We start from the raw sequence: 131,815 nt of genomic DNA, 5'->3' as shown, positions 1-131,815 counted from the left end.
CATGACTTAAATATCAGCAGAAGAACACCATAACAGTGGGAAGATCAGCATCACCCTCATTTCCAAAGCATAACAGCCCTCTCTCTGATCCAGCAATTGACCTCTAAACCTCAGTTGGTGCCCCGAATAGAATGCTAGGTTCCCCTAAGAGAAGAACCAGCAATCCCATCCAGAAGCTCTACAGTTTGCAATGCCCTAGAGGGGGAGGGGCCCTAAGGGGTTGGTTTCCCAAAGGAGAAGCCCTTAATCCTCAAGTCACCAAAGCTATTTCACCAAAGTAGACCTCTTCTGGTGGCCACCAGGGAGGGCACTACAATGGAGAATATGCAAGGAGAATAGGCAAGGAGACCGCACACCTAGAGCGCCAAGCAAGCACTGGGTTGATGTGACAACCCTGACAGGGAATGTGCAGTCTGTAGTGTGCACTCACTCTCGTAGAAGGCACAGCTCTTACCAGCTGCAATAACAGCGTTTTATCACTCTGAAAACGCACGTCACCAGCTGTAAGAACAGCCTTTTTGCACTTACTGAAGGCGCACATACACAAACAAGAGGACTTGATCACCGCCATAGTGCCATCACACAAACACCAATGAAGAGAAAGCTTCTTCCTTGAAGAAATGGCTGCCACCACTGCAAACCTCACAGCTAATGGAAACACCTGATGTTATCCAGAGCTCAAAAAGATACAGTTTGTCAAAATGATACAACTGTAGCACCAACTGGGGTGCTCTTGCTTTCATTTGAGAATACCTAGAAAACTTAAGTGACAGCAGTGAATGATCTTCTTAGAGTTCCATGACAAAACTTTGTATAAAGCCCATATTCAGACTTTGCTTGGGTTGAATGTATTTAATTTCTTGTGTGTGTGTTCAGGACGTTGCAGTGATGGAAACAGTTACAATTTAAGTGTTTAGGCTATTAAGGAAATGCAATTTTGCCAAAGAAGAACTTTTATATTAAATAAATGTTCATTTAAAAGCAGCGACTTCTGGTTAAGAGGATTAATGGAATAGACGTGTTTGTTTCTCACTCCATTTTCTAGTCCAATCTAACATTTTAAGCCCATGTAATCATTTACTTTTTTTTTTTTAGGTTCAAACAACAGTCTATCATGCATGCTATAATTCTGTCTAAACATGACGTCTAAATCGGCTAAGCAGAGCAAAAAAGATATGAAAACAGACTCTGCAGATGACGCTGCTAGCAAGCTTAACATGGCGGCGATGGCCAAGCTCCTAGAGCAACATCAACAGACCCTATCAGCCGAATTTAAAACAGCCATCTCAACACTCAAGGAGAAGATTGACAGCATTCAGACCAGGTTGTCAGATCACACACATAAAACTGCTTTGCTCGAATTGAGTGCCAATGATTTAGATGAGTGGGTACGAGTGTTGGAAGCGACCTGCACCACACTGGCTGAGAACAGCGCGAAGCTACAAGACAAAGTTTTGGACCTGGAATCATGCAGTTGCCGTAACAATATTCGGATTGTTGGCTTACCAGAAAGGCCACGTCCTTCAGTTTTCTTCGTGCAAGTTCTCGTAGACATTTTGAGAGAGGACATCTTTCCCTCTCTGCCGGAGATAGACCGGGCACACAGAGCTCTCATTAGTAAACCAGCAACTGGGAAGAAACGGAGGCCAGTTATCATCTGCTACCATCAAAAAGATATGATCATCCGTGAAGCTTGAGCCAAAAGAGGCAAACTTGTTTACCAAGGCAGCCCAGTCGCCATCTACGAGGATTACGTGCCTGAAGTGGCTACTTAATGCGTTAAATACCAGTCCGTGATGGCAGAACTATACAACCTTTGATTCAATCGAATTTTGTTTTCCCCTGCACGGCTCTCCATCTGGACCAAAGACAGAGGCAAGAAGATGTTCTCTTCGGTGACAGAGGCTGAGGACTTTGCTGCATCTGCCCGCTCATCGGAACATGTGACATAACTCTGTTAAGTCACTCTCTGCTAACTCCAATAGTCAATCTGCCAGGGGCATTTTGTATTGATGGTGGTGAAATTGATACCAGTCGCAGGAACTGTCGCAATTGTTTTGTATTCTCTTCTCTCTCTCTCTCTCTGTGTGTGGATTGCATGCTGGGAGCGGAAGTGTGGTGTAGGGTGTGAGAGCGGCATGCTTGAATTGGATTTCAAGGCTATTTTTCTTTTTGTTTTAATTTTCTATTTATGTTTTTTGGGGGTTTAATCATCATGTTTTGGTTTATTTATTTACTTTAAGAAAAAACACCAGAGTGATTCATTCTGTGGTAAGGGGAAGCCATGGCGTGTCTCTCAGGTGAGGGAATGCCAGGGTTCTCTATTAAGAATGGATGCAAAGTGTTTTCAGATCAAGCGTTTACAGTTGAAGATGTGCTTCTAGAAATGGGTGATATTGTTGGGCACAAAAATATAGCATCGGCCTCTAGAATGAATAAGGCATACCCTGTTGCAAGTAATGCCTTTGCGTGCACCTGCTACTAAGGTCACCATTTCAAACGCGCCTCCATTCATTTCTAATGAGAAAATTATAAAGGAATTAAGAAGCTTTGGAAACTTTGCTGGATCCATTAAAATTGTTCCACTTGGGTGTAAAAATGCAGTTTTAATACATGTGCTGTATTTTCGAAGACAAGTGTTCATGTTTTTAAATGCGCAATCTCAGTCTTTGGATATCTCGTTTCGCATTCAACATGGTGACAGTTCCTATATGATTTTTGCAACGACAGATAGTTTGTGTTGTTTTGAATACGATGATCCTGGACATGTCCGCATAAGAAACGATCAGAAAATGAAAAGAACAATGGGAATAATGATGAGCAAATTGATCAAAGAAAAAAAAACGGCCCATTGCTGTAAAGGAGGTAGTGACACCAGAAAAAAACAAAAAAAAAAACAAACGGGATTAGCGAGAAGGATTTGGAGGCTTCAGTTTCGGCAGGTGAACCCAGCGTTATTTCTCGGAATGGTTCTCCAGCTGAGCAGAGTGCTACTGATCCAAGTTCAAAGTCAGAGGTGAGTGAGTTTATTTCACCTATGCGAGCTGGTGATAATGTTGTAGGCCCGAATGTCTTCAAGGAGGACGTTGCTGTTAAGGATAATCAATGTGCTTATGGTGATGAGGTTCTGAGTGTTTGTGGGTTACAGTTTAATGCACTTGTGGAGAATGAAAATAGTGATGAAGAACTGATGGAGGATTGTGATAATTGTTCGGAGGTTTCGGAGATTGATTGCAGTCAGTCTTTGGATGACGTGTATTCTGTCGATGAATTAAACGAGTTTCTGGATTTAACCAAAGGGAAAAAGGTGGATGTTGTAAAATATTTCCCTGATGTTAATAAGTTTATTAAATCAGTGGTGAAAGCTCAGAAGACGGTTGGCTATGATGTTATTTCAAAACAAAAAAGATTTCGGCTGAAAAAGTTTCTTGCTACTGTACTTATTTTATTTTATTTATTTATTTCACACACTTCATCATTTTAAAGACAAAATTAACAATAATTAAGAAAAGTTAATGTGTGTAAAAAGGGGAAACCCCAAAGAAGCTATTGAAAGCTTTTAAAAGGGGGCCCAATACCCAATCACACCATAAAACATACAACATACAAGAACAAAAAGCTCAATCCATTAAACACAAATACATATAAATACATCAAGACAAGACTACAGCAAACAGACGATCCCAGCACAAATATAACACTTTCAAAATTATCAAGAAGTATATGTTAAAAGCAGTTTTTCCTTCAGATTTTTCTTGAAAACGGAGACAGAATGCAACAATTTAAGGTTGTCCTCAAGCCCGTTCCAAATCTGTGGACCTCTACAGACTACACTCAGGCTCGTACATTTCAATCGTCTTATTTTACCAGTAATTAAAAGTGTATGCTGGGGTCGGTTCACACAACCTGTAATTTAACTTATGAACAACCTGGAATATCATACAGGCATTATGAAAAGTATTATATTCGGTTAGTCTTAATAGACCAAGGCGATGAAACAATGGACGCGAAGGGGTATTTGGCTCAGACCACGTTAATACCCATATAATTTTTTTCTGTAAAGACTGTATTTTTTTCAGGTAGCTAGTAAATGTGTTACACCATATGACATTACAATAATTTATATGAGACTCAAACAAGGTTTTATATAAGATGACAAGTGCTGACTGTGGGAGAAAATTTCTTATTTTGAAAAATAATATATTTATTATTATTTATATATTATCAAACGTATTTTGATAATTTTTTTATTAACTGCTCAATATGACATTTAAATTGTAGACATTCATCAATAAAGATTCCAAGAAATTTAGTGGTGTTTACTCTTTCAATAATTTGTTCATTAATTTTAAGACAGAAATGCTTATTTGCCAATTGATTTTGTTTGGAATGAAATACGATGTAGTTTGTCTTGTTTATATTAAGAGATAATTTACTGCACCGAAACCAGATAGCAATCTTAGATCTTATTTTAAATTGTACGTAAAGCTCAAAAACATAACGTGAAATTGTCAAAAGGAAAAAAAATAAAGCACATGGGTATGGGATCTATCTTTATTTTTGTTTTGCTTTTCTGGCATGTTTTGCTTTTCTTTTCACTCTATCCTGTAATGCAGATTCTTAGATTAGGATCTTTAAATGTGAATGGTATGAGAGATGGGGGGAAAAGAGCTTTACTTAATGAATTTCTTGGGCTTAAAGAAGCTGAAGTTATATTTTTACAAGAAACTCACAGTGATATAAAAAATGAATCTGAGTTAAACCTGTGGTGGAGAGGAAAAATTTGCTTTATCCATGGCACAAATGTCAGGTGAAGTGTATTTTATTTCCAGCTCACCTTGATGTTAATATTTTATCAGAAATGGAAATAGAGAAAGGACGTGTTATCATGGTGAACGCTATGATTAAAAAGCAGTTATTTGTTTTTATAAATATTTATGCTCCAAACAAAGGGTCAGATAGAATCATAATATTTAGAAAATTAGGAGATTTTTTTTAAAAGTTATACTTTGGATGGTGTATTAATCATTGGAGGGGATTGGAATTGTACTTTTAATTTCATTTTAGATAGGAATAATGAAGAACCACATTCTGTATCAGCTTCTTTCTTAACTCCCTGAGGTCCGAAAACGCGCCGGCACGTTTTGCAGGATTTTTTTCACATTGCAGCAAAACAAACTTAAAATACTCTGTCATTTCTTGTCATAGAGACATAAGTAATATATCAATTGAAATTACGGAATGTCTTCTTTTATTTGTGTACACTCAGAGTAAAAACACAATGTTGTGCTTTTTGTAAAAGAAAGAAAACTAACATGGTGCGTGATCTCTCCTCTCCCTCTGAATGAAGTCCAATCTGATAGTTCTCAGAAAATGAACTGTAACTTATGAATACTAATGACAAAAAAATTACACTTATGTCTAAAGAAACGTTGAAATGTCAGGTTTTAAATCATGCAAGTCAAATCGAAAACAAACATTCTGTGTTTATGTAATCTGTATGAAAAGAGAGCCATGTCAGAAGTCCGAGATTCAGCTCATTACCCTCTAATGTGGCCACGCCCACGGAGCCAGCGCTATTCAGACGCAAATTCAGAGGCAATACTTGTATGCATTGTCTCAATTGTGTATTTATTGTCTTGAAAAGTGTTTATTTGGATGTTAAAGCCATGGTTAGCGATCTCTAGAAGACATGCCGTTAGTTCCTAGTTCCTTTTCTTCTTTATATGAATGTGTGGCCTAAAGGTGTACAGAGCGCCCTCAGGCTGCAAGTATGAATTGAAAACACAGTATCCAGCACTCATAGTGATAACAATAAATATCACTTCTCAGTATAGAAAATTGACATAAATATATAAGAATCCATCAATATTTCTCCAAATGTGCATGCTTTTAAGCTAAAAGCCTATATGAAATGCCATAGAGGTAACATAACTGTTCAGACACTTTGCATCACAGAAATACATTATATTTTAAAGAATATAATAGAATACCATTATTTTAAATTGTAATAATATTTCACAGTATTGCTGTTTATGATGAGCTGAGACATTATTACAGAGGGTTTTTTTCACAGCCTACCTGACTGAAAGGCCTCATTAATATGCAAGTCATTTCAGGTCATTATTATGTGATTCTTTTGTCTTCTCAGGTGTAAATGGCCCATTATTCACGATGATTCACGCCTCCACGCATACTGTGTTTCTTGACAAAAAGTGTCTTACAAAAACTAAATCAATATATTGTTTTATATGAAGGAGTAGGCAGCATAATTTTTACATAATTCTGAAGCAAAAACTCTAGTCTACAACCTCCAATACCCAGAAGTCTTGTGAACACAGATTTAATATACTTTTTTTGGCCTTATTTCAGTGACTTTTTTTGTTTGTTTTTTTCAATAACCACGCATAAACATTATACCTTCAAAAATACAAACATGTACATACATGTTCCTCACATATTATTGTAGGGCAATTCCACGCAAAGGTCATCTTTACTATGAAAAAAAAAAGTTTTAACCAAAAGAACAAAACCCTTTTTAAATTGTCCATTTAGGTCTGTAATATACTGTATTAATGTGCTCTAACAGAAATTTTAAGAAAATTGCCTTGTTTATCCACAATATATGTGGTAAGTAACAATGCTTAAATTAAATTTTCAACCAACCATATTTCATGCTTTCAAAAAAGGGATCAAAGACCCCATTTTTTAAACTTTAATTTTAGCAGTAAGCATTGTGTAGAAAGATGGATACATGCCTGAGAAATAAATACACTCATTTAGTCATAACAGCACTGCCTGATGAATTTATAAGGGCTAGAATAAAGAGGTCAGGACGCTTCAGTGCTCTGTCACGTCCGTAACGTTTTAATGATTAAGTTTATGTCATATAACAATTATAAATGCAAATAACTTGAAACTTTATATGCAAAGCTAAATTATGTTTATGCTTATTAGGATCAACAATTCATTTCACTACGTTGCTGTGAACAACCATAATAAGCGTTACGGACGTGACCGTTACGGACGCTTCATATTAAATCCTATGAGTTTGCTTCTTTATATTGCTATCATCTGTTTCAGGCTTACCATATCAGAACATACCCAATAATCGCAATACTCTTTGTGCTTTGTTAGTTTTAATATGAAAAAGGTTTAACTTTCAAATTCAGTCGATTTTATTATTTTTTTTTTTCAAAAATTAAACAATAGATGTCGCTCTTTAATAGCCTACGGCGTGTGACAGATTAGCTTCTGCAGCGCCTGTAAGCGGCGGATCAGGCGCACATGAATCGATCTTCTCTTCCTCTTGCCAGAGAACGAAATATGAACATCAAAAGGTAGGCCTATATGATACAGTACAACTTATAGAAGAGCATTGTGTCTCATAGGACACTTCCCTCGGGAATTGGGATGTCGCGTTACCTGTTGGTTAAAAATGAATAGCCTAGCCTATAATGATCACAATCCGCGCGATCAAACAAAATGAAAATAATACGATTGCAATAATTTTGACTTGAAATAAAGTTTGATCATTTTGACTCAAGACTCCGCTTTAAACTCTGAAAACTAGACGAAAAAAACCGTGTGGTCATTCATACACAAAACATAAAACTGACATGATTGCGATTGGCAATAGTGTCAATCGGTTCACCTGACTGTGGGGAAAACATGCGATTTTAAACTGCTTTATGATAAACATTAATATTTGTCAATGTATTTTAGCATGCAGTTCTGTAAGAAGGAAAATCATGGTCTCTAAATTGATTCTTGAACAACGCACATGCTTGTCAACATGAGAAATAGGTCTAATCTATAACCTTTTGCACTACAGAGTATAACGTTACATTTGTATAAAGTTTAGTAAAAAGTTGATCAATTGTGGAGTCTTACCATACTGGTATCCCAGATTTCAATATTTGGTGGTGTACATGCTTGCTTGAGGTCTCTGTGAAAGTTTTAAAGCAGTTTTAAACCAGTCTTCTGTGCCGCTTTCAGACCGGTCACATCCGTAACGGAAAACTGTCACATCCGTAACGTTGTTTTTTCCTCATTAATGCGAACACGAAAAATGAAATAAAATTATTATTTTATGCTCTGTGGAGAGCCAACCCTTCTTTATTCGGTGGGCAGTATTACTTTTGGTTTGCGCAATGTAATTCACAGAATTCTTAAAAAATATGTTGTCACCCAAAACTTAGTGACTTTTTTTGTCACGTCCGTAACGCTGTATATTTCCCTCATCTAAAAAATAAAACAGTTGAGTAGACTGACATTTTTCTAATGTCTGGACTCCTTTAGTAAGGGATTATGAATATATAAATAGACGGTTCAATATGTTGCTATTAAATGCATTCTTTGAGCATTTATATTTCAAGTTTTGACTCCAAATGTCACGTCCATAACGCTGGAATTGCCCTGTAGCCTAGTTTGTGCTGAATACAGTGTAATGACACTTTTGTCATTTATATGTTTTTAAACAACTGAAAAAAGCACAAATGTCAGGGCATGTCAAAACTTCTCCAAGCCCCAAATCAGCCTCAGACTCCAGAGGGTTAAAAAGCATTACAATTCAGAATGATCTGGTAGATCTATGGAGAGATAGGAATAAAGAGATTAAACAATATACATGGACAAAAGTTTCACAAGGAATGATAAGTGTAGCAAGACTTGACAGGTTTTATGTCAAAGGTACTGAAAATAATAGAATGGGGTGTAATATTTTTCCATGTTGTTTATCAGATCACAATTTTATTACAGTAAATATTGTTTTGAAATGTAATATTGCATTGCTGAAAGAAAAAGATTTTTATGAGAAATTTGAATCGTTTTGGAATGAATGGGGTTCTAAGAAAAATTAATTTGATAATTTGATACAGTGGTGGGAAATAGGAAAGACACAAATACAAATTTTTTGTCAGCAGTATACATGTTTTGCAACAAGAAAAATTAAACAAAAAATTTCTGAAATAGAACAAGAGATTTTACACATTACATCTGGTATGGTTCAGAATTCTAATTCATCTTCAGCTGGCATTTTATGTAAAAAGAAGCAAGATCTAGAATATTTGTTGCAAGTGTGGGCTAAAGGTGCCCTGATAAGATCTCGTTTTATGTCTGTACATGAGATGGATGCTCCCACTGCTTTTTTTTTTTTTTTTAATTTAGAAAAAGTGTCAAAACAACAAAATGAAATGTATTGTTTGACAACACCTGATGGACAAAATACTTCTGATGTAAGATAAATGAGAAAGATTGCAGTGGACTTTTATTCAGACTTGTATAGAAAATAAGAAACTGATACTGAATGTGCTTCACAGCTGTTGTAACAGCTGCCTACTCTTACTAAAACACAGAGTAAGAATTTGGACAGTTCTTTTTCATTTGAGGAGTTAACTGATGCTGTTAAACAGATGAAACCAGGTAGAGCACCTGGAATTGATGGTCTATCAGTGGACTTTAATAAAGCTGTGTGGAAATACAGTGGAAAAGACTTTTATGAGGTGGTCCAAGAGTGTTTTAAAGAAAAACGTCTTCCCACAAGTTGCCAAAGGGCAGTATTAATGCTATTACCAAAAAAGGGTGACTTGAGTGTTCTTAAAAACTGGAAGCCTGTGTCAATTTTAACAACTTATTATAAATTAATAGCTAAAGTTTTGGCAAATAAGCTGAAAACTGTACTGGGAGTTTTAATACACCATGACCAATCCTACTGCATTCCAGAAAGAACATTATTTGATAACATTTTTATGTTTAGAGACATTGTGGATTACTCTAAACTACATGTGAATTTTGGCTTTCTGTTCCTGGATCAAGAAAAAGCATTTGATAGAGTTGACCATGGTTTTCTGTTTGAAATGAGTGCTTTTGGGTTTGGAGATGTTGTTATTTCTTGGATCAAACTTTTATACATGAATGCCTCTTGTATTCTAAAAATAGGTGGTGGGTTAAGCAAACCAATAAGACTACTTAAAGGTATACGACAAGGATGCCCAGGATGCCCACTGTCTGGTCAGTTATATGCTTTAGCAGTGGAGCCACTCATGTGTTTATTAAGAAAAGATCTGTCTGGTATAAAGGTTGTTGGTAATTGTAATGTGTTTAAGTTAACAGCATATGCAGATGATATTACTGTAATTGTGAAAGATCAAAGAGATATTGATATTGTTAATTACAGTATTTCTTCATATGAGAGAGCATCATCTGCAAAACTGAACTAGAGTAAAACGGAAGCATTTTGGTGCAATGATAAAAGAAAAATGCCTTTAACTGTTATACCTGGAAATGTAAAGTGGGAAAAAGACAGTTTTAAGTTTTTAGGCAATTTTTTAGGTTCAGAAGTGTATCAAATGAAAAACTGGGACAGTGTTAAAGATAAAATTTGCAATAGATTATCAAAAAGGAACTGGATTTTACCTCAACTATCTTATAAAGGAAGAGTGCTGGTTATAAATAATCTTGCCGCTTCTATCCTATGTCATAAATTAATTGTGTTGAACCCACCAGATGATTTTATTAGGGAAATTGAAAAAAAATTTTGTTAATTTTTTTTTGGGATGGACAACATTGGCTAAGAGTGTCAGTATTGTATCTGCAGTTAAGTGAAGGAGGCCAAGGCCTTTTGGACATTAAGTCCAAAGTAGCTGCTTTTAGACTGCAGACTGCACAAAGACTCCTGTATCATCAGTCTCAGAACTGGACAAAAATAGCTTGAGCTTTATTGAATAAAGTGGGGCAGATGAACTTGGATAGACACCTTTTTTTGATTAATTTGAGGGAAGTGGATTTTAATGGACTCTATTCTTTTTATGCATCAGTATTAAATGCATGGCAAATATTTATTGTTAAACGAGAAGTCTGAGATAACTCATGAGTGGGTTCTTAAAGAACCTTTACTTTTTAATCCTCTTCTATCTAGTGTGATTTTAAAATCTAGAGGTGTCTGCACAAGCATGGTGAGAGCAGGAGTATGTAAAATCTGTCATCTTAGGTCAATGGACCGATGGATTTCTGCAGAAAATCTGGCCATGAAGATTGGTATCCATTCTGTTCGGACTGTTGAAAAATTATTATCTGAGATTCAGTAGTCTTTTCCTGCAATACCATTGCAAACAGAGATAGTTAAGAATGTATTACCCAGCATCAGTGTGGATGTAAATGTAGGAGATTGGCAGGAGGTTGATGGAAGATTACTTTAGTTTAGAACACCTGAACTTGGTCTCTTTGACACTATATCTAAGAAGTCACTTTATCTGGTTTGTGACAAATATCTAAATTTAAGAGCATTGAAAGACCTTCCAGAGACCAAATGGACTAATATTGTTGAATCAGGTGCCTCTCCAAAAGGAGAAATATTGTAAATAAAACATTTGGAGAAATATTGATGGATTCTTATATGTTTATGTCAATTTTCTATACTGAGGAGTAATATTTATTATTCAATATTCATTGTCATCATTATGAGCGTTGGATACTGTGTTTTCAATTCATACTTGCAGCCAGAGGGCACTCTGTACACCTTTAGACCACAAATTCATATAAAGAAGAACAGGAACCAGGAACTAACGGCATGTCTTCTAGAGATCGCTAACCATGGCTTTAACATCCAGATAAACACTTTGCAAGACAATAAATACATGATTGAGACGATGCATAGAAGTATTGCCTCAGTATTTGCCTCTGAATAGCGCTGGCTCCGTGGGCGTGGCCGCATTAGCAGGTAATGAGCTGAATCTCGGACTTCTGACATGGCTCTCTTTTCATACAGATTACATAAACACAGAATGTTTGTTTTCGATTTGACTTACACGATTTAAAACCTGACATTGCAACGTTTCTTTAGACATAAGTGTATTTTTTTTTGTCATTAGTATTCATAAGTAACAGTTCATTTTCTGAGAACTATCAGATTGGACTTCGTTCAGAGGGAGAGGAGAGATCACGCATCCTGTTTGTTTTCTTTCTTTTACAAAAAGCACAACATTGTGTTTCTACTCTGAGTGTACACAAATAAAAGAAGACCTTCTATAGTTTCAATTGATATATTACTTATGTCTCTATGACAAGAAATGACGGAGTATTTTAAGTCTGTTTTGCTGCAATGTGAAAAAAATCCTGCAAAACGTGCCGGCGCGTTACCTGACTCCAGAGAGTTAAAAGATAAATTACTGACATTTACAATGCACATTATCCTTTATTATTAATAGTATGCGGTCTGATTTTTCCTGTTGCGTCTGTCGTTGCTATGCAACCATGCAGTTTTACAGGGGGTATGGCTTATCTAAATGAGATGTAAATGAGCCCTATTGTCATTCCCAACAGGTGAGAACGTCTCGGTTACTTAGGTAACCCTCGTTCCCTGAAGGAGGGAACGGAGACGTACGTCGGACAGACCGACGAATAGGAATCTCGCTAGAGAGGCCAATCTACTTCGAGTGTAACTAAACGAGCCAATGCACATTGGCATGCAATCATATGCATCAGCTGCTCGCCTCGCAGCGCGGGTATATAATGAGCAGCAGGTGCGTTGCATCTTCAGGTTTTCGCTGAGGAGCCGAACCCAGCAGGCGGCAGCATCAGCAGGACAACGCCTGTGGCGACGGGACGTACGTCTCTGTTCCCTCCTTCAGGGAACGAGGGTTACCTAAGTAACCGAGACGTTCCCATTCAGTCGGTCACGTTCGACGTACGTCGGACAGACCGACGAATAGGAATCCCTACCAAAGCGCCACAGGGGCTGCCCTCTTCCAGCGCTCTGTCGTGAGCCACCTGAACCCCCTTGCCTAAGGACGGTGGGACCAGGCTCACGCAGAGAGGGTCGATCACTGTTGTTCCCAAAACCCACTCAGTGCGACAATTGGATAACGCTGGGAAAGCGTAGCCTTACATGCGATAAGGAACGCTGCGGAAGCCATATCCTTCCCCGAAGGAGTTATATGGATAAGTACATATGGACTAACCTTGTAGGTTGTACAACATATGGAAGAACTGGGGTGACTCCACTCGGTGAGAGATGGGTTCTCCCAGAGGGAAAGACACGGGCTTCGTTTAGGAGCAGCCGTGGAAAAAGCCATATGGGATCCCCGTAGGGTCACACATATGGAACCCAGCCTAAATCCGGTTCTCAAGGATACAACGGAGTATAGGCCTGGCGCCAGACGCTCCGCCACGTCGGCTGCCGAAGGGTAACCGGAGGACTCAACAGGGTCTGCCCGTAGGGACTCTCTGGAGAATAGAATGCGCATGTAGCGCAGCAAGCCGACACTAAGCCGGGGCCTCTCCGTGCCTCTGACCTGAGGCGAGAACACGGGAGGAGACCGGCTCGACACGAAGGCTATAGTATCTAGCGAACGTGTTAGGTGTCGCCCAGCCCGCAGCTCTACAAATGTCTGTTAGCGAGGCGCCACGAGCCAGCGCCCAGGAGGATGCCACACCTCTTGTGGAGTGGGCATGCAACCTGAGCGGGCAGGGCACGCCCTGAGCTTGGTAAGCCAGGGCGATGGCATCCACTATCCAGTGGGCCATCCTCTGCTTGGAGACAGCCTTTCCCTTCTGCTGGCCTCCGTAACAGACGAAGAGCTGGTCTGAGGTCCTGAAGCTTCGAGTTCTGTCTATGTACAGTCGCAAGGCGCGAACTGGACAGAGCAAAGCCAGGGCTGGGTCTGCCTCCTCCGAGGGCAGCGCTTGCAGGCTCACCACCTGATCCCTGAAGGGAGTGGTAGGAACCTTGGGCACATAGCCAGGCCGGGGTCTCAGTACCACGTGGCTGTCACCCGGCCCGAACTCTAGGCACGATTCGTCGACCGAAAATGACTGCAGGTCCCCTACCCTCTTGATGGAGGCCAATGCCACCAGCAGCAAAGTTTTCATAGAGAGAATCTTTAAGTCTGCTGACAGCAAAGGCTCAAAGGGAGCAATCTGGAGTGCTCTGAGCACCAGAGTAAGGTCCCAAGAGGGTATGGAGGGGGGACGAGGAGGATTTAACCGTCTCGCCCCCTAAGGAACCTGACGACCAGGTCGTGCTGACCAACAGATTTGCCATCTATGTGGTCGTGGTAAGCGGAGATAGCAGCAGAATGGACTTTGAGGGTGGAGGGGGACAGCCTACGCTCCAACCCTTGCTGCAAGAAGGAAAGCACGACACCGATCGAGCATCTTCGGGGGTCTTCTCGGCGAGAAGAGCACCACTCGACGAACAGGTTCCACTTCGAGGCGTAAGCACGTCTCGTAGACAGTGCACGTGCCGAAGTGATGGTGTTAAGTACCTCGGGGGGTAAGTCACCTAGAACCTCCGCGTCCCGTCCAGGGACCAGACATGGAGTTTCCAGAGGTCTGGACGCGGGTGCCAAAGAGTGCCCCGTCTCTGAGAGAGGAGGTCCTTCCTCAGAGGGAAGGGCCAGGGAGGGGCTGTCGCGAGGAGTGAGAGTTCTGGGAACCAGGTCCGGTTGGGCCAGTAAGGCGCAACTAACAAGACCTGCTCCTCGTCCTCCCTGACTTTGCACAGGGTCTGTGCAAGTAGGCTCACTGGGGGAAACGCATATTTGCGCAGGCCCCGGGGCCAGCTGTGAGCCAGTGCGTCTGTCCCGAGTGTTCCCTCGGTCAGAGAGTAAAACAACTGGCAGTGGGAGGTTTCTGGTGAGGCAAACAGGTCTACCTCAGCCTCTCCGAACTCTCGCCACTCTCCGGGCAGCGCAGCTCGTGATAGCTCGTCGGCCACACGGTTGAGCACACCGGGGACATGAATGGCGCGAAGCGACCTCAGATGCTTCCGACTCCACAGGAGGAGATGGCGGGCGAGTTGCGACATGCGACGGGAGCGTAGACCACCTTGGCGGTTGATGTACGCAACGGTCGCAGTGTTGTCCGTACGGACCAGTACATGCTTGTCGCGAAGCAGGCCTTTGAGGCGGCTCAGCGCAAGGCGTACTGCCAGCAACTCGAGGCAATTGATGTGCCAATGCAGATGGGGTCCCGTCCAAACCCCTGAGACTGCATGCCCGTTGTACGTGGCACCCCAGCCGGTGGCAGAAGCATCTGTGAAAACCACAGCATGCCGGGACACCTGTTCTAGGGGCACTCCTGCCCGGAGAAACAAAGGGTCCGACCACGGACTGAAGGTTCGGCGGCACTCCTGAGTGATTGGCACCCGGAACGTGCCGCGTTGCCACGCCCATCTCGGGACTCGGCCGTGAAGCCAGTGCTGAAGCGGTCTCATATGAAGCAGCCCGAGCGGTGTTACAGCCGCTGCAGCCGCCATATGCCCCAGGAGCCTCTGAAAAAACTTCAGTGGGACCGCTGTCCTGCCATTGAACGTATTCAGGCAGTTCAACACCGACCGAGCACGTTCCTCTGTGAGGCGTGCTACCCGTTCGACCGAATCCAACTCCATACCGAGAAAAGAGATCCTCTGCACTGGGGCGAGTTTGCTCTTCTCCCAGTTGACCTGAAGCCCCAACTGGCTGAGGTGCCTGAGCACTAAGTCCCTGTGTTCGCACAACTGATCCCGAGACTGTGCTAGAATGAGCCAGTCGTCCAGGTAGTTGAAAATGCGAACACCCTGTTCTCTCATGGGAACAAGGGCTCCCTCCACGACTTTCGTGAAGACGCGGGGAGACAGGGCCAGCCCGAAGGGTAAGACTCTGTACTGATATGCTCGACCTTCGAACGCGAATCTCAGGAATGGCCTGTGTCGCGGAAGAATTGAAACATGAAAGTACGCGTCCTTCAGGTCGATCGCTGCAAACCAATCTCGGGGACGGATGCACTCGAAAATGCGTTTCTGCGTAAGCATTTTGAACGGTAGCTTGTGAAGGCTCCGATTCAAAACTCGCAGGTCCAAGATCGGTCGTAACCCGCCGCTTTTCTTGGGTACAATGAAGTAGGGGCTGTAGAACCCTGACCTCAAATCGGCTGGAGGGACCGGCTCTATCGCGTCCTTCGCCAGTAGGACTGCAATCTCCGCACGCAGAACAGGGGCATCGACATCTTTCACTGAAGTGAAGAGGACGCCCCTGAACTTGGGGGGACGCCGGGCGAACTGAATCGCATAGCCGAGCCTGATGGTCCGGAGGAGCCAGCGAGACGGACTGGGGAGCGCTAGCCAGGCTCCCAGAGAACGCACCAGCGGCACCAAGGGGACCACCGGCGTACCCGCCGCGGGGCAGCGAGGTGGAACGCAGGGACGCGGCCCGGGAGGCTCTCTGTGTGAGGCGGCCCGAAGCGGGGTCACAGTGTGCTGTGCAACACTTACCTGCCTCCACGGGTGGACAGAGGGAGCAGTCGAGGATTTGCTTACCTGCTGCTCGCTGCTGTCCGCTGGCGACAGAAGAGGTGGATGAGAGTGGTGAGGTTCTAGCCCTCCCACTGCTCTCCGAGCCCTCTTCGGACCCGGAGATAAAGGAAACTGCTCTTTTCTTGAAAATGTGGGTACCGCTGGCCGTTGAGCCAGCGGCGGAACAAAAGGAAACAACAAAAGATTCTCCACCCGGCCCTCCTCCGGGGGAAGGAGTGGTGCATTCACCACCTCCTGAAGAGCAGTCCCCTCCATCTCCGGGTCGCCCGTCCTAGGGCCGCTTGGACTTGGCCTTGCCACCCTTCTTCTTGGGGGGTGGCTGGACGGGCTGGGCGCCCCGCCCGCGACCGGCTCCACGGCGCCGCTTGGATGGAGGCTGCTGCTGCTGGGGCGCGGGAGCGGGGGCGGCTGCAGGGGGGCGCCCTCGGCGACGGGTAGTCTGAGGTGCCGCCGGCGGTGGAGGTGCAGCAGCTGACCGCCTCGGCAGGATGTGACTGATGGCCTCAGACTGCCTTTGTACAGCCGAGAACTGTTGGGAAAAGTTCTCAACCGCGTCGCCGAAAAGGCCGGTCTGGGACACGGGGGAATTAAGAAACCTGACCTTGTCGGTATCCCTCATGTCCGCAAGACACAGCCAGAGATGGCGTTCCTGGACCACCATAGTGGACATCGCACGACCCACTGACCGCGCCGTAACCTTCGTCGCTCGAAGCGCGAGGTCCGTCGCGGCACGAAGTTCCTGGAGAACTTGTGGATCATGACCACCCTCGTGCAGGTCCCTCAGTGCCTTGGCCTGATGGACCTGCAACAACGCCATAGCGTGTAAGGCAGAGGCAGCTTCCCCACAGGCCTGATAAGCCTTGCCGGTAAGATCCGACGAGTACTTACAGGCCCGGGAAGGGAGAGACGGCTCCCCCCGCCAGGTGGAGTTAGGGCACAGTTGCATAGCAACGGCCCGTTCCACAGGGGGTATGCGCGTGTAACCCTTCGCTGCCCCGCCATCAAGGGTGGTGAGGGAGGAGGACCCACCGACACGGTTTCGGGCAGTAAAAGGTGCCGTCCACGTGCCCGTGAGCTCTTCATGCACCTCCGGGAAGAAGGGCACTGGGGTGGGGGGCTGAGAACCAGCCCTGGCCACCCCGAGATACCAGTCATCCAACCTCGAGGGTTCGGGACACGGTGGAGGATTCCACACGAGCCCGACCCTGTTGGCGGCCCGGGAAAGCATAGCCATCATTTCCGGGTCCGTGTCGGGCACAGTTGTCACCCCCGAAGGAGGCAACTGCGCCGACTCATCCTCCCCAGAAGTATCAGGCTCACCCTCCGATGCAGCGATCGACATCCGGTCGCCTGGGGGAGCTCCGAAGGAAACGGATGGTACACACCTCTGGGGTGGTCCACCACGTTCCGAGGGCAGCTCTACTGGCTGCGGAGCGCACGAGGGGGGAGGGTTCCTAGGGGGTTGGTTCCCCGAAGGAAGCGCGCTCACCGTTATCCTCAAGTCACCAGCCCCGCCGCTCGCAGCAACCCTCTGAGGAGGATTGGAGCGAGGCGTCGGGACCGGGACTCCACCCCTTTGCAGAAAGTGGAGTCTCGACCGCAACTCCGCGATGGTCATCTTCCCACAATGGGTACATGACTCATCCACAAACGCTGCCTCAGCGTGCCTTAAGCCCAAGCACGCGATACAGCGCTGGTGACCATCCCGAGACGCCAGGTAACGACCGCATCCAGAAACACACAAGTAGAACGACATCTTTAAAAAGACGCGAACTACTCGTGTTAGCTCTTTCAAGGACTGACTCTTTTAGGTGCTGAAGCACGCAGGGGAATAGCCGCTGCAGCACAGACAGGGAATGTGCAGCCTGTCGTGTGCACTCTCCTTGAAGGCGCTCCTCTTACCAGCTGTAACAACAGCTTTTTAGCGCTCTAGGCGCACCGTTTCACCAGCCGTGAGAACGGCCTTCACGCTGATTACAGCTTTGCTCAATCAAATTAAAGGCAAAAACAAAAACAAAAGGAGAATCGGCCCCGCTGCTGCGCTGTCCGCCTGCACCTCGCAACAAAGAGACGTCTTGAAGAGAGACTCGTTCACCACACTCGCTTTCAGTAGCTGTCTTCATAGAAGGTTTGGCTCCGAAGCGAAAAGCTGAAGATGCAACGCACCTGCTGCTCATTATATACCCGCGCTGCGAGGCGAGCAGCTGATGCATATGATTGCATGCCAATGTGCATTGGCTCGTTTAGTTACACTCGAAGTAGATTGGCCTCTCTAGCGAGATTCCTATTCGTCGGTCTGTCCGACGTACGTCGAACGTGACCGACTGAATGGGAACAGGTGAGAACTGCACAAGTTTTAGAGGCGTTTTCTCTCTTTAGAGCTTTTTTGAGTGCCTACCTTCAAATGGCCACAACTTCTCCAAATATTATCAGATTTCCATGTGTTAAACATCGTTGGAAAGCTTGGAGACTACACTTTCAGAATCTGTGAATATCTCAAAATGCCCCAGAACCGACTTGTGTCCCTACTTTCCGGGATTGGTCACATATAACTGGGACAATAATGAGTTTTTTGTTAAGTGTTTTTCAGGTTTACCAAAAGTAAATGGACATCATATAATTATTAGAGGGGGCTTTAACTTGGTTCAAGATGTATCTCTAGACAGTCTTCTAACCAGTCTTCTCCAACCAAATCAGCCAACGTGGTGCCTCTCAACTGGGACTCTCTGATCCTTGGAGATTTAAAAATCCTCAGAGCAAGGCCTTTTCATTCTTTTCTCATGTTCATCATACATTCTCTAGAATTGATTTATTTTTGTAAGATAATAAATTGTTACATTGTATTACCTTATGCACTTATCACGCACTAGTGGTCTCTGATCATGCCCTAGTATCTATTGACATAACGTTGCCTCCTAACAGACCGTCCTCCTACTTTATCTGAGACTTCTATTTCTTTGCTTCTTAAAATATCTTACCTCCTGTGGTAGTTATAGACCAATATCACTTTTGAACATAGATTTTAAAATTCTGGCTAAAGTTTTATGTTTCCGACTTGAACATGTATTACCACCTTTAATTTCTCATAACCAGACAGGCTTCACCCCCGGAAGACACTCATTTTTTTTTAACACAAGAAGGCTTCTCAAAATTCTGTTTTCCTGCCCATCTGACTCAACTGAAATTATTGTGTCTCTAGATGTGGAGAAGGCCTTCGATAGGGTGGGTTATTTGTTTTTTACTTTGATAAAGTTTGGGTTCGACTGTAATTTTATTGCCTGAATTCAACTTCTGTACTTCTTCCCTATGGCATCTGTACATACTAATGGTGTACAATCTCCCCTTTTCTCTCTCCAGTGTGGGACATGACAGGGATGTCCCCTGTCTCCCTTAATTTTTAATCTAGCCATAGAACCTTTAGCTATCTGGCTCCGTAGCCATGATGGATTCAAATTTCCCATCATGGTCTAATTCACAAGCTCTCACTCTATGCTGATGACCTGTTGTTATTTGTCTCAAACCCTGCTGCCTCTCTGCCCCCAGTTCTGGATATCCTAGACAAATTTGGACAACTATCTGGGCAACATTATAAATTTATCTGTCAACTCTGAAGCTAAGAAACTTCCATGATCACTTTTACCCTTCAAGATGGCTTCTGATGGTTTTAGATATCTGGGGGTCTTTTTCAAGTTAATTTAATAATTTATTTGCAAAAATATTTTAAATGCTTGTGGACAAATCCAAACTGGATATAGGTAGGTGGGCCTCTCTCCCTTTATCCCTCACATTAACCTGGTCAAAATGGTTATTCTACCTAAATTTCTATATTACTTTCAACACATACCTATTTGCATTACTAAATTTTTCTTTACTGGCTTCGACAGACTTTTGCGTTCATTTCTATGGGGGAATAAACCTGCTTGCCTCAAGAAATCAATTCTACAGCTTCCTCAAGCTAAGGGAGGCTTTGCACTCCCAAACCTTCAGCAGTATTACTGGGCTTGTAACATCAATAAACTTCTCTTTTGGAACAAGGATGCCTACTCTGACAGTTGTCCTCCTTGGGTGCATACAGAAACTTCATCAGTGAAAAGCACTCTCTATTCTGTTGTTCTCAACTGCCCTTAGCTGTAAACAGAGTCTCAGATAACCCAACAGTCACAAGTTCCCTTAAAATTTGGGTCTAATTTAGGAAACATTATGGTTTAAATAGAGGCTCTACCCAAATGCCCATCCTAAACAATTACTTTTTTCCCTCATCTAGTTAGGATCCGGCATTTCGCCTTTGGTCATCTAGCAGCCTTCTCAAGATTAGTGACCTCTATGACGATAGAGTATTTGTCTCTTTTTCTTTCTTATCTCAAAAGTATAACCTTTTGAGATAAGAATGACGCTTTATACAGAAGCAGTTCCCTCAATTTTCTAATCATCCCCCTGAAACACAAATTGATCACTTTCTCGCTTTAAAGGAACACTTTTTTTCAAAATGGGCTCATTTTCCAACTCCCCTAGAATTAAACAGTTGAGTTTTACCTTTTCGAATCCATTCAGCCGATCTCCAGGTCTGGCGGTACCACTTTTAGCATAGCTTAGCATACTTCATTGAATCTCATTAGACCGTTAGCATCTCACTCAAAAATGACCAAAGAGTTTCAATATTTTTCCTATTTAATACTTGACTCCTCTGTAGTTACATTGTGTACTAAGGCCGACGGAAAATGAAAAGTTTCTATGAGAGATTTTCTAGGCTGATATGTCTAGGAACTATACTCTCATTCCGGTGTAATAATCAAGGAACTTTGCTGCCTTACCATGGGTGCAGCAGGTGCAATGATATTACGCAGTGTATGTGACCTGCTTGCACAGGGAGCATGCCTTGCAACCATGGAGATATTTGTGAGAGGTACTGCATAATATCATTGCGCCTGCTGCACCCATGGTACGGCAGCAAAGTTCTGTGATTATCACACTGGAATGAGAGTATAGTTCCTAGCCATATCGGCCTAGAAAATCACAACTTTTCATTTTCCATCTGTCTTAGTACAACGATGTAACTACAGAAGAGTCAAGATTTAAATAGGAAAAATATTGAAACTCTTTGGTCATTTTTGAGGGAGATGCTAATGGTCTAATCAGATTCACTGAACTATGCTAAGCTATGTTAAAAGTGGTATCGCCAGACCCGGAGATCAGCTGAATGGATTTGAAAATGGTTAAAATCAACTGTTTAACCCTAGGGAAGCGTAAAAATTGAGTGTATTTTCAAAAAAAAGTGGAGTGTTCCTTTAAATGCCAGCCACAGGCATTTAATCTCAGTCAATTATAATTTAATAAATTCTATTAGTTCGGACCCTAATCCCACTCTTAACACTCTGAGGTCTGACGGTATCGCCGGCGATACCACCGTGGTTTTTTTCTTATCAGTGTGAAAGAGACTCAAAATACTCCGTCAATGTTGCACATACAATTGAGAGTTATACACCATTTTAATCTGTGGAATATCTTCTTTTATTTGTGTACACTCAGAGTAACAACAAAATGTTGTACTTTTTGTAAAATAAAGAAAACTAACATGATGCGTGATTTCTCCTCTCCCTCTGAACGAAGTCCAATCTGATAGTTCTCAGAAAATGAACTGTAACTTAGTGAATACTAATCACAGAAAAATTACACATGTCTAAAAAAACGTTAAGATGTCAGGTTTTAAATCATGTAAGTCAAATCGAAAACAAACATTCTGTGTTTATTTAATCTGTATGAAAAGAGAGCCATGTCAGAAGACTGTGATTCAGCTCATTATCCGCTAATGCGGCCACGCCCACGGAGCCAGCGCTATTCAGACACAAATTCAGAGGCAATACATGCATTCATCATCTCAATCGTGTATTTATTGTCTTGAAAAGTGTTTATCTGGATGTAAAAGTCATGGTTAGTGAGCTCTAGAAGACATGCAGTTAGTTCCTGTCTTCTTTTCTTCTATAGATTAAGTTTAGATGAGTTTTTGTTTCTTTAGCGCCCTCCGGCTGCAGTATGAATTGGAAACTCCATTCATGGAATAGCCTCTTCTTCTTTTAGATTAATTTGTGGACTAAAAATGCACAGAGAGCGCCCTCTGACTTCAAGGATGAATTGAAAACACCAGCGCTCATAGTAATGACAATGAATATTAAATATATATATATCTCCTCTGTATAGAAAATTGACATAAACATATGAGAATCCAATATTTCTCCAAATGTGCATGCTTTTAAACTAAAAGCCTATATTCAGACTCTTTGCATCACAGAAATACATTATATTTTAAAGTATAATATAAAACCATTACTTTATATTGTAATAATATTTTTCTGTATGTTTAATATATCATGATGAGCTTGAGACATCACAGAAGGTTTTTTTCACAGCCTACCTGACTGAAATGCCTCATTAATATGCAAGTCATTTCAGCTCATTACTATCCAATTCTTTTGTCTTCTCAGGTGAGAATGGCCCATTTTCAGTGGTGATTCACGCCTCCTCGCATACTGTGTTTCTTGGCAAAAAGTGTCTTACAAAAACTAAATCAATATATTGTTTTATATGAAGGAGTAGGCAGCATAATTTTTACATAATTTTGAAGCAAAAACTCTAGTCTACAACCTCCAATACCCTAAAGTATTGTAAACACAGATTTACTATACTTTTTTTGGCCTTATTTCAGTGACTTAAGTTTTTTGTTTTTTCAATAACCACGCATAAATGTTATTCCTTCAAAAACACAAACATGTACATACATGTTCCTCACATATTATTGTAGCCTAGTTTGTGCTGAATACAGTGTAATGACACTTTTTCCATTAATATGTTTATGAACAACTGAAAAAAGCACAAATGTCAGGGCATGTCAAAACTTATCCAAGCCCCAAATCAGCCTCAGACTCCAGAGGGTTAAAGATACCTGGGAGCAAGACCTCTGCATTACTATTACAGAGGATCTGTAATAGAGGATGGCATAACATCTTGAACCAGGTACACTCCTCTTCTTTATGTGCCAAGCATGGCTTAATACAATGTAAATACTATTCAGAGCTCACTGGACAAATGCCAAATGTCATCTTCCCAGACAAGAGTGCTGCCTGCAATCATTGCAAGCAGTCACCTGCGAACCATCTGCATATGTTTTGGACATGTCCACAACTGGTAACCTTTTGGACCAATGTATTTGAGACACTTAAAAAAGCTCTCAACACTAATATTGACCCTGACCCATTCATAGCCCTTTTTGGGGTCTCCCCTAGGCCTGATTTGGTGGCCTGAGATCGTAAAGTTATTGCTTTTACTACAATCTTGGCCAGACGGGCTATCCTTTCTTAAGTGGAAGCATGTTTCCCCTCCAACATATGACTGGTGGATACAGGACATTTTCTACTGCATTGGGCTTGAAAAGTTAATATGCTCAGTCTCTGGTTCACTTAAAACTTTTCACAAGACCGGGATCCCTTCTTAAATTACATTAAGGGTTTACCTTGCACACCTGTAACTTGCAGTGATACATAATTTTCATTCATCAGAAGGATCTTTTTAGGACTTCCGGTTTGGCGATGTAAGAGAGAGCAGCAGCGATGAGGTCCTCCCAACCACACTCCATTTAAACATACTTGAGTGTCTTCTTTTGCCATCTGATTGCTTTACAACGTGAAATATAAGAACTACACTTAGTTCAGAAACTAACTTTAACTCTAAGGCAAGGGGCACTGCCATATTGATACACAAAAGTATCCAATTTACTGCCTCTGCTTCTATTGCAGACCCTCAGGGAAGATATGTTGTAGTCTCTGGGATGTTATATCATGTCCCTGTTTTATTAGTTAATGTATATGCTCCTAACTGGAATGATGTGAATTTTATTAATAAGTTGATTTCTTTATTGCCAGACCTAAATTCCCATCTTATGATTTTTGGTGGTGATATAAATTGTGTTATGGATGTTAAGAAGTATTCAACCAATCAGAGCGCAGTTTACTGAATGACGTCAGTCAGTGCCTCGCAGACAGTAAGAGATGAGCTGTGAATGCTCTGCTGCATCCTTTCCTTGAGCAGTTAACTTACACTGTAAAACTTTTCGCTGTAAATTTACAGTAAAATACTGGCAGCTGGGTTGCCAGCCACTTACTGTATTTTTACAGTACTACTTCTGTAAACAACATTTACAGTATATTACTGTAATTACCAAATACAGTATCCTGCTGTAATATTATGTACTTTTACAGTATTATACTGTTTATCTACAGCTATTAACTGCATGTATACAGCTTTTCATACTGTACTTATATATGTCATTAAATCATTAAAAATATACTTTTGTTATGTTATGGCAAAGGAAATGGAAAGCAACATACTCTGAGTTTTAAAACGTTTATTTTTAAAAAGAAGAAAATTGCAACGTTGAAAGGTCAACATTTTAAATGCAATCAACAGTTATCAATGAACAATACAGCAATATTATTTACTTTTAACATTTTTCCAAATGTGGAGTAAAAACAAATAGTAGGCCTACAAGTTTTTCAGTACTGCTCCTTTTTTGCACAGTGTTGCCAGTTTTGGAAGTCACTTTCTCTTTTTCTTGGGCCGTGTTCATGGTTGATGTCAAAGTACCTATAAAAGAAGAAAAAGAGAAGAAAAAAAAGGAGAGAGAGAAAACAGTAATGAATATTGTGAATATATGCACCATAGCATTTCAAATGCCTAAGCATTTGATTGCAGTAAGTTTAAATATCCAATTAGCACTTCAGAAAAGTTGCCAAAAAAAAAATGCTAATAATTGTATTCAATTAAATCGTTCATTCATTGAATGGACTATATGCACAACAGCTTCCGCATTGTATGTCGTACTACATCTCGGGAGTTTCTGGTAAAAGCATTCAGTTCACCAATTTACACCACTAACCTGCTGCAGTCCAGTGCTCATCTTCTCATTAACTGTTTTTCTCTTACTGTTTTTCTTATATTTTATACCTGTTGAATTTACATTTTAATTAATTTAATAAAGTAACGATAAGTACAAGCTTGTGTGTGTTGGTGCTCTTATCCCAGTCTTTTAAAATAGTTAAATAAATGGTACCTGCCTCAAGACATTTAGCAATGTTAAATATTTAATCTTTAAGGGTTAGTTTACCCAAAAATTTAATTTCGGTTTGTTGTTAATTACTTGCCCTTGTGTCGTTCCACACCCGTAAGACCTTTGTTCATCTTTGGAACACACATGGAGATATTTTTTTATGAAATCTGAGAGCTTTCTGTTCCTTCATAGGCAGCAGCACAACTTAGGTCAAGAATGGTAGTAAACCCAATTGTTAAAGTAATCCATATGTCTCTGTGATATGTGACAGAAAGCTCTCGCATCACAAATATCTTGTGTTCTGAAGATGAGCAAAGGTCTTATGGGTGTGGAACGACATGAGGGTGAGTAAATGACAGAAATGTTATTTTTGGGTGAACTAACCCTTTAAATAGTAACGCAATGGCAGCAGACTGACAAATATACTTTAAATATTAAGAATTTGAATACGAAGAATTGAGTGAATTACATACAGTGAAATGATTGTCAATGAAAAATAGGGATTAACATATTTAATAAAAATAAATGAAGGTTTGTTATGATTTTATTCATCAGGTCTCACACACACTGCAGCATCGATCACTAAGCAGAAATAGGCAAGTTGTATTATTTCAAAATGTAAGTGTGTTACAAGCCTCAGTGCAAGTAGTCCATTCTTTGCCATAAACCTGATTACATCACATGTGAAATTAGGTGCAATACTTACATTAACAAAACCATATTTCACAGAAGGCAATTTTCCCCCCTTTCTGGTTCTTGAGCCATGTTTAGGGTGTATGTCAAAGCCTAAAAGCAGAAAAGCAAAGAGAGCGAGAAGTGAATATTGTGCATTCATTCACCATAGCATTCTTGTGAACACAAGGACTCACAGCTAAGCATATGATCTCAGTAATGTGTCCTGTTACACTTCAGAAAAGAAGCATCTTAAAATAATGCTTAAAATAATTGACAAAATAAAATTGTTTATTCACTGAATTCTTTATCATAAACCTGATATACATGAAAATAAGCACAACACTTATGTAAATAATGGAGCTGCATCAGATGATTCAGACTGAAACGAGAGAAAAATAAATCAGGTTGTAAGAATAACTTAGATTTGTCTATAAGATGAAACATCAGTGTTACTGCGTGAAGCGCTGAGAACAGAGCAACGTTAACTGTTTGCTCATGAGAAGTTTAACATTTCAAGATCAAACAATTCATGACAAAGTAAAAACGCGAACGAAAAGCTCCAGAAAAGAGTGACTTACCGTATTCTCAGCCGAACAATCGTTCCGTCTTCTCGACACGGGCACAAACGTTTTGATTAATCAGGCGGAAAATAACATCTCCGTCTTCAGCAGCGGCGTCCGGTCATCCCGCGCAAACTGACGCTTCGAAAGCTTAAAACTGCACACTATATTGACTCAAATATCGTTTAATGATAACATTAAACCATGAAGAGTCGACGTGAAACACTAAAAGCGTTGGGAGAAAAGCTAAAATGTATGCCTGGCCTAGAAATTTGAAATGAGCGTGGGGAAAAAAAATCAATCCCATAATGCAATGCTTCTACAGTATTATACTGTATTACGAGTGAAACGGGCTGAAAACAGAAAACTACTGTATATTTACAGACATTCTGTAAAATATACAGAATGTTACTGTTTTATGAAAATACAGCATAATACTGTTAGAAATTAGCTGTAAATTTACAGCAAAGTTTTACAGTGTATGTGAGCGAGTTAATGACCAGAAAGTAAGTTGTTTGTTTCCTATTATCCGGTACACTTATTGATGTGTATGTAGGCAGATTTGTGTACTTTATTGATTAACCATGGGCTTATTTGTCCGCCATCGCGGCAGTCCGCATTAGCGCCTAAGCGCCAAAGTTCAATTGTTATGTTATATATAATTAATTTCTGAGTGCCATTATAGTGTGAGTAATATCTCTGGATTGTGATTTTATTGCTATTTGCTCATATTTGTATATATTACGTTATTTTTAGTTTCTTTATCTGCCGTTACTGCCTGTAATGACACGTTAAAATGGTGTCTTTCATATTTCCATGTGTGAGCTCGCGATGCCATCTTGTGGACAGATTAAGTACTGCAATAACTTTAATAATGTAACCTGGATTGCCTATGACATGTGAATGTTATTGATTTAGCTGTATATCTAATACTTATTGTTATTCTTTAATATTTTCAGACCACTCACTGTTACCACTTCCTGTTACTGCTTGAAATGAATCATCAGTAAACCTCAAACTCTGGTTCAACTGTGTCTTATGTGTTCTTGCCGACACACCAGTGCGGATACAAATCCACCTACTCCAGCACAAATACAGTCCTTACCCAAATCTTCATAATAATGGATCCATCCCTTGACCGTTCAAGTCCTAAATCTTTATCCCATTCTAAGATGGCCCAAGCTTTATCCACGTTCATGGATCAAATGGGGGCTGTTGACCCTTGGCGATTTCTGTTTCCAAACAGCAGAGAATATTTCTATTTTTCACAAGTTCATCACTCGTATTCAAGAATTGATTATTTTTTTATAGATAAATCTCTCCTTCCTTCTGTTGGACAAATCGAATATTTACCTATAGTGGAATCAGACCATGCCCCCTTGCAATTAGATCTAATTTGCAATTTGAGGTATAGCGAACTGCCTATGTGGAGACTAAATACGGTCTTGTTATCAGGTCCTGCATTTTGTTCATTTGTATCAACAGCTATAGATAATTTTCTATTACATAACAAATCAGAATCTATCTCAGCATCTACATTGTGGGAGACATTAAAAGTAGTTATCATGGGAGAAATAATTTCATTACCTCAACTCTCAACAAAAAACGTAAACAAAAACAGGACGATTTAATTCGTCTGTTATCAAAAAATAAAATAGAATGGTATTTATTACATTCTAGAGGATATATATACGAACATGGAGAAAAAGCAGGACGACTTTTAGCACACCAGTAAAATCTAAAGCTGCCTCTCAACTTATACCTCAAATTTGTAACAGTAATAATGATTTAATAGTTAACCCAGTTGAAATTTATAACATTTTTAAGAACTACTACTTAAATTTATATACTTCTGAAAGCCCTGAATCTAAATGCTTGAACTTTTAAACAATATAGATATACCCACCCTTAATTCTGTGCAGAAAAGTAATTTAGATCAGCCCATACAAATAGAAGAAATTTTAAACTCGATCACATTAATGCAGAGTAAAAAAAACTCCCGGCCCTGATGGCTATCCAATAGACTTTTATAAAAAAATTGCAGATAAATTAGCCCCTATTCTTCTTGATATGTTTAAAGACTCTTTGGGAAAGGGTAGTTTGCCACAAACTTTAAATAAAGCAAACATTACATTTTTATTAAAACCTGTTAAGGATCCTTTGAAATATAATTGTTATAGGCCAATCTCTCTTTTAAACTCTGATGTTAAAATCTTCGCAAAAATCCTTGCTTTACGTTTAGATACAGTAATAGATAACTTGATTTCAAAAGACCAAACTGGTTTTGTCAGAGGCCGGCATTCTTTTAGTAACATCCGGAGATTGTTAGGGGTAATCAACTCACCTAAACTTTCTCAGAACTTTTTCTTTTCTTTTTTTTTTATTAGCGCTTTTTACAATGCAGATTGTATCAAAGCAGCTTTACATTGATAACTGGTACATAATTCTCTTCAAGAATAGTGTCAATGTAGGTAGATCAAAGCACTGTTGAATAAATGTCAAGAATACTGTTGAATATCTAATATATCTAATGTGCTTTTGCAAGTCTTTTCGCTCGGAGGAGAATCTTACATGATTGGAAATCAAAGAAACCACCTTTAGTTTCACTCTGGCTTACTGATTGTCAAGAGAAATGGAGTGTTCTCTTCCAAACAATTTGATAAAGATTTTAAAAGATATAATAAAAAGCAGAAAATTGCTAAACTTGAAGAATCTCTGGGGTCTATGAAGTTTTCATAAATGAGACATGCAAAAACACATGCTGTGAGCTCAAGTGAAATGTATACCACATCCTGTATAAATGACAACTGTTGCATTATGTGTGTAGATGAACATGGGTTCTGGGGGATAGAGATATTGTTGTGTGTAACTGATAAGAATGAAGACAGTTAGGAAATAAATGTCTAGTAAGGTAGAAATCTGATAAAAATGTAATTAAAAAAAATGTGTGTATTGCTTAAGCCATTGACGCAAATAGGAAATGCATTGACGCAAGTGAAAAAAGGTGATAGACAAGTAACTTAGCAATTGACGCAAGTAAAAACCACATGTGCATAAATGAAAATGTGGCAGGATGAGTCACGTCATCTTATTGGTTGGTTGGAGTATCGTTGGTAAACCAATTGAGTGATAATAGCTGCACTATTTAAGGACCCTTATTTTGACGGGTAGGTATGTTTTCTGACTTGGGGTGCTTCTCTCTCTCTATCCCTGGCATTTCCGTTTCCGTTCCATTTTCCATTCAGGTATGTAGAGTTTTTGTTGGTGGTGTAGTGATGCGCATATTGCGAGGCTAATATGCGTTATTTATAGTTTAATTTAGAGCAGAGCTGGTGGCGGAGTTCACTTGCAGGTATGATTTGATTCTTAACTTGCGACCATTTAAGTTGTATTATTTATTGCGCGTTGCTTTTAGTAATAGCAGCAAGGGCAGGTGCGTATGTGTGTAAAGGCTGACCGCTGGACTGAGCTGCGGCACCGGTAGTGAGTAACCATAAAGCTGTGCGTCCAGTATTCAACATCAATTGTAAGTATGCCGCTTTTGTCTTTCATATTTGATCTGTTTAATTATTTTTTTGACTAATTATCATACTCCTGGGTTAAAGGGAAAAATTGAGTCCAGTTCTCGACTAGTGATTTCATGTGACGCAGCTGCTGTTTTGCTCATGGTTTCGATCGTGTCATTGACTGTCATCTGGACTGTATACTGTTTTGCTGCCTTGCACGTCGCCGGGGCTGTTAAAGTGGGCTTCGGATGCGCGTCCGCAAGGCTGCCTATCAGTTAAGCTTTTGGATTTAATTTTTCTTGTTTTATTTGATTCTTGATTTGTTTGTTTCATTTTCTGTTTATTTATTTATTTTTTTTCTTTTTATTTCATTATTGTATTTTCTTTATACACTTTCTGTTTGTATGTATTGGTTTGTTTATTTACTTATTTTTGATGCCTTGCTCCAGTGCCATTCTGATGTTGGCTATTCGTTTGTAGGCCTATGTGGTGTTTTCTGGAGGCCTGAGCATTAGAACTGTTGCAGTAACTTTATTATTTTGGTGTTTGGTTTATTTTTCATTTAATTGTTATTTGTCTTAATTGTTGTTTGTTTTTCTTTAATGCTTTTTTTTCTCTCTCTCCAGGGCCAGTGAAGTCGTGTGTGTGGAACTGGGGAGGCTAGCTGCTCCATTCTGTGGTGTTTCACAGTGTGCTGTGTGCTGATACAATTTCTCTTTGGATGGTGTGTGTGTGTGGTGTTTGCCTGGTGTGAATTGAGGTGGGTTTTGGATGACCTCTTGAGTTGCAGCCGGCCTGCCTGGTTCCCACAAATCCTGGCCCTGGATATAATATTTCTGATATTGTGGGTGTGTTTGCAAGAGGGTTTTAATTAATGTGATTTTATAATAAAGTTATGTTGTATTGTTACCCACGCCTCCCTTAATTCCTTGCCTTCAGTTGGTAAAACTTACCTGTGTGTCTTGTATTGGGAGTTATTTCCCTGGCCTCCCACCAGGGTGGCGTAGTCGGATAAAATCTAAACAGTGACTAACATCTTTCTCCATTCGGTATTGTCACATTTTGGTGTAGTCGGCAGGGTTTATCTGGTAAGTCAAGGATTTTTTTTTTTTTTTGTGTGAGACGTGGGTAAAATTGTGTTTTGATATTGGTTGTGATTTTGTTTTTTTTCTCCACAGAGCAAAACAGCAGTGTGCGTGTTTGACCCTTTGGACAAGTTGTATTTAACTTCCACCAATACATTACATGCCCAACGAGACATAAGATGCTGGACCTCTGTTATGGGAATATAAAGGGGGCATATAAGTCGGTACTATTGTCAGCATTAGGATCTGCCGACCATAATTGTGTACAGCTCCTTCCGATATATAAACCTTTATTTAAAAGAGAAAAACCTCAGATGAGAGAAGTTAAAATGTGGTCTGAAGACTCTATCGCCCGCCCTGGTCGCCACATACCCCCATCGCCCCTCGCAGGCCGGGGGGTACCTCCGAGACTGCGCTCTACTCCCCCCCGGGGCCTGTCTCGGCGGCCGCAGCACCTTGGGGTAAGGACAGACGAGATGAGAGAAAGGAGACGGAAGCAAGGGGAGCGACAGGACGAGAGAGGGGAGAGAGGAAAAAGAGGAAAAAAAAAAATTCTTGGTCCGGTTCCCCGACACACTGCCGCTCGGTCCTCAGCCTGCCAAGAGGCTCTTTCTCGTGGTGCCATGCGGTGGCGGTGGACGGCCCGATCCTCGACCGCCTACTGGCGGCCGGCGATGGCTCCTCCGACTGAGGGCAGCCGACAGCGAGTCCCCTTCATGGTGGACGGCAGCAGGCTCCGGCCCACGGCAGACGGCGGCGACTCCTCCGCTCCCTCCAGGTCCAGGACGGCAGCCACCCCACCTCGTCCCAGGAGCACGGCATCCGGGTCTCCGTCCCACCTTTCACAAGGCTCCAGCACAACCGCCTCGGGCAGCCTCTCGCGGTCTTCACTTCCGCGCTGCCCGAACTCCGCAGCACCGTGATCCCCCTCAGCATGTCCCTCCTTCCTCCCAGGTTTCGGCACCAATGTAACACAGTTCGTAAATGTGGGAAGAAGGAGGCGGGAACCGGCGAACATTCAACGTAACTTTTAATTCAAAATAAACATAGAACAAAACGAAAGTAATGCCGGCAGACCCTCGCGGACGTCTGCCGGCCACACAAACATAATAAAACATAAAATAAAGTCCAGGCCTGGTCCTCTCTCGTCCTCCACGGTCGTCGCTCCTCCTTTTATGCTCCCGGAGCTCCTCCGTGAGAGACTCAAGGCCGGTGCGCCTCCCAGGTGATGTTTGTTATCACTTGCGTCACCGGCCTCGCGCCGTTCCCTCACGGCTCTCGCCCGCCCTGGTCGCCACAGTAAGTTAGAGAAAAATCTTGCCGACAATAATTTAGGCTCAGCTTGGTCTGGCATGAAGAAAATTGTGGGATTACAGCACAATGTAAATAAGGGAACAGTATGTATAGAGGGTTTTAAATCCAATGTTGATCTTTCTAATGCTCTTAATAGGTTTTATTCAAGATTTGAATGCTTTAATTTTAAAGATGAAGTAGATGAATTGTGATGCCTGTGTAAAGATGATTCCCACTTAGTCTTGGAACAAGCAGCAGTGGAGAAAATTTTTCTCTCCACCAAGGTGAACAAGAGCCCGGGTCCAGACTACATATGTGGTAGAACCTTAAAGCACTGTGCAAAGCAACTGAGTTTTATTTTTTCTGATATTTTATTTATTTGTCATTACAGACACAAAAGGTACCTAGCCTGTGGAAAGAGGCAATTATTATTCCTGTTCCTAAATGTAATAATCCTAAAGTGTTTAATGATCTGAGACCAGTCGCCCTTACCTCCTTGGTTATGAAATCATTTGAGAAACTTGTTAATTATTGTTAGTTACTGAGTAAGACTAGACAAGTCCTCGATCCCATGCAATTTGCATATAGAGTAGGGAGGAGTGTTGAGGATGCTTCACTTGTTTTATTAAATTTACTGACTAAGCACTTGGAGGGAAAGAATACACATGCAAGACTGTTGTTCATTGATTTTTCTTCTGCTTTTAATACTATTCAACCCCACATCCTATAAAGAAGACTGCTTGAGCATTACAGGCTGAACCATAATTTAGTGGGATGGTTATTGGACTTTTTAATTAACAGAATGCAGAAGGTAAAGGTGAACGGCAGTTTTTCTGATGTATTAAGTGCATCTACTGGATCCCCACAAGGTTGTGTTCTTTCACCTTTATTATACATTTTGTATACTAACTTGTGTCAAAGTCTACATGAAAATAGAGTTTTTATTAAGTTTGCTGATGACACAGTCATAGTGAGCCTGTTACAAGGGGATGAGTCTGGCCATGGTCCAGTTGTGGAGGATTTTGTGACTTGGTGTGATGATTCTTATTTACAGTTAAATATTACTAAAACAAAAGATATGATTATTGATTTTAGAACTTCCACTGTAGATCATGTTACCACAACTATTAAAGGACAGGTTGTGGATCATGTGGAGGGTTACAAATACCTAGGTATAGTTATTGATTCCAAATTGACATTTGATTTTAATTGTGAAATGGTCTGTAAGAAAGGTCATCAGTGTCTGAGTTGCCTTAGGAAGCTTGCTAAATTTCACATTGATGGACACATGCTGTTATTGTTTTATTCTACTTTTATTGAATCTATTATGTCATTTTCCATTGTGGTGTGGTATGGGAGTCTGTCAGTGAAGAACAAAAACTCCTTAAATCAAATTGTAAAGTGGGCGAGTAAGATAATAGGAGTTGATCAACGGACTCTAGAATACATTTATACAACTCAGTTGTACAGGAAGGCAAGTACTATTTTAAGCGATGAGCTGCATCCCTTAAGTAACGGGTTTCAGTTACTTCCCTCGGGTTGCCGGTTTGTGGCCCCAAGATGGAAAACGAGACGCTACAGGAATACTTTTGTTCCTGCGGCAATTGAGGTTTTAAATAATAAGAAGAAGTTAAATGTTTTAATATGCAATAGTTAAATGCAAGAAGGGATATGTATGTGTTTGGTGCAGCCTGTCATGATGTTATTAACTGGTATGCTGTTGTAAATTATGTCTTGTATGTGTTTTTTGCTGGACAATGAAATTCTATTCTGCAAAACAATTTTACCTGCGAAATAAAGAGACCTTGACCTTTCTCTATTAGTGGCCCTTTACTTTTTCTATTTCTGGGGTGAGTAGTTATGACAAGTATGGAGGAAGAGATGCAGGAGTTGCGAGAATTAGTGGCACAGTTGAGGGCCGACAATGATCGGTTGCATCGTGAGCAGGTGTTGAGTGGGTGGAGGAGGCTGAGGCATGTATGCGGGCACGTTATTTGTCCAAAGTCGATAAAGCATTTTTTCTTTTTGACCATTTGGAAGGTGAAGCGCGCGAATAAATTAGACACCATCCTAGTGGGGAACGGGGTGATCCAGATAAAATTATTGCGATTTTACGCGAGTTGTATGGTTGCTCTCAATCGTATGTAGGGAATCTCTGTTGGAATTTTCCCTGGCCTTGATGACTCTCCTGGAGAGGGTTAAACAGCAATCACCTAATGCTATTCCTAATGCTGAAATTGTATTGCACGATCAGTTTGTCAAGTACGTTGCTGATAGTGCCCTCCGCCGGGAACTAAAGCATGTACGCCGTCAGCCAGTCTCTACCCTTTTAGAAATTTGAGGGGAAGCGATTAGGTGGGAGCGGGAGGGAACGCCAGGGGGCGCGAGGGGGAGGAGTCAGTCCTTTCCAATGGCTTATGGCATCCAGTACGGGGTGCAAGGGCATTCTCAGTCGGAGATGAAAGAGTTGCGGGAGATGTTAAAATTACAGCAGCAACAGTTGGATCAACTGACTCAGAGTGTTGCTGGCATGCGGTTTCCTCAGAGTGTCGGCCCTCGCGTACCGAGGTTTTAATTTGTCGACAGTGTCAAAAACGGGCCATTTTGCTCGCGAATGCGATGGAGAACGCATTATTCCTCCTCCCTCTCTGGCTCAGCGTGAGTCACCTTCTACAGTGAGGGCTCAACAGCCTTTTTCCCAGCCAACAGAAAACTAGGTCCCGCCGAACTGCAGAGTCACAGTTCGGTAGGAAAAGACCATGACTAGACGGTAGGTCCCTTGCCGCACTTAATGGCATCCTGTCCGCACCTCGTGGTTTGTATGGGAGGGATACAGGTGCCCTGTTTGATAGATACTGGCTCCATGGTGTCTACCATTACAGAAAGTTGTTTTTTGGAGCAGTTTGCACCATGGGGCCAGGATCGTCTCCAGGCATGTCAGTGGTTGCAGCTCCGTGCAGCCAACGGGTCATTGATACCGTATGTGGGACATATTGAATTGGACGTTGAGCTTTGCGGTCAGATAATTCCAGGATGTGGCGTGCTGGTTGTTAGGGATCCTCCTGGTGGCACCGGTGCCCAAGTCCTTGGCATTTTGGGGATGAATGTGTTAAGGCGGTGTTATCAGGAGCTTTTTGGCCAGCACGGTACCGCCCTTTTCGACGTACCTCCTGTGCTAGCGGCCTCTAAGCCAGTGTTTCAAGCATTACAACACTGTCATCAGGTAAGTACTGTCCCTACAGATAGCAGGGTAGGCAAGGTGCGATTGCGGGGTCGTAGTGCGTGTCGTGTTCCTGGCGGCACAATGAAAGTTGTGGCCGCTATTTGTTCTGGGCACTTTGCTGGGGAAACTGTACTTTTTGAACCACCAGAAAGTGGGTTGCCTGCAGGTCTTTTAGCATCACCTGCACTAATGCGAGTGGTTCGAGGTACTGTTTATGTACCTGTTATAAATGTAGGTAAGACTGATGTAATGCTCTTTCGGAACGCTGTTTTGGGCACTTTGAATAGTGTGTTTATCGTGAGTTTGCCCCGTGGTGTCTCAGAGTTTAAATCTGTTTCTGCATCCATAAACCTTCAGATTCCATCCGTACTTTCTCCAGTACAGGAACAAATTGCGAGTCTTGATTTGTCAATGTTGACAGAGATTGAACGGGAGCAGGTAAGGTCTCTGTTGTTAAAGTTTCATACAGTGTTTTCGGCACATGAAGGTGATTTGGGATGCACTCAACTCCTTTCTCACGACATCCCTTTGACCGACTCTGTCCCAGTTCGACAACGGTACCGACGGATACCTCTGTCTGAGTACGATGTGGTAAAGACACACAAATCAGTTGCTGGAGGCAGACATTGTGGTAACACTTTACTTGAAGGGGTGTGCATAAGACTGACATGACACCTTCATAATCTTGACATGACATGTGTCATGAATATGAAGGAGGTTTTATGAATGTTTATGACAACATTAAGTATGTCATTAAGTGTCATTCACTTAATTATGTCATTTTTAATGCAAAGATGACATTGTTTGAGATGTCCGAGTTATGACAACTTGACATAAACCAATACATCATAACCTGTCAGTGTCTTTGTCATGACAACTTGACATCATTTAGCTTTATTGGTTAACATTACATTAAACTGTCATGTGGTTGGTTTTGACATTGGCTGTCATGAGGCCATTATAATAGTGTCATAAATATGTATCTTGAGCTCAACTACAGTGGTACAAATTGAACTTGTCATTAAAATGGCAAATTAAATGTCATTAAGTGGCAATACTCTGACAAATAATTTTATAACAGTGTCATGACTATTTTTCATTTTTTATGTTTGTTTTTCTTTGTTGTTGTTTTTTAAGTTTCCTCCAACAGAAGGTCAGATAATAGACAATTTCAAATTTCATGAAAAAGATGACACTGTTATAAAATAATGGTAGCACTTTATTTTAAGGCCTTTTAACTAGTTGCTTATTACTATTAGCATTCATATGGCTAAAATATTGGCTATTTATTAGTAATTAATAAGCACATATTAATGCCTTATTCTGCATTATCTAATTCTACATTCTTAATCCTACCTAATACCTAAACCTAACAATTAACTATAATAAGCAGTAAATTAAGAGTTTATTGAGGGAAAAGTCATAGTTAATCATTTATATATGTGTTCCCTATACTGAAGTGCTACCAAAATAATGTAATGTAATGTTCACCCATAAAGCTAAGTCGTTTTTTTAAGTTTGATAATTAATCTGCTATGTCATGTTTATGACAGGTTATGATGTTTTGCTAATGTCAAATTGTCATGACAAAGACACTGACAGGTTATGATGTATTGGTTTATGTCAAGTTGTCGTAACATGGACATCTCAAACAATGTCATCTTTGCATTAAAAATGACATAATTGAGCGAATGACATTTAATGACAGTTGTCATAAACATTCATAAAACCTTCTTCATACTCATGACATGTGTCATGTCAAGATTATGAAGGTGTCATGTCAGTCTTATGCACACCCCTTCAAGTAAGTGTTACCGACATTGTTAGAGAGAGCTGTAGCCCTTACGCCTCCCCCATCGTGTTGGTTAAAAAGAAACATGGTACGTTGCGTATGTGTGTAGATTACCGCCAGCTGAATGCAAAAACTCGAAAAGATGCTTTCCGCCTGCCGCGTATAGAAGAAACCTTGGACTCACTGACGGTATTTGGACGACATCGTAGTGTTTTCCTCCTCTGTGCCACAACATCTAGAACGGTTAGAGGTGGTTTTGAGTCGGCTGGAGCGAGAGGGGTTGAAGGCCAAGTTAACTAAATGTACGTTTTTCCAGCAAGAGGTAAGTTATCTGGGACATGTAATTTCGGCCAAAGGGGTGTCGACAGACCCCAGTAAGGTAGAGGCAGTGAGGCAGTGGCGACGGCCAACGGGAGTGGCAGAGCTCCGCTCATTCCTGGGGTTTGCTAGTTATTATAGGAGGTTTGTAGAGGGGTTTGCCAAGTTGGCAGCGACAGAACAGCGGTGGGCTGCGCAATTGGCTGCCTTTGATTTTGAGTTGAGGTATTGCTCTGGACGAAGCAACCGAAATGCAGATGCTCTCTCCCGGCAGGGCCCCTATAGTCAGGGTGAGTTGGAACAATTACTGCCCGGTATAGCGCTCCCAGCCATGATAAGGCAGGCCGGTGTAACAACGGGGGTGGATTCTCAAGCAGCAGTCACAGTGTTTCCAAATTTGACTGTGGACATGCAGTCTCTACAGAGGGAGGACCCGGTTATAGGTGAGGCGCTGCAGTTTTGGTGGTGTGGGGTACCTCCTAGTCCAGAGGAATGTCGGCAGTTGCCAAGGGCCGTGGTAAATTTGCTATGGCAATGGAGCCGTTTGTGTGAGCAGGATGGGGTGTTATTTCGCCATGTATTCCGCTCTGATGGGGGAGAAGAGGTACTTCAGGTTGTTTTGCAATTAGGATTACATCACAAAGTGCTGACACTGCTACCAGTGATGCGCGGGTCAATGTATAAACAACCCGCACCCGACCGACGTTTTCAACTAACCCGCCCGCAACTCGGACCGCAAAAAAAAGGAAAATACTGTAGCCTACCCGACCCGCTTCCTGACCCGCATTTTTTTTAAAGTAGTAAATGCTCATTGTAGCGTCATTGGGCCATAGACGTAAGAACCCCCCATCAGCCTCCCTGGCCAATAATATCCATTAATCCAGCCTGTGGAGGAGAGAAATGTTTCAGGACCTGACGTGGTGCCCTCAGAGGTGCAGCGGCGAGAGCAGGCAGTTCTTGAGGCGGCCTATCATTTTCCATTTCAGCTGTCTAGATGCATATTATTGATGAATGCGATGTTTATGTTTCGACCTTGCTTGAAGAATTCATCAGCAGGTCAACTGAGAGAAGGCCTACTTTTGGAAAAGTGTGAAAGCCCTTAGGAGCGCAAACTGTTCTTTTTCTGAATGTTGTATGATATAGCCTAGTGTTATGTAATAAAGACTTGATTTATTAATTTATTTCGTTTCATTTTCTTAACAATTAAGGTGCTGCATGTGTTTATCCAGTCTAATCGAAGTGTGCGTCTCTCCCCCGACTTTCCCAACAAAAATCCCGCCCCCTCTTAGAAAATACATAAAACTGACATTACTGAGCTATATGCGTTTAAAAGTAGCCTATTAAAATGGTACAATTTCATTGCTCAGTTCAACGTGTTGGGAAATCGGGCATTTTGCCCCGCGTCAGCATTTATTCAAAAGTTAATAACGCTCAACATTCAAAAGGTAAATAAGGATTTCTCACTTGTATTAGTAGGCTTAGGCTATTTCGCCACGTGAATGCCCAATTGAAGCTCTCACAAGCACAAAATGCAGGGATAGAATATGTTAATAAAGTATTTATTAACGCATTTTAGACGAACAAAAACAGGTTGGCTAAGCCAAAGACTGAGGCTACAATATCCATAAATAAATGTTCACAGATACCCATGAAAGTAAAACTGAAACCTTTAGTAAGTAAAACTGAACATTACAAAGGTTTAATTGGCATCTTTATTTCAAACGACCCGACCGACCGCTACCCGAATATCATTAAAAACATTTATGGATGACTCGTGACCGCGGGTGACCGCAGGCACCCGCTCATTTTGGATCAACCCGCGCATCACTGACTGCTACACCAAGAACATGGGCACCAATGGATGGAACGTACCACTGAGTAGGTGCAGCAGCGCTGCTACTGGCCGGGCCTGACAGCGGATGTAGCGCAGTGGTGCAGCGACTGTGAACGGTGCCAGGCTGCCAAAGATACCCAACTCCATCCTAGCAGTTTCATGGGCCACCTTTTAGCCTCTAGGCCAAACGAAATATTGGCCATAGACTTCACTGTTTTGGAACCAACTCGTTCAGGGCTGGAGAACGTGTTGGTTATGACGGATGTCTTTACCAAGTACACCATGGCTGTGCCTACACGAGATCAACGGGCAGAAACAGTGGCCCAAGTTTTGGTGGTAGAATGGTTTTATAAGTTTGGTGTCCCCAGTCGGGTCCATTCTGACCAGGGCCGTAATTGTGTGCGCTGTATAAGGTGGAAAAGTCTCGCACTACCCCTTATCACCCGGCAGGGAATGGGCAGTGCGAGCTCATTAATAGGACATTGCACAACCTTTTGCGTACCCTGCCTGTGTCCAGGAAAATGGACTGGGCCTCATGTCTCCCACAAGTGCTGTTTTGCTACAATACCACCCCTCATCAGACAACTGGCGAAACCCCATATTTTTAATGTTTGGGCAAGAGCCAAGACTCCCGGTAGATTTTCTTTTGGGTAGAGTCCAGGATGTTGGGGTTGGTAGTGTGCATGAGTGGGTAAGGGAACATCAGGCTAGGCTTCAGGTGGCGTTTGAGGGAGCACGGGGACGACTGGAAGCTGCTGCTGGTCGGCGTAAGGTAAATTATGATTCCCACGTCCGTGATGCACCACTGGGGGAGGGCCAACTAGTTTACTTGCGTGAGTATGGCATAAGGGGTCGCCATAAAATTCAGGACCTGTGGAGCCCGGTGGTGTATCAGGTCGTAAAGGCACCCAATGAGGGGAGGCAGTATACACCATTGCACCAGTGGATGATTTGGGAAAGACTAGAGTCGTTCATCGCTCTGCTTTGAAGGCCCAGATCCAGAGGGATGGTCCAGGTTTAGCCTTGATACCTCCCCCTGTTGTGGAGGATGAGGTGCCCCCAGCAGAAGTCTCATCAGAAGATGTTGACTTGCTTATGTTGGTGCCAGCAACCTCTCAGGTAAGTCAGGGACCAGCCCCTCAGGTGCTGGTTTCTCTGGGCGCTGCTACCCCACAGAGTAGGCTGGTGGGGTCGGATGGGGAGACTCCAGTTGGCAGGGGCCATGAGGGACCCAATTTTGCATCTGGTGTAGCACCAGGGCCTATTAGTTTGCCGGAAGATCAGTCTGGTAGGGCTGGTGTCCCTTTGAGGAGAACTGGGCGAACTACTGCGGGCTATCACTCGAATTTGCACCGTTTACCACGGGCCATTGAAGTCGGCACGAGAGCTGCCACTGCACCAGGCCTTATATCTAATGGAATCTCTGTTTGGTTTAGGCCGTGGGACGTAGGACAGAATTAGTTTATGGGTACGTCGGGACGTCGATGTAAAAAAAAATGGGGCAAAATGTGGCAGGATGAGTCACGTCATCTTATTGGTTGGTTGGAGTGTCATTGGTAAACCAATTGAGTGATAATAGCTGCACTATTTAAGGACCCTTATTTTGACAGGTAGGTATGTTTTCTGACTTGGGGTGCTTCTCTCTCTCTCTCCCTGGCATTTCCGTTTCCGTTCCATTTTCCATTCAGGTATGTAGAGTTTTTGTTGGTGGTGTAGTGATTAAATTAATTTAAATTGGATCTGAACAGTTGCGATACACTGACAGTGATAGTCAATAATTCAGTATAATAATTCAATAAAGAGTCAAAAATCAGATTCTAACCAGACAAAATAATCAGATTTGGACTGACAGTGTGAATGTAGCCCTATTAAAATACAAAAACACCCAACTCAATGATGGAACATGTCACAAATGTACCTGCATTGCAAATTTACTCCAAAATATTCTTATTCACTTAAATTTAACTTTGACAGAGCTGGCTGCATTTGGTAAATTGACCATGTTTAACAATAACTTGCAACTGAAAAAGCAAAAAACTAAAATATCAAGATTGTGATGCATCAAATAAACAATGTTTTTACCCACCAGTAGTGTTTTAGTGTCAAATACATAGTTAAGTTAAGTTTACACATGGGATTTTTATTGGACACTTTTGCTCACAGAACAATTAATCATCATGGCTGATGGCAAATATCTTTTTTTTTTCTTCTGTAAAGTCCAAGATGACTGACGTATTAGCCAGCTTAACAACATGACTGACCGCACAAGAAAGTGTGTAGATGTGTGTAAATGTATAATTATTCTGAAGCTGTTAGATTGGAGACACTTACAGTATGGCTGTAGGGAAGGACAGCATACATCAGCATGTTCTGTTAGCAGGATGAGCAAAGAAAAATAAATCAGAAAATGAAAACACTTTACATTAAGGTCCCATAATCAATTAGCTTCATTAGCTATCATTAATCAGCAATCAGAAAAATATACATTTATACAGTCTTTATTATTCTTATAATATGCACAGAATAGTTGATTGTGTGTTCATGTTAGTTCACAGTGCATTAACTCATGTTAACAGATAATGTGAAAAATGTGTTCATGAATATTAAGATTAATTCATGCTGTAACAGTATTATTAGCCGATCTGAAAAGAACGTTACTGAAAAAAGGTTTCCCAAAAAATGTAAATTTTATTTGCCATTCAAATGAAAGAACATAATGATTTCACAATAAACATGTTATTACCAAATACATAATCTGACAAAAGCACTCAAATGTATTATAATGCTCCAGTTTGCAAAAATATCACATGATAAATTCCTAGTCTAAGTGTAAAACTCACATTTAAACTAAATACTTTTAGAAATTCAGAATGACTAACAGATGCCCAAATCAAAAGACCCCATCTGTCCTCAAAGACAAAAAATCCCCAAAATACTACAGATAAAGTCTCATCACATGTATTGTAAACTCTGTAAACAAACTGTATAATCAATTTTGGCTAGATCTCCATGATTCAACACATTACTTATCAGTGTAAAGAGTTAACTCTTGCTTGTGATTATTCTTAAGGAAAGCACTTGAGCAAGAAAGCATCCAAAATGACAGAGAATGTCTGTATTATCGATTACAAATGCAAATAATATTTTTTTTAAAGACATGTTACCTGGCCAGTTCAGCTGTGTCCCACTACTGTATGTCAACAACAGGAAAGCCAAACAATGAATCAATGCAAGAACATGAAGCTGCTGAATAAAATTACCCAAATAAATAAAGATACTAATGTAAAGTCTTCCATTACACTGACTAAACTAATGAATGACCAATAATTAAAGATTAAATTAATCAATAGCTTCTTACAATATTCGTATAGAGTGTCCAGGACGGAGTTGATTAAAGCGAATGGCCATCTGATATCAAACCTTTCAACTTGACACCACAATAACACTTGTGGCCTTTGAGACAAATGGCAAAGCCCTGATGGCATAGCTGACCGACCAGCTATATTTGTGTAAAGTCCTAATATGACCACCCTTGGGGAAAGATGCCTTTTTTATTGAGCACATGTCCCCTTCTCATTAGGTGTCGACGCCTTAGAATTTATTCCACAGCCTCCTGCCATCTTTTCAAACGAACTAAGAAAGCATGTTGGACACATTGCATTGTCCTTGCAAGGCAAAGCAAAAGAACCTGGGCAGAATCCAAGATCAGACACACCCAACGCCACACCATCCTGAAGAGCTCTGTAGAAATCAGGGCCGCTTTCATGATGTATTCATGCATTTGTGCTTCGTTACAGCTCAGAACCATCACACAAGACTTGCTGATCATGGATTTAGTCATCCAATCATCATCAATTTACTTCAATTTTGCAAAATGGGATTTACCATTAACTGAAAACTGACCAATATTTAAATCTCTTAATTGCCTTTAACACTCAGACATATCCAAGCCACTGCGGCACAACAACTGGGGTAAATACAATATATCTAGGCATAAATATGGTCAGTATATCGTCATATATATCGTCAGTTCTCCCAGCTCTAAAATTTGCTCTATGGTACAGTACTAAGGCATTATAGATATAACAGTAGAGCTGATCTGAAATAATGTGTAGTGTGAAAAGAGCTATACAAATCAATTAACGATCAATTAACAGACACCTGAAGTCCAATAGAGTAGCACAGCCATTAGTAGAATGTAAAACTGAAATAAGATGAAAAATGAGCAGAGAGATGAGAGTGTACAAACTAAAAGCATGGCCAAAACAAAGCTGGCATTTAGTCCAAATTATGCTTTAATGCATTTAATTCACAACAATTGCTTTCCACCTTATATATAAGCTATTTCTATTATCCAATGGATTAGGATGTCTAAAAGAGACTGCATTATAAATTTGACAGTAACGTTTTATTTCGGTCTGCCACTAGACATCCTACTAATTATATGTAACTTTGCTACTACTGTCAACTACTAGTCAGAGTATTAGTAGACTGTCTGCTTAATACCTGCTAACACTTTATTCTGATGCTCCCAACAGACATTCTACTGACTATAACTATTACTTTGCAAGTACAACCCTAAAACCTAATCCTAACCATCTACTAATGCTCTAACGAGAGTTAGTTCACATGTAGTTGAAAAGTTACTTATAGTTAGTGGACCATCAAAATAAAGTGTAATCAATTTGACTTTAAAAAAAAAAAAATATTAAGAGCTGTGGTTGACCATGTGTTATTCTGCCAGATCTCGTCCGCCCTTCAGAATAAGTGTCACTATATGCAAGTTCACAGAATGACAACTGTTGTGCCCAAATTTGCTGTTTTGTCACATGAAAAGCCTCCCAGGCTTCTTGGAACAGTATCCCAGTGACATTTAAGAGCTTCTCCATGGCTAAAATGGGCTCTACTGTAATGCCAAGGCACTTGAAGGAGATTATGCTCTACATAAGACCTAAACAATGTCTGAACTCCAGTAACTGATACCCTTCACATAACAACCCTTTCTCAAGGTTAAGGCACTTAATCACAAGTGACACCTATAAATACATCAAGTGTAATTTTTAATCATAATATTGGTGTCTTATTTTCAAGTATTTGTTTAATTCATCTAGTGTCAATTCACCTCATCTTACCGAAGGGTTCACTGCCATTATCTGAACCCATTAGTTGTTCTTCTAACACAATATTTCCTTTAAACAAAACTAAAACTAATGACTGGACAGTTAATTACATCAAAGTGATAATACATTTGGCTGGTGTCATGATATTGATGAATATGACAATCATTTACAAAAATTCCTCTTGAAACTGAGCTAAAAATACTTGACCAAATACGGTGAGTTCGTTTTGCTGAGTGAACAGTATACTGTCTATATAAGAAGCTGCTTCAGGCTCCTTTAAGGACTGACTGGAACTCAAAGGTGGGTGAGTTGTTCATCATGCTCTCCTTCTACTATTAACCTAATATCACATACTTGTGTTCTGCAGTTTAGAGATTAAATGTCTAACCCTGATACATGGTAATCAGTTAGGACATTTAAGAGTTTAGAGTGTGGCTATGCACTGTACATTCAACATTCTTTTGACACTAACCTGACTGAATAAGTTCAAGTTAGCACATATTCAAACTCAAGTTTTTTGCCTTTCTCTTAGCATCTCCTACCTCAGACACAGACACATTCTCTCCGGACAGGACAGCAGGTATTACGATTGTGATTAATAAACGAAATATATGCATATATTACAATCACTGGATTTCATTTTAGAAGCAAAGAAAAGAAAAGATCTCATCTCAGTTCTGAAGCAAACAGTTTGTTGAACAGAGTTTAAAATTGATTTAAATGGTTGAACTTGAGTAAAGAGAGTCACTCAGGATAATTGAAACTGCTTTAGAACACAGATGCTCAGAAACGCTCACATGGAGCAGCATTATTGCGCTTCACATTCATAGGAATTCATATATTTTACTCCACTTGCATTTGTTTAATATTTAGAAGTAATTAAAGTATAAATCCCTCTGCACATTCTCTCCTCATCACTTCTCAAAGTAAACCGCAATCATGGGAGATGGTGAAATGGAGTGTTTCGGCCCAGCGGCCATTTTCCTCCGGAAGCCGGAAAGAGAGAGGATAGAGGCTCAGAACACCCCCTTTGATGCCAAAACGGCATTCTTTGTGACAGTGCCGGATGAGATGTACCTGAAAGGTGTTCTTGTTAGTAGAGAAGGCGGCAAAGCTACTGTCAAAACACTGTGTGGGAAAGTAAGTAGAAGTAGAAAATGTGTTGATCTTCTGTAAAACAGTTTTACATGATGCTGTGGGACTGTACAACTACTTGCCAGGTAAAACAAATATTTTGTTTGTAATAAATCTCTCATCCATGTTAAAAACTTTATAGACAATCACGGTAAAAGAAGATGAAATCTTCCCCATGAATCCTCCTAAGTTTGACAAAATTGAGGACATGGCCATGATGACCCACCTCAATGAGCCTACTGTGCTGTATAACCTCAAAGAGCGTTACGCAGCATGGATGATCTACGTAAGTCTAAGCAAATCATATCTTATTCCTGGGATGTCGTGACAGCATTGTTTAACTGGACTATATATCTCTGTTTCAGACCTACTCTGGCTTGTTCTGCGTCACTGTCAATCCCTACAAGTGGCTCCCAGTGTACGATGCAGTCGTTGTGGCTGGATACAGAGGCAAAAAGAGGGTTGAAGCCCCGCCTCACATCTTCTCCATCTCCGACAATGCCTACCAGTTCATGCTCACTGGTAAGTGTGGATATAAATTTTCAATCCGTTTTGCAATCCAATACACTTGTGTGAATCTATATTTTGCTTAATACACCTACAATTTCATTATTTAATGGACTCTTTTTACATAATGGATCTCTCATGAGTAATTTATGTAGTGGTGTACTTTTTTGTTACATACATGATATACACAAAAAAAACTGAAAATAACACTAAATATGTTTCAGACAGGGAGAATCAGTCTATCCTGATTACGTAAGTAGGCTATGATAATTAAAGTTGTTGTATAAGAATTATCATGTAAATGCTAACACTGTTTAAGCTATTGAGAGAAAATAGTTGGAAAATACTTGGCTTTTCTGATGGAGAACACGGACAACGTGGTCATGTAAATGCATAAGGGTCATTCTTATTGGCATGTGCCAGGAAGGACAGGATAACTAAAGTAACTAAAAGCCGCTTACTGCTAGGTTCTGCATGTATATGAGGTTGAGACCACACTGCCAGCATGATGCATGCACATGCAGGTTTCATGCCTTTAGCAGTTTTCTGGTGTGCATGTAAATGTACTGTCAGACATTTATGGATTTTAAAGAAGCACTTACATAAAGGCCACCATATCCCATCATTTATAATATTCTGAAATATATTCCTTTATCCTTTAACATGTCCACTCAGTGGAGAATCTGGTGCAGGAAAAACTGTCAACACCAAACGTGTCATCCAGTATTTTGCAACAATCGCTGTGGCTGGCGGCACAAAGAAGGCAGAACCTGTCCCTGGCAAAATGCAGGTGACTAAACCAACAAATACTATTCAAAGAACAATGAAAAAATGATTCTGCATGTTGAAATTACTTAACTACTCACCAGGGGTCACTAGAGGATCAAATCATTGCAGCCAACCCTCTACTGGAGGCTTATGGAAATGCCAAGACTGTGAGGAATGACAACTCCTCTCGTTTTGTAAGTTACTGTAGCCAGATGAAATGAATTGTTCAAATTCAATTAACATTCCAAAGCTCGGATATTCTAAACTTTTCTAAATATTTCAATCTGCTTAGGGTAAATTCATCAGGATTCACTTTGGGACCACTGGAAAACTGGCCTCAGCTGATATTGAAACTTGTGAGTCAACACTGTTTTAAACCAATATATAAATGTTTAATATGGAGGCAAAAATGGGGATTTTTATTTATTTATTTATTGTCTTTGGAAGATCTGCTGGAAAAGTCAAGAGTAACATTCCAGCTGTCTGCTGAGAGGAGCTACCACATCTTCTACCAGCTCATGACCGGACACAAGCCAGAGCTGCTCGGTGAGGAATCTACAGTATTGTGTGTTTCATTCATTTCCATGTTTGAGAACACTGTTAACATACTGCACATCAATTCTTTACAGAGGCCCTGCTCATCACCACCAACCCTTACGACTATCCAATGATCAGCCAGGGTGAAATCACTGTCAAGAGTATCAATGATGTGGAGGAGTTCATTGCCACAGATGTATGTGCACAACTACACTGTTAGTAGTAGTGGTAGTTATCAAGTCAAGTCACCTTTATTTATAAAGCGCTTCTTAAAATGAAGATAACAGGAAAATTATGCAACATAGTTTTGTTTTGGCTGTACAGCAGCTCTAGAAGAAAAAGGTGTAATTGTTCAGCTTAAAGGTGCTAAAGAGGATGTTTTGTTTTATACATTTTTGCAATATTACTTGAAACTGTCTTTACTAACTGATAAAAGACTATTTATTAGGTTCACTGAAAGGAATAATATTAATATACATCATCTGTGCACGAGGTCGGGACTTAAAAACATCAGCCAATCGTTTACACGATCATCGCGTAAGCGACTGGCCCTCTGGCTTGTCAATCATTGCCGTGACGTTCCTTGTGAGAGACGAGCGCGGCTGCACGCTCCAGTAACTTTCCACACTCCACAGGCGCCGCATGCTATGTTTTTGTCAGGAGACAGGAGTATCAACTGCAGATTATGAGTTACCTGCGGTGAGTCCGACATAATGAATCCACTAACACGATACAGAGAATGCCGGTGGTAAACACTCGTGTTCCAATACTCATGCACGAGTTTTGGGAGGCGTTCCCTTGAAATGAGCTGTGAAGGAGGGGGGTTGTTCTTGCGCATGCGCTCATTTCAAAAACTCAGTAACAGTCTTTGGTTTCTCAGTCGGCGAAAAAAGATCCTCTTTTGCACCTTTAAGTAAGTTCAGTGTTGATTCATTTCCGTTGTAAAAATCATTAGTGATTAATTTAGTTCATTTATCTATACAGCAGGTCTGGAGAGAACAGTGATGTCATCATTCAGCTCAGTTCAGTTCGTATTCACTAGTGTCAATGCACACAGTTTATATCGCCCAGCCCTATCGAATGCTTTTGTCACGGGCATTTCTTCAGTAAAGCCGGTTCCCTGATTGCCGCTAAATCGCCATCACCTGCTTTCAAATGAAGCGGCATTTAATAGACAAGAGCCGTAGTTCACTGATATGCCACGCAATATCGCGTTCAATATCGACGGCGATTCATATCGAACAGTGAACTACGGCTCTGTCTATCAAATGCCGCTTCATTTGAAAGCAGGTGATGGCGATTTAGCAGCAATCAGGGAACCGGCTTTACTGAAGAAATGCCCGTGACAAAAGCATTCGATATATCGCCCAGCCCTAACACAGATCAGTAATATTGTTGAATATTAATTATCCCTTACTAAGCAAGCCAGAGGCAACAGCTGCAAGAACTCCATAGTAGTATTTTCAGATTATATAAAATATACCTGAGCAAATAAACATCAGAAAAACACCAGCATAAACTGAATGACATACAATATAAAATACCCTTCTCTTTGACTCAAATGTGTGATTCACTTGTTCATTGTAAAAACAGACTGCCATTGACATTCTGGGCTTCAGTGCTGATGAGAAAATCAGCATCTACAAGCTGACAGGTGCTGTGATGCATCATGGGAACATGAAGTTTAAACAGAAGCAGAGAGAGGAGCAGGCTGAACCTGACGGCACTGAGGGTAAGATGTACTATTAGCACATTAACATAAAACATTCACTTCATTCACGACAATACTACATAAAAACGGTTCTTCCTCAGTGGCCGATAAAATCGCCTACCTCATGGGCCTCAACTCTGCTGACATGCTGAAAGCTCTGTGTTACCCCAGAGTGAAGGTCGGAAATGAGATGGTGACCAAAGGCCAGACAGTACCACAGGTGATCACTTATCTACTCAAATAAATTTAGAAATGTCTCGGACATTCATATTTGTATTGACAAGTAAAAGTGTAATGATATGATCCACAATGACCTTTTCTCAGGTAAACAACGCAGTCTCTGCACTCTGCAAGTCTGTCTATGAGAAAATGTTCTTGTGGATGGTTGTCCGTATCAATGAGATGTTGGACACAAAGCAGCCTAGACAGTTCTTCATTGGTGTGCTGGACATCGCTGGATTTGAGATCTTTGATGTGAGCATCAGTTATTAATCAAAACATAAAAGATAAGTTTAGACAGTAGTAAACACTGTCTTCTGTTTAATTAACAGTTCAACAGCTTGGAGCAGCTTTGCATCAACTTCACAAATGAGAAACTGCAACAGTTCTTCAACCACCACATGTTTGTTCTGGAGCAAGAGGAGTACAAGAAAGAAGGCATTGAATGGGAGTTCATTGACTTTGGTATGGACTTGGCTGCCTGCATTGAGCTCATTGAGAAGGTAAGAGGACATTCAGCAAATTAAAATGACTATTCATATCGTGACTGAACTTGAGCATGAATATTTCTTCAACAGCCAATGGGCATCTTCTCCATCCTTGAAGAGGAGTGCATGTTCCCCAAAGCTACAGACACAAGCTTCAAAAACAAGTTGCATGATCAGCATCTGGGCAAATGTGCAGCTTTCCAGAAGCCCAAGCCTGCCAAAGGCAAGGCAGAGGCCCACTTCTCTCTGGTGCACTACGCCGGCACTGTGGACTACAACATTAATGGCTGGTTGGACAAGAACAAGGATCCACTGAATGACTCTGTTGTGCAACTCTACCAAAAGTCATCACTCAAAGTGCTGGCCTTCCTGTATGCTGCTCATGCAGGTTCTGAAGGTAAGACTTTTATTTGCAATTCCTCAATTCCTTTGTGTCATGATGTAATTATATACATGATCTAATAGGGATTTATTGAAAGGGTTAATGGAAAGCAACACAAGGACAATAAAAAAAATGTTTTTTTCGTTGACATAACAGCTGAGGGAGGCGGAGGAAAGAAGGGAGGCAAGAAGAAGGGTGGTTCCTTCCAGACTGTCTCTGCACTTTTTAGGGTAAATCAGATTCTCTTTTAATGAAGAATATGAACTTTTATACCATTAAAGGTTAGACAAATGACAAACATTTCCACAGGAGAACTTGGGTAAGCTGATGACTAACCTGAGGAGCACTCACCCTCACTTTGTGCGCTGCTTGATTCCTAATGAGTCCAAGACTCCAGGTAAACTTAATTGTAATTCACTTGAGTCTTCAGGTTCGATTCCAGATGTATTTTAACAGTTAAAATACATCTGGAATCAAAAGAACATCTTTATTGCAGGTCTGATGGAGAACTTCCTGGTTATCCACCAGCTCAGGTGTAATGGTGTGCTGGAAGGTATCAGAATCTGCAGGAAGGGTTTCCCCAGCAGAATCCTCTATGGTGACTTCAAGCAGAGGTAAAGACACCTTTTTGCAACCTCCAAATTAGACAAGATGCACAACCTAATCTTCATCATTTAATGACTATATTTTTGGCTTCAAGAGAACATGACTCTCCCCTGAATGTCCTCTAGATACAAAGTATTAAATGCTAGCGTCATCCCTGAGGGACAGTTCATTGACAACAAAAAGGCTTCAGAGAAACTCTTGGGCTCTATTGATGTTGACCACACCCAATACAAGTTTGGACATACCAAGGTGATCAAACCCTACTAACCCTAAACCAAAAGTATATGGACACCCAAAAATGTAAATTCTGTCGTAATTTACTGACTTTCATGTTGTGTCTTGTATTATTTACTTTCTTCTGTGGAACACAAGAGAAGATATTTGAAGAATGTTTAAGCTGTTTTTCCTCCATACTTTGAAAGTTAACATGGACCAAATTGAACAGCCCGAGTATACTTTTACATGCATTTTTGGGTAAAGCCTCTCTTTAAGAAGTTCAATCATTCCTGTAAATTCCATGGAAAACAAAAGGCTAAATTACACTATGCCATTGTAAATATTTCTGTACTTGCACCTTTGATGCAACAGTTTGAGGAGGGAAGTTCTTGCACCAGATAGTGAAGATGAATGCATGGATTTCCTGCCATTCAACCAATAGAGCATCAATAAGGTGACGTGTTGATGGCATCTGGTTAGGGTTAGGGCATTGCAACTCATCTCAAATGTTCAATTTGTGTTCAGGTTGAGGCTTTGTACAAGTCAAGTTCTTCCACACCAGACTTAGTAAAGTATTTCTTAATGGACCCCACTTTGTGCAAAGAGACAGTGTTATGCCTTCTCAGACAGTTAAGTCAAAGTTGAAAACACAGAATCTAAAATGTCATTGTATAGTATAGAATATATGATTTACTTTCACATCTACTCTAACATCTACTTTGCTTGTTTAAAACTACTATATTCCAAATGTTCTTGTAGGTGTTCTTCAAAGCTGGTCTGTTGGGTACTCTTGAGGAGATGAGAGATGAGAAACTAGCAACACTGGTTACCATGACTCAGGCTTTGTGCCGTGGATATGTCATGAGGAAGGAGTTTGTCAAAATGATGGAAAGGAGGTACAATGAACTTACATAACTGTTTGGAACAACTGTTTGCTACAAATGATTGATAATGACTAATTTACTGACTGCAATTTACACAGAGAATCCATTTATTCCATCCAATACAACATCCGCTCATTCATGAATGTGAAACATTGGCCATGGATGAAGCTCTACTTCAAGATCAAGCCTCTTCTGAAGAGTGCAGAGACTGAGAAAGAAATGGCAGCAATGAAGGAGAACTATGAGAAAATGAAGGAGGATCTATCAAAGGCATTAGCTAAAAAGAAAGAGCTTGAGGAGAAAATGGTGTCACTTCTTCAGGAGAAAAATGACCTTCAACTGCAAGTAGCAGCTGTGAGTATTTCACATGATCCTAACATGGATGCTACAGTTATGAACGTAAGCCATTAAACTATATCCATCTTAATAAACAGGAAACTGAAAACCTCTCTGATGCTGAGGAGAGATGTGAAGGTCTCATCAAAAGCAAGATCCAGCTCGAGGCAAAACTCAAAGAGACAACCGAGAGACTGGAGGATGAGGAGGAAATCAATGCTGAACTCACTGCCAAGAAGAGGAAACTGGAGGACGAATGCTCTGAACTGAAGAAAGACATCGATGACCTGGAACTCACCTTGGCCAAAGTGGAGAAGGAGAAACATGCAACAGAAAATAAGGTCAATAATCTTTTCACATGTTCTTCACACTGCTGATTGTTCTGGATCTTGAGAATGAAAACAATGAACAATGTTTCTATTTAGGTTAAAAACCTGACGGAGGAGATGGCCTCTCAGGATGAGATCATTGCCAAGCTGACCAAAGAGAAGAAAGCTCTCCAAGAGGCACACCAGCAGACTCTTGATGACCTTCAGGCAGAGGAAGACAAAGTCAACACTCTGACTAAATCTAAGACAAAGCTTGAGCAGCAAGTGGATGATGTAAGATGATTGGCATGAGAATAAGGCCCTGTTTACACCTGGTATTAAGATGTGTTTTGGTCGATCAGAATCAGGTGTAAATGGGGTCTAAAGCATTTTGAGCTTGTCCACTTTCAACCACTTCTAGAGGTAGTGTAGACGCTCATGTGGTCGAATGTGTTCGAACAGCCACAAGACCTAATGCGTAAAAATTAGGGGAAGCGCGCTGGCCAGACAGGATTTTAACTTTGTTTGCTAAAGAGCAAAGTTTGGGTTGAAGAAGAAAAACATACCAAACACAATGTTTTCTCACCATTCCTGGGGCCGTATTCACAAAGCATCTAAGGCTAAAAGTAGCTCCTAACTTGCCGATTTAGGAGAAACTCTTAAAAATAATGGGCGTGTCAGTCCTAATTTTAAGAGTCTTAAATTTTTGCTCTAAGAGTATTTCACAAAGCATTTTAGCACTAAAAGTAGCTCCTAAGTCTGTGAAACATAGTCAAGAAGACTCCTAAATCACTAAGACCAAATCACAAACAGTCCCAATCCACCTAAAGACACTGAACACCACTGAGACAATAGCGATAGAGCCTTAGCTGCTGAACCTTTTCTTCATAAATGCAATACATTTTTATTTATAGATTTGAATCTATGATGAGACGCCAAAAATAAATCTTTAACAAATAAATTAATATAGTCTGATTACCTGTGGCAATGGTTTTCATGAGTTCACACTTGCAAATGATTGAATAGAGTAAAAAAAAAAGTATTTGGTGTGCTGTCCAAGGGTATTGAGGGCTCCGAGATGCAGACATCCAAGAGGCGGTCCACAATTAACTTTATATATTAGTTTAATTAGTGACACTTAGCCTACATTTTAAAACCTTTATTTGAATATGGTAACATTTTATTTTGACTATGGCAACATTTTTATTACAAATATTTATTTGAATAGGGTAACATTTGTATTTTAAAACCTTTATTTTAATATGGAAACATGACACCTCATTCTACAATATTTCTATGATTAAATCGCTGACTCCTCCCCATCAGCCAATCACTGTGTATATACACTCCATAGCAACGAGGTCAACCCCACCCTTACTCTTAGCTTAAGACTTCAGTCTATTCCTTAGTAAAAATTTGTCTCAGCAGCTTTGTGAATAGGTTTTAAGAGAAAACTTAGCTAAGAACCTTTACTGCTATTTAGGAGAACTCTTAATGGTAAGATAAAATGTTTTGTGAATACAAGGCTAAGTGTCACTAATTAAACTAGTATATACAGTTAATTGTCCACCTCTTGGATGTCTGCATCTCAAGAGAATGCAGAATTCAAGCGACAAATTATGTTTTATAAACAAAGTTTGGAAGAAACACTTCTACTTCAGTTTTTCTAATCGGCTCAAGAGGAGGAATATATACACAGACGAAAGCCGACTCGCCTAGTTACTTCGACAGTTTTCTGCATCCCTCCGACACCCCACTCTTCACTCTCAGCTGGGGATACGGAGATAACTTTGGGTTTGGGCTAAATTCCAAGCTCTGAGCCCTCAATACCCTATAGTCATTTTTTTTTTTTTACTCTATTCAATCATTTGTAAGTGTGAACTCATGAAAACCATTGCCACAGGTAATCAGACAATATTTATATGTTAAAAAAAAAAATCTTTTTGCATCTCTTTATAGATTCAAATCTATAAATAAAAATGTATTGTAAAGTTCAGCAGCTAAGGCTCTATCTCTATTGCCTCAATGGTGTACAGTATCTTTGGGTGGATTAGGACTGTTTGTGATTTGGTCTTAGTAACTTAGGAGTCCTCTTGACTACTAACGTTTCACAGATTTAGGAGCTACTTTTAGCACTAAAATGCTTTATGAAATACTCTTAGAGCAAAAATTTAGGACTCCTACAGTTAGGACTGACACGCCCATTATTTTTAAGAGTTTCTCCTAAATTGGCAAGTTAGGAGCTACTTTTAGCCTTGAGATGTTTTGTGAATACGGCCCCTGAAGGAAACCCATACATTTACCCACCCATAAACCCTCCTCTCAAAGAAATCTGGACAGAAGTGGTTGAAAGTAGATAAGAGAGACACCAGGTATAAAATAGGTGTGTGTCTCCCTCATCTACTTGCGATCTGATTGATCAAAACGCATCTTACTATCACATGCAAACAAAGAATAAGAGCTTGAATCAATGAGAAATTATTTTTTGCCTCTATACCAGAATTAAATGCTCTGGTTTCTGTAACAATAGCTTGAAGGTTCACTTGAGCAAGAGAAGAAGCTCCGTATGGACCTTGAGAGAGCCAAGAGGAAGCTTGAGGGTGATCTGAAACTGGCCCAGGAGTCCATAATGGACCTGGAGAATGACAAACAGCAATCAGAAGAGAAGATCAAAAAGTGAGTGGATGTTATTATTCACACAATTACACAAAATTAGTATTTTACACATTTTACAAAAACATACTTTAAATACAGGAAAGACTTTGAGATTAGTCAGTTTCTCAGCAAGATTGAGGACGAACAATCTTTAGGAGCACAGCTTCAGAAGAAGATCAAAGAACTTCAGGTAACACTAATCATAATCGTTTTTATAAGTAGATGTATATCTGGAAAACCATATATCACTGGGTAGTTATTTTTTCATTATTTAGGCCCGTATCGAGGAGCTAGAAGAGGAAATTGAGGCAGAGCGAGCTGCTCGTGCTAAAGTGGAGAAGCAGAGAGCTGATCTCTCCAGGGAACTTGAAGAGATCAGCGAGAGGCTTGAGGAAGCTGGTGGTGCCACTGCTGCCCAGATTGAGATGAACAAGAAGCGTGAAGCCGAATTCCAGAAGTTGCGTCGTGATCTGGAAGAGTCCACCTTGCAGCATGAAGCTACAGCCGCAGCTCTCCGAAAGAAGCAGGCAGACAGTGTGGCTGAGCTTGGAGAACAGATCGACAACCTCCAGCGGGTCAAGCAGAAGCTAGAGAAGGAGAAGAGTGAATACAAGATGGAGATTGATGACTTGACAAGCAACATGGAGGCTGTGGCTAAATCAAAGGTAATGTCACTAGAGGTTCATTAAATATAAAGCATCATTACAAACATCTGCATATAACCTTCATATAACCTATAAAATCTCTTTAGGCTAATTTAGAGAAGATGTGCCGTACCCTGGAAGACCAGCTGAGTGAAATCAAGGCCAAGAGTGATGAAAATATTCGTCAGTTGAATGACATGAATGCACAACGTGCAAGACTTCAGACTGAAAATGGTAAGACAGAGTAAGCTACAGATGTAAAAACCTTAAACCGTAAAAAGTTTGTATGTTATTATATTTCATATTTGGTAATATCTGTAACCTGTCTCCAAGGTGAATTTAGTCGCCAATTAGAAGAGAAAGAAGCACTTGTTTCACAATTAACTAGAGGAAAACAGGCTTACACACAACAAATTGAGGAACTCAAAAGACATATTGAGGAAGAAGTCAAGGTAAAATTATACATAATTTGATCATCTAAACCATTGTGTGACTGGTAAACTCAAAAAGTTCTGCCTGATAGGCCAAGAACGCTCTGGCCCATGCGGTTCAGTCTGCCCGCCATGACTGTGATTTGCTCAGAGAACAGTATGAGGAAGAGCAGGAGGCCAAAGCTGAACTCCAGCGTGGAATGTCTAAGGCCAACAGTGAGGTGGCTCAGTGGAGAACAAAATATGAGACTGATGCCATCCAACGCACTGAGGAGCTTGAGGAATCCAAGTAAATACATCATTGGAAAAAGTCTTCATGATCCTACATTTAATATGACAAATACTAAAAAGATTTCATAATTTTAAATAATTTTTTTTCAGGAAAAAGCTGGCCCAGCGTCTGCAGGATGCTGAAGAATCCATTGAGGCAGTGAACTCCAAGTGTGCCTCTCTGGAAAAGACCAAACAGAGACTGCAGGGTGAAGTAGAGGATCTCATGATTGATGTGGAGAGGGCAAATGCATTGGCAGCCAACCTTGACAAGAAGCAGAGAAACTTTGACAAGGTAAGAAAGACATGGACAACCTATAAACCTAAACGTTGAAACGAGGACTTACCAATGACTACATTTCTTTCATTATCAGGTGCTAGCAGATTGGAAACAGAAGTATGAGGAAAGTCAGGCTGAACTAGAAGGTGCTCAGAAAGAAGCTCGTTCTCTCAGCACTGAGCTTTTCAAAATGAAGAACTCCTATGAGGAAGCTCTTGACAACCTGGAGACCCTGAAGAGGGAGAACAAGAATCTGCAACGTAACGCAACTTTTATTTGTACAACAAGGACTAAAAAAAAGAGATGTATTATAACAGAAAATCTTACACTTATGATTTTTAAACCCTTTTAGAGGAGATTTCTGACCTCACTGAGCAGCTTGGAGAGACTGGAAAGAGCATTCATGAGTTAGAGAAAGCCAAGAAGACAGTGGAGTCTGAGAAAGCAGAGATCCAGACTGCACTTGAAGAAGCTGAGGTGCCATTCCTTTGCTATAATACAAACATTATGATACCATAGCTTTGAATAATATTGAAACATTGAACATGTTCTAAACCTTAAATTAAAATCTTAATTTATGCAAATTATTTCCTTCTTAAAAATTCATAAATGTACTAACATCACTCTAGAGCAGGGGTGTCCAACCCTACTCCTGGAGAGCGACCATCGTGCAGATTTCAGCTCTAACCTCAATCAAACACACCTGAACCAGCTAATCAAGTAATAAGATAATTACAGACAGGTGTGTTGGAGCAGGGTTGGAACTGAAGTCTACAGGATGGTAGCTCTCCAGGAGCGGGGTTGGACAACCCTGCTCTGGAGGCTACAGTATAATGTGACAAATTTAAAAATAAAGTCAATTGTTTCCTTTTGTTCTTATAGGGCACCCTGGAGCATGAAGAATCCAAGATTCTTCGTGTGCAGCTGGAGCTGAACCAGGTGAAGAGTGAGATTGACAGGAAGCTTGCTGAGAAGGATGAGGAGATGGAACAGATCAAGAGGAACAGCCAAAGAGTGATCGATTCCATGCAGAGCACTCTGGACTCTGAGATCAGAAGCAGAAATGATGCTCTGAGAGTCAAAAAGAAGATGGAGGGAGATCTGAATGAGATGGAGATCCAGCTGAGTCATGCCAACCGCCAGGCTGCTGAGGCCCAGAAACAGCTCAGGAACGTCCAAGGCCAACTCAAGGTTTCTTTCTGTAGAATGTGGAATTTCAATAAATATTAAATGTTTGACTATATGAATATCATACATGAATTACCCAAAACAAGACAACTAACAAAGAAAGAATGTTGCCACAGGATGCCCAGCTGCACCTTGATGACGCTCTCAGAGGACAGGAGGACATGAAGGAGCAGGTGGCCATGGTGGAGCGCAGGAATAACCTGATGCAAGCAGAGATTGAGGAGCTGAGAGCTGCACTGGAGCAAACAGAGAGAGGCCGCAAAGTGGCGGAGCAGGAGCTGGTTGATGCCAGCGAGCGTGTGGGACTGCTGCACTCACAAGTACAAACAATTACTAAATACCAGGAACAAATTCAGGATACATGATGAACTGTAGACACTGTAGACTAACTGCTTACATCCCACAGAATACAAGTCTTATTAACACCAAGAAGAAGCTTGAGGCTGATCTGGTCCAGGTTCAAGGTGAGGTGGATGATTCAGTCCAGGAGGCCAGAAATGCAGAGGAGAAGGCCAAGAAGGCCATCACTGATGTGAGTGTTTACATTCTGCTTCTCTATTCCAGTTTAAACAGTAATTTGTATTGTTTTTAGGTGCATGTGGTAACAGATGGAAGGTTATGAAAGGTAATTCTATCTATATTAGTTAGTTCATTTTAACTGGCTTATATTTCAGGCTGCCATGATGGCTGAGGAGCTGAAGAAGGAGCAGGACACCAGTGCTCACCTGGAGAGGATGAAGAAGAACCTGGAGGTGACCGTCAAAGACCTGCAGCACCGTCTGGATGAGGCTGAAAGTCTGGCCATGAAGGGTGGAAAGAAACAGCTCCAGAAACTGGAGTCCAGGGTAAATTTGAGTGTTTAGGAACAAAACAAGTTTTTAGATGTACTGGTCATGCCAGAGATTTGACAGGTGAAACAATAACTCTCTACTGAAGGTGCGTGAGTTAGAGTCTGAAGTTGAAGCTGAGCAGAGACGTGGTGCAGATGCTGTGAAAGGAGTGCGCAAGTATGAGAGGAGGGTGAAGGAACTCACCTACCAGGTAAAACTACCCAGGAATTAGAAATTGACCACCTTTTATAATAATATACATACTTTAACTAAGACCATGAACCATATTTCCTCCCAAAGACTGAGGAAGACAAGAAGAACGTGATCCGACTGCAGGATCTGGTAGACAAGCTGCAGCTGAAAGTGAAGGCCTACAAGCGCCAGGCTGAAGAAGCTGTAAGTCTAATATCAAATGTCTGGAGCGTGAAGTTTTAGTATTGACAAAAGTGTCCAGTACCATGAATGCACTGCCATGAAAAGGGTTGGATATCTTGTGTAATCGTAACAGGAGGAGCAGGCCAACACTCACCTGTCCAGGTACAGGAAGGTGCAGCATGAGCTGGAAGAGGCTCAGGAGCGCGCTGACATCGCTGAGTCCCAGGTCAACAAGCTGAGGGCCAAGAGCCGTGAGGTCGGGAAGGTAACAACTGATGATCATCTAGAACTCTGAAAGGTTACTTTTTATATATATTTCTGAAACACTTTCCACAGAATTTAACTATATTATTTTGCATTTTCAAGAGTAAAGATGAAGAATGAAGACAAGAAACCACACCTAAAAGCAAGCATATGATATGACTGACTTGTGGTGTTTTTTTGTGTCCATTAAAATGGCAAATTTTGACTTTGTCCCTTACATGCATTTTTTTAAAGACATACAGCTAGTAAAGGACAGTTTCATCTCTGCGGGATTGACTCATAAATCATTTGCATTATCATCTATAGGAGATAAAAAATAACAAATCCAAAATAATATAGTGTAGTTATAAATTAATTTTTATAGTCATCCATTAGCTGAGATTTTTGCTAAAACATATCATTAATAACAGTATTAAATTATGTTTAAATCTGTACTTTAGTAAGTTACTTAGTAACTTCAGTATCAAATAAATTATATTTATAATCCAAAACTTTCTTGTTTCACCCAGTTTGGACTTACTTGGATTGACTTCTCCATGAAGAATACAAGCTATGCTACCTAACTTGGCCAAACCAAATGTTTTATAGAAGGTTGAATAAAAAGTATCTTTGTAAAATGGAGCTCATGAGGCATAATGCAGTTTACTGAAGTTGCTAAAGTTAGGGTTAGTATTTATACACTGTAAAAAAATGTCATTAGAGGAATTAACCTCAAACTATGACAACAGAAGTAATATTAGAATACAAAGGGAAGGGAAACGTGAACAGACAAAACAAGACAACCTCAAAACTTAAAATAAGAACATTAGGGGAGTAACGGTACACAAAAATCACAGTTCCATACATATCTTAGTTTTAAAGTCACAGTTATGTATGTTTTCAATACAACAAGGGGGAAAAAAACAATTTTTTAAACTGTGGTTTACTGAACAATGTCTGTCAATACTGCTGCAACCTGCAGCAACACACACTGCAATTTATGGAGCTGTTGTAATTGGGGGAAGAGATTTGAAGTGTTTATACTTTTGCATGTAAAATATGTTAGCAAAATATTTTAGAATAAGGTCAGAATTATTGCGCTCCTATTCTAACCCACTCTATTTGATGTGTTTGTATGCACTGGCACTCGTTCATTGGTGTCTGTTAAGTTGTAGACTCACTCTCTGTCAGGATAATCCTTTATGATAAATGGAAAAACAACAGTTAGGTGTAAGTTGTGCATCTCAAATGCATCAAACAACATGCATTTGAGAGTAGGTCAAGTCATGTAGGTTTATGATTTAGTTTGAAGTGCTTAATATAAAGCATGTCTCATGTTTTAGACAACTTGGATTGAGCACTTATCAGGAAGCAGCTCACTCTATGTCCTTCCTTATTTTTCAGATGTGTTCACACCATCTAAGTATATTGATATCAACAATATTGTCCCATCCTGGGGGAGAGTTTGACATGATGTTCTGCACACAGAGAAGTTCTGAGCATGCAGTGGTTAAAACAACACTGTGACTGTATCTGAAATCGCAAACTTCCTACTGTATAAATAATAAAATAATACATTTGATTTAAAGAAGCCTTTCAGAGCACTCAAGGACACCATACAGTTGAGTGATAGTCATAAAAACAAATCAAGACAGCAACAAAACAAAACAGCAGCTGTTTAACATTAGATCATTTAAAATTGATCATAGAACGCTTATTTAAATAGATACAGTCATTTATGATACTTAATTCAACAACAACAGCTTGTTCCATGTGTCATACGTCATTACACCATTTCTTCGTCAGTGCATGTGCACAGTACTTTAATTTTAAATCCGATCAACTGTTTACTTGTCCTCTTGATGAGATTAGAAACCAGCCCTCACAATCCGAATGAAATTTTAATCCATTCGGATGTCACATTATGCATTATGATTGTATTTGAGCAATTGCAGTATTCAATACATTTATATTTAATCATTTAGTAGACATTTTATCCAAAACAACTTTCAAATGAGGAGAACAAGGGCCACGTTCACACAGTCATTTTTTGGGATTGATAACTGCATTTACTTAACAGGTCACGAAATGTCTCGTTCACACAGCAACTTAAGGGGGTCGCACACCGGATGCGTAGCTCGGCGCCGCGCCACGTCTTTAAAATTCGAACGCATCATTTTCTATGAGAGTAAGCACACCGGCGGCGACATTCGGCGCCTGTCCGTGGCGCCCAGCAACGACTCAGGAAGTTGTTTAAAATCCTGCCGCGCCACAGAGCGCCATGTACATTGTTTATGTATTAATATTAAATGTATATTATATGTATATTATATTTCTCTCAAATCGTCGTTAATGTACATACTGGGCTGTTTAAAAAAGTTTATTTCAGTAATTCCATTCAAAAAGTGAAACTTGTATATTATATTCATTCATTTCACACAGACTGATACATTTCAAATGTTTATTTCTTTTAATTTTGATGATTATAACTGACAACTAAGGAAAATCCCAAATTCAGTATCTCAGAAAATTTGAATAATTGCGAAAAGGTTCAATATTGAAGACACCTGGTGCCACACTCTAATCAGCTAATTAACTCAAAACACCTGCAAAGGCCTTTAAATGGTCTCTTAGTCTAGTTCTGTAGGCTACACAATCATGGGGAAGACTGCTGACTTGACAGTTGTCCAAAAGACGACCATTGACACCTTGCACAAGGAGGGCAAGACACAAAAGGTCATTGCAAAAGAGACTGGCTGTTCACAGAGCTCTGTGTCCAAGCACATTAATAGAGAGGCGAAGGGAAGGAAAAGATGTGGTAGAAAAAAGTGTACAAGCAATAGGGATAACCGCACCCTGGAGAGGATTGTGAAACAAAACCCATTCAAAAATGTGTGGAAGATTTACAAAGAGTGGACTGCAGCTGGAGTCAGTGCTTCAAGAACCACTACGCACAGACGTATGCAAGACATGGGTTTCAGCTGTTGCATTCCTTGTGTCAAGCCACTCTTGAACAACAGACAGCGTCAGAAGCGGCTCGCCTGGGCTAAAGACAAAAAGGACTGGACTGCTGCTGGTCCAAAGTTATGTTCTCTGATGAAAGTAAATTTTGCAAATCAGGGTCCCAGAGTCTGGAAGAAGAGAGGAAAGGCACACAATCCACATTGCTTGAGGTCCAGTGTAAAGTTTCCACAGTCAGTGGTGGTTTGGGGTGCCATGTCATCTCCTGGTGTTGGTCCACTGTGTTTTCTGAGGTCCAAGGTCAACGCAGCCGTATACCAGGAAGTTTTAGAGCACTTCATGCTTCCTGCTGCTGACCAACTTTATGGAGATGCAGATTTCATTTTCCAACAGGACTTGGCACCTGCACACAGTGCCAAAGCTACCAGTGCCTGGACCATGGTATCCCTGTTCTTAATTGGCCAGCGAACTCGCCTTAGTTTCAACTGACCATAGAAATTTGATTTGTTCAAACTCAATTTTTTTCAGTTGAGAAAAAGTAAATCAATTAGTTGTCACAAGTTGATCCAACGACAATGTAAAAAAAAAAATTTCAGTGAATGTTGATGTGCTGACAGATCGTGATTCACTCTTTTCCCTGACCAGAAATGTTATCCTAATGAATTTTCTCTTGTGTGAGTCTATGTATACAATCGTAAGCAATCTCTATTCTCTCAACTTTGTGAATGAGTTGTGTAACTGCCTAGCTGTGAGAGAGCGTGCGAATGTTGATCCTGTACTTTACTCATGATATTATTATTGTGTAAATATTTTGTTTTGAATTCGGAAGCCATAGGGAGAGGGTGCCATTTTCTTTGAACATGAATTTTGCTTTTGTTCCTGTTAGACAGGAGGCAAGGTAAGACTTTGTTGTTTATTTGTTTTCTTTTGTATAGCTTATTTAATGCTACCCTTGTGAGTTAGAAGGTTTTGTTTGTTATGTTGGCCTGGCCATCTCCTGATGATTTTCTTTTTTTCTTTCTTTAAATTGTTATCAAATAAATTAACAGTTATTTGCTTAATTTGGTGTTTGTTGCTTTTCTGGATCAGGGGATTGAAGTGACCATCAGTCATTTTAATTTTAATTCTTTTTTTCTTTTTTTAAATTGTTACATCCTCCTACCCCTAGACAAACTGTGAGGTTTTTAACAATATGTTATGTCAAGTCACCTTTATTTATATAGTGCTTTTTACTATGCAGATTGTGTCAAAGCAGCTTTACATTGATAACTGGTACATAATTTTGGCTGCACAGCTGCTCTAAAAGAATAGTGTCAATGCAGGCAGATCAAAGCACTGTTGAATAAATGTCAAAAAATGTTATGTGCCAAATCGGCTGTGTGGTTCACTCCGCTGTGGCATCCCCTGGCAAGAAAGGGAGCAAGCCGAATGAGAGAGACAGAGAGAATATGAATATGTTAGCCTTAAGGTTATCTACAAGCTAGTGTGCTCCAAAACAATGACAAAATTCACATTTAGAAGATAAAAGCATTCTTACAGTCTCTCACTTCTACCAATATGGATCAACAATTTTGATGACGTCATTCTGCACTTCAGCTTCTCATAAGATTTTCTGTCCAATAAAATGCTCTCTAGAATCTGAGGTGTCCCACCCCCTATAGATAGACACTGAAGCTGTAGCTAAAATTTGTCAAATGTTCACACTATATATTATATATATATATATATATATATATATATATATATATATTATATTATTGTGAAATAAAATTTCTCATATCATGGTCATATTGCCCACTCGTCCCATATTCCACCATGACAAATCTTCAGTCAAGAGCAGTGAGTGATTTCTTTGTTATTTGTTGTTTGATTTAACATTAAAAACAGGCAGCAGGAATAGTTTTTTTCCCCTTTAAGACATGCACGATCCAGTACATATACTGTTACACATGCGCTGTCTTTCTCGACTAATATACGTTCACTTAAGACATAACCGACTATGTTTGCTAGGATAAAGCAATATCAAAGCAAGCGGCTGTATTTATGAATGGATCATTGAATCATTGGCGATTTGTTCAAAGCCGCAGATTCGTTAATGAAACGGCTTGTGTGTTGCAGTTCTGCTGTGGCTTTCGTTGCAAAATAAAGCAAAAATACTGACAATACTGTATAAAATCACTTAATATTACCCTTTTGTTAGTTGAACTGTTGTATAAAATAAATATTCAGGATATTATATTCTGGCAATATTCTTGCTGGTGTAATATGATCAACATTAAAAACAGTAACTCGCAGAAGGGTATTTTTTTGTATCGAAGAGAGTTTTAATCCTAAATCTACATGCATTTTGTGTCTATATTTGTTCTTCATGCTAGTAGTGCTAAAAGATAACGTAAAGCTATATTAGAGAACAGCACTAATGTAGCATGATGCTGGCTTGTGTGGGTGTAGTCAGTTTTGACCGCGAAAGACGAGGTAATTTGATTAAATATCGTGTATATCATATATATATATATATATATATATATATATATATATATATATATATATATATATATATATATATATATAGAATATCGTGTTTATAACATTTTACCTGCTAGAAATACATGTTATTCATGTTATTTTAGGGTGGAGTTGAATAAAATGAACAGCACTTTTCGAGAGCCACTGCTGGATACTGCCCAGATTTAGTCAGTAAACAAGCAGCACAATATATACACTTAATTTAAGTAGAAAATCTCAAATGAAGAGCGCTGAACTCCAGCTTAACTTGTTTGTGTTTTTCAGATCATCTGCGCTTCTAGAGAGGGCTTGTGTGTGGGGTTGCCAGATTGCAAAGATTAAGTAAAACATGTTCTTTTAACAGAAAAGCTGATAGTGGGATTAAATTCTGGAAATCCGACAACCGCACGTAAAAACGGTCTGTAATGTTTTGTCCCCTTTATTTGACAAAAACAAAAAGTGATTTCAAAAGAGTGATTTTGAAATCACTCAGTCTCGTCTTTTTTCGTCAACGATATTGCACGTGTAGTTTTCGTTATCGTTAACCGAAATTGGTGTCATCTCTCATCGTCTCGTCTTGGTCATGGAAAAAAAGGTTGTCAACGAACATTTTGTCAGTTTTCGTTAACGAAATTAACACTGGTGACTATTTCCCGTGACACAATACGCCGTACACTGCAGAGGAATGGCATGTATGAGTTCTGTCCACGAGTGCCAAATAAGCCCAGAAATGGACAGGAAAAGGTCAAAGCCATCCAGTGCCCAATTTAGAAAAAAAAGAAAAGAAGAGGAGGAAAAACAAGCAAAAGATAAAAGTATGCAACCTTTGGCAATGTTGGAGGTGGAGATTGTGCACCTTAAAAAGTGTGTTGGGGGGGTCGAAGGTGGTCTCGCCCAGGGTGTAATACCGCCACTGATGCCTAGAAGACTTGGCGCTGTTATTAAAAATCATGGAGGCCATACAAAGTACTAGATGTAGTAGTTTTTGTTGTGGGATGTAATCATTTTTGCATCACCCTAATTTGAGTAAAACTGAAAAATGTGTAATCATCAGTCAGTGTTTCTCAACTCCAGTCCTCGGGACCCACTGCTCTGCACATTTTGTATGTATCCCTTATTTAACACACCTGATTTAGATCATCAGCTCATTAGGAGAGTCTGCATGAACTGAATTGAGTGTGTCAGATAAGAGAGACATACAAAATGTGCAGAGCAGTGGTTCCCGAGGACTGGAGTTGAGAACCACTGATCTATGAATGAATAAATGAATGAATGAATGAATGAATGAATGAATGAGGCATTTATATAGCGCTTTCATATGTACTACTGTACACCCAAAGCACTTTACAATCATATCAGGGGTCTCTCCTCATCCACCACCAGTGTGCAGCATCCACTTGTATGATGCGACGGCAGCCACAGTACAACGGCGCAGGGGCGCTCACCACACACCAGCTGTAGGTGGAGAGGAGAGAGAGTGAAAGAGCCAGTTCAGTGGATGGGGATTATTAGGAGGCCGTGATTGGTATGGGCCTATGGAGGGAATTTGGCCAGGACACCGGGGTTACACCCCTACTCTTTACGAGAAGTGCCATGGGATTTTTAATGACCACAGAGAGTCAGGACCTTGGTTTAACGTCTCATCCGAAGGACGGATCTAAGTTATATTATTAACCTTACTTTCATGTTATAAGTTAAACAAATGTTATATTAAACTTAGTCTTGTCAACATTTTGGAAATTGTTTTTGTTCATTGAGATATTGTTAAAAATGCTACTTTTTTTTCAAAGGGGGTGTACTCATTTACGCTGAGCGCTCTCTCTCTCTCTCTCTCTCTCTCTCTCTCTCTATATATATATATATATATATATATATACACACACACACACACACACACACACACACACACACAAAGACTGTAGTCTTTTCACGTTGCTGGTTATATTGCTGTTGATTTAAATATAACCACAGCTCAGCAGAAAGAAATGGATCTCTACATCAGCAAAAAGCTGCACTTCATCATATGTAACTTCTGCTCAAATGCATAGTTTTGCAGTTTGAGCTAGAGCCTCAAACTCTTCTGAATGCAGTTAATAATATCTACAACGTAAACCACAGAGTAAAATAGTATACTGGAAGTACCAACTGGACGTGTTCAACAAACAGAAAACATTCACATTATTGATTTAAGGTAAATTAGAAACGAAGCAGAAGACTTACCGACAGTTTCCATCAAGCCTTCACTGCTGCTTGTATGGACAAGTGACCTAATCCTCATAATACAAACAGCAGCTCCCGCTGTGCTATAATTATGATTTGTCCATATAAGCACATGCTGTTTATAACTTTGAGAGTCTTAATATCACTTAATATGTGTCCAGTTTACTTCATGACATGACTACTGAGATTTAATAGCCCAATAAAAAAATCTGTCAGAGATATTATTTTCATTTGGAAGGATGACTTGTTATCATCCATCTCTGGTAATAAATCTTCGAGGTTTTTAAGATTTTAATTTTATCTCCTGCTGGCAAAAGTTGGGAGAATTCTTGGAAAACCAGCCAAGCTGTCCTCTCTGCCCTTGGCTCATGTGATCACTAACAACACTGACATCAAACCTTAATTGCAATGAAAATGAACAACGGGAACAGACAAAGCAGTTTTAACTGATATATAAACTCTAAGTTACAAGTCTTGATGTCACCTGAAACAGAATACCGGTGACATTTGACTGCTTCTTTGCATCTGAGAGTTTCTCTGCTGTGCCAAGTTCCAATAGTTTTAAAGTTGGTACACTGAAATAAGACCTCAACAACATCAAATTAAACTTATCAAACAGGTAATGCATTTGCAGTAAAAAATCTAATATCTACAAGAGTTACAATCTAAAAAAACATGGACTGTGACAAACTTTTATGCCATGTCTATTAACCCAACACCCATTATCTGTGTGTACTAATATAACGATATTCCTCGTATTAGATGAATGACAACATCTTCCAATTTCCTCCCCGGAACAGAGAAACATCACACCAAGTAAAATAACATGACCAAATCTGTCTGGACAGTTCTGCTGAGTGCTCAGTAATGACACTATATAAACGGCATCCACAGACCCCCAAAGACTAACAGTGACCAGGCTAAGGTGGGGGAACTGCACATTTTAATTTGACAGCTTCATTTTAATATAAGAATTAATGTAGAATGCCTGAGTGATCTTAATCAAATGATGTATACTAACCCATAATGGAAGATGCTAACACACTTCACTGACTATCTCTTGATCTTTTTCAGAATCCATAAATTGACAGCTGCTTTTTTTCCCTCTCGGAGCATCATAAAAGGTAAACTAATACAAGGTACATTTACTGATAAGTAACTGATTACAACATTGTGATGATAATGACAAGATGACCAGTATATAATGTGAAATCCTGAGAAAAGTAGAGAGGTAATACTAAGCAGAGTTAAGGTGAATATTTTACTCCACAGTGCAATCATGGGAGATGGTGAGATGGAGTGCTTCGGCCCGGCGGCCGTTTTCCTCCGGAAGCCGGAAAGAGAGAGGATAGAGGCTCAGAACACCCCCTTTGATGCCAAAACAGCATTCTTTGTGACGGTGCCGGATGAGATGTACCTGAAGGGTACTCTTGTTAGTAGAGAAGGCGGCAAAGCTACTGTCAAAACACTGTGTGGGAAAGTAAGTATCATGGATAAAAACTATTTCATATGTTACTGTGCTTGAGTCTGCAGAGGTTAAAGATCTTCAGTTAAAATATCATACAAATGTGTGTATGAAAAGTCTAATCTTTCTTGATCACCGATCAATGTTCATTACAGACTGTCACGGTAAAAGAAGATGAAATCTTCCCCATGAATCCTCCCAAGTTTGACAAAATGGAGGACATGGCCATGATGACCCACCTCAGTGAGCCTGCTGTGCTGTTTAACCTCAAAGAGCGTTACGCAGCATGGATGATCTACGTAAGTCTAAGCAAATCATATTTTATTCTTTTATTCATGAGAGAGGGCAAAAGCATCGTTAAACTGGACTATATATCTCCGTTTCAGACCTACTCTGGCTTGTTCTGCGTCACTGTCAATCCCTACAAGTGGCTCCCAGTGTACGATGCAGTCGTTGTGGCCGGATACAGAGGCAAAAAGAGGATTGAAGCCCCGCCTCACATCTTCTCCATCTCCGACAACGCCTACCAGTTCATGCTCACTGGTAAGTGGATTCCAGAAGTCTCTCAACAAACAAGATTTATTACCGTTTATAACATTTATAAATTTATATTTGGAAAGATATCGCAGGAAACTGCAACCTATAATTTCATCCGTGTGTTTAAGTCATATCCGTGAAAAAAGCAAAGAGTTCAGGCTACTACTATCTTCAAGGGAAGTTTGTTTTCCGCACATAACTTTTAGTTTTATGCTTCAACCGTTAGAGAGCTAAAAGTTGCATAATGTAGCCTTGACTAAATACAAACAATATGTATATTATTTTTTTATAAAATTCACTGTTGCAAAAAAATTTTAATAAGCTCATATAAAAAAGCTCTGATAATGATTTTTATTCTTAGTTAACAACTAGCTAGTAAACCATACTTAGCAGGTATTTCAATGTTTCATTCAATTAGCAATTACTTCATAACAACCATTATTTAAGTATTACAAGTATTATTTGGATAATTTCTTTTTTTACTGAACCTCGTCTATATGCACTTACATTAATTTATGAAAATTATGAATGAACTAAAAATACTTTATGACACTTTATGCCTTCAAGTTAATATAAAGTAAACCCTGTTAACATTTCATGGTGTAATTTCAGATCGTGAGAACCAGTCTGTCCTGATTACGTGAGTACATTTTCTCCTGAAGATTTTTGATTATAATGTAAATTGGTAGAAGATTTATGACTAAATGATCTATTGTGAACCTCCAGTGGAGAATCTGGTGCTGGAAAGACTGTGAACACAAAACGTGTCATTCAGTACTTTGCAACTGTTGGTGCAATGTCTGGAACGAAGAAGGCAGAACCTGTTGCTGGAAAAATGCAGGTTTGTGAATATCTCTTCAAGACAATGTGATTGATAACAGTATTTGTGCTTTACCTCATAACTATCCATTGTCCTACAATTACATATAGGGATCACTGGAGGACCAAATTGTGGCAGCCAACCCTCTGCTGGAGGCTTATGGTAATGCCAAGACTGTGAGGAATGACAACTCCTCTCGTTTTGTAAGTTGAACTAATGAATCATTATAACATTATACAACTTCAGTCACACCTTCAAAGCTTCCAAACACCTGAGCTTTTGTAAATGCTTTCAATCTTCATAGGGTAAATTCATCAGGATTCACTTTGGGACCACTGGAAAACTGGCCTCAGCTGACATTGAAACTTGTGAGTAACATTGTTTTAAACCAAATAGGGCTGTGAAGAGAGTGAGAGAGTTCAGAGAGTGAGGGCAAAAAAAAAAAAAAAAAAAAACTTTTTTCCATTGTTAATGTTAGTTCATGTTAGTTCTTTATGATGCTAAATTAATTTATTTTAATAGCCTATAAAAATTATCTAGAAATTTACAAATTTCCCTCTTTGTTCTCTTTATACAGAACATTTTCCTTTCTATTGGCCAATGATAATTCTGAAAGAAAATGCACAGATGTCTACTGTTGCTTTAGTAACATACTTTCACATGCATCTGACTGACAAATAAACCGCGTGCTCTTATTTCAGTCATATTAATATTGTAGTTATTTCAGCAATTTCCTTCGTACCCTCAGTTTAACGAAATTAAGTTAAATTTTATTTATCATTCATCGGAACTGTGCGTATGCATTTCAGACAATTAGATCATGTGTTTGCTCCGTCCATGCAATAAATGCACGGCATGAGTAAGCGGGGTTTTACTTTTTGAGGAACCCCCCCGTCCAAAAAAACGGAATCGACGGCCTGGGTGAAGGTTAACGCGTGTATGTTGACTTAATTGATGTGCCCTATGCTCCATCTATTAAACCTTCCATATGATCAGTCTTGAACACAGATTTGCAGTAATACCTTCACTTTAATCTACTAGAAATAATGAATTAAGAACAATACAGAATAAACCACATATAACATTTTATTTGTCAAGTAAAAATGTATCATGCCAATTACATTACAGTTAGACAATTAGAAGCCAATCCAGAAATAATAAATGCATAACATCAATTACTCAAAGAAAAGCATATACACACAGTGATGAGTGAATGTCTTCAGACATTCAACCATCTTTGCATGGAGGCGTTGTCCTATGCCATTTCTTTGAGATCTTCTCTCCAGATGAGTTTTATTGCTTTATTGCAGGGCACTTGATCTCAGTTTTTGTCTAGCAGGAAAATCAAATCTTACAACTTCAACTTCTCAGGACAGGTAATATCAATGATATGATCCATTTCCATAAAACTTACACTTTACGCAATTAAAGCATTTTATATCAGCAGTAGTGACCATGCAATGACTTGGCAGATTTATCAATGGCTTGAGTGGTTTGACTCAGGATAGAGAGCTGTCATCTGCTCATGTGAATAGCAGTGGCCGTCCTGAGGAGAGCTCAAACGTGGGCTGCTAAAAAATGTGTCAATGAGAAATACGGACGGAACTCAAGCACAATACAGTGAAAGGCAGTAAATAGTGCAGTGCGTATCTGTGAAGAAGAGCTGAGAGGCACGATTGATGCCGCACAACGTCTCCATTAATTTGCGCATGTAGTAATTTAATGTTTATGTAGTTTAAAGCACTGAATCACTATAGAATCGTGATTAATTCAATTCCTAGCATTTAAAATCGATTACTGCCTGGAATAAAAGATTCATGATTCAAAAGTACATGTTTCAAGATCAATGCATATGCATCGTCAGGATTTGTAATTGATGCATTGGGAAAACGAGTTAATTGTTACACCCCTAAAAGTTTAAGATGGGTAAATCAAATGCAGTCAATGTCCTTTTTCTCCATTTTTGTCTTTAAAAAGATCTGCTGGAAAAGTCAAGAGTAACATTCCAGCTGTCTGCTGAGAGGAGCTACCACATCTTCTACCAGCTCATGACCGGACACAAGCCAGAGCTGCTCGGTGAGGAATCTACAGTATTGTGTGTTTCATTCATTTCCATGTTTGAGAACACTGTTAACATACTGCACATCAATTCTTTACAGAGGCCCTGCTCATCACCACCAACCCTTACGACTATCCAATGATCAGCCAGGGTGAAATCACTGTCAAGAGTATCAATGATGTGGAGGAGTTCATTGCCACAGATGTATGTGTACAACTACATTATTATAAGTATTAGTAGTATTTTCAGATTCTATGAAATATGTCTGAGCAAGCAAACATCAGACAACAAACAAACCGAATACTGCATGACATTCAATATAAAATACCCTTCTCTTTGACCTTAATTAAAAATGTGTGATTAATTTGGTCATTGTATAAACAGACAGCCATTGACATTCTGGGCTTCAATGCTGATGAGAAAATCAGCATCTACAAGCTGACAGGTGCTGTGATGCATCATGGGAACATGAAGTTCAAACAGAAGCAGAGAGAGGAGCAGGCCGAACCTGACGGCACTGAGGGTAAGATGTACTATTAGCACATATTAACATATGAACATTCACTTCATTAGTACAATAATTCATAAAACTGTTCTTCCTCAGTGGCTGATAAAATCGCCTACCTCATGGGCCTCAACTCTGCTGACATGCTGAAAGCTCTGTGTTACCCCAGAGTGAAGGTCGGAAATGAGATGGTGACCAAAGGCCAGACAGTACCACAGGTGATCACTTATCTACTAAAATAAATTTAGAAATGTCTCAGACATTTATAGTTGTCTTGTGAAGTAAAAGTGTAATGATATGATCTACACTGACCTTTGAACTTCTCAGGTGAACAACGCAGTCTCTGCGCTCTGCAAGTCTGTCTATGAGAAAATGTTCTTGTGGATGGTCATCCGTATCAATGAGATGTTGGACACAAAGCAGCCTAGACAGTTCTTCATTGGTGTGCTGGACATCGCTGGATTTGAGATCTTTGATGTGAGCATCAGTTATCAAAGTCTCTGTAACATTAAGGATATAAAGATAATAGACAATAGTAAGAAATTTCCTCTGTTTAATTAACAGTTCAACAGCTTGGAGCAGCTTTGCATCAACTTCACAAATGAGAAACTGCAACAGTTCTTCAACCACCACATGTTTGTTCTGGAGCAAGAGGAGTACAAGAAAGAAGGCATTGATTGGGAGTTCATTGACTTTGGTATGGACTTGGCTGCCTGCATTGAGCTCATTGAGAAGGTAAGAGGACATTCAGCAAATTAAAATGACTATTCATATTGTGCCTGTACTTGACCATGAATATTTCTTCAACAGCCAATGGGCATCTTCTCCATCCTTGAAGAGGAGTGCATGTTCCCCAAAGCTACAGACACAAGCTTCAAAAACAAGTTGCATGATCAGCATCTGGGCAAAGCTGCAGCTTTCCAGAAGCCAAAGCCTGCCAAAGGTAAGGCAGAGGCCCACTTCTCTCTGGTGCACTACGCCGGCACTGTGGACTACAACATTAATGGCTGGTTGGACAAGAACAAGGATCCACTGAATGACTCTGTTGTGCAACTCTACCAAAAGTCATCACTCAAAGTGCTGGCCTTCCTGTATGCCTCTCATGGAGCTGCTGAAGGTACATCTGCATTTTCTCGTTTTCTTTGTGTTTTAATTATGTACAAGACACCTGCGAAAACGATTTTCATAGTGTTACACACTATGATCACAGATTCTAAAGTTTCATGAAAATATGACCTATATCAATGTAAAATAACAGATTCAACAAGATTGAAATAGAGATTCATTTGAAGGGTTTAATGAAAAGCAACACAACATCATTAAAGACAATTTTTTTTCATTGACATAAAACAGAGGGAGGCGGTGGAAAGAAGAAGAAGAAGGGTGGTTCCTTCCAGACTGTCTCTGCACTTTTTAGGGTAAACAGATTCTCTCTTTTAATGAAGGAGGTGATATTTATCTCTAATAAAGCTTATACTAATGACAAACATTTCCACAGGAGAACTTGGGTAAGCTGATGACTAACCTGAGGAGCACTCACCCTCACTTTGTGCGCTGCTTGATTCCAAATGAGTCCAAAACTCCAGGTAAACTTAATCCCTGAAGTCTCAAAAGTTTTGAAAATATCTCTGGAACCTAAAGAACATTTTCTTTGCAGGTCTGATGGAGAACTTCCTGGTTATCCACCAGCTCAGGTGTAATGGTGTGCTGGAAGGTATCAGAATCTGCAGGAAGGGTTTCCCCAGCAGAATCCTCTATGGTGACTTCAAACAGAGGTAAAGACCTTTTTGCAACCTCCAAATTAGCACCACCTAATCTTCATCATTTTATGACTATTTTTTGGCTTCACGAGAACATGACTCTCCCCTGAATGTCCTCTAGATACAAAGTATTAAATGCTAGCGTCATCCCTGAGGGACAGTTCATTGACAACAAAAAGGCTTCAGAGAAACTCTTGGGCTCGATTGATGTTGACCACACCCAATACAAGTTTGGACACACCAAGGTGATCAAACCCTACTAACCCTAAACCAAAAGTACACTATTTTGCCAAAAGTTTCGGGACACTCCTCCAAATCACTGAATTCGGGTGTTCCAATCACTTCCATAGCCACAGGTGTATAAAATAATGCACCTAGGCATACAGACTGCTTCTAAAAACATTTGTGAAAGAATGGGTTGCTCTCAGGAGCTCAGTGAATTCAAACTTGGTCCCGTGATAGGTTGCCATCTGTGCAAGAAATCCATTCTTGAAATTTTCTCACTACGAAATATTCTACAGTCAACTGTTCGTGGTATTATAACAAAGTGGAGGCAATTGGGAACAACAGCAACTCAGCCACGAAGTGGTAGGCCACGTAAAATCAGAGAACGCTGAGGCGCACAGTGCGCAGTACATTTTTACATGCATTTTTGGGTGAAGCACCCCTTTAACAGGTTCAATCATTCCTGTAATTCCATGGAAAACAAAAAGCTAAATTACACAATGGCATTCTAAATAATTCTGTACTTGCAACTTTCATGTAACAGTTTGAGGGGGGAAGGTCTTGCACTAGATGGTAAAGATGAATGCATAGATTTGCTGCCATTGAAAACAAGAGAGCATCAGTAAGGTCAGGCACTGACGTGGTGATGGGGTCTGGCTGACATTGTTATGCCTCCACAAAAAGTTGAGTCAAAGTTGAAAGCACAGAATTCTCTAAAATGTCATTGTATAGTATAGAATAGAATATATGTTTTCACTTCTACTCTCACATCTACTTGGCTTCTTTAAAACTACTATATACCAAATGTTCTTGTAGGTGTTCTTCAAAGCTGGTCTGTTGGGTACTCTTGAGGAGATGAGAGATGAGAAACTAGCAGAACTGGTTACAATGACTCAGGCTTTGTGCCGTGGATATGTCATGAGGAAGGAGTTTGTCAAAATGATGGCGAGGAGGTATGAATGAACTTACAAAACTGTTTGAAACAACTGTTTGTTATGAAAGATTGATAATGACTAATTTACTGATTGGAATTTACACAGAGAATCAATTTATTCCATCCAATACAACATCCGCTCATTCATGAATGTGAAACATTGGCCATGGATGAAGCTCTACTTCAAGATCAAGCCTCTTCTGAAGAGTGCAGAGACTGAGAAAGAAATGGTAGCCATGAAGGAGAACTTTGAGAAAATGAAGGAGGATCTAACAAAGGCATTAGCTAAAAAGAAAGAGCTTGAGGAGAAAATGGTTTCACTTCTTCAAGAGAAAAACGATCTTCAACTGCAAGTAGCAGCTGTGAGTATTTCCGTTCTTACTGAGTCAAAATGAAACCTGTAGCAGCCAAAAGTCATTAAACTACATCCATCTCAAACAGGAAACCGAAAACCTCTCTGATGCTGAGGAGAGATGTGAAGGTCTCATCAAAAGCAAGATCCAGCTTGAGGGAAAACTCAAAGAGGCAACTGAGAGACTGGAGGATGAAGAAGAAATCAATGCTGAACTTACTGCCAAGAAGAGGAAACTGGAGGACGAATGCTCTGAACTGAAGAAAGACATTGATGACCTGGAGCTCACCTTGGCCAAAGTGGAGAAGGAGAAACATGCAACAGAAAATAAGGTCAATCATTTTTTCATATGTTCTTCATACTGATGAACGTTTTGGGTCTCGAGAATTAAAACAATGAACAATGTTTCTATTTAGGTTAAAAACCTGACGGAGGAGATGGCTTCTCAGGATGAGAGCGTTGCCAAGCTGACCAAAGAGAAGAAAGCTCTCCAAGAGGCACACCAGCAGACTCTTGATGACCTTCAGGCAGAGGAAGACAAAGTCAACACTCTGACTAAATCTAAGACAAAGCTTGAGCAGCAAGTTGACGATGTAAGATGATTGGCATGAGAAAAAGACCTTGAATCAATGGGAAATCAATTTTGTGTCTCTAAACTAGACTTAAATGCTCTGGTTTCTGTAACAATAGCTTGAGGGCTCACTGGAGCAAGAGAAGAAGCTCCGTATGGACCTTGAGAGAGCCAAGAGGAAGCTCGAGGGTGATCTGAAACTGGCCCAGGAGTCCATAATGGACCTGGAGAATGACAAACAGCAATCAGATGAGAAGATCAAAAAGTGAGTGGACATTAGTAATCACACAATTACAGAAAATTAGTATTTTACACATTTTACAAAACAATACTTTAAATACAGGAAAGATTTTGAGATTAGTCAGTTTCTCAGCAAGATTGAGGATGAACAGTCTTTGGGAGCACAGCTTCAGAAGAAGATAAAAGAACTTCAGGTAACACTAACCATAATCTTTTCAATATGAAACTGTGAAGTAGATGCATAGCTGGGAAAACCCACATTACCAATATCACTGGGTAATTCGATTTTCGTTTTTTATTTAGGCCCGTATCGAGGAGCTGGAAGAGGAAATTGAGGCTGAGCGAGCTGCTCGTGCTAAAGTGGAGAAGCAGAGAGCTGATCTCTCCAGGGAACTTGAAGAGATCAGCGAGAGGCTTGAGGAAGCTGGTGGTGCCACTGCTGCCCAGATTGAGATGAACAAGAAGCGTGAAGCTGAATTCCAGAAGTTGCGTCGTGATCTGGAAGAGTCCACCTTGCAGCATGAAGCTACGGCCGCAGCTCTCCGAAAGAAGCAGGCAGACAGTGTGGCTGAGCTTGGAGAACAGATCGACAACCTCCAGCGCGTCAAGCAGAAGCTAGAGAAGGAGAAGAGTGAATACAAGATGGAGATTGATGACTTGACAAGCAACATGGAGGCTGTGGCTAAATCAAAGGTAATTTCACTAGGGGATCATTAAATATAAAAGCATCTTTACGAACATCTGTATATAACCTTGAATCTCTTTAGGCTAATTTAGAGAAGATGTGCCGAACCCTGGAAGACCAGCTAAGTGAAATCAAGGCCAAGAGTGATGAAAATATTCGTCAGTTGAATGACATGAATGCACAACGTGCAAGACTTCAGACTGAAAATGGTAAGAAAGAGTAAGCTGCACATGTAAAAACTGAGTAAAAAACTTTGTTTGTCATTACATTTCATAGTAATATCTGTTTCCAAGGTGAATTTAGTCGCCAACTGGAAGAGAAAGAAGCACTTGTTTCACAATTAACTAGAGGAAAACAGGCTTATACACAACAAATTGAGGAACTCAAAAGACATATTGAGGAAGAAGTCAAGGTAGAGCTATACATAAATATTTAGCTTTTATTATAAAGTAAACAACTGTATAGATGTTAACTCAAAATGTTTTGCCTGATAGGCCAAGAACGCTCTGGCCCATGCGGTTCAGTCTGCCCGCCATGACTGTGATTTGCTCAGAGAGCAGTATGAGGAAGAGCAGGAGGCCAAAGCTGAACTCCAGCGTGGAATGTCTAAGGCCAACAGTGAGGTGGCTCAGTGGAGAACAAAATATGAGACTGATGCCATCCAACGCACTGAGGAGCTTGAGGAATCCAAGTAAATATATCATTGGGAAAAGTCTTCAGTATCATACATTTAATATGACAAATATATTTCATAATTTCAAATAACTTTCCTCAGGAAAAAGCTGGCCCAGCGTCTGCAGGATGCTGAAGAATCCATTGAGGCGGTGAACTCCAAGTGTGCCTCTCTGGAAAAGACCAAACAGAGACTGCAGGGTGAAGTAGAGGATCTCATGATTGATGTGGAGAGGGCAAATGCATTGGCAGCCAACCTTGACAAGAAGCAGAGAAACTTTGACAAGGTAAGAAATACATGGACAACCTATAAACCTAAACGTTGAAACGAGGACTTACCAATGACTACATTTCTTTCATTATTAGGTGCTAGCAGATTGGAAACAGAAGTATGAGGAAAGTCAGGCTGAACTAGAAGGTGCTCAGAAAGAAGCTCGTTCTCTCAGCACTGAGCTTTTCAAAATGAAGAACTCCTATGAGGAAGCTCTTGACCACCTGGAGACCCTGAAGAGGGAGAACAAGAATCTGCAACGTAATGCAACTTTTTGTTTGTACAACAAGGACTAAAAAAAGAGATGTATTATAACAGAAAATCTTACACTTATGATTTATAAACCCTTTTAGAGGAGATTTCTGACCTCACTGAACAGCTTGGAGAGACTGGAAAGAGCATTCATGAGTTAGAGAAAGCCAAGAAGACAGTGGAGTCTGAGAAATCAGAGATCCAAACTGCACTTGAAGAAGCTGAGGTGCCATTCCTTTGCTATAATACAAACATTATACCATTGCTTTAAATAATATTGAAACATTGAACATGGAATGGTTCTAAACCTTAATTTTAATTTATGCAAATAATGTTCTTCTTAAACCTTCAGAAATGTACTGCCATCACTCTAGAGGCTACAGTATATTGTGACAAATGTAAAAAGTAAGTCAGTTGTTTCTTTTTGTCCCTGTAGGGCACCCTGGAGCATGAAGAGTCCAAGATTCTTCGTGTGCAGCTGGAGCTGAACCAGGTGAAGAGTGAGATTGACAGGAAGCTTGCTGAGAAGGATGAGGAGATGGAACAGATCAAGAGGAACAGCCAAAGAGTGATTGATTCCATGCAGAGCACTCTGGACTCTGAGATCAGGAGCAGAAATGATGCTCTGAGAGTCAAAAAGAAGATGGAGGGAGATCTGAATGAGATGGAGATCCAGCTGAGTCATGCCAACCGCCAGGCTGCTGAGGCCCAGAAACAGCTCAGGAACGTCCAAGGCCAACTCAAGGTTTCTTTCTGTAGAATGTGGAATTGCAATAAACATTAAATGTTTGACTATATGAATTAACCAAAGCATGACAACTAACAAAGAAAGAATGTTGCCACAGGATGCCCAGCTGCACCTTGATGACGCTCTCAGAGGACAGGAGGACATGAAGGAGCAGGTGGCCATGGTGGAGCGCAGGAATAACCTGATGCAAGCAGAGATTGAGGAGCTGAGAGCTGCACTGGAGCAAACAGAGAGAGGCCGCAAAGTGGCGGAGCAGGAGCTGGTTGATGCCAGCGAGCGTGTGGGACTGCTGCACTCACAAGTACAAACAATTACTAAATACCAGGAACAAATTCAGGATACATGATAAACTTTCATATGAATGTACAAGTCAAGTTACCTTTCTTATATAGCGCATTTTACAATGCAGACTGTGTCAAATAATTTTGTCTGCACAGTATCTCTAGAAGAAAATGGTGTCATTGTCCAGCTAAAGTAAATTCAGTTATTTAGTTAATTAATCTATACATCAGCTCTGGATAAAAAATACTGATTTCATCGTCCAGCTCAGCTCAGTACACTAAACTAACTGCTTACATCCCACAGAATACAAGTCTTATTAACACCAAGAAGAAGCTTGAAGCTGATCTGGTCCAGGTTCAAGGTGAGGTGGATGATTCAGTCCAGGAGGCCAGAAATGCAGAGGAGAAGGCCAAGAAGGCCATCACTGATGTGAGTGTTTAAATTAGAATAGAGAAACAGAATGTAAATAGTTATTTGCATTGTATTTGTTTCTTGATTAACTCATTTCAATTGGCTTATATTTCAGGCTGCCATGATGGCTGAGGAGCTGAAGAAGGAGCAGGACACCAGTGCTCACCTGGAGAGGATGAAGAAGAATCTAGAGATTACTGTCAAAGACCTGCAGCACCGTCTGGATGAGGCTGAAAGTCTGGCCATGAAGGGTGGAAAGAAACAGCTCCAGAAACTGGAGTCCAGGGTAAATTTGAGTGTTTAGGAACAAAACAAGTTTTTAGATGTACTGGTCATGCCAGAGATTTGACAGGTGAAACAATAACTCTCTACTGAAGGTGCGTGAGTTAGAGTCTGAAGTTGAAGCTGAGCAGAGACGTGGTGCAGATGCTGTGAAAGGAGTGCGCAAGTATGAGAGGAGGGTGAAGGAGCTCACCTACCAGGTAAAACTACCCAGGAATTAGAAATTCACCACCTTTCTTAATAATATACAGTTTAACTAAGACCATGTCCAATATTTACTCCCAAAGACTGAGGAAGACAAGAAGAACGTGATCCGACTGCAGGATCTGGTAGACAAGCTGCAGCTGAAAGTGAAGGCCTACAAGCGCCAGGCTGAAGAATCTGTAAGTCTAAATCAAATGTCTGGAGCGTGAAGTTTTAGTATTGACAAAAGAGTCCAGTGCCATGAATGCACTGCTATTAAATGGGTTGGATATCTTGCATTATTGTAACAGGAGGAGCAGGCCAACACTCACCTGTCCAGGTACAGGAAGGTGCAGCATGAGCTGGAGGAGGCTCAGGAGCGCGCTGACATCGCCGAGTCCCAGGTCAACAAGCTCAGGACCAAGAGCCGTGAGATCGGGAAGGTATTGTAATTTTTTTATTTTTTTTTTTTGCAAAAGGTGTAGAGGTATCTTAATATACACTGCTTAATATACACAAGTCTCTGACTGAAAAAAACAACAACATGCAAATTCATTTTTGTAAATGTCTTTTTATTTACTGAAGAGCAAGGATGAAGAATGAAGATGAGACATCACACCACATCTACAAGCAGGCATATAATATGACTTACTTGTGCTGTGTCTTACATGTCCATTAAATGCAGTTTTTCAAAGCACTTTCTGTCTGTGTTATTGTAGACTGGTAAGATTACAGGTTCAATTCTCAGGAAATGCATGGACTAATACAAAATAATTTATATATTGAACGCAATGTAAGTTGCTTAGGAAAGTTTCTACCAAATGTCTATACTTTTACGCAAATACCTAATTTTAAAATTCAGCGAAATTATAAAACCAAGTCATTATAATTTTTACCCATCAAACATAATACAACAGAGCTATACAATCCAAGCTTCTCACTTTCATTGACGAAGGAGAATTACTGTGCAAATGAAATATCAAATTATATGGCAATATCCAGCAGTATTTAATAGGGATGTTCATTTCGTTTTATTTCCCATAACTGTAAAAAAAGCTTGTTAACCAACAAGACTATGTTAAATTAGAATTAAATTAAATGACAATGGATAAGTGTCTGTGACCCATTAAAAATTACATGCGCAAAAAGCAGCATAAAAAACAGAACTTTTGGATTCACACATCATCACATCAAACACCTGCAGTGCTTCTGTGAATGGACAAAAACAGAATAAAAGTATTTCAGACAGGACCACTTTGGCAAGTTACTTTGTGTTTATTGAAACACAAGTTATCTTCCTTTTGGGGTTCTTGCTCCGAAATTAATTGAACATACAAGAGCTTTAACATTAACCCCCAAACATAATGAGAGGTATATGCAATCATCCGAATCAACATGCACATTGCACAATTTCTATATCCTAATTATTGTTAATGTAATTCATTTTTCAGGAGCTCATTGCTTCTACGTTCAGTTAAACTGCTAACAGTGATTGTAAATTAATTCCCTAAATTATTACATTATTTGCTAACTGCATTCTTTAAATTGTAATGTTGACATGCATTCTCTGTAAAGCTGCTTTGAAATGATATGTATCGTGAAAAGCGCTATACAAATAAATGTGAATTGAATTGAATTGAATATTAACTTGCCCAAAGAAGAACCCCCCCCCCCCCCCCTCCTCCTCTGAGGAATCCATAATAGGCGGTGAGAAATGCTGCTTCTAGAAGCAAGTTTGTGTGCAGAGTGAAAAGGCATGATCTTAATTTATCCACCATCATATGCACCTGGTAGATATAGCGGTAGATATTTACAGTATCACAGAAGTGAGTACACCCCTCAAATTTTAGTAAATATTTTATTATATATTTTCATGTGACAACACTGAAGAAATGACACTTTGCTTCAATGTCAGGTAGTGAGTGTACAGCTTGTATAACAGTGTAAATTTGCTGTCCCCTCAAAATAACTCAATACACAGCCATTAACTGTCTGGAGTCAGGAAACGCGCCAGCACGTTTTGCAGGATTTTTTTCACATTGCAGCAAAACAGACATAAAATACTCAATTTTTTGTCATAGAGACATAAGTAATATATCAATTGAAACTATAGAATATCTTCTTTTATTTGTGTACACTCAGAGTAAAAACAAAATGATGCGTGATCTCTCGTCTCCCTCAGAACGAAGTCCAATCTGATAGTTCTCAGAAAATGAACTGTAACTTAGTGAATACTAATGACACAAAAATGAGACTTATGTCTAACAAAACGTTGAAATGTCAGGTTTTAAATCGTGTAAGTCAAATCGAAAACAAAAATTCTGTGTTTATATAATCTGTATGAAAAGAGAGCCATGTCAGAAGTCTGTGATTCAGCTCATTATCTGCTAATGCGTCCACGCCCATGGAACGAGCACTATTCATATGTAAATTAAGCAATACATGTATACATCGTCTCAATCGTGTATTTATTGTCTTCAAAAGTGTTTTGAATAGCCATAGTTAGCGATCTCTGGCCTTTTAGTTCCTGGAGAGACACATTGTTGTTCTTCTTTGGATTAATTTGTGGACTAAAAGGTGTACAGAGCGCCCTCCGGCTGCAAGTATGAATTGAAAACACAGTATCCAGCGCTCGTAGTGATGACAATAAATATTGAATAAATATTACTCCTCTGTATAAAACAAAATGGTATACACATGAGAATCCATCAATATTTCTCCAAATGTGCATGCTTTTAAGCTAAAAGGCTATATGAAATGCCATAGAGGTAACATAATTGTTCAGACACTTTGCATCACAGAAATACATTATATTTTAAAGTATATAATAGAATACCTTTATTTTAAATTGTAATAATATTTCACAGTATTGCCGTTTTTTCTGTATGTTTGATATACACCATGAAAGCTTGAGACACAATCACAGAAGGTTTTTTCACAGCCTACCTGACTGAAAGAGCTCATTGTTTATGCAGGTCATTAGAGGTTCTTTTGTCTTCTCAGGTGTAAGCCTAGCTTGTGCTGAATACAGTGTAATGACACTTTTGTCATTTATATGTTTATGAACAACTGAAAAAAGCACAAATATCAGGGCACGTCAAAACTTCTCCAGGGCCCCAAAAATCCTCAGAAACCTGAGGGTTAAGCCATGCAGTTGTGGAGTTCACATGTTTAACCAGCAATGGAAACAAAGCAGATCCAACAAGGAGAATTACAAACATAACAAAAAGGAAGGAAAGAAAAGTACCGTGTGGGAACGTTTTAGTGAAGTAGTTAACCAGGACCAATCAAGTGCTGGGTACGTGATATGTAACGGATGTGAAATGCTGTATGTACCTATATAACAAAGTAATAAAGCCTATATCCAGCCTTTACTTGGGCTGAACATATTTAATTTAGCTGCTGCTGCAGAGCAAGTACAGAGACTTGCTACTTCCAATACATTCACTGATATAGTCTTCATCTTGAAAATGGCGCCCATTGTGGCTGATGTATTTGCTCCACTCTCCCGATACCACTGTATTGTATGTTTATTAGTGTTATTATGTGTTTTGAACACACAGCTTATGCAAGTGACAGTAAGATATAGTAGGGAAGAACTTTTGGACATTGGCAAAGTGCACTATGAACTCAAATGTCACCTTGTTGGATTGTGATTTTCTACTACATCTGGATCCAACAAACACCAGCCGACATGACATGGCAGCACCGGCTTCACGTGAGTGGCGCAGCCAACTAGCAGTGCATCTAAGGCAGAGACGAGGTAGGAGAAGCAGGCTATATGCCAGACTAAAGGCTAGAGCTACGCGACCACCGCTACCTAGCCTGCTACTAGCTAATGTCTGCTCACTCAAAAATAAAATGGACGAGCTGAGACCCAGAATCACAAACCAACGTGAGTTAAGGGAATGTTGTGCTCTTATTATCACAGAAACTTGGCTCTCGGAAAAAATTTGGACAGTTAGACCACATCTCAGTGTTTCTCTATCCAGCCTACAGACAACTCCTCACGCAAGTCCCTCCATTAAGTAAAACTCTTAAAGTGTGGTGTGCCGCGTCACCCCCTGGGTGGTTTCTGCCGCGACCACGTAACACTATCTTGGTCACGAGCCACTTCCTCTATTCATATTACTCAACTCCTGTAAAAGGTTTACCTTTATAGATTCAGGAGGAGTCAGGTAGGCGTACAATATTTTCTTCTTAGATTATATTATCTCAGGGTCTACTTCTGATCACTACCGTTCCTCCTAGGCCTACCTGATCTCAACCAAGCCTACCTGGCTGGGGTGGGTTAGCCTCCCGTTCAGTGCACCACAGCTGGCTCTTCGCCCTCAGAGGACAGCTATGCCTGCTAATGCACTCCCACGGCCCATTCTGTTGCGACTGGTTGGCAACCTTGACTGACTTTGTAAAGTCCGTCCGGATATCTTTATAAAAATCTATCTTTTTCAGACAGTCAACTTCTGATACCCCAAATGGATTCTCACTCTACAACAATAAACAGACTGAGACAATACTATCAGAGTTTGAGGGCAGTCCCCATTCTCATTTTATTATTTCTTGCAAAGGCAAAAGCTAAATACACCACTTTATGCCAGCTAAGCTGGAAGTTCCATGGGCCAGATAAATAATTACATTTTTAAAGCTTACCCTCTTCTCTATTCAGTATATGTTCTTCTCTAGGAAAATCAGTTGTCTTCTTTGATCTTCTGAGGGTTGTGGTCTGGCGAAAACTTCCTCTTGCTGCTTGCTTGTATGCTCTTTCTTTCTTCAGCAAAATTACACAACTACTACTACTACTACTCCAACTACTCTCTTCAGAGAGCTAAAAAGGCCCCAATATTTGTATTTTCTTTTGACACACTTTATCTCTTTGGTTTCTACTTGTGTCAATGGCTAGGTTACTTGTCTATCACCGTCAATACTTTTTGTATTCACAGCAATGGCTTAAGCAATACACACATTTCTTTATTATACATTTTTATCAGATTTCTACCTTGCTAGACATTTATTTCCTAATTGTCTTCATTCTTATCAGTTACACACAACAATATTTCTCTCCCGAGCACCCATGCTCACCTACACACATAATGCAACATTTCTCATTTTTACAGGATGTGGTATACATTTCACTCGAGCTCACAGCATGTGTTTTTGTCTAACTTATGAAAACTTCATAGACCCCAGAGATTCTTCAAGTTTAGCAATTTTTTGCTTTTTATTATATCTTTTAAAATCTTTATCAAATTGTTTGGAAGAGAACACTCCATTTCTCTTGACAGTGGAATGAAGAATCAGAGTTGATGCTTTAGGACTGCTTCGAGACTACAAATTGGGGTGGGTTTAAAACTGCTCCTCTAAGAGAGGATTTTACTGTGGACTTGTGGCAGCTGTAACTGGTTACATCAGTACATGCATTGAGAACATCATTCCCACTAAATACTGTAAGATTTATCCTAATGATAAACCTTGGATCAATGGCGAGGTGCGGGCCATGCTACGTGCTCGCTCCACAGCATTTGCCTCAGGTGATATTGAGGGATATGAAAAAGCCAGGTGCAATCAGGAAGGCTAAGAGACATTACAGTAAAAGGCTGGAGGGATATTACACCACTGCAGCTTCACGGGACATGTGGCAAGGCTTGCAGTATATCACGGGATATTGGCAGAGGAGCCAGGGAGTCATGAATATCAAGACTACACTCCCAGATGAGCTGAATGAGTTTTATGCTTGTTTTGAGGCCCCAAACATCTGCCAACAGCACAGGATTCTGGATTTTAAGGGAACACTGGATATGCCACTCACCGTGTCATCAGTGGAGGTGCGAATGTCTCTGAAGAGAACGAACCCACGGAAGGCAGCCGGACCAAGTCATATCCTGGGGCGGGCTCTTAGGGTTTGCTCATCGGAGCTGGCTGATGTGTTCATGGACATTTACAATCTGTCCCTTGCTCAGGCTTTGGTGCCTACCTGCTTCAAGTCCACCACAATTGTGCCCCTTCCAAAGAAAAACACTGTGGCATGTCTAAATGATTATCGTCTGGTGGCACTTATACCTATTGTGATGAAGTGTTTTGAAAGGATAGTTATGCCCCACATAAAAAGGACCATCCCAGCCACTTTGGAGCCATTTCAATTAGCATATAGACAGAATAGGTCCACCAATGATGCTGTTAATGCTGCCAACTTACAGAACGAACGCAGCACCAGTTCCGTTTTTTTCCGTAAGTAGAATAGGGAAGGCGTAGGACATACGGTGTAAGCTTTTTGAAGAATGCGGAAAGCAGAAGCATGCGAAAAACGATCATCTGTTTAGATAAAACACATACAGTTATTTTTCGATTGTTTCTCTAGATAAGACCCTTATTCCTCGTCTGGTATCGTTTAAAGCCTTTTGAAGCTGCACTGAAACTGTAATTTTGACCTTCAACTGTCTGGAGGCCATTGAAGTCCACTATAAGGAGAATAATCCTGGAATGTTTTCAAAACTTCATTTCTTTTCAACTGAAGAAAGAATGACATGAACATCTTTGATGATATGGGGGTGAGTAAATTATCAGGAAAATTTTATTTAAAAGTGGACTAATCCTTTAAGGACCTGTCAGCTTGCACCACCTAGCAGAGATGGGCACTTGAGTTAGAGACTCGGACTCGAGTCACACTCGAGTCGCATTTTAACAGACTTCAGACTCAGACTCGGACTCGATCTGAAATGACTTCAGACTTGACTCAACTCGGCACAAAAAACTTGGAATATTTTAAAAAACTTTTACCCTTACCTACTGATATAGTAAATAAAGAATTTGTGTTGTTTAAATAGTTTTATAATATCTGCGTCACATATATTTCCTTACGTTGTGGTAGATCAGACTATTTTCATAGAATTTGATTACGTATGTCCGTGTATTGCGTGTAAACTCCGACATGACGGGAGCCACCATGAGATATGTTCTTTCGTTTGAGTTTATTCTCATAATATTTGATGTTGTTCCGGTGTCTTTAATTGTTTACCAACATTCTAAGCATCTAGCCGATCTGACGTGATAATGACATTGCATCCACAAAGGTTAGTCACATGAACTCAGCTATTATACTGTGGTGTAGCTGCATGGCTCTTTTGAATTGCCAGCCTGTTAAAATATGAACAAAAAATCTAGACTTTAAACCTAGCACAACATTTTATCAATCTTTTCGTATGCAGCTTTTCTATTTCTTAATGTGTGTCCATAAGAGAGAGAGACAGAGAGAGATGTTAAGCCATTTATTACTTAAAGCTCATATTTTAACATATCACAATCAGCATGTGAAGAGTTTTCTTGATATTCTTAAATATTCCAAAGTTTGATATTTTCTGATAATGACTGTTGTCACTAACAACAAAGCTGTATAACAAAGTGCTGTATAAAGTCCAATTCACACCGCACCGACAAACGCCTACAAACACCAGCGAACAAGTTGGCTATTGGATTTAGAATTCTATGAGAAAAAACTGTCATGTTCACACTGCCCCAACAAATGAGTGACGTCTGACTGGGAAAATTCCCAAAAAACTATACATGTGTAACCATGTTAACAATATTGTCAGGCAAGTTTATTATATTAATAATACATTTTCTTTTTATTAAAGTATTGAGGCAAAACAAAAATACTAACCTGAAATCCGAAGCGCCGTTGATCTGATTGGTATACACCAGTTTTTAAACTTTTTTTAGCGCCTTTTTATTTATGTGACCCATAGGCCTATACAACCATGTAGCTAAACAAGCCAAAACTAATTAATTTTAAATGAAACTGAATGTAAACCTGCGTTGCTCTCATGGTGGTTATTACTCTCTCTTTCGGTGATATATAAATAAATAAATTAATTAATATTTTTACAAAAACAGCTTTTTATGTAAAATTCACTTTATAAAAGACCCACATTTCTAACTTTCATTCATGGGGATAACATGGATAATTTGACATGGTTTAGTGTGAGATTTTTGCCCATCTTTTGGAAAATGCCGTTTTAAAAGTAAAAAAAAAATCACTTTTACCAGTAGACGGCTGCAGAGCTCCACTATTTGCTATGTGCTATCTGACTGACTGAAAGACATCTTTTCATAAGTTTTTTTTGTTGGATTCATATCTAAATGTTATGAAATCACAATTATAACAATAAAAAATACTTTTTGTCAAAGTTTAGCATTTTTTGTACTGAAAAAAATTAATTTTTCCAAAATGTTGATTTTGAGGATGAATTTTGTCCATTTTCACAGTGGAGTCTCATCATAATGTAACAATATTGAAAAACTATTTTTTTTCATTACAAAAAATACTAAACTTTGACAAAAAGTACCCTTTATTGTTATAATTGTGATTTCATAATATTTAGATATGAATCCAACTGAAAAAAACGTATGAAAAGATGTCTTTCAGTCATTCAAATAGCACATAGCATATAGTGGAGCTCTGCAGCCATCTACTGGTAAAAATGATAGTTTTTTTACTTTTAAAACTGCATTTTCCAAAAGATGGGCAAAAATCTTACACTAAACCATGTCAAATTATCCATGTTATCCCCATGAATGAAATTTAGAAATGTGGGTCTTTTATAAAGTGAATTTTACATAAAAAGCTGTTTTTGTATAAAAACCTATTTTAAAAAAATATTTTTTAATTTATTTATATAAATTTAAAAAATATGATAAATCCTCCAAAAACTGTACAAACATGGAGTAAAAACATTAATAAACAGAGTAAAATTAAATGTTTTTTTAAAAAACAAGTATTTTGTTACAAAATTGCATTTTGTTGCCTGGGGTCTGTGGAGACCCCGAAGACCCTGAGTGTACTTCCCAAACGAAGACCGCACAAGGGTTAAACACCTCTGGTGGCCACCGCTCAGGATGAACAAACATGTTGTGATCTGCCACCGCTGCAAAACGCACCACAAACGGAAACACCTGATGTTATCCAGAGCTCAAACAGATACACAGTTTGTCAAAATGATATATAATATCAACTGGGGTGCTCTTGCTTTCATTTGAGAATACCTGGAAAACTTGCGTGACAGCAGTGAATGATCTACTCATCTTAAGCCTACTAATATGCTGACAATAAAGTATCCTGCATTAGCATAATTGCTGTTCGTCCTGTAGTTTCATTAGGGCCCGAGCACCGATGGTTTGAGGACCCTATTGTAATTGCTCGGTCAATTATTCTTCTCCTCCGAAATTAATCGCATTTTTGAGGGCCTAAACATGCTCGAAAACTCATGATACTTTGTACACGTGCTGGATATTTACATCCAATATGGGTATCTGTTAAATATTTTCTTATTTCTTGGGCTTCACTTTCTGACTTTCTCTGTGTCTTGGGATTTTTCCATTGTGCAGCTCATGTGCCTACCTAGACAAAACAACAGGTAGTAGTCCTTGGACACACTGACACTCTCACACGTAACCAGAAGTTGAAGACACACACACATTTACGCACATACATTTCTTATTTGTTATTATATTTTGTGAAATGCCATACATGGTAAGGTTTAGATGGTAAGTCGTATGATTGGATGCTCAAGCCATCCTGGAGATTGTTGTTTAACCTATGTCTATAAATATGACCCTTCTTCCTGAATAAATCTGAGAATGCTTTGTACCACACTTGATCTGTGTCGGCTTGGTCATCCTCCCGAGATCTCGCGCTGCTGCTGCCACACATCACAGGGGTTGAGGCGCCTGTTTCTTAACTGATGACTGGAATTACAAATATTCTACCTATTACTGAGATTTTGATCTAACAGTTTGGGGGCTCGTCCGGGATATTCCCAAGAAACACGGGACTGGGGGACTGAGAGGTCATCCTTCATCACAGGTAAGTTGTTTTTTAATAATTTCCTGTGGTGGTAGGATTGATTGAACTCATCCCATGTTATCCTTGGATGCAGCTCTAAGAGTTAGTCCAGGAAGATTTGTCTGGAAGGGTACTGTTTAAACGCACAGCTACCTGGCAAATATTTTGGTAATCCCTCTGGTGCGAGGAAGATCCGTGCAGATCCGCTCTGACGGATATCCGTTTAGATCCGCTCTGACGGAAAATAAAGTGTTGATGGGAATATTCCGGTTGACAAATTAATAAAATTGGCTGAATAATTATGATTAAAGAATTATAAAAAGACCCCTTTGGTGTGGTGTGGCAAATTAAAAATCAAATTAGGTGAAGGATGGGTCAAAAGATATCAAGACCAATTCAAGATGAGACACCCCGAAATTGGATGTTTAGAAATAATTGTGGATATTGGACTGAACCCTATTTATCAAATTTAGAGGGGTGGACTCAAGGAGAAATACAATTGGATCCTTTCCCCAAAGAAGGCTCTTTTAAGCCAGGGGATATGGAAAGTGCAAATTCGATGATTAATGGGGGCTGGGGAGACCCAGAGTGCAATGATAAGTACATGAAAAAGTCGTACAGTAAATGGAAAGAAATGAAAACATATTGGGATAAAGGTCCAGAGAGGCCAAAATTTAAAAAAGGAAAAAAGGGGTATCCATATCAGCCCAACGCCTCAACATCCCCTTCAAATATTTGTCAATATAAGGCGCCTACAGTAGAGGAATTGAAAAAACCTCTCATTACATCAAAATTATATCCCTGTATATTATGTAGAGAGACACAGCAGTGTGTGGCAGGGGGGGCCGCAGCTCCCAGTAAACAGGCAGACTGTGAGAAAGCAAAAAGTGAACAAAAATCAAATCCTGCTTTAATGTTTGTGAGACAGGGAAATCAAATTTCCATATGTCCTGCTAAGGCAAGTGACATTGAAAGTATATGTAACAATCTGCCTTCTCCTTCTCATCCAGTGAAAATTGTGCAGATTCTGAAATGTCATACCCGTTATGCACAACTGACGGGTCAAGATTTTAAAGTAATACTCCTCAGAACTTTGGGGGATGATGTGACAGAGATAACTGATGTGTGTCCTTCTCTGAAAACCAAAAATGATAAAATGACTGGAAAAGGGAAAGGAAGGCGAGAGAAATGTCATTATTGTGGCAAACCTGGTCATTGGGCAAAAGAGTGCAGGAAATGAAATGATGGGGAAAGACGCAGACAGGGAGAAACAGACAAAAAGGAGAATTAAAAACTCCAACCAAGAGTAACAAATACCAAACAGAATGGAATGGACTCCCCAATAGGGATGCCTAAGGAGTGAAGGAACCCCAAGTACTTCTGCTCACTCTAAAATATAAAAATAACAAAACTGATTTGCCAAATTTGGAATTGAATGTAGATGGTAAAAAATATTGCCTGTGGTCACAAGTGATGGTCAACATTTTATGAAAATGATTTTGATAATGATTTTTCTTTTTCTTCCCTTCTGTGCTGGTGGTGTCCACTGAGCCACACCCTCATCCTACTGTGTGAAGCTGAGAGTGAGGGAGAAGAGATAGCATCACTGAAATGAGTAAATCCAAAACTGTGTTACTGAAAACAAAAACACCGGTCTATGTAAAACAATACCCTCTTTCTCCAGAAGGGCATTGAACCTGTGATTGAAAATTTGTTAAAACATGGCATTATTATTAAGACGCACTCACCATATAACACACCTTTTAATCCTATTCTCAAAGCAGATGGACAAAGTTGGCGACTGACACAAGATTTGAGAAAGATCAAAGATCTGATCTTTCACCAGTGGTACTGGATGTGGTAACTATAATAAATTCAATATCCTACACATAAATTCTATACTGTCCTTTATATATGTTCTGATTTTTTTTTTCAGCATACTAATATCTGAAGAGGTGCAGCCATTATTTTCATTTATGTACAAACAACAACAATTTACATGGACACGTCTTCCTCAGGGCTATGTTGACTCGCCTGCTGTGTTCTCTGCAATCGTGCACAAAACCCTCAGCAACATCAAGCTCTCACCAACTACGCTAATCTCAGCCACAACAACAGAGAACTGAACAGGCCTCCGTCATTGTCTGCTTCAAGAAAGAAAGTACAGTGGGTGAGACCACAAGTCTGTTATCTGGGACACATTATCTCAGAAGGCCATTGACACCAAGCCTCACCACAACAAGTCATCAAGTGGACTGTTGAAATGAACTACAAAAAAGACTTCCACCTTTACGTGCACGAGAGCGGGGGCATTGCAGCGGGGATACTGGCCCAGGAACACGGTACAAGTTATCGCCCTTTGGCATATTTTTCCAAAACATTAGACAACATTACACAAGGTCTGCCTTCGAGCAGTGGCTGCTGCTGCCCTGATGGTATGAGATGCTGAAAAAACAGTACACATCCACTGACGTTACACACCTCACATCAGGTAAATGCAATTTTACATAATTTTAATACACATGACGGCACAGTGCAACTACAAATTCAATGATTAAGCCAACATTTGTGCCACACACTGCTGTCATTGCTTTGAGAGAGTTGCTTGGTACTGCTGACCAAACCACTGACAGCACTGATGAGGTACCTGATTGTTTGAAATCAATTGAAACTGAAACTGCTTGTAGGACCGATCTGTTAGATATGGCCCTAGAAGAGGGGGATAGTCTATATGTTGATGGTTCATGTTCTAAACCATCAGATGGTTTATAGTTATGCAGAAAAACATTACCATACACATCAGCACAGGCAGTGGAACTTGTTAATAAAATTGTCAAAATTTATACTAATTCTAAGTACGCATTCTGATTTGATAGTAGATTTAATTAATGTAGTCAAGGTTAGGGGACATGCAGCAGGAGATTAATAGGAAGCAAGTAAGTAATCAATTGGCCAAAGTCGACACTTGTGTTGCTTAGCAGCACTTGTGTGCGAGAGGCCATGATAGTGACGTATAAGACAGCTCAGGCAATTAATGCTTTATCTGTGCAAAAACTAACATCCATTGACAGATTCACAAAGTGGCCAGAAGCTTTCCTATGTGCAAGGGAGAATGCAAAAAATGCTAGGGATGTCTCGATCATGTTTTTTTGCCCTCGAGTCCGAGTCCGAGTCATTTGATTTTGAGTATCTGCCGATACCGAGTCCCGATCCGATACTTAATAACCTACACAAAAAAGAATAAAGAAGAGCGAAAAAACAGATCCAGGAACAGTGCTTTTCAGGTTTTTCAGGTATCTAACAGTTTTCAAATAGTAATCAAATATAAAACATCACTGCATATTATCTTTACTGTATAAAATAAATAAAGATTAATCATTATTGAAGTCACAAAAACTATTCAGTCAAGAGCAGTGAGTGACTTCTTTGTTATTTGTTGTTTGATGTAACATTAAATACAGGCAGCAGGAATAGCCTAGTTGTTTTCCCTTTAAGACATGCACGATCCAGTACATATACTGTTCCACATGCGCTGTCTTTCTCGACTAATATACGTTCACTTAAGACATAACCGACTATGTTTGCTAGGATACTCGCTAGGACGGGCATGTTGACATCATTTTTGTATGAATGTGGCCGCCGAAGCGCAAGACTTGAAAGAGAACTCAGTATTTGCGCACTGACTGGAATGAGCGTGTGCGCGCTTCGGATGAGCGCGCACAAATCTTCTCACAGCGCGTGCGAGTTCTCTTTCGCGTCTTGTTCTTTAAGGTTTAAATCAGCAAGGCTTAAACGAGTTAGTTTAAACACAGACTAGTGTGCTGTTCAGGTCTCACCTGCGCTCGCGCGCTATCAACACCCGGGTGATAACGGCGTAAATGACTGGACATTACAGCAGACGGCACTCGCAGTTAACAGTTTACAAATAGTGACTGTTTTGTCCACGCTTTCTGATTATCGTTGTTGTAACGTTTTGTGCATCCATCGACTGAAACATACATTATCTGAACTCTGTCTGTTTTCCACGTTGCTATTTTAAACAAACCATAGGCCTATTAACCAATAGATGCGTCGTCATTCGAGATGGTCCGTAAGTGGAGAACCGTGTGGTTCGATTTTTTACCGAGAACCGTTGCACCCCTAATACATATATATCAGAGTCCTGATCGGGAGGTAATGTCCGATTCCGATCGAGTCTGAAATCACATGATCGGGCCCGATTTCCGATCACGTGATCGGATCTGGACATCCCTAAAAAATGCAAAGAAATTATACCCAGATTTGGTATACCAAGTGTCATTTAAAATGATTATGGAACACCTTTTACATCCAAAGTAACACAATTATTGGCTAAAACTTCAACTATTGATTGATTTAACAGAACGATCAAAGATATATTAACTAAAGCGTGTTTAGAGACGGAAAAAATTGGATGACTGTATTGCAAGCTGTTTTAGCTGAAATACGAATGACACCATCCTCCACTACTAAAATGTTTCCTTTTGAAATTCTGATGGGTAGGCCTTTCCCGACACCATTGGTCAAAGGCCGCGCTGGTGTTTTTCTTCTTTAGGTGAAATGGAGGATCCTGGACGACTATGTCACGGAGCTGGTCGAAAAATTTAATTCTATTAATGGTGATGTTTCACTAACTCTTCCTCTCCCCTCAGAGAAACCAACACACAAGTTTGTGCAGGTGCTGATGAAGAGTCTGAAACCAGTCAAGATCGGAGAGCCAAAATATCTGGGGCCGGCCATGGTGATTGCAGTGACAAGGATGGGAGTGCTGACTGACCTGTAGCCGCAATTGATGCACGCGAGTAGACTGAAGGCTGCCCCGTGCCAAGGGGGACGTTCAGATTAATTAGGAGAGTAAACATATGGCTGGAAAGGAGCTGAACACGCAGCGTTACGTCCATATGCGATCTGACTAATTAATCTGGACCAACATAACAACGTCAAGGACCATGGAAGGAGAGAGCAGTTCAGCAGTGTTGGAGAAAACTTTGACTGCAGAATGGGACTTGTAACAATAACTTTGAACTTGGCTATGCCTGCTGCCATGACATGGACACATGGATGACACCAAGGACTCTTTGATTTGTCATGCCATACACAGAGTCTGGTCCGTTGTCCCTCTAATTTACAATGCTGCCAAGACAATCAACATGAACTATGTAAAAAGGACAATGGTTCTCTAACTGGGCAACATACTTTAATTTGTTGTTTCCTGTTCTACTGTTCTACTGTTTACTGATGATTTTACTGCTTTTATGTTTGGCTCCATGCATATTACAATCCATACAGGGAATGATTAAGACAAGTCTTGGAATAATCCATAGATCACAGCATTAGATTATGATTATGTGTTTAGATTTTGCTTGCTATTATTTGAAAAACAAACTGATCAATTTTCTTTAAAGGGAAGCACTTAATCATAAATGATTTAAAGTGGCCATTGTTAAATATTTTCTTATTTCTTGGGCTTCACTTTCTGACTTTCTCTGTGTCTTGGGATTTTTCCATTGTGCAGCTCATGTGCCTACCTAGACAAAACAACAGGTAGTAGTCCTTGGACACACTGACACTCTCACACGTAACCAGAAGTTGAAGACACACACACATTTACGCACATACATTTCTTATTTGTTATTATATTTTGTGAAATGCCATACATGGTAAGGTTTACATGGTAAGTCGTATGATTGGATGCTCAAGCCATCCTGGAGATTGTTGTTTAACCTATGTCTATAAATATGACCCTTTTTCCTGAATAAATCTGAGAATGCTTTGTACCACACTTGATCTATGTCTGCTTGGTCATTCTCCTGAGATCTCGCGCTGCTGCTGCCACACATCACAGGGGTTGAGGCGCCTGTTTCTTAACTGATGACTGGAATTACAAATATTCTACCTATTACTGAGATTTTGATCTAACAGTATCAGAATTAGGTGTGCCAAAATGGCTCGATAACTCCACCTAAAAAATTTAAATTAAAGGATTAGTTCACTTTTAAATAAAATTTTGCTGATAATTTAATAACCCCCATGTCATCCAAGATGGCCATGTCTTTCTTTCTTCAGTCGAAAAGAAATTAAGGTTTTTGATGAAAACATTCCAGGATTTTTCTCTATATAGTGGACTTCAATGGGCACCAAACGGTTCAAGGTCCAAATGACAGTTTCAGTGCAGCTTCAAAGGGCTTTAAACGATACCAGACGATACCAGACGATGAATAAGGGTCTTATCTAGCGAAATGATTGGTCATTTAAAAAAAATAATAAAAAAGTTTAAGATTTATAAGCACAAATGCTCGCCTTGCTCTGTTCTTTGATGCACGTTCGTGACGTCACGTAATACACAATTACGTTGAAAAGGTCACACTTGACGTAGGCGGAAGTACCGAGTCAGTGTTTACAAGTTGAACGTGCAAATACTAAGTAAAATGCTGTTTACAAAAAAAGGTAAAACAACAATGTCAGACGATTTTGAACTTTGAGGAGAAGATGAGTTTTTCGCCCTGCCCTACCTTTTTGAACCAGAATACACACAGGAAGAAATTAGGCAGATGGAAGAGACTGAGATCTAACGAGACATGAGACGAAGATCTAACGAGACATGGTGGTGCACATGTGGCAAATGCCAACCACTGGCAACTGAGGAAGAATCTCAATGCTGCCTGGACCATTTCAATCCCGCCATTAGAATCAGTCGGTGAGTCGCTGTTTCCTTCTCGCTGCATTACCGGACAAAATAGATTTCCACTGTTCAACAGTGTTTTAAGGGGGTCGAACACCGGACGTGAAGCTCAGCACTGCGCCTCGCCACGTCTTTAAAATTCGAACACATTGTTTTCTATGAGTGTACACACCGGCGGCGACATTCTGCGCCTGTCTGCGGCACCCAGCTACGACTCAGATGTCTAACAAACGAAGTTGTAAACGAAAATTTATAATAAGCGTAGCCTTTTCTTTCCTTTTGCTTTGTTGTGCCATTTTTCCATGTACACTAACCTCAGTGTGAAATATGAAAGCATAGGCATATGTAACGTTTCCTTGCGCGGCACAGAGCTTTGCGTCCTGTGTGTGACCCCCTTTAGAGGTGTTTTTGTTCTAATGGAGAAGGGTATGACAGTCTGATGGCACTGACAACACAGGATGGAAGAACCATTAGTTTTTTTGTTTTTTTTTTGTAAACAGCGTATGACTTAGTATTTGAATTTCAACTTGTAAACACTGACAGCATAATTGCATATTACGTGAACTAATCCTTTAAGCGCCCTTTGCGCTACATTTCACATACAGGTATGAAATTCGGTAGACAGATGTAAAAGTCCAATATCTACAAAAAAGCCCCTGGGTGCAAATTCTGAAAACCCATCAGGAAGTGAGATATTTTGAGTTTTCTCTGCAAAACTTTAGCATTTTTTGCCATTTCCAGACGTTGTACTAGTTTTGTGTAACAAACTCCTCCTAGAGCTTTAATCAGATCAACATCATATTTGGTCTGTCTAGTCTTAAGGCCTTTGCAACATTAAATTACAAAGATCTAGAGTTTTCCCTGAAGTGTGTCCATGGCTGTCTGACAAAGTTTATTGTTTTGCCATGAAACAGGAAGTTGTTGTAACTCGTGTATACAGTGTCTGATCTGCCCCAAACTTCACATGTGTGATAAGAGTCCTGGCCTAAAGACATCTATATGACAATATACAGTTACAGTCATAGCGCCACCTGCTGGCAACAGAAAATGGCATGCTTTACACTGTAATTCACTCCCAGGAACACATTTCCATATGCCACAAAGTACCAAACATATTAGAAACACGTTAAATCATGCAATACTTGGCTAAGTGCTAATGTATGCGAATAACGCAATGAAACAGGAAGTTGTTGTAACTCAGGCATACAATGTCCGATCTGCTCCAAACTTCACGTTCGATAATAGTCCTGGCCTGAAGACATCTACATGGCAATATTCAGTTACAGTCAAAGTGCCACCTGTTGGCAGCAGGAAGTGGGGCACTTTGAAATGACTTTACCATTATTCGCTTACATGCATGTCGCCTACTGTTCACTGTTTTCCTAAGGCCAACAGGTGGTGGGTGCCACTTTAACCCTCTGGAGTCTGAGGCTGATTTGGGGCTTGGAGAAGTTTTGACATGCCCTGACATTTGTGCTTTTTTCAGTTGTTCATAAACATATAAATGACAAAAGTGTCATTACACTGTATTCAGCACAAACTAGGCTACAATAATATGTGAGAAACATGTATGTACATGTTTGTATTTTTGAAGGAATAATGTTTATGCGTGGTTATTAAAAAAACAAAAAACTTAAGTCATTGAAATAAGGCCAAAAAAGTATATTAAATCTGTGTTCACACGACTTCTGGGTATTGGAGGTTGTAGACTAGAGTTTTTGCTTCAGAATGATGTAAAAATTATGCTGCCTACTCCTTCATGTAAAACAATATATTGATTTAGTTTTTGTAAGACACTTTTTGTCAAGAAACACAGTATGTGTGGAGGCGTGAATCATGAATAATGGGTCATTTTCACCTGGGAAGACAAAAGAATCACATAATAATGACCTGAAATGACTTGCATATTAATGAGGCCTTTCAGTCAGGTAGGCTGTGAAAAAAACCCTCTGTAATAATGTCTCAGCTCATCATAAACAGCAATACTGTGAAATATTATTACAATTTAAAATAATGGTATTCTATTATATTCTTTAAAATGTAATGCATTTCTGTGATGCAAAGTGTCTGAACAGTTATGTTACCGCTATGGCATTTCATATAGGCTTTTAGCTTAAAAGCATGCATATTTGGAGAAATATTGATTGATTCTTATATATTTATGTCAATTTTCTATATTGAGAAGTAATATTTATTGTCATCACTATGAGTGCTGGATACTGTGTTTTCAATTCATACCTGCAGCCGGAGGGCACGTTTTCGGACCTCAGGGAGTTAATTGTCTGCTTGCTGCTGCTGCTGCATAAACAATATTGCACAATATTGCTAATATGCTTAATAATTCACTCAGATCCACTTTATATTAAGTGGCCTTAGCTACTATGTACTTACATTTAAATTAATCATTTAATACAATGCAATTATTGTGTACATACATGTTTTTACATTGAACATTTTAAAAACACCTGCATGTAATTACATCTGTAATTCATTTCTGTAATTACATTTATAATTACACTGTTGACCCATCCCTTAACCCTACCCTTAAACCTACCCATACCACCAAACCCGTCCCTAACCTTACCCGTATCCACCTCAATAGCAGCAAAAGTGTTGTGCAATTCAATATGAACCCAATAAGTACATTGTACTTATTTTTTGATGTAAGTACATAGTAGTTAAGGCCACTTAATATAAAGTGGGACCATTCACTCTAAACATTAAAACAGGACTGACACATGATTTTTAACCTTGTGTATGGTTACTTCATAAGGAACTGACAAAGCAGACCATGTAAAAAAAAAAAAAAAAAAACAGTGACATAGCATAAGAAAGACCGTTCACTTATCTTAATGTTGATTTTCAGAGAATTTTTGAAAGTGTGCCGCAAACTGCTAACAGCAAACAATGCTAAGTATTTGAATGCTGAGTAGCAAACCCATTGGCTGCTGATGCCATGGCAAACAATCAGCTGCGCTATGTACATAACTATGTGATCGCTCACAAATTAATTTAAGGACCTTATTAGTCTGCGCCATCTGGAGTTCCAAGACAGAACTTTGTATAAAGCCCATATTCAGCCTTTGCATGGGTTGAATATATTTCATTTCTTGTGTGTGTGTTTGGGACGTTGCAGTGACAATTTAATTTTGAAAGGAGTAAAGCGTGTGTTTAGGGTATTAAGGAAATGCAGTTTTGCCAAAGAAGAACGTTTACTTTAAATAAATGTTCATTTAAAAGCAGCTTACTTCAGTGTAATATGTTACCATATCATGCATAGCACTGAGAATTTAAATAATTGTAATGTGATAATTATAATTTGGGTCAGGTGCGGACATCTAAATCAGAGTAGAAAATCATAGGTTCGGGTGGTTGGCGGGTGGATGATTTATATTTAACAGCGGACTCAGGTGATGTTAATGCTGATCCACGCATCTCTAGCAGCTGCACGTTATCATGTTCTAAATAAGACAACATCTGTATTGCAAACCCCTCCATGTGGCAGCTGTTGTTGTTTTTGGCGTATACCTACCGATGCAGCGTCATTGCCATAGAAACTCTAGCCATAACAGTAGTGCAATTATAAGTTTTGTTGAACATGGGATTGTTATTGAACACTTTTACTCACAGAACAATTAATCATCATGGCTGATGGCAAGTAACTTTTTTTTATCTGTAAAGTCCAAGACAACTGACATATTAGCCTGTGTAACAACATGACTGAGCGCACGTTTGAGTTCCACTAAAAGAATGTGTGTAGATGTGTGTACAAGTATATTTCTTCTTAAGATGTGTTGGAAACACTTACAGTACGATTGTATGGAAGGACAGCATACATCAGCAATGTTCTGTTAACCGGAGGAGCAAAGAAAAATAAATCAGAAAGTAAGATCCAATTATCAACATTAGTTAAAACATTAGCTATTATGAATCAGCAGTCAGAAAAATATACATTTATACATTTATAATCTTAATATGCACAGAACTGTTGATTGCATGTTCATGTTAATTCACAGTGCATTAACTCATGTTAACAGATGTAAAAAAATATGTTCATTTTGAAATTAATAAAGAATAATTCATGCTGTAACAGTATTGTTCAATGTTAGTTCAGATTAAATAATGTTAGCCGATCTGAAAAATAGAATGTTGCTGAAAAAAACATTTCCAACAAAATAAATGTAAATGATTAGATTATTTGCCATTCAAATGAGAGAACTCCATTTCACAATAAACAGGTTATTACCAAATATATATTCTAACAGCACTCAAATGTATAGTAATGCTCCAGTTTGCATCCCAAAAATATGACATGATAAATGCCTAGTCTACGTGTAAAACTCACGTTTAATCTAAATACTATCAGAAATTCAGAATGACTAACAGATGCCCAAATCACAAGACCCCATCTGTCCTCAAAGACAAGTAATTAATCCCAAAATTACTACAGATACAGTCTCATCACATGTATTAGAAACTCCGTAAACAAACTGTAGAATCAATTTTGGCTAGACTGAACCACATTACTTACAAGTTTAAAGATTTAACTCTTGCTTGTGAATTCTTCTAAGGAGAGCAACAAGAAAGCATCGAAAGAGCCAGAGAATGTCTGTATTATTGATTACGAATGCAAAGTATACATTTTTTTAAAGACATGTTACCTGGCCAGTTCAGCTGTGTCCCACTACTGTATGTCAACAACAGGAAAGCCAATGAATCAATGAAAAAACATGAAGCTGCTGAATAAAAGTACCTGAATAAATAAAAGATAAACACTAATGTAAAGTCTTCCATTATAATGACCAAACTATGGAATTACCAATAATTAAAGATTAAATTAATCAATAGCTTCTTACAATATTCGTATAGAGTGTCCAGGACAGAGTTGATTAAAGCAAATGGCCATTTGATATCAAACCTTTCAACTTGACACCACAATAACACTTGTGGCCTTTGAGACAAATGGCAAAGCCCTGATGGCATAGCTGACCGACCAGCTATATTTGTGTAAAGTCCTAATATGACCACCCTTGGGGAAAGATGCCTTTTTTATTGAGCACATGTCCCCTTCTCATTAGGTGTCGACGCCTTAGAATTTATTCCATAGCCTCCTGCCATCTTTTCAAAGGAACTAGGAAAGCATGTTGGACACAATGCATTGTCCTTGCAAGGCAAAGCAAAAGAACCTGGGCAGAATCCAAGATCAGACACACCCAACGCCACACCATCCTGAAGAGCTCTGTAGAAATCAGGGCCGCTTTCATGATGTATTCATGCATTTGTGCTTCGTTACAGCTCAGAACCATCACACAAGACTTGCTGATCATGGATTTAGTCATCTAATCATTTTGCAAAATGGGATTTACTACTAATTGAATATACCACACACTGATCCTACTCTCGATTAGAACAAAACTGACCAATATTTAAATCTCTTAATTGCCTTGAATGCTTAATTGCCCTCCACCTTACGAATAAGCTATTTCTATTATCCAACTGATTAGAATGTCTAAAAGAGACAGCTTTATAAATTTGACAGTAACGTTTTATTTTGATGGTCCCCTAGACATCCTACTAATTATATGTAACTTTGCTACTACTGTCAACTACTAGTCAGAGTATTAGTAGACTGTCTGCTTAATACCTGCTAACACTTTATTCTGATGCTCCCAACAGACATTCTACTGACTATAACTATTACTTTGCAAGTACAACCCTAAAACCTAATCCTAACCATCTACTAATGCTCTAACGAGAGTTAGTTCACATGTAGTTGAAAAGTTACTTATAGTTAGTGGACCATCAAAATAAAGTGTAATCAATTTGACTTAAAAAAATATATATATATTAAGAGCTGTGGTTGACCATGTGCTTTTTTTTCTGTTATTAATTTGGAATATGAAATGGAAAAAAAAAACAAGTTAAAGTTATGAATGATGATATTGACTAGTGTCATACCTTTTCATAGGTTTATCAACACAGCGTGATTCTGCCAGATCTCGTCCGGTCTTCATAATAAGTGTCACTATATGCATAAGTTCACAGAATGACAACTGTTGTGCCAAATTTGCTGTTTTGACACATGAAAAGCTTCCCAGGCTTCTTGGAACAGTATCCCAGTGACATTTGAGAGCTTCTCCACAGCTAAAATGGGCTCTACTGTAGTGCCAAGGCACTTGAAGAAGATTATGCTCTACATAAGACCTAAACAATGTCTGAACTCCAGTAACTGATACCTTCACATAACAACCCTTTCTCAAGGTTAAGGCGCTTGATCACAAGTGACACCTATAAATATATCAAGTGTAATTTTTAATCATAATATTGGTGTCTTATTTTCAAATATTTGTTTAATTCATCTAGTGTCAATTCACCTCATCTTACCGAAGGGTTCACTGCCATTATCTGAACCCATTAGTTGTTCTTCTAACACAATATTTCCTTTAAACAAAACTAAAACTAATGACTGGACAGTTAATTACATCAAAGTGATAATACATTTGGCTGGTGTCATGATATTGATGAATATGACAATCATTTACAAAAATTCCTCTTGAAACTGAGCTAAAAATACTTGACCAAATACGGTGAGTTCGTTTTGCTGAGTGAACAGTATACTGTCTATATAAGAAGCTGCTTCAGGCTCCTTTAAGGACTGACTGGAACTCAAAGGTGGGTGAGTTGTTCATCATGCTCTCCTTCTACTATTAACCTAATATCACATACTTGTGTTCTGTGATTTAGAGATAAAATGTCTAACCCTGATACATGGTAATCAGTTAGGACATTTACGAGATTCAGGGTTTCTGCAGGTTTCATCAAATCTTATTTAATGCTTTTTAATGCCAATTTTGCCATTTTTAATGCTATATATATATATAGGTTAAAAGTCGATAGATGATGTCATATAGCAATTAGAATAATATGTCATTAAGTTGCATTCGCATTCTGCCAAGTGTTAGCCCTTTAGATTTGTTTGCTTCTCTGCTGCTTCCCAATAAAACTAATTCATTTTTTTGTTGTTGTTGTCAGACAATATGAAATAGTAACTGAAATGCGGCCCATTAAGACTACATACAGGGCTCGACATTAACCCTTGTAATGTGCTTGTCCTATGGAGAAGTAAATTGGTAATTTATTTGGCCAAGTAAAAAAGTTGCTTGTCCGGAAAAAAAATTGTATTTGTGGTGTAAATGTATTCTGAAGCAATATTCTTTAATTTAGAATATTTTTTATTCTGAATATTCTTTCAGAATATTGCAGCTTTAAAATATATAAATCTGCATATTTGATTTTTTTCCCCCTTTAACCTTTATAAGGGGCAGGGGCGGTAAAGAAAACACGGTTGAGTGTTGCTGTGAGATGCGCTATGGTTCTTCTGTGATGTTTATTTTGAACTTTTTTTTCGCTTCTGAAACAGAACAATATCAGTCAATGTTCCTTCTAAAATGTAAGTGACTTAATATTAACTACTTGTTTATTTAACTGTAGTATGAAATCAGTGTCATGTTTACAATCGTGATGTATTCAGGAAGACAGCACTCTTGGTCATGTGATGTTTCCTAACTGTATCGTGTTATAAATATAAAAATATAAAAACTCCACGTTTTCCGCAGTTTCTTGTGTGTGCTGCACTCATTTGTTTTGATTTCTCCTATTACCGTCAGTACATTATACAATATATAACCTATTATTATCCACTGTCGATCGCCACTTGCACTAAATGTAATAAATGAACAGAGCAGACGCAGATACAGGTGCGCCTGTGGCAGGATAGCAAGATCTCACTCTCACTCCAAAAAAATTAATGACTGTGGGAATAAAATTGAATGATTTTTAATGCCTTTTAAGGCCTTAATTTTCTCAAAATCCATTTAATGACTTTTAATGCTTTTTAATGCCCTGCAGAAACCCCGAGTTTAGAGTGTGGCTATGCACTGTACATTCAACATTCTTTGGACACTAACCTGACTGAATAAATTCAAGTTAGCACATATTCAAACTCAAAAAAAATTCAAAAAAAAAGTTTGTTGCCTTTCTCTTAGCATCTCCTACCTCAGACACAGACACATTCTCTCCGGACAGGACAGCAGGTATTACGATTGTGATTAATAAACAAAATATATGCATACTTACAATCACTGGATTTCATTTTAGAAGCAAAGAAAAGAAAAGATCCCATCTCAGTTCTGAAGCAAACAGTTTGTTGAACAGAGTTTAAAATTGATTTAAATGGTTGAACTTGAGTAAAGAGAGTCACTCAGGATAATTGAAACTGCTTTAGAACACAGATGCTCAGAAACGCTCACATGGAGCAGCATTATTGCACTTCACATTCATAGGAATTCATATATTTTACTCCACTTGCATTTGTTTAATATTTAGAAGTAATTAAAGTATAAATCCCTCTGCTTATTCTCTCCTCGTCACTTCTCAAAGTAAACCACAATCATGGGAGATGGTGAAATGGAGTGTTTCGGCCCAGCGGCCATTTTCCTCCGGAAGCCGGAAAGAGAGAGGATAGAGGCTCAGAACACCCCCTTTGATGCCAAAACGGCATTCTTTGTGACAGTGCCGGATGAGATGTACCTGAAAGGTGTTCTTGTTAGTAGAGAAGGCGGCAAAGCTACTGTCAAAACACTGTGTGGGAAAGTAAGTAGAAGTAGAAAATGTGTTGATCTTCTGTAAAACAGTTTTACATGATGCTGTGGGACTGTACAACTACTTGCCAGGTGAAACAAATATTTTGTTTGTAATAAAACTCTCATCCATGTTAAAAACTTTATAGACAATCACGGTAAAAGAAGATGAAATCTTCCCCATGAATCCTCCTAAGTTTGACAAAATTGAGGACATGGCCATGATGACCCACCTCAATGAGCCTACTGTGCTGTATAACCTCAAAGAGCGTTACGCAGCATGGATGATCTACGTAAGTCTAAGCAAATCATATCTTATTCCAGGAATGGGGTAACAGCATTGTTAAACTGGACTATATATCTGTTTCAGACCTACTCTGGCTTGTTCTGCGTCACTGTCAATCCCTACAAGTGGCTCCCAGTGTACGATGCAGTCGTTGTGGCTGGATACAGAGGCAAAAAGAGGGTTGAAGCCCCGCCTCACATCTTCTCCATCTCCGACAACGCCTACCAGTTCATGCTCACTGGTAAGTGTGGATATAAATTTTCAATCCGTTTTGCAATCAAATAAACTTGTGCTAAATTCGAGCCTACTTATATTTTGCTTAATACACCTACGATTCTTTATTTAAAAAACTCTTTTTACGTAATGGATCTCTCATAAGTAATTTATGTAGTGGTGTACGTTTTGTTATATGATATATGCAAAATAAATATATACAATAAATATAAACATACATTATATATATATATATATATATATATATATATATATATATATATATATATATATATATATATATATATATATATATATATATATATATATGAAGAGTTTCGTTGCAAAACGAGATAAATCCGTTTTTAACATTTTTGTCAAAACATGTTTATTATTATGTTATCATGTTATTATTTTGTTTTATGGTGCTACTTAGCTGTATTTTTTAAGTTATGAAGGTTTAAATCAAAACAAACCAACTGCAGTTGAATTGATATTAATTGGAATGCACAACCAAAAAACAAGATTTTTGAAAAATTAAAAAAATGGATTTATCTCGTTTTGCAACGAAACTCTTCATATATATATAGTACAGTCCAAAAGTTTGGAACCACTAAGATTTTTAATGTTTTTAAAAGAAGTTTCGTCTGCTCACCAAGGCTACATTTATTTAATTAAAAATACAGTAAAAAACAGTAATATTGTGAAATATTATTACATTTTAAAATAACTGTGTACGCTTTAAATATATTTGACAAAGTAATTTATTCCTGTGATGCAAAGCTGAATTTTCAGCATCATTACTCCAGTCTTCAGTGTCACATGATCCTTCAGAAATCATTCTGATATGCTGATTTGCTCAATAAACATTTGATTATTTTCAATGTTGAAAACAGTTGTGTACTTTTTTTTCAGGATTCCTTGATGAATAGAAAGTTTATCTGAAATACAAAGCTTCTGTCGCATTATACACTACCGTTCAAAAGTTTGGGGTCAGTAAGAATGTTTATTTTTATTTTTTTGAAAAGAAATTAAAGAAATGAATACTTTTATTCAGCAAGGATGCATTAAATCAATCAAAAGTGGCAGTAAAGACATTTATAATGTTACAAAAGATTAGATTTCAGATAAACACTGTTCTTTTGAACTTTCTATTCATCAAATAATCCTGAAAAAATATTTTGTACAAAAATATTTTGTACAATTGTACACATTAAATGTTTCTTGAGCATCAGATCAGCATATTACAATTATTTCTGAAGGATCATGTGACACTGAAGACTGGAGTAATGATGCTGAAAATTCAGCTTTGCATCACAGGAATAAATTACTTTGTCAAATATATTCAAATAGAAAACAGTTATTTTAAATTGTAATAATATTTCACAATATTACTGTTTTTACTGTATTTGTAATTAAATAAATGTAGCCTTGGTGAGCAGACAAAACTTCTTTTAAAAACATTAAAAAATCTTAGTGGTTCCAAACTTTTGGACTGTACTGTATATATATATATATATATATATATATATATATATATATATATATATATATATATATATATATATATATATATATATATATATATATATATATATATATACACACACACACACAATGATATATACAAAGAAAATTAAAATACAATCTGTTTTAGTGGTTTCACTTAAAATAACACTAAATATGTTTCAGACAGGGAGAATCAGTCTATCCTGATTACGTAAGTAGGCTATGATAATTAAAGTTGTTGTATAAGAATTATCATGTAAATGCTAACACTGTTTAAGCTATTGAGAGAAAATAGTTGGAAAATACTTGGCTTTTCTGATGGAGAACACGGACAACGTGGTCATGTAAATGCATAAGGGTCATTCTTATTGGCATGTGCCGGGAAGGACAGGATAACTAAAGTAACTAAAAGCCGCTTACTGCTAGGTTCTGCATGTATATGAGGTTGAGACCACACTGCCAGCATGATGCATGCACATGCAGGTTTCATGCCTTTAGCAGTTTTCTGGTGTGCATGTAAATGTACTGTCAGACATTTATGGATTTTAAAGAAGCACTTACATAAAGGCCACCATATCCCATCATTTATAATATTCTGAAATATATTCCTTTATCCTTTAACATGTCCACTCAGTGGAGAATCTGGTGCAGGAAAAACTGTCAACACCAAACGTGTCATCCAGTATTTTGCGACAATCGCTGTGGCTGGCGGCACAAAGAAGGCAGAACCTGTCCCTGGCAAAATGCAGGTGACTAAACCAACAAATACTATTCAAAGAACAATGAAAAAATGATTCTGCATGTTGAAATTACTTAACTACTCACCAGGGGTCACTAGAGGATCAAATCATTGCAGCCAACCCTCTACTGGAGGCTTATGGAAATGCCAAGACTGTGAGGAATGACAACTCCTCTCGTTTTGTAAGTTACTGTGGCCAGATTATATGAATTGTACAAATTCAATTAACATTCCAAAGCTTGGATATTCTAAACTTTTCTAAATATTTCAATCTGCTTAGGGTAAATTCATCAGGATTCACTTTGGGACCACTGGAAAACTGGCCTCAGCTGATATTGAAACTTGTGAGTCAACACTGTTTTAAACCAATATATAAATGTTTAATATGGAGGCAAAAATGGGGATTTTTATTTATTTATTGTCTTTGGAAGATCTGCTGGAAAAGTCAAGAGTAACATTCCAGCTGTCTGCTGAGAGGAGCTACCACATCTTCTACCAGCTCATGACCGGACACAAGCCAGAGCTGCTCGGTGAGGAATCTACAGTATTGTGTTTCATTCATTTCCATGTTTGAGAACACTGTTAACATACTGCACATCAATTCTTTACAGAGGCCCTGCTCATCACCACCAACCCTTACGACTATCCAATGATCAGCCAGGGTGAAATCACTGTCAAGAGTATCAATGATGTGGAGGAGTTCATTGCCACAGATGTATGTGCACAACTACATTATTAGTAGTAGTGGTAGTTATCAAGTCAAGTCACCTTTATTTATAAAGCACTTCTTAAAATGAAGATAACAGGAAAATTATGCAACATAGTTTTGTTTTGGCTGTACAGCAGCTCTAGAAGAAAAAGGTGTAATTGTCCAGCTTAAGTTCAGTGTTGATTCATTTCCGTTGTAAAAATCATTAGTGATTAATTTAGTTCATTTATCTATACAGCAGGTCTGGAGAAAACAGTGATGTCATCATCCAGATCAGTTCAGTTCGTATTCAATTGTGTCAATGCAGACAGATCAGTAATATTGTTGAATATTAATTATCCCTTACTAAGTAAGCCAGAGGCGACAGCTGCAAGAACCCAAACTCCATAGTAGTATTTTCAGATTATATAAAATATACCTGAGCAAACAAACATCAGAAAAACACCAGCATAAACTGAATGACATACAATATAAAATACCCTTCTCTTTGACTCAAATGTGTGATTCACTTGGTCATTGTAAAAACAGACTGCCATTGACATTCTGGGCTTCAGTGCTGATGAGAAAATCAGCATCTACAAGCTGACAGGTGCTGTGATGCATCATGGGAACATGAAGTTCAAACAGAAGCAGAGAGAGGAGCAGGCTGAACCTGACGGCACTGAGGGTAAGATGTACTATTAGCACATATTAACATGTGAACATTCACTTCATTAGTACAATAATTCATAAAACTGTTCTTCCTCAGTGGCTGATAAAATCGCCTACCTCATGGGCCTCAACTCCGCTGACATGCTGAAAGCTCTGTGTTACCCCAGAGTGAAGGTCGGAAATGAGATGGTGACCAAAGGCCAGACAGTGCCACAGGTGATCACTTATCTACTCAAATTTAGAAATGTCTCAGACATTCATATTTGTCTTGACAAGTAAAAGTGTAATGATATGATCCACAATGACCTTTTCTCAGGTGAACAACGCAGTCTCTGCACTCTGCAAGTCTGTCTATGAGAAAATGTTCTTGTGGATGGTTGTCCGTATCAATGAGATGTTGGACACAAAGCAGCCTAGACAGTTCTTCATTGGTGTGCTGGACATCGCTGGATTTGAGATCTTTGATGTGAGCATCAGTTATTAATCAAAACATAAAAGATAACAGTCAGTAGTAAACACTTTCTTCTGTTTAATTATCAGTTCAACAGCTTGGAGCAGCTTTGCATCAACTTCACAAATGAGAAACTGCAACAGTTCTTCAACCACCACATGTTTGTTCTGGAGCAAGAGGAGTACAAGAAAGAAGGCATTGAATGGGAGTTCATTGACTTTGGTATGGACTTGGCTGCCTGCATTGAGCTCATTGAGAAGGTAAGAGGACATTCAGCAAATTAAAATGATTATTCATATTGTCCCTGTACTTGAGCAAGAATATTTCTTCAACAGCCAATGGGCATCTTCTCCATCCTTGAAGAGGAGTGCATGTTCCCCAAAGCTACAGACACAAGCTTCAAAAACAAGTTGCATGATCAGCATCTGGGCAAATGTGCAGCTTTCCAGAAGCCCAAGCCTGCCAAAGGCAAGGCAGAGGCCCACTTCTCTCTGGTGCACTACGCCGGCACTGTGGACTACAACATTGCTGGCTGGTTGGACAAGAACAAGGATCCACTGAATGACTCTGTCGTGCAACTCTACCAAAAGTCATCACTCAAAGTGCTGGCCTTCCTGTATGCTGCTCATGCAGGTTCTGAAGGTAAAACATTTATTTGCAATTCCTCAATTCCTTTGTGTCTTGATGTAATTATAGACATGATCTCATAGGGAGTTATTGAAAGGGTTAATGGAAAGCAACACAAGGACAATAAAAAACATTTCTTTTGTTGACATAAAACAGCTGAGGGAGGCGGAGGAAAGAAGGGAGGCAAGAAGAAGGGTGGATCCTTCCAGACTGTCTCTGCACTTTTTAGGGTAAATCAGATTCTCTTTTAATGAAGAATGTGAACTTTTACACCATTAAAGGTTAGACGAATGACAAACTGTTCCACAGGAGAACTTGGGTAAGCTGATGACTAACCTGAGGAGCACTCACCCTCACTTTGTGCGCTGCTTGATTCCTAATGAGTCCAAGACTCCAGGTAAACTTAATCCCTTAAGACTCAAGTGAATCACAATTAACAGACTTCTGGAATCAAAAGAACATCTTTATTGCAGGTCTGATGGAAAACTTCCTGGTTATCCACCAGCTCAGGTGTAATGGTGTGCTGGAAGGTATCAGAATCTGCAGGAAGGGTTTCCCCAGCAGAATCCTCTATGGTGACTTCAAGCAGAGGTAAAGAAACCTTTTTTCGACCACCTACTTAGACAAGATGCACAACCTAATCATCTTATGACTATATTTTTGGCTTCACAAGAACATGACTCTCCCCTGAATGTCCTCTAGATACAAAGTATTAAATGCTAGCGTCATCCCTGAGGGACAGTTCATTGACAACAAAAAGGCTTCAGAGAAACTATTGGGCTCTATTGATGTTGACCACACCCAATACAAGTTTGGACACACCAAGGTGACCAAACCCTACTAACCCTAAACCAAAAGTATATGGGCACCCAAAAATGTAAATTCTGTCATCATTTACTGACTTTCATGTTGTATCTTGTACTATTTACTTTCTTCTGTGGAACACAAGAGAAGATATATGAAGAATGTTTAAGCTGTTTTTTCTCCATACGTTGAAAGTTAATGTGAACCAAATTGAACAGCCTGAGTATACGTTTACATGCATTTTTAGTTCAATCATTCCTGTAATTCCATGGAAAACATAAAGCTAAATTACACAATACCATTGTAAATAATTCTGTACTTGCAACTTTGATGCAACAGTTTGAGGAGGGAAGGTCTTGCACTAGATGGTGAAGATGAATGCATGGATTTCCCATTCAAACAACAGAGCATCAATAAGGCGATGTGGTGATGGCATCTGGTTTACAGTCGGCATTGCAATTAACTCCGTCGGGTCGGCGGTCACGCCAGCGATACCACCGCGGTTTTTTTCTTACCAGTGTGAAAGAGACTCAAAATACTCTGTCAATGTTTCACATACAATTAAGAGCTATACACCGTTTTAATCTGTGGAATATCTTCCTTTATTTGTGTACACTCAGAGTAAAAATCGTGGAAGTCAAATCGAAAACAAAAATTCTGTGTTTATGTAATCTGTATGAAAAAAGAGCCATGTCAGAAGTCCGTGATTCAGCTCATTATCTGCTTATGCGGCCATGCCCATGGAGGGAGCACTATTCAGACACAAATTCTGAGGCAACACATGCATACATCATCTCAGTCATGTATTTATTGTCTTGAAAAGTGTTGATCTGGATGTTATAGTGATCTCTGGCCCCTGTTAGTTCCTGGAGAGTCACATGATTGTTCTTCTTTAGATTAATTTGTGGACTAAAGGTATGAAAATGGACTAAAGGTATGCAAGTATGAATTGAAAACACAGTATCCAGTGTTCATAGTGATGACAATAAATATTGAATAAATATTACTCCTCTGTATAGAAAATTGACAAACATGAGAATCCATCAATATTTCTCAAAATGTGCATGCTTTAAAGCTAAAAGGCTATATGAAATGCCATAGAGGTAGCATAATTGTTCAGACACTTTGCATCACAGAAATACATTATATTTTAAAATATATAATAGAATACTATTATTTTAAATTGTAATATTTCACAGTATTGCTGTTTTTTCTGTATGTTTGATATACACCATGATCAGCTTGAGACATGATCACAGAGTGTTTTTTCACAGCCTACCTGTCTGAAAGAGCACATTATTATGCAAGTCATTTCAGGTCATTATTATGCGATTCTTTTGTCTTCTCAGGTGAGAATCACCCATTATTCATGATGATTCACGCTTCCACGCATACGGTGTTTCTTGACAAAAAGTGTCTTACAAAATTTAAATCTCTATTGTTTTACATGAAGGAGTAGGCAGCATAATTTTTTACATCATTCTGAAGCAAAATCTCTAGTCTACAACCTCCAATACCCAGAAGTCTTGTGAACACAGATTTAATATATATTTTTTGGCTTTATTTCAGTGACTTAAGTTTTTTGTTTTTTTCAATAACCACGCATAAACATTATTCCTTCAAAAACACAAACATGTAAATACATGTTCCTCACATATTATTGTAGCCTAGTTTGTGCTGAATACAGTGTAATGACACTTTTGTCATTTATATGTTTATGAACAACTGAAAAAAGCACAAATGTCAGGGCATGTCAAAACTTGTCCAGGGCCCCAAAAATCCTCAGACACCAGAGGGTTAATCTCAAATGTGTTCAATTTGTGTTCAGGTTGAGGCTTTGTGCCAGTCAAGTTCTTCCACACCAGACTTAGTAAAGTATTTCTTAATGGACCCCACTTTGTGCAAAGAGACATTGTTATGCCTCCCCAGACAGTTGAGTCAAAGTTGAAAACACAGAATTATCAAAAATGTCATTGTATAGTATAGAATATATGATTTACTTTCACGTCTACTCTCACATCTACTTTGCTTGTTTAAAACTACTATCTTCCAAATGTTCTTGTAGGTGTTCTTCAAAGCTGGTCTGTTGGGTACTCTTGAGGAGATGAGAGATGAGAAACTAGCAACACTGGTTACCATGACTCAGGCTTTGTGCCGTGGATTTGTCATGAGGAAGGAGTTTGTCAAAATGATGGAAAGGAGGTACAATGAACTTACAAAACTGTTTGGAACACAACTGTTTGCTACGAATGATTGATAACTAATTTACTGACTGTAAATACTGACTGATTTACACAGAGAATCAATTTATTCCATTCAATACAACATCCGCTCATTCATGAATGTGAAACATTGGCCATGGATGAAACTCTACTTCAAGATCAAGCCTCTTCTGAAGAGTGCAGAGACTGAGAAAGAAATGGCAGCCATGAAGGAGAACTATGAGAAAATGAAGGAGGATCTAACAAAGGCTTTAGCTAAAAAGAAAGAGCTTGAAGAAAAAATGGTGTCACTTCTTCAGGAGAAAAACGATCTGCAACTGCAAGTAGCAGCTGTGAGTATTTTACCTCTTAATGATCCTAATATGGATGCTACAGCTATGAACATAAGCCATTAAACTACATCCATCTCAATGAACAGGAAACTGAAAACCTTTCTGATGCAGAGGAGAGATGTGAAGGTCTCATCAAAAGCAAGATCCAGCTCGAGGCAAAACTCAAAGAGACAACCGAGAGACTGGAGGATGAGGAGGAAATCAATGCTGAACTCACTGCCAAGAAGAGGAAACTGGAGGACGAATGCTCTGAACTGAAGAAAGACATCGATGACCTGGAACTCACCTTGGCCAAAGTGGAGAAGGAGAAACATGCAACAGAAAATAAGGTCAATCATCTTTTCACATGTTCTTCATACTGATGAATGTTCAGGATCTTGAGAGTGAAACTGGTGAATGTTTCCCACTTAGGTTAAAAACCTGACGGAGGAGATGGCCTCTCAGGATGAGAGCATTGCCAAGCTGACCAAAGAGAAGAAAGCCCTCCAAGAGGCACACCAGCAGACTCTTGATGACCTTCAGGCAGAGGAAGACAAAGTCAACACTCTGACTAAATCTAAGACAAAGCTTGAGCAGCAAGTGGATGATGTAAGATGTTTGGCATGAGAATAAGGCCCTGTTTACACCTGGTATTAAGATTCGTTTTGGCCGATTGGATAACAACCCTAACCCTAACAAGACAATGCTAAAAACAGGTGTAAATGGGGTCTAAAGCATCTTGAGCTTGTTCACTTTCAACCACTTCCAGAGGTAGTCGAAAAAAACATTTGACTGGATTGCATTCATAGTGGAAATGTGGTCGAATGTGTTCGAACAGCCACAAGACCTAATGCGTAAAAAATGATTGGAAGCATGCAAGCTAGACAGGATTTAAACTTTGTTGGCTAAAGAGCCAAGTTTGGGTTGAAGACGAAAAACTAAAGTTGGTTTCTGATTGAATCACTTACATTGTAAAAAATTATTAATTATTACTTTAGGGGCAGCTTAAATGACACCTTTCCTACTGAAAAACCGAATACCTTTAATGCATTCTTGCCATTCATTTACATGTTTAGTCTACAGGTTTGCGTGTTTGATCTATGCGAACTGGAATAATTTGATAACGTTTTATCTATACATAGGTAAAGAAAAGGGAAGGAGGCCTTCACAGGGGATAGTTTAGTTGACACTTCAGGGCTGCATTATCGTCATATCTAAATGCAGGTTCTTCATCTTATCTGGATACGGCCTGGATTTGGCAGGCTGCGGCAAACCTCAGGATAAACAGAGAGAGACTAATATTAGCGTAGACGCCATTCTTCTTATGAAGAGGCGAGTACATCAGATAATATGAGATGTGTTCCCGGTTCTGGCTGACCTAATCTATGCAACCAACCTAACAATATACAAGAATTGAATTCTAAAAGTAGATAATGTGTTTTGTGTGTGCAAGTTTAAACAGATATGTTTTTAGTCTAGATTTAAACTGTTTCTGCTTCCCAAACAGTGATAGGAAGACTGTTCCAAAGTTTAGGTGCTAAATAGGAAAAGGATCAGCCACCTGCAGTTGATTTTGATATTGTAGGTATTATCAACTGGCCTGAATTCTGAGATCGCAAAAGACGTGAAGAACTATAATGCATTAAGAGCTCGCTCAGGTACTGGGGAGCTTAACCATTTAGTGCTTTGTAGGTACAGTGGTGTGAAAAAGTGTTTGCACCCTTCCTGATTTTTTATTTTTCTGCATGTTAGTCACACTTTAATGTTTCAGATCATCAAACAAATTTAAATATTAATCAAAGATAACACAAGTAAACAACATGCACTTTTTAAAAGGTTTTTATTATGAGGGAAAACAAAATCCAAACCCACATGGCCCAGTGTGAAAAAGTGCTTGCCAGTGCTTGAAAAAGTGTGTTCTCTAGCCACACCCAGGCCTGATTACTGCCACACCGGTTCACAATCAAGAAATCACTTAAAGTGAAGTAGACCAAAAGATCCTCAAAAGCTACACATCATGTTGAGATCCAAAGAAATTCAGGAACAAATGAGAAAGAAAGTAACTGAGATCTATCAATCTGGAAAAGGTTATAGACCCATTTCTAAAGCTTTGGGACTCCAGCAAACCACTCTGAGAGCCATTATCCACAAATGGCAAACAAAAAAACATGGAACAGTGGTGAACCTTCCCAGGAGTGGCCGGCCAACCAAAATTACCCCAAGAGCGCAGCGACAACTCATCCAAGAGGTCACAAAAGACCCCACAACAACATCCAAACAACTGCAGGCCTCACTTGCCTCAGTTAAGGTCAGAGACTTGGCAAAAATGGCCTACATGGCAGAGTTCCAAGACAAAAACCGCTGCTGAGCAAAAAGAACATAAAGGCTTGTCTCAGTTTTGCCAGAAAACATCTTGATGATCCCCAAGACTTTTGGGAAAATACTCTGTGAACTGACGAGCCAAAAGTTGAATATTTTGGAAGGTGTGTGTCCCATTATGCCTGGTATAAAAGTAACACAGCATTTCAGAAAAAGAACTTCATACCAACCATAAAACATGATGGTGGTAGTATGATGGTCAGGGGCTGTTTTACTGCTTCAGTACCTGGAAGACTTGCTGTGATAAATGGAACCATGAATTCTGCTGTCTACCAAAATATCCTGAAGGACAATGTCCGGCCATCTGTTTGTGACCTCAAGCTGAAGTGAACTTGGGTTCTGCAGCAGGAGAATGATCCAAAACCCTCCAATGTGGCTGAATTACAGCAATTCTGCAAAGATAAGTGGGCCAGAATTCCTCCACAGCACTGTAACAGACTCATTGCAAGTTATCGCAAACGCTTGATTGCAGGTGTTGCTGCTAAGGGTTGCCCAACCAGTTATTAGGTTTAGGGGGCAAGCACTTTTTCACACAGGGCCATGTGGGTTTGGATTTTGTTTTCCCTTCATAATAAAAACCTTCATTTAAAAACTGCATGTTGTGTTTATTTGTGTTATCTTTGATTAATATTTAAATTTGTTTGATGATCTGAAACATTAAAGTGTGACAAACATGCAAAAAAATAAATCAGGAAGGGGGCAAACACTTATTCACACCACTGTGAGTTTTAAGATTTTAAAATCGATACGATGTTTAATAGGGAGCCAATGCAGTGTTGACAGAACCAGGCTAATATAGTCATACGTCCTGGTTCTAGTAAAAACTCTAGCTGCTGTGTTTTGGACCAGCTGTAGTTTGTTTAACAGGCGAGCAGAACAACCACCCTGTAGAGCGTTACAGTAATCTAGCATTGAGGTCATCAACGCATTACAGATACTAGAAACATGGCTTTCAAATGAAAGATTTGTATCAAAGAGCACACCCAGGTTCCTAGCTGACGAAGAAGACTTAACAGAGCAGCCATCAAGTGTTAGACAGTATTCTAGGTTATTATGTGAAGAAGTTTTTGGTCCAAAAATTACAATCTCTGTTTTTTCTGAATTTAGTAGTAGGAAATTACTAGTCATCCAATTTTTTATATCAGCTATGCATTCCGTTAATTTTGTGAATTGGTAAGTTTCGTCACGGCGCAAAGAAATATAGAGCTGAGTATCATCAGCGTAACAGTGAAAACTAACGCCATGCTTCCTAATGACATCTCCCAAGGGTAGCATGTACAGAGTGAAAAGCAATGGTCCTAGTACTGAGCCTTGCGGTACTCCATATTGAACTTGTGATCAATATGACATCTCTTCATTTACTACTACAAACTGATAATGTTCAGATAAGTAAGATTTGAACCATGCCAATGTAATTCCACTAATGCCAACATAATTTTTAAGTCTATCCAAAAAAATAGTATGGTCGATAGTGTTAAAAGCAGCACTGAGATCTAGTAACACTAACAGAGAGATACAACCACGATTGGAAGATAAGAGCAAATAATTTGTAACTCTAATGAGGGCAGTCTCAGTCCTATGGTATGGTCTAAATCCTGACTGGAAATCCTCACAGATACCATTTCTTCCCACAAAGGAACGTAGTTGCGATGATGCTGCCTTTTCTAGAATTTTTGACAGAAAAGGTATATTCGAGATCGCCCTGTAATTGACTAGTTCTCTAGGATCAAGTTGTGTTTTTTTAATAAGAGGTTTAATAATAGCCAGATTAAAAGTTTTCGGTACATATCCTAGTGATAGAGATGAATTAACAATATTAAGAAGAGGATCTATGATCTCTGGAAGCATCTCTTTCAATAGCTTAGTTGATATAGGGTCTAACATACATGTTGTTGATTTTAATGATTTAACAAGTTTAGACAATTCTTCATGTCCTAAAGCAACGAATGAATGGATTTTTTCCTCAGGGACACTACAGTGTCACTGTCTGACGAAATACTGTAGTAGATGGTTGCATGATTATAATTTTCTCTCTAATATTATCAATCTTGCAAGTAAAGAAGTTCATAAAGTCATTACTGCTGTGCTGTTTGGAAACATCAGAAGTTCTCTATTTCTCGTTAATTTAGCCTCTGTATCAAATAAATACCTAGGGTTGTGTTTATTTTCTTCTAAAAGATTTGAGAAACAAGCAGATCTAGCAGATTTTAAGGCCTTTCTGTACTCAATGATTCTCTCTCTCTCCATGAAATGCGAAAAACTTCTAGTTTTGTTTTCTCCCAGCTGTGCTCCATTTTTCTGGCATCTCTCTTAAGAGCCAGAGTGTGCTCATTGTACCACAGTGTTGGATTAGTTTCCTTAATCTTCTTTAAGCGCAAAGGAACAACTGAGTATAATGTGCTGGAAAAGACAGAGTCAATAGTTTCTACAAAAGACAGATAGAAATACCAGGTTTAAATAGGTGTGTGTCTCCCTCGTCTACTTGCGATCTGATTAACCAAAACGCATCTTACGACCACATATAAACAAAGCCTAAGAGATTGAATCAATGAGAAATTAATTTTGGGTCTCTATACCAGAATGAAATGCTCTGGTTTCTGTAACAATAGCTTGAAGGTTCACTGGAGCAAGAGAAGAAGCTCCGTATGGACCTTGAGAGAGCCAAGAGGAAGCTTGAGGGTGATCTGAAACTGGCCCAGGAGTCCATAATGGACCTGGAGAATGACAAACAGCAATCAGAAGAGAAGATCAAAAAGTGAGTGGACGTTATTATTCACACAATTACACAAAATTAGTATTTTACACATTTTACAAAATCATACTTTAAATACAGGAAAGACTTTGAGATTAGTCAGTTTCTCAGCAAGATTGAGGATGAACAATCTTTGGGAGCACAGCTTCAGAAGAAGATCAAAGAACTTCAGGTAACACTAACTGTAATCTTTTTTTATGTGAAACTGTTATCTGACAAAACCAACTATCACTCGGTAGTTATTTTTTCATTCTTTATTTAGGCCCGTATTGAGGAGCTGGAAGAGGAAATTGAGGCAGAGCGAGCTGCTTGTGCTAAAGTGGAGAAGCAGAGAGCTGATCTCTCCAGGGAACTTGAAGAGATCAGTGAGAGGCTTGAGGAAGCTGGTGGTGCCACTGCTGCCCAGATTGAGATGAACAAGAAGCGTGAAGCCGAATTCCAGAAGTTGCGTCGTGATCTGGAAGAGTCCACCTTGCAGCATGAAGCTATGGCCGCAGCTCTCCGAAAGAAGCAGGCAGACAGTGTGGCTGAGCTTGGAGAACAGATCGACAACCTCCAGCGCGTCAAGCAGAAGCTGGAGAAGGAGAAGAGTGAATACAAGATGGAGATTGATGACTTGACAAGCAACATGGAGGCTGTGGCTAAATCAAAGGTAATTTCACTAGATGATCATTAAATATAAAAGCATCTTTACAAACAACTGCATATAACCTTGAATCTCTTTAGGCTAATTTAGAGAAGATGTGCCGAACCCTGGAAGACCAGCTAAGTGAAATCAAGGTCAAGAGTGATGAAAATATTCGTCAGTTGAATGACATGAATGCACAACGTGCAAGACTTCAGACTGAAAATGGTAAGACAGAGTAAGCTACAGATGTAAAAACCTTAAACTGTGTATAAAATTTGTATGTTATTATATTTCATATTTGGTAATATCTGTAACCTGTCTCCAAGGTGAATTTAGTCGCCAATTAGAAGAGAAAGAAGCACTTGTTTCACAATTAACTAGAGGAAAACAGGCTTATACACAACAAATTGAGGAATTCAAAAGACATATTGAGGAAGAAGTCAAGGTAAAATTATACATAATTTGATCATCTAAACTATTGTATGGATGGTAAACTGTTGAAAAACTCAAAATGTTTTGCCTGACAGGCCAAGAACGCTCTGGCCCATGCGGTTCAGTCTGCCCGCCATGACTGTGATTTGCTCAGAGAACAGTATGAGGAAGAGCAGGAGGCCAAAGCTGAACTCCAGCGTGGAATGTCTAAGGCCAACAGTGAGGTGGCTCAGTGGAGAACAAAATATGAGACTGATGCCATCCAACGCACTGAGGAGCTTGAGGAATCCAAGTAAATACATCATTGGGAGAAGTCTTCAGTATCCTACATTTAATGTGACAAAGATTTCATAATTTCAAATCACTTTCCTCAGGAAAAAGCTAGCTCAGCGTCTGCAGGATGCTGAAGAATCCATTGAGGCGGTAAACTCCAAGTGTGCCTCTCTGGAAAAGACCAAACAGAGACTGCAGGGTGAAGTAGAGGATCTCATGATTGATGTGGAGAGGGCAAATGCATTGGCAGCCAACCTTGACAAGAAGCAGAGAAACTTTGACAAGGTAAGAAATACATGGATAACCTGTAAACCTAGACCTTGAACCGACAACTTAGCTAATTAACAAAGACTACATGTACTTCATTATCAGGTGCTAGCAGATTGGAAACAGAAGTATGAGGAAAGCCAGGCTGAACTAGAAGGTGCTCAGAAAGAAGCTCGTTCTCTCAGCACTGAACTTTTCAAAATGAAGAACTCCTATGAGGAAGCTCTTGACCACCTTGAAACCCTGAAGAGGGAGAACAAGAATCTGCAACGTAATGCAACTTTTAATTGTACACCAAGGACTAAAAAAAAGATGTATTATAACAGAAAATCTTACACCAATGTTTTTTAAACCCTTTTAGAGGAGATTTCTGACCTTACTGAACAGCTTGGAGAGACTGGAAAGAGCATTTATGAGTTAGAGAAAGCCAAGAAGACAGTGGAGTCTGAGAAATCAGAGATCCAGACTGCACTTGAAGAAGCTGAGGTGCCATTCCTTTGCTATAATACTAACATTATAATACCATTGCTTTGAATAATATTGAAATATTGAACATGGAATAGTTCTAAACCTTAAATTAGAATCTTAATTTCTGCAAATTATTTCCTTCTTAAACCTTCATAAATGTACTGACATCACTCTAGAGCTGGGGTGTCAAACCCTACTCCTGGAGAGCGACCATCCTGCATAATTACAGACAGGTGTGTTGGAGCAGGGTTGGAACTGAAGTCTACAGGATGGTAGCTCTCCAGGATCAGGGTTGGGCACCCCTGCTTTAGAGGCTACACTATATTGTGACAAATGTAAAAAGTCAATTGTTTCCTTTTGTCCCTGTAGGGCACCCTGGAGCATGAAGAGTCCAAGATTCTTCGTGTGCAGCTGGAGCTGAACCAGGTGAAGAGTGAGATTGACAGGAAGCTTTCTGAGAAGGATGAGGAGATGGAACAGATCAAGAGGAACAGCCAAAGAGTGATCGATTCCATGCAGAGCACTCTGGACTCTGAGATCAGGAGCAGAAATGATGCTTTGAGAGTCAAAAAGAAGATGGAGGGAGATCTGAATGAGATGGAGATCCAGCTGAGTCATGCCAACCGCCAGGCTGCTGAGGCCCAGAAACAGCTCAGGAACGTCCAAGGCCAACTCAAGGTTTCTTTCTGTAGAATGTGGGATTGCAATAAATATTACATGTTTGACAATATGAATATCATACATAAATTATCCAAAACAAGAGAACTAACAAAGAAAGAATGTTGCCACAGGATGCCCAGCTGCACCTTGATGACGCTCTCAGAGGACAGGAGGACATGAAGGAGCAGGTGGCCATGGTGGAGCGCAGGAATAACCTGATGCAAACAGAGATTGAGGAGCTGAGAGCTGCACTGGAGCAAACAGAGAGAGGCCGCAAAGTGGCGGAGCAGGAGCTGGTTGATGCCAGCGAGCGTGTGGGACTGCTGCACTCACAAGTACAAACAATTACTAAATACCAGGAACAAATTCAGGATACATGATAAACTGTAGACACTGTAGACTAACTGCTTACATCCCACAGAATACAAGTCTTATTAACATCAAAAAGAAGCTTGAGGCTGATCTGGTCCAGGTTCAAGGTGAGGTGGATGATTCAGTCCAGGAGGCCAGAAATGCAGAGGAGAAGGCCAAGAAGGCCATCACTGATGTGAGTGTTTAAATTAGAATAGAGAAGCAGAATGTAAATAGTTATTTGCATTGTATTTGTATCTTGATTAACTCATTTCAATTGGCTTATACTTCAGGCTGCCATGATGGCTGAGGAGCTGAAGAAGGAGCAGGACACCAGTGCTCACCTGGAGAGGATGAAGAAGAACCTGGAGGTGACTGTCAAAGACCTGCAGCACCGTCTGGATGAGGCTGAAAGTCTGGCCATGAAGGGTGGAAAGAAACAGCTCCAGAAACTGGAGTCCAGGGTAAATTTGAGTGTTAGGAACAAAACACATTTTTAGATGTACTGGTCATGCCAGAGATTTGACAGGTGAAACAATAACTCTCTACTGAAGGTGCGTGAGTTAGAGTCTGAAGTTGAAGCTGAGCAGAGACGTGGTGCAGATGCTGTGAAAGGAGTGCGCAAGTATGAGAGGAGGGTGAAGGAGCTCACCTATCAGGTATAATTAACCAGGAATTTGAAATTTGCCTCCTTTTACAATATACAGTCTAACTAAGACCATGTCCAATATTTACACCCAAAGTCTGAGGAAGACAAGAAGAATGTGACCCGACTGCAGGATCTGGTAGACAAGCTGCAGCTGAAAGTGAAGGCCTACAAGCGCCAGGCTGAAGAAGCTGTAAGTTTAAAATCAAATGTCTGGAGCATGAAGTTTTAGTATTGACAAAAGCGTCCAGTGCCATGAATGCACTGCCATGAAAAAGGTTGGATATCTTGTGTTATTGTAACAGGAGGAGCAGGCCAACACTCACCTGTCCAGGTACAGGAAGGTGCAGCATGAGCTAGAGGAGGCTCAGGAGCGCGCTGACATTGCTGAGTCCCAGGTCAACAAGCTGAGGGCCAAGAGCCGTGAAGCTGGAAAGGTATTGTAATTTTTATTTTTATTATTGCAAAAGGGGTAGGGAGTGAATCTTAATATACACTGCTTAATATACACAAGTTTCTGACTGAAAATCAAACAAACATACAAATTCATTTTTGTAATTGTAAATGTCTTTTTATTTACTGAAGAGCAAGGATGAAGAATGAAGATGAGACATCACACCACATCTACAAACAAGCATATAATATGACTTGTGCTATGTCTTACATGTCCATTAAATGCAGTTTCTCAAAGCACTCTTTGTCTGTGTTATTGTTGACTGGTAGAGCATGGCACCAATGCCAAGATCACAGGTTCAGTTCTCAGGGAATGCATGAACTATGTTCAAAACGCTGCTGCTAGGCTTTTAACTGGCACTAAGAAGAGGGATCATATAACACCTGTGTTAATTTCTCTACACTGGCTTCCGGTGTTATATAGGATAGAGTATAAGGTCCTGATCATTGTGTATAAGGCCTTACATCAACAGGCTCCAGATTACATTAAAGCTATGCTGAGTCCGTATAAATCCTCTCGTTCTTTGAGATCCAATGAGTTAATGTTGTTGTCTGTTCCGCGAACACGGTTAAGGAGGAGTGGAGATCGTGCATTCTCCGTGGCAGCCCCTGTGTTATGGAATGGGCTTCCAGTGTCTTTAAAACTATCCAAAGAGGGAGCCAATTTCAAAGGACAATTGAAGACCTTCCTTTTTTCTAAGGCTTTTGCTGTATGATTGGTATATCTTTCTGAGTTATTGTGTATGGTATTATTGTTTTAATCTGTCTGTTTGATGTTTATGATTTTGATTTTTTTTATATAATGCTCTTTATGTAAAGCACTTTGGTCCATTGTTATGGTGTTGAAAGTGCTATACAAATAAACTTTGATTGATTGATTGATTGATAATACAAAAAAAAAAAAACAAAAAAAAAAAAACATACATTGAATCCAATGTAAGTTGCTTAGGAAAGTTTCTACCAAATGTTCTGGTGTGTATATACTTTTACGCAAATACCTTATTTTAAAATTCAGCTAAATTATAAAACCACGTCATTATAATTTTACCCATAAAAATCATAATACAGCAGAGCTATACAATCCAAGCTTCTCACTTTCAACGATGAATGAGAATTACTGTGTGTAAATGAAATGTCAAATTATATGGCAATAACCAGCAGTATTTAATAGGGATGTTCATTTCGGGGGGTGGGTGGTATCCTAACTGACGACCAATGTTAAAATGAGAATGGATAAGTGTCTGTAACCCATTAAAAGTGACAAAATCTGTTTTCCAGGGGTTTAATTTTACATGCGCATATAGCAGCATAAACAACAGAACTCGTGGATTCACACATCATCACATCACACATATATATTTAACTTAAATAATTAACAGATTAACAAAATGAAACAAAAAACAGTGCGACTATTATTTGCTGAGTTTCACTTCATTTTTTTTGACGCACTCCACAAACGCGGCATCCTGTTTGTTATCTTTATTTTACAAAAACACAATTGTAACACACAATTGTAACACTGTGTGAAATAAAAATCACGTTTCACAATGCGATTAACTGCTTTTCATTCCTCCTCCCCTCACATCAATCAAGAAAGGCTACTGAGTGTGACAAAGAAAAGTTACTTAGTAAATCATACCATATTTACATTCCTCTATACATTACAGTCCGTTGCTTTGCATTGGTTTTTGAAACAGGAAGTAAAAACATCCCTTTGATGCATGCCTGGTGTTAAACTTATGACTAGTACTGCTATACAAAAGTTGACAATACAGGACATTAGAAACTCTAGACAGAAATATTTAGTTTAAAACGAAGCAGGGAAATAATCATCCTATTCACCAGTGGCATTCTTATTTTATTAGCCCTTCTATACAGTTTAAAGAGAGTAATGCGGCTCTATTCTGGACTAATTGTATTTTTTTCCTTTACTTGATGCACTCGATCACACCACTGGACAATAAATCTAAATAAGAAAGAACCATTTTTTGCACAATTTGAGAAATGCAATGTTGTTGTAAAAATTCCAGTCTCTTAATAACTGACAGACCTTGTCCCATAACCATTATTGACCGCTTCAGCCTACTGTCTAATATAACACCAATAAATCTTATTTCCTCTACCTGTTCAATAGGAACGCTCTTTAACAGACATATCCAAATACAATGCTATTCATTTAGAAGCAACTTAATATTCCATACCCACTTCATAACCTCATCCAAAGTAGTAGGCAATTGCTCAATTGATGCAGCACTTTAAAACAAGAAGATGGTATGCCAAACCCGAGAAAGCAGGGTAAGTCAAGCCTATATCTGAAAGAGAGATAATTTATTTTTCTTTCAGTCTCCTCCCAATTTTTAAAGCATAAGAGATGTTTAAAAACTTTATTCATTCATTCACGCTGCAAAAATGGTTCTTACTGAGTATTTTTGTCTTATTTCAAATACAAATATCTAAAAATTTCTAAATCAAAATGCATTTTCTATATACGAAAATGATATAAGATATTTAGTCTCGTTTCCTGGGGGGTGATGTGATGTGATATCCCATCACATATCACATCAGAAAGGCATTTATTTTCAATTAAAATGAAGAAAATGTTCTAAAAGTGGAAGTAAATTGTAAATAAAAGACTGTTTAAAAATGATAAATCATTTACACTCTGTTATTATTGCATCCTGTTAATGTACAACAATACTGAGGTGCAAATAGTATGTATCTGCCAGTATAAAATATAACTAATAAATAAAAAGTTATTTGTGTCAACAAACACTGCTGATTATTACCTTTCATTCAATCAAGTTATGGTGTTCACAGTGGTCACAGTTTAATTCGCGGATCCTTTATGTCAGATACAACTGACCAATATTGAGTAGCCAACACACATTACAGTCATTGATGCACAATCGCGGATATGTTCTACATGTCTAAAGTATATAAAAAGAATAAACCACTCTTATAAACTCACTGATTTCGCTTAATGTAAAATAAAATCTGGATGCACAATAAACTATATAAAAAAAAAATATTTCTTCATTGTGATAGTTAATAACATGATTTTCACTTTATGTTTGAACTCAATTTCTAAAAGTCTTAAATGTATGTATGTTCACCTTAAAATAGCTTGCATTTAGATTTAAATGACGTTTTTACAAACAGTTCCAGGAAAAGCAGGAAAGTCACAAATTTTATTGCACAACCTAATCAGAATTTCACAACATTCATTATTCTTAAGCCAAAATAAATAAAATTAATTTATACCTATAAACATTTAAAAGGTACACAAATAGCCTATTATCATTTGAGTCCCATTTAACATTCGAATTTCGTAATAAAAGTAACAATTTAAAAATTGAAACTTTATCAAAAATCACAAACCACCAAACCTAAGCCTTGACAGACTGTCTGTCCAAATCAGATTTTTGTGTATATCTGATAGAAATCCAATCAGATTTGGCAAGTGTGAATGGGAAAACAAAAAGAAGAAAAAAAAGATAAAATGCCATTTTTACAAATCCATCTGAGCTACATAAATGAGGCAAAGGGGGAGGTGTTGCTGTAATTTATAGTAATAATATCTGAATAATTTTTGGTTCCAAATGTTACTATTTTACCAAGCACCCACTAGTAAAAATATATCTAAAATATCAAAAATGTCTGATTATTTTTTGGTTTGACAGTATGTTCCTTTTTAGAAAGAAATATCTATCTGTGAGGACTTCCAGTCAGGATTTAGACCGTACCATAGTACTGAGACTGCTCTCATTAGAGTTACTAATGATTTGCTCTTATCATCAGATCGTGGTTGTATCTCTCTATTAGTGTTACTGGATCTTAATGCTGCATTTGACACTATTGATCACAATATTCTTCTAAATAGACTTGAAAATTATGTTGGCATTAGTGTAATTGCATTGTCATGGTTCAAATCAAACTTATCTGACCGTTATCAGTTTGTAGTAGTAAATGAAGAGAGGTCATATCAATCACAAGTTCAATATGGAGTACCGCAATTCTCAGTACTAGGGCCGTTGCTTTTCACTCTGTACATGCTACCCTTGGGAGATACTGTGTTTTCACTGTTACGCTGATGATACTCAGCTCTATATTTCATAACGCCCTGATGAAAATTACCAATTTAAAAAAACTAATGGAATGCATGGCTGCTCTGTTCGGATTTTGCGTGGTTTGTGACTTCCTCATGCCACTTAAAATGTATCGTCAGACGTTGTTATATGAAACATGCTGAAAGTCGCTGCAGAAAAAAACTTTTGTTGCAAAGAGCTGGACCAGCAGAAAATTACAATAATAAAGGAGACATGTATTGAGACAGGCAGGGGATTGGGATACATGGGATTGTCATTGAAAACTTTTGCTCACATTAATCATCATGGCTGAAAATAACTTTTTTATCTGTAAAGTCCAAGACGACTGACAGGCCGCCCAGGTATAATAACAGCCGCCCAAGTATATTTGGAGACACATTTATGCTTTTATTATTTTTATCCTCTTATACTTTTGTATCCGCCCAAGATAATGAAACCATCCACGATCGATTAACTAATGGAGAATCTCCCCTCGCCCTACACGTTTCATACCTGCTTGTTATGTGTGCGTCAGAACTGTTTACTCCCGCTTACATTCCCACGTGCACTGCAGAGACTTTATGTCCTTTATATAATATGTTTTTGATGGTTGTAAGAATCAGAAGGATCAGCCCACAATTGTGTAGACATTTCAAAATAAGAGTCTTAAGAGTATTTACAATTAAAAGTCATACGCTGATTTTTTTTTTTTTTTCGGGCATTATTAGTATTTTGGTTACGCAATAAATTGTATTTACTTTGAATTACATTTAATTCATAGTAAATTACTGTAGTCTCCCCCACAGAAAAAAAAAAATTATTTGACACATATATTATTCATTATATAAATTTCACTAGAAAAATCTGGGTCCCATTCACAGGAGACACTATATGACAGCAAGGAGAACATAGGAAAGGGAGAACCATTTAAATTCTGAATTTATATACAATGCATATTAATGCATAATATTAGTATGCAATTAAATGTAATAGTATGCTATGTAATTAAAATTAATTTCAATAAAAAAAAATAATAATGTTAAAAAAAAAAAAATCACATTATTTGTTTGTCACATGAAGTAGACCATTTTTGTGTTGTGGGTAATAGGAGGATTTTTCACTCGGCTACCACCGCAAGTATATTTCAAACCTGTGGAAAGCACTGAGTATGGCTGTATGGAAAGACAGCATACATCAGCAATGTTCTGTTAGCAGGAGCAGCAAAGAAAACAAATCAGAAAATAGAAACGCTTCACAATAAGGTCCCATTATCAACATTAATTAATACATTAGCTATCATGAATCAGCAATCAGAAAAATATACATTTATACGGTCTTTATTATTCTTAATACGCACAGAATTCTTGATTGCATGTTATTTCAGTGCATTAATTCATGTTAACAGATGTGAAAAAGTGTTCATTTTGAAATTAATAAAGATTAATTAATGCTGTAACAGTATTGTTTAATGTCATTTAGAGTTAAATAATATATTTAGCCAATTTTAATAGAATGTTACTGAAAAAAAAGACATTTCCCACAGAATAAATGTAAATGGTTAGATTATTATTTGCGAAATGAGAGAACTCCATTTCACAATAAAGAGGTTATTACCAAATATATATTCTAACAGCACTCAAATGTATTATAATGCTCCAGTTTTGCATCCCAAAAATATCACATGATAAATGCCTAGTCTAAGTGTAAAACTCACGTTTAATCTAAATACAATCAGAAATTCAGAATGACTAACAGATGCCCAAATCACAAGATCCCATCTGTCCTCAAAGACAAGTAATTAATCCCAAAATTATAACAGATACATTCTCATCACATGTATTAGAAACTCCGTAAACAAACTGTAGAATCAATTTTGGCTAGAATGAACCACATTACTTACAAGTTGAAAGATTTAACTCTTGCTTGTGAATTCTGCTAAGGAGAGCAAGAAAGCATCCAAAATGACAGGCAATGTCTGTATTATCGATTACAAATGCAAATAATACATTTTTTTAAAGACATGTTACCTGGCCAGTTCAGCTGTGTCCCACTACTGTATGTCAACAACAGGAAAGCCAAACAATGAATCAATGAAAGAACATGAAGCTGCTGAATAAAAGTACCTGAATAAATAAAGATAGACACTAATCTAAAGTCTTCCATTACACTGACCAAACTAAGGAATTACCAATAATTAAAGATTCAATTAATCAATAGATTCTTACAATATTCGTATAGAGTGTCCAGGACAGAGTTGATTAAAGCGAATGGCCATTTGATATTAAACCTTTCAACTTGACACCACAATAACACTTGTGGCCTTTGAGACAAATGGCAAAGCCCTGATGTCATAGCTGACCGACCAGCTATATTTGTGTAAAGTCCTAATATGACCACCCTTGGGGAAAGATGCCTTTTTTATTGAGCACATGTCCCCTTCTCATTAGGTGTCGACGCCTTAGAATTTATTCCACAGCCTCCTGCCATCTTTTCAAACGAACTAAGAAAGCATGTTGGACACATTGCATTGTCCTTGCAAGGCAAAGCAAAAGAACCTGGGCAGAATCCAAGATCAGACACACCCAACGCCACACCATCCTGAAGAGCTCTGTAGAAATCAGGGCCGCTTTCATGATGTATTCATGCATTTGTGCTTCGTTACAGCTCAGAACCATCACACAAGACTTGCTGATCATGGATTTAGTCATCCAATCATCATCAATTTACTTCAGTTTTGCAAAATGGGATTTACCATTAACTGAATATACCACACACTGATCCTACTCTCGCTTAGAAAACTGACCAATATTTAAATCTCTTAATTGCCTTAAACACTCAGACACATGAGTCACTGCGGCACAACAACTACGCTAAATACAATATATCTACACCTAAATCTGGAGAATCGTTCATGTCACATTGCTGTATATCATCTGTTCGCCCAGCTCTAAAATTTGCTCTATGGTACAGTACTAAGGCATTATAAATATAACAGTAGAGCTATACAAATTAATTTGACTTTGAGTGACTGTAATATGACTACGACTCTTGAGATCAACAGTATTTAAAGGGTTAGTTCACCCAAAAATGCAATTTCTGTCATTAAGTTCTCACCCTCATGTTGTCCCAAACCCATAACACCTTTGTTTGTCCTCAGAACACAAATTAAGATATTTTTTTTATGAAATTCGAGGGGATCTGATCCACATATAGGCAGCAATCCCACTGCATCTTTTGAGGTTCAGAAGGGTATTAAAAGACATCGATAAAACAGTGTGACTGCAGTGGTTCAACCTTAATGTTATGAAGCGACGAGAATACTTTTTGTGCGCAAAACCAAAACAAAATTACCTACTTTATTCAACAAATTCGCCTGCCCCGATACGTTATTTGCGTTGCAGAGCTTCCAGGTTTACTTCCGAACACAGGCTCAGTATTCACCGGCTCTGGTCACGTGAGCAGCACGAGGCATGCGTGTGATGCTGACGCATGATCTGGCCAATACAGAGCCCAAGTTCAGACGTAAACACCACAAAAATGTGCTATTACAAACCAATTTGTTACTTCTTTCATAGGTTGTTATTGAGAATCAACAGAATTACATGTTGATGTTTGATTGAAAATAATAACGTTTGGAGTTATCATTATGGTGATCAGTGTTTGTTTTTTCAGCTCTTGGCCTTTCTAGCATTAGTTTTTCTGTGGCTGCTGTAACTGTGTGTTTATAAAACATTAGTTATGGCAAGAAAAGCCAAGAGAAAATGGATCAGGTGATATCAGCTACGTATTGTTGATGACAGACATCATGTAGTGGCCTGATTCACTGATCTCATATAGAGTCTAATCTTTGATTACATGAGGAATGTTTAATACATTTTAACATTATTTATTATAATAGCTCTGTGACACTACAGAATGAGAACCAGCAGTGACAAACCGATCATTTGAAGGACTTTAAAAATGCATTGTGTACAAAAAT

At 39.2% G+C, this 131,815-nt stretch overlaps 3 protein-coding genes and 1 long non-coding RNA gene across 6 annotated transcripts; 3 read left to right on the top strand and 1 right to left on the bottom strand.

The window, feature by feature from the left end:
• Window positions 1-24,694: 24,694 nt before the first annotated feature.
• Window positions 24,695-102,181, bottom strand: LOC137028448 (uncharacterized). 3 transcript variants are annotated; one of them, XR_010896160.1, is made up of 7 exons: window positions 102,138-102,181; window positions 101,943-102,034; window positions 101,090-101,129; window positions 42,006-42,044; window positions 27,729-27,855; window positions 26,095-26,174; window positions 24,695-24,925 (listed from the first exon to the last, which is right to left on the bottom strand). It is a non-coding gene; the product is annotated as an uncharacterized lncRNA (long non-coding RNA). The 3 variants fall into 3 exon arrangements; XR_010896158.1 differs by lacking the exon at window positions 27,729-27,855; XR_010896159.1 differs by lacking the exons at window positions 27,729-27,855; window positions 101,090-101,129; window positions 101,943-102,034; window positions 102,138-102,181 and adding exons at window positions 42,839-42,864; window positions 43,033-43,118.
• On the top strand, window positions 45,734-59,942 carry LOC137028445 (myosin heavy chain, fast skeletal muscle-like). Its single transcript, XM_067397233.1, has 38 exons — window positions 45,734-45,934; window positions 46,071-46,214; window positions 46,294-46,450; window positions 46,660-46,687; window positions 47,111-47,225; window positions 47,305-47,397; window positions 47,496-47,559; window positions 47,651-47,749; window positions 47,833-47,936; window positions 49,334-49,472; window positions 49,553-49,671; window positions 49,776-49,925; window positions 50,003-50,173; window positions 50,249-50,555; window positions 50,697-50,770; window positions 50,850-50,937; window positions 51,037-51,154; window positions 51,272-51,395; window positions 52,122-52,258; window positions 52,345-52,600; window positions 52,681-52,923; window positions 53,008-53,184; window positions 55,421-55,566; window positions 55,645-55,735; window positions 55,821-56,210; window positions 56,297-56,423; window positions 56,523-56,641; window positions 56,713-56,909; window positions 57,002-57,185; window positions 57,265-57,430; window positions 57,523-57,647; window positions 58,053-58,361; window positions 58,475-58,678; window positions 58,765-58,890; window positions 59,033-59,203; window positions 59,295-59,399; window positions 59,489-59,584; window positions 59,697-59,942. Exons 1-38 carry the CDS (start codon window positions 45,734-45,736, stop codon window positions 59,856-59,858), a joined length of 5,826 nt encoding a protein of 1,941 aa, XP_067253334.1. The 3' UTR covers window positions 59,859-59,942.
• Window positions 68,562-81,381, top strand: LOC137028444 (myosin heavy chain, fast skeletal muscle-like). Its single transcript, XM_067397232.1, has 40 exons — window positions 68,562-68,616; window positions 68,765-68,972; window positions 69,113-69,256; window positions 69,344-69,500; window positions 70,107-70,134; window positions 70,221-70,335; window positions 70,425-70,517; window positions 70,619-70,682; window positions 72,292-72,390; window positions 72,474-72,577; window positions 72,758-72,896; window positions 72,978-73,096; window positions 73,206-73,355; window positions 73,443-73,613; window positions 73,689-73,995; window positions 74,232-74,296; window positions 74,377-74,464; window positions 74,536-74,653; window positions 74,760-74,883; window positions 75,680-75,816; window positions 75,904-76,159; window positions 76,239-76,481; window positions 76,566-76,742; window positions 76,840-76,985; window positions 77,064-77,154; window positions 77,264-77,653; window positions 77,728-77,854; window positions 77,939-78,057; window positions 78,140-78,336; window positions 78,421-78,604; window positions 78,684-78,849; window positions 78,942-79,066; window positions 79,277-79,585; window positions 79,686-79,889; window positions 80,174-80,299; window positions 80,397-80,567; window positions 80,659-80,763; window positions 80,851-80,946; window positions 81,058-81,189; window positions 81,332-81,381. The coding sequence occupies exons 2-40, from the start codon at window positions 68,772-68,774 to the stop codon at window positions 81,347-81,349; spliced, it is 5,805 nt and encodes a 1,934-aa protein (XP_067253333.1). The 5' UTR covers window positions 68,562-68,616; window positions 68,765-68,771; the 3' UTR covers window positions 81,350-81,381.
• Window positions 102,182-105,732: 3,551 nt separating the features above from the next.
• Window positions 105,733-123,901, top strand: LOC137028446 (myosin heavy chain, fast skeletal muscle-like). The gene is made up of 39 exons (XM_067397235.1): window positions 105,733-105,933; window positions 106,070-106,213; window positions 106,291-106,447; window positions 108,112-108,139; window positions 108,563-108,677; window positions 108,757-108,849; window positions 108,948-109,011; window positions 109,099-109,197; window positions 109,279-109,382; window positions 109,905-110,043; window positions 110,125-110,243; window positions 110,344-110,493; window positions 110,568-110,738; window positions 110,814-111,120; window positions 111,262-111,335; window positions 111,415-111,502; window positions 111,579-111,696; window positions 111,808-111,931; window positions 113,975-114,111; window positions 114,208-114,463; window positions 114,550-114,792; window positions 114,875-115,051; window positions 119,431-119,576; window positions 119,655-119,745; window positions 119,836-120,225; window positions 120,300-120,426; window positions 120,528-120,646; window positions 120,729-120,925; window positions 121,008-121,191; window positions 121,279-121,444; window positions 121,535-121,659; window positions 122,011-122,319; window positions 122,433-122,636; window positions 122,723-122,848; window positions 122,946-123,116; window positions 123,207-123,311; window positions 123,396-123,491; window positions 123,604-123,735; window positions 123,884-123,901. Exons 1-39 carry the CDS (start codon window positions 105,733-105,735, stop codon window positions 123,899-123,901), a joined length of 5,814 nt encoding a protein of 1,937 aa, XP_067253336.1.
• Window positions 123,902-131,815: the final 7,914 nt, after the last annotated feature.

The sequence above is a fragment of the Chanodichthys erythropterus genome, chromosome 10 (assembly GCF_024489055.1).
Source record: "Chanodichthys erythropterus isolate Z2021 chromosome 10, ASM2448905v1, whole genome shotgun sequence".
NCBI lineage: Eukaryota > Metazoa > Chordata > Actinopteri > Cypriniformes > Xenocyprididae > Chanodichthys > Chanodichthys erythropterus.
The sequence above is the reverse complement of the archived record's forward strand: the minus strand, read 5'-3'. Positions and strand labels throughout refer to the sequence as shown.

Excerpts from the sequence above, each read along its gene's own strand:
- LOC137028445 (XM_067397233.1), top strand. The coding sequence starts at position 45,734 with ATGGGAGATGGTGAAATGGAGTGTTTCGGCCCAGCGGCCATTTTCCTC. Across the intron at positions 58,679-58,764 it reads TGGGACTGCTGCACTCACAA|AATACAAGTCTTATTAACAC; the intron begins GTACAAACAATT and ends TACATCCCACAG. Across the intron at positions 59,400-59,488 it reads TGAAGGAACTCACCTACCAG|ACTGAGGAAGACAAGAAGAA; the intron begins GTAAAACTACCC and ends TTCCTCCCAAAG.
- LOC137028444 (XM_067397232.1), top strand. The coding sequence starts at position 68,772 with ATGGGAGATGGTGAGATGGAGTGCTTCGGCCCGGCGGCCGTTTTCCTC. Across the intron at positions 75,817-75,903 it reads GTCAAAATGATGGCGAGGAG|AGAATCAATTTATTCCATCC; the intron begins GTATGAATGAAC and ends GAATTTACACAG. Across the intron at positions 78,337-78,420 it reads GAGGAGCTTGAGGAATCCAA|GAAAAAGCTGGCCCAGCGTC; the intron begins GTAAATATATCA and ends AACTTTCCTCAG.
- LOC137028446 (XM_067397235.1), top strand. The coding sequence starts at position 105,733 with ATGGGAGATGGTGAAATGGAGTGTTTCGGCCCAGCGGCCATTTTCCTC. Across the intron at positions 106,448-108,111 it reads CTACCAGTTCATGCTCACTG|ACAGGGAGAATCAGTCTATC; the intron begins GTAAGTGTGGAT and ends AATATGTTTCAG. Across the intron at positions 114,112-114,207 it reads GTCAAAATGATGGAAAGGAG|AGAATCAATTTATTCCATTC; the intron begins GTACAATGAACT and ends TGATTTACACAG.